Raw genomic sequence first — 109,513 nt, forward strand, 5'->3', positions numbered from 1 at the left:
GACCAAAATTTAACTTTTGACCACAACCATAAACATTACATTTGGAGAGAGCTCAACAAGGGCTATGATGAAAGGAACACCATTTCTACTTTAAAGCACGGAGGTGGATCGCTGATGTTTTGGGGATGTGTGAGCTACAAAGATGTAGGAAACTTGGTCAAAGTTGAAGGAAAGATGAATGCAGCACGTTATCAGCAAATACTGGAGGCAAATTTACAATCAGCCTAGAAGCTGCACATTGGATGTTCCAACATGACAACGATTCAAAACATAAGGCCAAGTCGACCTGTCATTGGCTACAGCAGAATAAAGTGAAGGTTCTGGAGTGGCCATCTCAGTCTCCCGATCTCAAGTGCGCAGTTCATGCTAGACAGCCCAGGAATTTACAGGAACTGGAGGTTTTTTACCAGGAAGAGTGGGCAGGCAGCTTTACCATCTGATAAAATAAAGAACGTCATCCACAACTACTACAAAATACTTCAAGCTGTCATTGATGTTAGAGGGGGCAATACACGGTATTAAAAAAATGGAGTTTGTAAACTTTTGATCAGGGTCATTTGGATGTTTTGTGCTGTCATTATGATTTAAAAAGAGAAAACACAGTAGTTTGACAATAAATGGCTTCACCCAACCACTAACCATGAGTGGAGAAAAAAATGTTGGTGCTATCATTCATATTCTGTGAAAAAAGGCCAAGAAAGCAAACATTCTGCCGGGGTATGTAAACCTTTGAGCACTACTGTATGGTCTCATCAAAATGGTATTATTTGTCCATAGTGCCCATGGATGTACAGCTTCTATCTGTTGAACTGTGAAAACTAGCAAGGCCAGATTTTCTGGTAGTGTTTTGAAAAATGGGTAAACCGGAATCCCATGACTTAATAGCGTAATTCTTTTATTAGATTGATTCTTTCCTCCCTCAAGACTTCTGAATAACTCATTTCTTCATTTTACCTCCTTTTTTTGCTTTACCCTTTTTGCCTTTCTCTTTCTTGCTTTTTGTTTTCACATAAGGTCCCAGGCCTTTCCGCACCATTATGCCTCTCCACCAGGCTTGTATCTGAAAAGACAATTGTGCAAAATGTAAAAAATGTTTGTGCCCATCAGCCCATATTCTGCATAGTCAGCACATTGTCAGAACTATCTTTGTCTGCAAGGAGGCCGCATTCCAACCCAAAATCGCCCAATAGTAACAGAGCGTTTTCTTCCATGCTTGACTCTCAGGACATGACGTGAGACTGAGAGCCTGAAGCTACATTGCCTTGGTTGATCTTATAACCGCATTTTGTGTTCTGACGTTCACTGATATAGACGTATTAAGCTCATGAATAATGACTGTTCTTACAAGCAACCAGATTTCAGCTTTCATTTTTCCAGAACAAAGTGATCAGATAAGTTTCTGTGGATATTACTGCTCTTTTTTTCTTGCAGCCATTTTGTGGATACATTTTTGTGCATATAGCCCGTTGTGGATTCAATTATCCCAAATCTCGACCCATTCGCATCCTTACAGGCTTAAATACTGTAATAAAAGTTATACATGTATGAACATTTACATTCACAAAATCTGCAATGTATTAAAGGGGTTGTCCACTACTTGGACAACCCCTCTCATTCCTCCCTTCCTGGCGATGTTCCAGTGTTGTCGGCACTTGCAATCCTAAGGCTCACGTGAGGTTTTTGCGTCATGTGACCCCCTTGGCCCAATTAGCACTGGTATCACTGTCCCCAGTTTTGGACAAATCTAACATTAAGAGAAAGTCAGAGAGCAGCCGACGCCTTGGCTTTCTGTTGATGTTCAAGTTGTCCTAAGGTGGGGACAGTGATGTTGGTGATGATTGGGCTCACATGGCATAACCTCCCTTGAGCTTTGGGAACGCGAGTGCCGACACTGCTGGAACAGCACCGGAGGTAAGTAGAGTTTTTTTTATTTTAACAAGGCCAAACTTGAATGAGAAGGAGTTGTCCTGGTAGTGGACAACCCCTTTAATTATGGAGTGACACTGGAAATGGTAAAAGACTGCGACCGGTATGTATATATACACATGTCCACACTATAGACTATAGTATGCCGAATACATGACATGGGATGTGTTTAGACCCTGCAGAATACATCACTTTGGAAACACAGGCTATACCGCACATACTGTATATCATATAGGAGGCACTGAGACTCTGCTTGCAACATATAAATACAGTCATGGCCGAAAGTGTTGGCACCCTTGAAACTCCAGAAAATGAAGTATTTCTCCACGAAAATTATTACAATTGCATGTTTTGTTATACACTTTTATTTCCATTGTTTGTATTACAACACAAAAAAAAAAAAAAAAAACGGAAAAAAGGCAAATTGGACATAATTTCAGGTAAAACCCCAAAAATGGTCTAAACCTGGGGTCACCAACCATCGGTCCGCGGCCCATGACCGGGCCGCTGCACTTCTGTTGCCGGTCCGCGGAGCCAGGCTCAAATTCTCGACACACGGGGAGCCGGCGGCTCTAGCACTGTAGTGACAGCTGCAGCCGCCGGCTTCCAGAAGTCATCGATACTCACTTTCTGTCCCTGCATCCCTGTCCCGGCGTGGCAGCTTCATCCTGTGCTGAGCGGTCTCGTAGTACTGCTCCTTAAGGTCATGAATATGGATGCCACTCATCTCCCATAGGCGTGGCATCCATATTCATGACCTTAATGAGCGGTACCACGTGACCGCACCGCATAGGAAGAAGCTGACACGCCGGGATAGAGATGCAGGGACGTGCAATGGTGTCAGGTTAGGGTATGAAGGGGGAGCCCAGCGGAGCCATGCTTACAAGGATGGGACAGGGGAGCCATGTATACAGGATGGGAGAGTGGGAGCGGAGCCATATATACAGGATGCAAAAGTGGGAGCGGATCCATGTATACAGGATGGGAGAGTGAGAGCAGAGCCATGCGTACAGGATGGGAGAGTGGGAGCGGAGCCATGCATACAAGGATGGGAGGGTGGGAGCGGAGCCATGCATACAAGGATGGGAGCCACACAGAGCTGGACAGGACGGGGGAGCCACACATACCGGGATAGGAATGAGGGGACAATGCATATCTGGCTTATACTCGAGTCAATAAGCTTACCCAGTTTTCCGTGGCAAAATTAGTTGCCTCGGCTTATACTCAAGTATACAGTACAGACCAAAAGTTTGGACACACCTTCTCATTCAAAGAGTTTTCTTTATTTTCATGGCTATGAAAATTGTGGATTCACTCTGAAGGCATCAAAACTGTGAATTAACACATGTGGAATTATATAATTAACAAAAAAGTGTAAAACAACTGAAAATATGTCTTATATTCTAGGTTCTTAAAGTAGCCACCTTTTGCTTTGATTACTGCTTTGCACACTCTTGGCATTCTCTTCATGAGCTTCAAGAGGTAATCACCGGAAATGGTCTTCCAACAGTCTTGAAGGAGTTCCCAGCAATGCTTAGCACTTGTTGGCCCTTTTGCCTTCACTCTGCGGTCCAGCTCACCCCAAACCATCTCGATTGGGTTCAGGTTGTGACTGTGGAGGCCAGGTCATCTGGCGTAGCACCCCATCACTCTCCTTCTTGGTCAAATAGCCCTTACACAGCCTGGAGGTGTGTTTGGGGTCATTGTCCTGTTGAAAAATAACTGATGGTCCAACTAAACGCAAACCGGATGGAATAGCATGCCGCTGTAAGATGCTGTGGTAGCCATGCTGGGTCAGTATGCCTTCAATTTTGAATAAATCCCCAACAGTGTCACCAGCAAAGCACCCCCACACCATCACACCTCCTCCTCCATGCTTCACGGTTGGAACCAGGCATGTAAAGTCCATCCGTTCACTTTTTCTGCGTCGCACAAAGACACGGTGGTTGGAACCAAAGATCTCAAATTTGGACTCATCAGACCAAAGCACAGATTTCCACTGGTCTAATGTCCATTCCTTGTGTTCTTTAGCCCAAACAAGTCTCTTCTGCTTGTTGCCTGTCCTTAGCAGTAGTTTCCTAGTAGCTATTTTACCATGAAGGCCTGCTGCACAAAGTCTCCTCTTAACAGTTGTTGTGGAGATGTGTCTGCTGCTAGAACTGTGTGGCATTGACCTGGTCCCCAATCTGAGCTGCTGTTAACCTGCATTTTCGGAGGCTGGTGACTCGGATGAACTTGTTCTCCACAGCAGAGTTGACTCTTGGTCTTCCTTTCCTGGGGCGGTCCTCATGTGAGCTAGTTTCTTTGTAGCGCTTGATGGTTTTTGCCACTGCACTTGGGGACACTTTGAAAGTTTTCCCAAATTTTTGGACTGACTGACCTTCATTTCTTAAAGTAATGATGGTCACTCGTTTTTCTTTACTCAGCTGCTTTTTTCTTGCCATAATACAAATTCTAACAGTCTATTCAGTAGGACTATCAGCTGTGTATCCACCAGACTTCTGCACAACACAACTGATGCTCCCAACCCCATTTATAAGGCAAGAAATCCCACTTATTAAACCTGACAGGGCCCATCTGTGAAGTGAAAACCATTTCCGGTGACTACCTCTTGAAGCTCATCAAGAGAATGCCAAGCTTGTGCAAAGCAGTAATAAATTCAAAAGGTGGCTACTTTGAAGAATCTAGAATATAAGACATATTTTCAGTTGTTTCACACTTTTTTGTTAATTATATAATTCCACATGTGTTAATTCATAGTTTTGATGCCTTCAGAGTGAATCTACAATTTTCATAGTCATGAAAATAAAGAAAATTCTTTGAATAAGGTGTGTCCAAACTTTTGGTCTGTACTGTATGAAAATTATATATATATATATATATATATATATATATATATATATTTATATTCAGTACTTTGTTGGGCCATCATACTATACATGGGGGGATTATTTGTGGGGGACCATCATACTATACATGGGGGGATTATATGTGTGGGACCATCTTGCTATACATACTACAACTCACGTCCGTAGCCCCGCCCCCTACCCCACCTCCATCCCCACCCTGCCGGGCCATGGAAGAATGGTCTTGCTTGAAGCCGGTCCCTGGTGCAAAAAAGGTTGGGGACCACTGGTGTAAACTATATTGTTAGCACCTTCAACTGCAATCAATTGTTTCCTTTAACAATCAACAAGCTTCTTACACCTCTCAACTGGAATTTTGAACCTCTCTTCTTTTGCTAACTACTCTAGGTCTCTCATTTGAAGGGTGCCTGCTCCTACAGCAATTTTAAGATCTCTCCACTGGTGTTCAATGGGATTTACATTCGGACTCATTGCTAGCCACTTCAGAACTCTCCAGCACTTTGTTTTGCAGCTGGTAAGAGATATTCGAATTATAAGACGCACCCCCATTTTTCTCCAAAATTTTGGGGGAATAAAGTGCGTTTGATAATCTGAAAAATACAGTGTGTTTTTCTCTGGAACACCACAGCGTTTAAGTCAGACTGGCTGCATGATCTCATTCAGCAACAATCAGTCTCAGCTGTCAGGTTCTCTTTAACACCTAAACAGGGGTGTATTCTGATGAGGCGTGAAGAAAATCGACATGCAAGTTCACTGCAGTTACCTAAAGGAATAGAAAGCCAAAACGGGTGTTTCCCATGACACAGTACAGCGCATACTACAGAGGAATGGCGTGCATGGGTATCGTCCATGAAGGAAGCCTCTCCTAACAAAGCACATACAGAAAAGAAAAAAAAAGACCACCTTCAATGTGCCATGGCCCATGCTCAAAAATATGAAGACTGGGACTCTCTAATCTGGAATAACGAGACCAAGGTAAACGTTCTTGGAACTGATGGCTTCAAAACTATGGTGTCGCAAAGGTGAGCAGTACAAAGAAAAATGCATGTGCCTACAGGGAAACATGGTGGCAGCAGTGTCCTTATGTTGGGCCACATGAGTACTCCAGGGATTGGGGAGCTACATTTCATTGAAGCGATCATGAATTTGAGCTGCTATTTGTACTGTTCTATATTGAAAGAAAAGATGCAACCATCCAGTGGCAGAACTAGAGTCCGGTGGGCCCAGGTGTATCCTGGACATGGGCCCTTACCTGCCTGTTGGTCAGACGTATGGGCCCTTGTAGCTTTCTAGAGATCTCCTATAAAAGAGTACGTGTTTGTCCCCCACTCAGTAATAATGTTCCCTATCCTGATAACCTTACTGTTGTGAACTCTCTTGATCTGACTTCTGAGTCGGGGCTCCCTCTGGTGGTTGATGTGGGTAGTGGAGCTGGTCGTATTGACAGAGATCTATCACCTGAAGACGATGATTGGAAGTCAGGGGTTACAGACTGGGAGTATTTAAGTGAGCAAGCTTCCATCAGGTGCTGCTGGTGATTTGGTTTCTCTTTCTGTGCATTGTGAAGTCTGCTTTTTCCCCTCCTTGGTCTTGCATCATTCAGATAAGTTATTTATTTGCTGGAATCTTTTGCATTTGATATAGTTTTTGCCTTTCTCTGCTTTTCTGCTTTGCTGTGTGGGTTCAGCATTATTCCCTGCTGGGATTTGTGCTGGACCCCGCTCATATGTCACAGCTTATGTCGTTCTGTTCAGTATTGCTAATTCCCTGTTATATTAGTATCTTTTGCTTTGCTTCCAGTTCACACCAGAATGCTGATCTAGTGGGGGAGAGGTCGTGTGGCCTCAGTGTTTTTGTATATCAGACGTGTTGGATTTTTTAGGGTTTTTGCATGATTGCAGACAATATCTTTTCTGTTTTGTCCTATCTAGACAGTTTGGGCCCCATCATTTGCTCACTCTTTATGTCTGCGTTTGTGCCTCATCTTGTCTCACTGACAATATATGTTTGGGGGCTATCTATTCCTTTGGGGTTCTACTCCGGGGCAATTTAGCTTTCCCCTTTCTTGCTTTAGGCTTAGTTAACTCTATGGCTATGCCGAGACTTCTAGGGCATTGTAGGCACGTCCCACGGCTAATGCTAGTTGTGTTGTTAGGTTTAGGGGACTGCAATCCGCTAAGTTGCCAACCTTTCTGGTTTCCTGGTTGCTTAGCTGATTCCCTGGTAATCCTCCTCAGTGACCGAATCATAACACTTACGTAATAATGTCCCCCATCTTAGTTACCTTGAGTAACAGGGTCCCCTATGCTAGGCCCCTCCTTGGTATAATGTCCTCTATCCTGGTCCCTTCCAGTAATGAAGTCCCCTATCCTGGGCTCCTTCGTGTAATAATGTCCCCCATCCTGGGTCCCTCCCTGGTATAATGGCCTCTTTCTTAGGCCTCTTCTAGTAATAATGTCCCCCATCTTGGCTCCTTCCAGTAGTAATGCCACTGCCACACTTCCATTTAAAAAATAAATGAACAATGATTCTTATCTTCCCAAGAAGTGCGACGTCCTCTTCCATAGCTGGCACAGAGGCAGGCAGCTGACTTTGGCTTGCCTGATACAGGCTGCGCATGATGTCACTGCCATGCGTCACCCATGACAGGCATGCCAGCCTCAGACTGGTAAGCGGTGTGTATTCTGGTTCAGAGATCAAGAGGGTCTCTGCACTGCAATACATTTCAGCTGAGTTTTACCCATAGTACGAACAATCCTGTTGAAATAGGTGTCGGCGAGCCCCACTCCCGCTCGGGCCAGGTTGCATCCACTGAAACAGCAATTTTTCTGCCCCTGATACCATCAACCTGTCCTCTTAGTAATTGTACACTTTTTTCATCATGATAACCACACATCTAAGGCCACTGTTGCATTTCAGAAGATGAACAGGGTGAAAATGATTCAATGATCAAGTATGTCTCCTGATCTGAACCCAATAGCTCAATTTGTCTTTTCTGCATCAACTAATTTGAATAAAACTGAAGATTTTGGAAAGAAAATATTAACCTTACTTTCATGGTATGGATTAAAAATTTTATGAAACTCAATCTAATCTATACATATAATAATGTTGCTTTAGCTCAGAATTTCTTCATTTCCACAAGGGTAACAGGAGAAAATGAACCTCAAAATTTGTGCATTTTCTCAAGTTCGTTGATACCCCATTTCTGCTTGGGCCTCCGCGGGCGCTATGTTGCTTTTTCAGAGAAACCCCACAATTGAATACTTTAGAAACTACACCCCTGAAAGAATACATGTTGGAATTTGATGAGTAGCTTGTACACAGGTGTTTGAAAAAAATGTATACAAGTGGGCCACAAAAATACATTGTTGCAATACATTGTTGCCTCAGAGGTGACAAAACAGCAGAAACACATAACAAGTGACCCCACTTTCAGAAATTGTGTACCTCAATGAATTAATTTAAAGTTTTCATGAACATCTTGAATGCACACGTGCTTCATAAAACTTTATAACATTGGATTTTAAAAATGAAAAATTACATTTTTCTTACTAAAATGTTTGTTACATTTTTTTCATTTTCACAAAAAATAGCAAAATAAAATAGACCACAAAATTTGTTTCCCAATTTTCCTGAATGCAGCCATATCCCACTTGTGGTCAAAAACTGCTGCACATGGCAAGGTTAGGAATGGAAGGAGCACTATTTCACCCTTGGAGCACAATTTTGGCTGGAACAGATTGCGGACACCATGTCGCATTTGAAGAAACAGTATGGTGCTACAACAGCAGAAACCTCCACAAATGACAACATTTTGGAATCTGCACACTGTAAAGAATTCATCCAGGTGTGTAGTGAGCAATTTGCACCCATATATGATTCAGAAAATGTACGTAATTAATTTTTTTTTTTTTTTTTTTTACCACTACAGTGTTTTAGCTTTAGAGTTCTTATTTTCACCAGGGTAAGGCTAGTTTCACACTAGCGTTTATGAACGCAGCGACGGCCTGCGCACGGCCGCCGCTAAGCCCCGCCCCCTGCCGCGCCTCCGCCGGTAGCTCCGCCCACCGGCGCATGACGCTGCATGCGCCCTGCGTCCCCTATCTTTATCACTGGGGGCGCAGGCCGTGCGCAGTATGCGTTTGGCGGCGCATGCGTCCTTTTGACGGTGCGCCGACCTGCGCCAAACGCAACCTGCTGCGGTTTGGTTGCGTCGGCGCACCGTCAAAAAGGCGCATGCGCCGCCAAACGCATACTGCGCACGGCCTGCGCCCCCTGTGATAAAGATAGGGGACGCAGAGCGCATGCAGCGTCATGCGCCGGTGGGCGGAGCTACCGGCGGAGGCGCGGCAGGGGGCGGGGCTTAGTGGCGGCCGTGCGCAGGCCGTCGCTGCGCTCATAAACGCTTGTGTGAAACTAGCCTTAGTTGGTGAAAATGGCCTCAGAATTTGTTGCCCAATTACTCCCATACGCAGCAATACACCATATGCTGGTGTTACAAAATTACAAATATGCCATTTTAGTGCCCATACATTGTGCCCAGATTGTGATTCTGAAGACATGTACCCATAAATTGGTAATTGGGCTCTTTTTGCTACACTAAAGGCAAACATGGATGCTAATTTCCGTTTAGGACATTGTGGGGCTCAGGAGGGGGGGGGGGGGTCGGATTTAGGAGTGCCAGTTTTACGGGATTATTATTTTTTTTAATCAGATACATTTTTATTAATGATAACAATTATAACATATATGACATCAAGCAATTGTTCACACATAATCATATATTTTTATGAACAAAACTCCCCCCCCCTTTCCCCCCCCCCCTATCCCCCCCTCAGAGACCCCGTCAGTGTCTTCCTCATTTCTATTCCGGTACTCTTTCCCACATCCATATATAATTGTTTATTATGAACATCATCTATATCATAATACATCCTCCCCACAAATCTAACTCCATTCTACCCATGGCTGCCATATCTTATGAAATACATCGAGTTTATTTCTCTTAAGGCCCTTTTACATTTAGCGATGCACCAGCGATCCAACCAGCGATCCGACCCGGTCAGGATCGCTGGTGCATCGCTAAATGATCGCTAGTGAGCTTTCATACAGAAAGATCTCACAGCGATGCAGCAGCGACGCAGCGCACGATACTTACCTTTCACACACAGCGATGAAGACGTCCTCCCGCCCGCGTCCACACGTCGCTCGTCGTCACAGCAGGAAGTCTCAGCAGGAAGCGCCCGACGAGAAATGGAGCTGGACATTCTCGCGCGATCAGCGATGAGCAGCGGGGGAGCCGGTCGCTGGTAAGTATCACACATAGCGATATCGCTAGCAATATCGCTATAACGTCACAAAACCAGTGACGTTTTAGCGATATTGCTAGCGATATTGCTTAGTTTAAAACCCCCTTTAGTATAAATACTTTTTTCCAATGAAATTATATGCTCCACCTGCGTAAGAAAGTCTCGTCTAGTCTGAGGCTCTTCTCTGATCCAGAACCGAGCGATCAACTTTCTTGCTATGAACAACAGTCTAGCAATCGCCAGTTTGACCATGGATCCCGCTACTAATTCTTCCACATAACCTAATATACAGACCAAAGGGTCTCTGGGGATTGCACACCTATATATCAATTCAATCTGACTCAATACAACTGTCCAGTATGTAGACAATCTAGGGCAATGCCACAGCATGTGCAGCATGTCTGCCCGTTCCTGCGAACATCGTGGACACTCGGAATCGGACCTCAAACCAATCTTGAACATTCTATCTGGAGTTCTGTAAGCTCTATGAATTACGTATAGCTGAGACATCCTCCCAGGTTCGCTCATAGAGATCTTAGGCACATATTCTAAAATAGATTCCCATCTATCGTCATTTATCTTTCCCAATTCAGCTTCCCATTTCACTCTAGACTTGATGGGATGTTTGACTAGAAATGTGAATAATAAATCTCTATACACTTCTGAGATTGCCCCCCTTGTCACACTGTTCTCCAAAATGGAGGCCAGCGTGATATCAAACTGGATCTCAATAAGTTTTCTCCGACATTGCGACCGATACGCATGCTGAATTCTTTTATAATGATATAAATTTGAATGCGGTAACTGGAATTCTGTTTGCAGCTCCACAAATGACTTAAGTCTCCCCTGACCCATCAGCTGTCCCATCCTTCTGATTCCTGCCTCTCTCCAGGGCCCAAATCCTTCCATTTGCTCGAATTCTTGCAAATTTATATTATCCCATACAGGAGAGTATTTGGTAAGGCCCGTGACACCCCTAATCTGTTTAACTTTTTCCCATACCTTATGAATTAGGAGAACAGTAGGAAACCGAGAGCCTAATTTTAAAAACTGCCCCTTCCAAACTCTCTCCCAGAGGCCATTTTCCAAACAAATATCTCAAACTACTAGGTGAATGTCCCTGTCCTGTCTCCACCCCCCATCCTCCAATATGCTGGCATTGTGCTGATAAAAAATAAACCCAGGGGTTGGGAAGCGCCAAACCTCCTTCCTCCTTTGGCCTCTGCAAAGTTTCTTGTTTTAGCCGTGGGCTTTTCCCCCCCATATTAGTTCGCCAAACAGCGATTTAATTTTGTGGAACCTACTCTGCGAGATCCAAATTGGAGAATTATGCAGTACATATAAAAGCTGTGGCATCACAATCATTTTTAAAAGGTTCACCCTTCCAATTACCGAAAGATGTAATTTATTCCATGCCGATATTTTGGAACGAATTTTTTGTAGCAAAGGGCTTAGATTAAGTTCTTCAAACCTAGTCAAAGGAAGGGCAATTTGTATCCCCAAATATTTAAATCCCGAAACTACCTTCAATTTTGCTGACCTTTCCACCTCCCCCATATCCCTATCTACCTCATCAATGGGCATTATGCACGATTTGTCCCAATTGATGTTGAGTCCGGAAAAGTCCCCGAATTCCTCAATTAATGCCACCGCGTTATCCAAATTCTCCCCTGAGTCCTCCAAAAATAACAAAATATCGTCGGCATACAAAGACACCCTCTCCTCCTTCACTCCATAGACAAATCCTTTTATCTCTTGTGCATCCCTTATTTTAGTGGCCAGAGGCTCCACGGCGAGGGCAAACAGCAACGGAGACAACGGGCATCCCTGCCTCGTACCCCTATGTAATGAGAAACTATCAGATAATTCATTATTCACTCTAATTTTTGCCGTTGGAGAGGAGTATAGCATCCCCACCCAAGATATAAACTTGGGTCCGAACCCAAGGCCCATCAAAACCGACCACAAGTACTTCCATTCTACACAAAGGCCTTATGGGCATCCAAAGACACTACTACTCTCTTTCCAGCATTTTCGGCTGGAATTTGCATATTTAAATATAGCCTCCTTAAATTGATTGCTGTAGATTTATTGGGCATAAATCCCGATTGATCTGGGTGGATTACTTTATCATTCACGTGGGTCAGTCTGTTGGCCAAGGCCTTCGCCAGAATCTTTACATCTGCCGTAAGGAGTGAATTTGGTCTGTAGGACTCTGGATTCAATGGGTCCTTATCAGCTTTAGGAATGACCACAACAATGGCCTCTCTCATAGATGTAGGTAACATTCCCCTCTCCAACGACTCATTAAATACCTTCTCCCATTTAGTTATTACTTCTTCATTAAAAATTTTATACACCTCTGCCGGAATATGCCATCCGCCCCCGGGGCCTTATTTCCCGCCATGTCCGCCAGTGCCACCCTCAACTCCTCCGCTGCAAGCGGCCTATCCATCCATTCTCTGTCTTCCTCCCCTAATCTAGGAAGCTTAATCGCCCTCAGATACCCCTCCATCTCCTCTTGACCTTTATGTATCTTTGAGGAGTATAGCTCACTATAAAATTGTTTAAATACATCCAAAATTTGATCCCCCTGTGTAACCACATTACCTTCCTTAGTTTTAATTGCATACACATGTGAGGATTCCCGTTGTGCCGAAGCTATCACTGAGAGCAGGTGCCCCACTTTTTCACCCTCCGCATAGAATGCCTCGTTCTGAAATGCCCGCCGTCTCTCCGCCTTACGGATGTGAAGTTTATTAACTTCCGACTGGGCCTCTCTCATGCGGGTCTGCGTAGCTTTAGTACACTGCGCACCCAATGCTTCTTCAGCCGCCCTTAATTCCTCCATCACTGCTTTGTCTAGATTTTGAGACCTAGTCTTATATTAAGACACTTCTCTGAATAAAATCCCTCTCAAAAACGCCTTCATAGTATCCCAGACTACATGACCCTCTGCACTACCTTCGTTTATCCTAAAGAATTCTCCCAGTTCCTCTCCTATCTTTCCCATATCCAGCAACCATAACCAAAAGGGATGAATTTTCCATCCCATACCTGTCAACCTCCCCCGTTCTCCCAATTGTAGAGATATCACCAGTGGACAATGATCCGATAGGACTCTGGGCAAATATTCCACTTCCTGTACCAAGTTATCCATCCCCTCATTTCCCAAAGCCACATCAATGCGAGACAGGGATCCATACGTCGCCGAGTAGCACGAGTAAGTGTAGCTCTCCATATTCCGAACTCTCCACAAGTCTATCCAACCAATTTCCCTAATGTAGTTTTCAAAAGGTGTCACATTCCCTCCCTCTCTGCTCCCCGCATGTTTACCCTTATCCCAATGATCATTTGCAATATTATTCACATCACCTATTACAAGCAACGGGACCCCAGTCCATTTCCCGGATAAGTCCAGAATTTCCTGTATCTTTTTTCCAGAAAATGGTGGAGGGATATACAAAGACACAATACATAATAACCTATTCAAAATCCTACATACAATAAACACGTATTGCCCATCCTTGTCTATTATAGCCTCCACTTCTTCATATGGAGTAGAAGTATGGATCAACACCGACACTCCCCTAGCATAGGCTGAGTACGTTGAGTGATAAGCCTTCCTCACCCACCTTTTTTGTAACATAGCTACTTTGTCTTTTACCAGATGTTTCTTGGAGGCAAATCACTGAGGGCCCAGCTTCAGCAGATATTGTAAAATTGCGGCCCGTTTTGAGACGTTAGCGAGACCCCTAACGTTCCAGCTTAGAATTTTAATTCTACCCCCCATGATATGTTGCAATACCAAACATTTGACACGTTATAACTGAAATCTCGGTCCTCCCCCCCCCCACCCCCCCTTCCCGCCTCTACCCCCTGTCCAAACCTTCCAACTGAAATAACTCTCATCCCCCCCCCATCCCCCTCCCGAAAAATTAGTTGTCTCCCACAGCATTTAAGCTGAAAAGAATTCTCTCTCCCTCTTTATTTGAGATCAAGAAGGGTGTTTTTACAGCCTAGCAATACAAGCTCTGTACTCCAATTACTCTCCCGTCCACATTTATCAAACTGCAATAAGCGTTGCGCCGCCGAACACAACCCACATAAACCAACATGGCATTGCTTCATCTCAGAGATGACCATGAACTTATCAAATTCAAACTAAATCACAGTTAGTCACTGTTTCAACATCACTCAGAGTATGCTTCAACGGGACTGTCCCGCTCTGATATTCTTTATGTTAGAGTCAAGCCAGAGTGTCGCCTCCTCTGGATTTTGAAAAAAGTGCACTCGATCCAAAGCTACAAACTCTCAGCTTAGCTGGGTAGATCATTGAATAGCGCACATCCATGTCTTGTAGTCGTCTTTTAACTTCTCCAAACGTCATCCGGAGCTTTTGAACCGCTGCAGAGTAGTCTGGGTAGATGGAGATGCGATTGCCATCTATGGTAAGTTCCGCACAGGTCCTGGCTTTCCTCAGCAGAGTATCCCGGTCCCGATAATTCAGAACTTTGGCCAAGATGACTCTTGGGGCTGATCCTGGGGGCAGGGGTCTGGTGGGCACCCGATGTGCTCTTTCAACGGAAAACATTTTTGTGAGACCATCTCCTCCTACAGTATTTTTCAGCCATGACTCAATGTACTCAGTGGGGTTATTTCCTTCCGCTTTTTCTGGTACCCCCACAATCCTCAGGTTGCTCCTACGGGAGCGGTTCTCCAGATCATCAGTTTTAAATTCCAGTTCAGCTATACGTTGCACATACTTTTTTTCCCTTTTCAACAGTTCATTAACCTGGTCTTCAGCGCTTCCCACCCGTTCTTCCACCACCTCCATTCTCTGTTCAACTTTGCGCACTGCAGCATTAATCGAAGCCATCTCTCCCTTTAAATCATCCACACGACTGTTCAAAGCCGCAAGGGCAGACTTGTTGTAAATTACCACAGAAAATATATCTTTGAGCGTCGGCTCTGCTATATCTAATGTGTCCGGCTGTTCAAGCTGGCCAGCGCGTGCAGCCACAACAGGGGATCTCTGTTCCTCCCCACCACTCTGTGGCTGGCCCCCTCCTTCCTGCTGTTTACCAGGGACCTGCGTTGTGTCAGGTCTCTCACCTTCAGCCGCTGACCTCTCATTAGCAGCCTCCTCTGACCTCGCAAAGCGTTCCAGCCGAGCGATCACCTCCATCCGTCTTTGATATGCCGCGCTCGCCCTTGCCGCCTCCTCTGCAGCCTCGGCGCCATCTTGGGCCTGAGCGCTTCCCGACGCTGCCAGCTCCTTCTGTCTCCTGTGCGTCATCCTCGTGCGGGACTCCTCTCCACCAGTCCGTCCTCCACTCACTGCTACTCCCCGGATCTCTGCACACTCCTTGGAGCGATTTCAGCGTTCGGCGGCGCCTCAGGTATCCATAGTAAGGGAGATTGTGGCAGGAGAGCTCCACTGCACGTCCTCTCACATCGTGCGCTAGGCCACGCCCCCATACGGGATTATTTTTAAAGGAGCCATGTCACTTTTCCAGAGCCTCAGTGCTACCAGCAACCTTTGAACCACATATATTTCTGTTGACAGATGACAAACCTGAGATGGAGATTGTTTTTATGGGTTAAGTTGAAGTTACTGGATTTCTGAATGTTCAATTCACATTTATCCTGTGCTCTACTCTGAGCTGTTATGTTGGAGATTTAGATCGAAATTTGCAAAATAAGTAATTTAGAAAGACTCATTCAATGTAATGAAGCAGATGGACTCAAATTGAACTTTGCATGGTCTTTGTTCAAGTGATGTTCATCTTTCTAGTGCACAAACATGTTGTCAACTGCATTTTTGTTCATGCCTAGAGAGGAACCCACCAGGAAAGAGGCGAGAGAGAATCCGAAGTGACTCCATCAGCCTTATTGTAGTGAATGTTCCATCAAGGCTTTTGTCTGAATCCTGCTTTTTAGTGATTTAAGGCCCCGTCACACACGAGATCGCTGTGTGTGACGGGGATCAGCGACCGCCCCCCCCCCCGCCGGGTATCGCTGATCGTGCAGCATCGTCCTGGGCCATTTTTTCATCGTTGCTCTCCCGCTGGCCAGCGCGCATTGCTGCGTGTGGCAGCGGGAGGCAACGATCAGAGACGCTCGCAGCGCTCTAAGTGGGAGCTGGTACCTAAGGGAAATATCGGGTTACTAAGCGGCGCGCGTCACTTAGTTACCCGATGTGTACCTTAGAAACCTGTTTGGCAGCTCACCAGCGATCATGTAGCGATGCACCAGCGATCCTGACAAGGTTGTATAGTTGTCGTGCATCTTTAAGTGTAACTGTACCCTTAGACAGAAACCCTGGTGTAAGTGCTCAGTGTAAACACAGGATAAATGTGAACAGACCCTTATTGTTATTTTTGAGAGGAAGAATGAGCAAATCAACCGCAGTTCAAGAATTGCTTTTATATTTATTTTAGGTCGTGCACCATGCAATATAAGTGATAAGGCGGCTTTATTTTTGGTTCAGTGCAGTTACAGAAATACCAGATTTATATATGTTATGTTTTGATACTTTTGCACACTAAAGAACAATTCTGAAAGCTATAAGTATTTTACTTTTCCGCTGACCGATCTGAGTCAGGTCTTGTTTGTTGAGGGACAAGATGTTTTCGGCGATAACATTGCTCTTTACGTACAACTTTTTGAACTTTCTTTTTTTGCAGCATTGTGAAGGAAAACAAAATTGACTTTTTCCATTACAGTGTTCACCTTAAAGGTTAAATAGTGTCGGGACGTTCCGGACACAGTGGAATCTTTACATAGTGATTTTATTAGCAAAACATGTTTTCTGTTTTTATTTTTTTTGCATTTCTAATACCTTACAATACTTCTGTATTGCGATCTATTAATCCTGACAGTTGGCCTGTTAGGCACTGAGAAAAACAGGGTATAAAACACCTTTAGTTCATTCCTTTGCTTCCTGTTGCCATGACCACCAATGGCACCTCATAATTGCGAGGCTGTGGGGCTGATTGGGTGGGAAAAAGTGTTCCCTCCCCCTTACAAACATTTAAATCCCAAATTCATTATTGAACGTGGGGTTAAATGGCCAGGGACAGTGCTGGCACTGACACAGGCTGTTACTGTAGGATCAACCCTCCTAAGGGCATGTAGGTCATAGGAAGCTAAATAAAATAATACATTGATAACTGTGACCTAATGTCTTAGTCCAGAGAAATCCATGTTTGGGCCAGACATAGATCTCCCTGAGAATCTGCCTCCAGAGCTTATTTTACATGAAAGGGGGAGTTACCAGTGTGAGAAATGCATATCATGAGAGCAGACTGTCAGTCATTACATGTCTCACACTGGTGTTCGGCCCATACAGCTTAACAGCTTGTTTACAAATTAAGAAAGATGTGTATTACTCTGAAATAAAACATCAGATTGCAGATATCAAGATATAATTTTATTAAACTTTCTATGAAATGCATACCCACATAGATGGCTGGGGTCACACTATGTTCTGCGTCCGTTAAACGGACTGCGTTACACCGCAGTATAACGCGTTGTAACACAGTCCGTTAACGCCACCATAGACCCCCATTATGTGGCGCATCGCAACGTATGCCGTAAAGCGGCATGCGTTCGCAACGTGCCGTTATTCACTGACGGAGTCTCAGACGCGGCCTGCAGCGTCTGAGGATCTGTCACCGCTAGCGCTGATGAAGCATCAGCGCTAGCGGTATAGCATAACGGGCTGTGTTAACGCTATGTGAACCGAGGGTTGATCTGACTGACAGATGCTCTATAAGTCTAGCTCCCACAGTGACTGAGTTGGACAAGGCTTCTGTGCCTGCCTGATCACAAAGTTGTACCTGTACATTAATTTGCAGTAACTACTTGGGAAGTAGGATGTACCGTTAAGTTCAATATAGTGAAAGGGTTAACATACTCCAAATAGTTTACCTTAATTGCACTTGCGAGTTCCATCTTCTCTTGCTTCTTCTTTTGCTGGGCTCTCTCTTTCTCTAAGCGATCTTCAATAATCACAGTTTCATACTCTTCATACTTACGGTAATAATAAAAAAATTGTTGAATAGGCCACAAATACTCAAGAATACACCTAATATGACCTAGCATGCAGATTACAGCAAACAATAAGGGTGCGTTCTGTTGCATATTAAAGGAACAGTATGGTGGATGAGAGTTGATTTTTTGCGTATTTTCTCTAATTCAGCGGTACATTCACAGCATTCAGGAAGCTGAAAGTGCAGTGATCTCTGCAATTTAGCATTAATATTGCCACTTAAATTACATCCTGTGCGATATGCCCTAAGAATGTTATGCATAAAAGTACAAGGGTGTAGCATTCATGGTCTGTAATCCATCTTTGGTTTTGTCTTCGGTTTTACATGCAATAAACCAAAAATATTGAAATAAAGTGGTCCATGAAATAACACTTTTAAAAATATTTTTGTGACTCGTGTAAAAATATTTTTGTGACTCTAGTGTAGTAATGGTCAATCATTGTTACACATCAGCCTGAAAATGAATAAGCGCCTTCGTAACTACATTTCTGTATAACCTCTGTACTTCTCTATGGCTATGACTTCATATTGTAGGATTGTAAATAAGGCTACGGCTACACGGTGACTTTAGCCACGACAGACGTTTGCTTGGTGCCACTGGTAGATTGTGGCACTATCTAAGTTAATGGGGTCATATTGCATTGTCGCACAGGAAACACCTACAGCTATTGCAATCAAAGTCACAGTGTAGCCCTAGCCTAAAGGTGTGCACGGAAAAGAGTCAAAAGGGTAGAGAAATGCTATAGAAAGAGTGCGATGGCAATCTAACAGAAATTGGTGAAATGCCTTTGAGAAAATTGTAGGCATTTTATTCTTTTGTTCCTTTTTGAGGAAACTGTATTGAAAGGCATTTTGTCTCTTATGTGGAGGACTGTGTTAACCATAGAGTTCTCCATAACTAAAAATCAATGTGGCATCTATATCACAAAATGTCTCAGTGAGAAAACCTCTTAAAAAAGGATTTTTGCTACTCACCATAAAATTTTTCTTGGAGCCTTCATTGGGGACACAAGTAACCATGGGGTGTATGCTGCTGTCGCTTAGGCTAGTTTCACACTTGCTTTTTTTTGCAGCGCGTTTTTCCCGCAAAAAAACGCATTGAAAAAACGCATACATAAGCATACAACTGCTGCGTTTTTTTCAAGCATTTTTATGAGCATGCATGAAAAAAACGCAGCGTTTTTAAGCGTTTGTACGCGTTTTTAGTGCGTTTTTACCGCGTTTGCGTTTTTTTCCAACATTTTTAGGTGGCCCCTCACACTACCCAAACCATGACTTTACTAACCCTAACCCTGACCCTAACCCTAACCCTGACCCTAACCCTTAACCAAATCATACTTAACCCTAACCCAAACCCTAAACCCTAACTAACCCTAACCCTAACCTTGACCCTAACCCTAACCCTGACCCTAACCCTAACCCTGACCCTAACCCTAACCCTGACCCTAACCCTTAACAAAACCATACTTAACCCTAATCCTGACCCTAACCCTGACCCTAATCCTTAACAAAACCATACTTAACCCTAACCCTGACCCTAACCCTAACCCTAACCCTAACCCTGACCCTAACCCTAACCCTAACCCTAACCCTGACCCTAACCCTTAACAAAACCATACTTAACCCTAATCCTGACCCTAACCCTGACCCTAATCCTTAACAAAACCATACTTAACCCTAACCCTGACCCTAACCCTAACCCTGACCCTAACCCTTAACAAAACCATACTTAACCCTAATCCTGACCCTAACCCTGACCCTAACCCTTAACAAAACCATACTTAACCCTAACCCTAACCCTGACCCCAACCCTAACCCTGACCCTAACCCTAACCCTGACCCTAACCCTTAACAAAACCATACTTAACCCTAATCCTGACCCTAACCCTGACCCTAACCCTTAACCAAACCATACTTAACCCTAACCCTGACCCAAACCCCAACCCTAACCCTGACCCTAACCCTAACCCTAAACCCCCTTAACTAACCCTAACTCTAACCCAAACCCCTAAATTCCATGGTTAAAAAAAAAAAACGCATATGCAAAAAAACGCATACATGAGCATGCCAGTGCGCACATATGCGCATCCATAGGCTATAATGGCCATTTTTAGCGCAAAACGTGCGCATATGTGCGCATGCGCTTTTTTGCAGGGCCAAAAAATGCAACATGCTGCGTCTGGAAAATACCAACGCACACCCCAAAAAAACGCAGCGCATGAAAATCGCATACATGCGCTTACCAGCGCGCAGGTATGCGCACCCATGTTAAATATAGGGGAAAAAACGCATGCGCAGGTATGCGTTTTTTTCCAGCGCTAAAAAACGCAAATGTGAAACCAGCCTAAGAGGCTGATACTAGGCAAAAAAAATTAGCTTCTCCTCCATAGTATATACCCACTGACTGGCTGGCACAAAGCTCGTCAATTAGTGAAAAAGCAGTAGGAGAAGTAAACAATAACTATATACAATCCCAACCAACGGCACATAGGTCCAATATAGGAACAAACCAGGGAGAGTGCTGTGTCCCCCAATGAAGGCTCCAAGAAAGAGTTTTAACGGTGAGTACCAAAAACCCTTCTTTTTTGCTTCAATGGGAGACAGAACAACTTGCTCAAATCAGGTTGGGCAACCGCTGCTTGCAGCACCTTCCTACCTATGCCGGCATCAGCCGAGGTGTAGGTATGTACCCTGTAGAATCTTGCAAATGTATGGAGAGATGACCAGGTAACGGCCTTACAAATCTGGGTTGTAGAAGCCTGGTGGCGAATGGCTTAGGAGGCCCCACAGGTCCTGAAGGGAGTGAGCCATTTGTTTTTGACACAATAAGCCTCCCGATAGCTGGGTGGATCCAATGGGCAATAGTAGATTTGGAGGCAGGGAGTTCCTGCCGACAACCCTCAGTAATGACGAACAAGGAGTCTGATCGTCTGAAGGGTGTTGTCTTTGAGAAGTAGAAGCGCAGTGCTGTGACTAGGTCAAGGTTGTGGACAGACCTTTCCAGAGCATTGACGGGTGAAGGGCATCAGAATGGAAGGACAATATCCTCTTTGATATGGAACAGGGAAACCACCTTAAGAAGGAAGGAGGGCACTGGACAAAGAATCACCTTATCCTGGTGAAAGACAAAAACGGGAGAGCAGCAAGAGAGATGGTAATTCAGAGATCCGTGTAATGGAAGTGATCGCAATTAAAAAGGCAACCTTCCAGGCGAGATCCCTGGAGAACGCTCAAAACTAGGTTAAGGACCCAAGGGGGTACTATAGGGTAGTGCCAGATGGGCCACACCCTGAAGAAAGGCCCTGACCTGGGGGCTAGATGCCATACTTTGTTGGAATTGGATTGAGAGTGCCGAGACCTGGCCCTTGAGGGTACTAAGAGACAAACTGGACTCTAGTCCTGTCACAAAAAAGTCAAAATAGATGTAAGAGAAAAGGATATGGGAACTGTGTGTATCTTCACGCCAGCGAAAAAAGGCCTTCCAGGACCGATGATAAATACGTGAAAATGACGGTTTCCTCACCTTGATCATAGTCTGAATGTGGGGAGAGAATCCTGCCTTTCTCGGGACTGCGGCTTCAATGGCCATGCCATTAAATTGAGAGACTAGGAAGTCTGTTGGAAGAGGAGACCCTGAGACAGTAGGTCTGGTCAGTCTGGCAGCTTCCAAGGAATGTCTGAGAGCAGGCTGAGTAACTCTTCGTACCAAGCACTTCTTCCTGGAACTCCTTCCGCCTTGATCTTCAGAGGAAGGGGTGGAAAAAGGTACGGAAGTTGAAACTGAGACCATGGAATGACCAGGGCCTCGTAACTGATTGCCAGGGGGTCGCAAGACCTGGCCACGAACCGAGGCTCCTTTGTGATTCACCAGAGACGCCATTAGATCGACATCAGGAGTGCTCCACCTCTGACAGATCTGTTTGAACACAGATCGGTTGAGGGACCATTTGCCCGAGGAGAAACCTTGACGACTTAGGAAGTCGGCGACCCAGTTGTTCACGACTGGAATGTGGACCAATGAGATCGTTGATACTTTCCGTTCGGCCCAAGCCAGAATTTGTGAGACCTCTAGCATGACTGACTCACTGCGTGTCCCACCCTGTTGGTTTATGTATGCCACGGCCATGGCGTTGTTGGACTGGTCTTTCCGACAGAAGATCCTGCCAGTGGAGAAGAGAAAGGTTGATGGCTCTGATTTTCGGTAGACTGATGAAAAGGAAGGCTTTCTGGGACCGTCAAATGCAGAAAGTTCTTGTGTTGAGCAAATTGGGATAGGCATTCTGAATGTCCACCAAGCAGAGGAACTCCACAAGCTCCATGGAGGCAATTACCGAGCGGAGAGGTTCCATTCGGAAACGGCGGTGGTGCACCTGCCTGTTTAGAAGCTTGAGGTCCATCCTGTTTTGTGACCATGAAAAGGTTGGAATAGAAACCAGAGAAGCGTTTCTGGGGGAGAACGGGTATGATGACCCCTATCCAGAGGAGAGAGTTGATAGCTCTGAAGAAGCTGGGAGTCTAAGATATGACCCTTGGAGGACGGGACATGAAAAAACTTCTCCAAGGGTCCTGGGAGAGATGAAATCTCTATGCTTTAACCTCTGTTAACAAGTTCCCTGACCCAGCCATCATCGACTACGGAGATCCATGCATCCCGGGAAGAGCAGAAGACTACCACCTACCGTGATTCCCAGTTGGGGGTGATCCGTTATGCCAAAGAGAATCTATTGGATTGGGCATCGGAGGATCTGGCAGAGTGGCCTTTAGAGAAACATGCTGGGGCTGGTTTGAAGGACTGCTGTCTACTGTCTGGCTGGACACGAGACAGGTCACGCTAAATGGAGGTCCCAGAGGAGGAGAAATGACGAATGGGCCGAAATTGAAGAGGTTTCCTTGTAAAGGGACGGTTGGGTTTTGGCTGAGGAAGGGAGGTACTCTTGCCTCCAGTGGCGTTGGAGATGAGCTGACCCAGCTTAGACTCAAAAAGATGTGAGTCGTAAAAAGGAAGATTGATAAGGGACTTTTTGAATATAGGGTCCGCATTCCAGGCTTTGAGCCAGAGAATCCTGCATATGGCTAAAATGTTGCTGGTAACACGGGCAGAAAAGCTGGCGACGTCAAGGGATGTAGCGAGCAAATATTTACCTGCGTGAGCTATGTGATCCACAAGATCAGCAAGCTCATCAGGTGAGGCCGTTGATAAAATGAACTGCCGAAGAAGCTTTTCCCAGGTGACAACAGATTTGGCTACCCAGTTGGAAGTGAAGTGGCAGAGCGATGCTCTGCAGCAGGGATGGGGAATCCTCAGGCCCCAAGGCCATTTACGGCCCTCGATGACCTTTTATCAGGCCCCCGGGCAGATTCTCAGGGACCGCATTCTTGGGCAGGGAGCTGTATTTTGATTGCCACAAACTCATTAATTTCTTCTTGCTCTGTTAGCACACACACGCAGTGTTCACTAATGAACACTGAAGGGCATGCAATGAAAGATTACGTCCTGACACCAGTGCCAGAGTCAGGATGTAATTTGTGGGCGGAGTTTGTACGGCCCCCAAAGGATGGTATCCAAATGGCCCTTGGCAGAAAAAAGATTCCCCACCCCTGCTCTGCAGCCTCAAAGGCAGACTTGGTTAGGGTTTCCATCTATCTGTTAGTGGAGTCCTTGAGGGAAGAACTGTCTGGAAGAGATAGGACCGTCTTAGCAGACAGGCGAGATACTGGGGGGACCACAGCCGGGGATTCTGCCAATTTGCTGAGGAAATTGAGATTGAAGAGATATAGAATATCCAACTGCCTTCTGGCTGGGAATGCTTTTCCGGGTGCTCCTACTGTTTGGCAAAGAGTCCCTCAAACTCCTTGCAGAGACTCGGGGAGGACGTTTAACCTTTTTGAATGATATGGAGTGGTCCAGAGTTGGACTCTCTTAATTATTAATATTGAGGGTCTGATTGATGGCTGATATAAGATTGTCTACCATGTCCTGGAGTTAGGAAGGTTGGTCCGTGACGAGGTCAGAATCAGACTGGGAATCAAGATCAGACTCTGGGGAGTAGGGAAATCGAAGGCATCCTGGAGGATGTGGAGGGAGAAGGGGACTGGAATGTGTCCGCTCCTTGGACCTACTCTTGATTTGCCATGCTGACGGTGGTGGATGGAAGCCTGCGATTCATTCGAACGATCAGAGCGACGGAGGCAGCTGAAAAGTTAGGTAAATGTTCAAGGGTCTGTACCAGGGACTGGGATACCTTGGTAAGGTCAGATACTGACTGACAAATAGCAACAGCCCACTCCAGAGGGGGGGGGGGAGTCCTATGGGGCCTGCATGATGGAAGAACTGCAGTCTGTGCAGAAGGCCTGACCTGTGGGCCACTTTTTTTTTTTACAGAAGGCAGAGGCGAAGTAAATAGTGGTGTGGGAGCTATGGGTGCGAGACTCCCTGGGTCTGTAATGAGCCAAAAAGAAAGAGAAATAGCGCAAATGCAAGTGCACACACCACAAATAGCAAGTGAAAAAGGTTTTTATTGAGAACAAATACTGCACAAAAAATATTAAAAACAATTAAAAACCATGCATAAAAAGCATAAATAGACATACACAAACTCCCAATAGAGTACACACAAACAAGTTAACAAGAATAATACATCCTAAGGGTATGTGTACATGTTGCGGATTCGTGTGCGGATTTTTCCGCGTGGAATCTGCAGAATCCGCAGGTCAAAATACCCGCATTTTTACTGTGGATTTCCTGCAGATTTTGTGAGCATTTATTGCGGATTTGGCATGCGTTTTTACACCTGCAGATTCCTATAATGGAATGGGTGTAAAAACGCTGCTGAATCCCCACAAATAATTGACATGCTGCGGAAAATAAACCGCTGCGTTTCCACGCGGATTTTTCCACAGCATGTGCACAGCAGGTTTTTTTTCCATAGGATAACATAGTACTGTACATCACTAGCGAATCTGCAGCGGATCCGCAGGGCCAAATCCGCTGCGGATCCGCACACGAATCCGCAAAGTTTGCACATACCCTAAGAGGATAACTATACCCCCCATACAAAGAAATCAAAAGTATCAAGAGAGAAAAAAACAAATAAATGGAAGACCATGCAAGCATCCAGTCAATGTGTGGACGGCAGTAAAGTATATAGCACAATATAATAACCCCCTTGAGTCAATTAATAGAAATAATGTTACAAAATCATGAAACAAAGAGGGGGGGAAAAAGTGATATAAAGTCTAAGACAAGATAGTCCTAGACAAAACAATTCTGATTACCACACACTGACCCATGCAATTAATCAGTAAGAAATATGCATGATGAGGTATATACTTGCCACAGCACGGGATATGGTGATGCCCAAAGTTCCCAACGCATATCGCTAACCCATGTAGATTTGTCAGGGGAAGTCAGGCACTAGTCAGTCATGTCAGGTATATATACACTAGTAAGTGCACTTACTACCATTCTCATGATTGCAAATGCCTAGAAGCGGCAATCACAGAACTCTTGATCCAGCTATCACGGGTAGCATGCCTGCACAATGGGCGGCGTTCAATACAAATAAGCTTCCGGTCATGCAGTAATGTGTAAACGAACGAAAAAATGCCGTCGGTGCGCATGTGCAGTAATCATGCGTTCCACTATCAACCCGCCGTGTATGCGAACCATTGGCCGGAAGTTGACACCGCGCAGGCGCGAGCAGCCAATATGCGTTCCACATGGAGGAAACAAAAGAAGATGTTCTCCAAATACCAGAAGAACGTCACCAAACCTGCGCATTAGGAACATAAGCATTCCAAGAAGGGTCCAGAATGCGTGCCATCACAACAGACATAGGCAACATATGTAAAGCATCAGGACAGAACAATGGATATTGGGATAACATAATATTCCTACAAAAAAGTTGTATGTAAATAAAAAAAAAAAATTAGGATACTGAAAACACAGCATATCCATAGCAAAATAACATAAGTATACATTGCAAAATAACCAATCTCTATATATAAAAATGAATATGTGTGTGTGTGTGTGTGTGTGTGTATCACCAACCAATCATGAAGCATCTTTCATTTCACCAGAGCTGTTCAAGAGAAGCTGAGCTGTGATTGGTTGCTATGAGCAACAGTTTTCCTTGCAAACAATCACTAAGCATCTCTCATATCACCAGAGCTGGTTAAAAGAAGCTGAGCTGTGATTGGTTGCTATGACCAACAGTTTTCCCACTTGACAACACCTCAGCAGACACTGACATGGTGGGAGAAATCTAGCATCCCTGGGAACATAAGCTCCCAGCCATTGTCGGCCCCTCTGAAAGGAGCAGAGAGCACATGACAGAAATGAATCCCCCCTCCCATGCCTATATCCCCTTCACACATCCTTCATCCCATAGGCACATCTTCCCTCTTAAAGGGATCATTGGTATGGAAGTCAGAGAAAATCCATCCAGCGCTTTGGTTTTGACCCCAGGCCTCTCTTAAAGGGATCCCCGCTATGGAAGTTAGGACAGTTCCACTCAGCTCTGTGGTTCTGACCCCAGGGTCTCTTCAAGGGATCATTGGTATGGAATTTAGGGCAAATCCACTCTGCGCTTTGGTACTTACCCCAGGCCCTTCTTAAAGGGATCTCCGGTATGGAAGTCAGGGCAAATCCATCCAGCACTTTAATTCTGACCCCAGGCCTCTCTTAAAGAGATGCCCGGTATGGAAGTCAGGGCAATTGCCTTCAAATGCTCTGGTACTGACCCCAGGCTCTCTTAAAGGGATCTCCTGTATGAAAGTTAGGGCAAATCCCTCGGCGCTCTGATTCTGACCCCAGGGTTCTATTAAAGGGATCATTGGTATGCAAGTCAGGGCAAATCCACTCAGCACTCTGGTTCTGATCCCAGGCTCTCTTAAAGGGATCCCCGGTATGGAAGTTAGGGCAAATCCACTCAGAGCTCTGGTTCTGACCCAAGTCCCCTCTTAAAGGGATCCTCGGTACGGAAGTGAGGGGAAATCCACTCTATGCTTTGGAACTGACCCCAGGCCTCTCTTAAAGAGATCTCCGGTATGGAAGTTAGGGCAAATCCCTCAGCGCTCTGATTCTCACCCCTGGCTTCTATTAAAGGGATCATTGGTATGGAAGTCAGGGAAAATCCACTCAGCGCTCTGGTTCTGACGCCAGGCCTCTCTTAAAGGGATCCCCAGTATGGAAGTTAGGACCGTTCCACTCAGCGCTCTGGTTCTGACTCTAGGCTGACGGGTTGATATGGGATATTAGTGATAGTTGTCCGGTGGCTCTGGCTGATGGGATGATGTGGGATATTAGGAGTAGTTGTCCAGTGGCTCTGGCTGACGGGATGATAGAATCATAGAATCGTAGAGTTGGAAGGGACCTCCTGGGCCATCTGGTCCAACCCCCTGCTCAAAGCAGGATTCGCTAAATCATCCCAGACAGATATCTGTCCAGCCTCTGTTTGAAGAATTCTATTGAAGGAGAACTCACCACCTCTCGTGGCAGCCTGTTCCACTCATTGATCACTCTGTCAAAAAGTTTTTTCTGATATCTAATCTGTGTCTCCTCCCATTCAGTTTCATCCCATTGCTACTAGTCTTTCCTTGTGCAAATGAGAATAAAGATGATCCTTCTGCAATGTGACAGCCCTTGAGATATTTGTAGACAGTTATTAAGTCTCCTCTCAGTCTTCTCTTTTGCAGGCTAAACATTCCCAAATCCTGCAACCTTTCCTCATAAGACAGTGTTTGCAGACCGGTCACCATTCTGGTCGCTCTTTTCTGAACTTGCTCCAGTTTGTTGATGTCTTTTTTAAAATGTTGTGCCCAAAACTGGACACAGTATTCCAGATGAGGTCTGACCAAAGAGGAGCAGAGGGCAATAATGACTTCACGTGATCTAGACTGTATGCTTCTGTTAATACATCGTAGAATTGCATTTGCCTTTTCTGCTGCTGCATCACACTGTTGACTCATATTCAGTCTGTGATCTATTAGTATACCCAAGTCTTTTTCACATGTGCTGTTGCTTAGCCCTATTCCTCCCATTCTTTATATGCCTTTTTCATTTTTATTGCCCAGATGTAATACTTTGCATTTTTCCCTGTTAAAATGTGGGATATTAGTTTCCCTGTTAAAATGTTGGATATTAGTGGCAGTAGTCCGGTAGCTCTGGCTGACGGGATGATGTGGGATATTATAGTGAATGTGGCTATGCGGGGAATGGGCGGGGCTCTACACTCAGCTTTATATATATATATATATATATATATATATATATAATCATTATAATTTGTTATAACTAACCGTAGTTATTCACTATGCCCGGGCAGCGCCGGCATAGTTATAAATAAAGGCAATTGCCGAACAAATCAAATGAAAAGGGGACCAGGAGCCCCCCTAGAGCTGAGAAGGGATGCTGAGGAGGGCTAAGCCTAGATGGACAGGAAAAAGTAGCCTGGACAAGAATCTACCCGTTTTTGGATATGGAGGAGATTGGTCCAGCAGGAGGAACAGTGTCATGCAGGCACCAGAAGGAGGGCGCAACCTCAGCGATGCAAAGGAGACGGAAGGGGCTTAATCAAGGTGTGCGGAAAGCCCACACTGTGGAAAATAAGAAAAAAAAAGCGAGATCTCACAGGAAGGGAAAATACACGCTGTAATCCTCAAGTGCTGATTGGTTGCTGCTTGCAAAGGAGGCAGTAACCAGACCCGGTCTGAAATGAGTCGGGCTCCCACAGGCCGGAAAAGGCACAAAAGACATTGCACACTATTGGCTGATAATGAAGGGAGAAGCAGAAAAATGCCTGACAGCCCTAGATTTCTGATTGGCTTTTGCACACGGGGAGGAGTGGTTAAGACTCGAGCAGGCGTAAAGAGAGACCAGGGATTAAATTTATAGTGTGCCCACATCGGCGCATCGGAGAACACGCAGGGGGAGCTGTGATCTCCACCTCTTTTTTATGCCTCCCCGTCTGAAGAGGTACTGTGAAGAAAAGGGTACCTTGTCTCGACGAGGTCCTGACTACTTCTTCCCCATCCCAAGAACGACAAAAGGCGCCCCAGGTGAGGAGGGGATCACTGGAAAACGACATCCTCCTTCCCACACTGTCCTGGTCCCAGATGGTGCAGAAGACTGTGTCGGGGAAGACCACTGAGAAATCGCCAGTGTCTTTTTCCCAACACCACCACTAGGAGAGGACTGGAGTGGTGAGGAAACAAAGGAACGGCCGCCACGATCCATCCTGAGACACGCTTGGAGTTTCAGGGGCAAAGGTCCTGCCTCGCAGACCACAGAGTGCATGATGTGGATGGCACCACACTGTTCTCTCGGTCACTATTTTGGGAAAACAGGGTGAGGCTTTACACCATGTTACCCCGAAGAGCAGAATCTGAAAGACAAAAGGAAAAGTTTAATAATGCACAACAGGGTGACCTAAGGAGAAAAAGATGGATCTGAGATCAGATCTAGGTCTGTCTCGTACTGACACTAAGCTAAAACTGACGAGCCTTGTGCCAGTCGGTGGGTGTTTGCCTAGTATCAGCTTCCTAGCGACAGCAGCATATACCATGGTTACATGTGTCTGCCAATTAAGTGATAAAGAAATTTATTAGCTATGCATTAAAGAATGACAACATCCCATGAAAGGAGTGTGTGTACATAATATAATTTGCTTGGTTTGTACAAAGTGAAAAAGCAAAAAGTTTACAAAGAAGGAAAAAAGGAGATTTTTGTGTACTCACCGTAAAATCTTTCTCTTAGCCTCTAATTGGGGGACACAGGACCTTGGGTGTTATGCTTTCTGTCCACTAGGAGGCGACACTATGCGTAATCTGAAAAAGATTTGGCTCTGGCTCCTCCTCCACAGTATACACCCCTGGGCGGCATCCGCCTTACCTCAGTTTTTGTACCCAAGCAGTAGGAGGAGATAACAAATCCAACATAACCAAGCCTATAAACAAAGGCTACTATGTACAGCTCAAGGAACAATATGAGTACCCAACATAATAACAGCCCGCAAGGGCAACAGGGTGGGAGCTGTGTCCCCCAATTAGAGGCTAAGAGAAAGATTTTACCGTGAGTACACAAAAATCTCCTTTACTCTTTCGCCTCATTGGGGGACACAGGACCTTGGGACGTCTCAAAGCAGTCCCTGGGTGGGAAGCAATGGACGAATATTGTGCTGACAGGTCCCTAGACTTGGGACACTGCCGCCTGCAGTACCCGCCTACCCAGACTCGCTTCCACTGAGGACTGAGTATGCACACTGTATTGTTTTGTAAACATGTGTAAGCTAGTCCGCCCATGTGGAATGTGCCGTGATACCGGCCGGAATAGGGGAATTGTTTAGGCAGTAGGCGTCATGGATGGTGGACCTGATCCACCTGGCAAGGGTAGCTTTTGAAGCCGGTAAACCCTTGCGAATGCCTTCTGGAAGAAGGAAAAAAAGGAATCAGACTTCCGGAAGGGTGGAGTCCTAGACACACATATACGCAATGCCCTGGCAAGGTCAAGCGTATGCAGGGCCCTCTCCACTCTATGAACCGGAGCCGGGCAAAGGGTCGGTAATGAGATGCCCTCATTGAGGTGGAAATCAGACACAACCTTTGGAAGGATGGAACTGTACGGAGAACCACCTTGTCCTGGTGGAAGAATAGGAAAAGCTGTTTGCAGGAGAGCGCTGACAGCTCAGACACCCTGCGTAGCGAGGTGATTGACACGAGGAAGACCATCTTTTGTGATAAAACTCGAAGTGGAACTTCCTTAAGAGGTTGAAAAGGAGGTGCCTGTAGAGCAGTTAGGACCAAATTAAGGTCCCACGTATCCGGTGGACGTCTGTAAGGAGGGACCAATCTGGAGACTCCCTGAAGACACGTCCTGACTTGTGGTTTGTTAGCAATACGCTTCTGAAAGAGAACTGAAAGCGCTGACACCTGACCCTTAAGCGATCCTAAGGATAGGCCGGCGTCCAGACCTGATTGAAGGAAACCAAGAACTTTCGGAAGAGAGTAAGGGAACGGAATTCGCCCCCGAGAGTCGCACCAAGTAAAATACGTTTTCCAGGTACGATAATAAACCTTGGCGGAAGCTGGTTTCCGTGCCCTGATCATGGTTCTAATGACGTCTGGAGCAAAACCTGCCTGGGTTAAAACCCAGGTTTCAAAGGCCACGCCGTCAAATTGAGAGTCCCCAAATTCTGGAGGTAGAACGGGTCATGAGACAGGGGATCGGGACGGTCTGGAAGACGCCAAGGGGTGTCTGCTGTAAGCTGAATGATGTCGGCGTACCATGTACGTCTGGGCCAGTCCGGCGCAATTAGGATGGTCGGAACTCCTTCCTGTTTAATCCTCCTCATAACTCTGGCCATCAGGGGAAGAGGTGGGAAAATGTACAGAAGCTGGAACTGAGTCCAGTCCTGAACCAGGGCATCCGCCCCGAGCAACCTCGGATCGCGTGTCCTTGCCATGAAATTGGAGACCTTGGCATTGAGATGAGATGCGATTAGGTCCACGTCCGGAGTCCCCCAGCGATAACAGATCCGATGAAAGATTTTGGGATGGAGAGACCACTCCCCCGAGTCCATTTCCTGTCTGATGAGGTAGTCGGCTTCCCAGTTGTCCACACCCGGACTGTGGACCACTGAGAGTACTGATTTCTTGTTTTCTGCCCAGCGAAGGAGACGCGCCACTTCTCTCATTGCCTGGGCACTGCGAGTCCCACCTTGGTGGTTCACATATGCCACTGCCGTGGCATTGTCCGACTGCACTCTGATGTGAGAGGCCTTCAGCAGATGGCAAAAAACTTTTAGCGCCAGGAAGATAGCTCGTATCTCCAGAATGTTGATGGGCATGGTCGCTTCTATTGGAGACTACGTGCCCTGTGATGTAGGTGCACTGCACCCCATCCTGTTAGACTCGCGTCGGTGGTCAGGACTTTCCATCGACTGGGAAGAAAGGATTTTCCTTTGGCCAGTACGGGTGGTTTGAGCCACCAGTACAGTGATTTCCTGGTTGACTCCGTCAGTCGGAACTCCCTTTCGAGGGAGAAAGGGTTCCTGTCCCAGGATCTGAGAATGGCTAGTTGAAGAGGTCTGAGGTGGAACTGGGCAAATGGTAGCACCTCCATTGCTGCTGCCGTCCTGCTGTTAAGGGGAGAATATATGGCACATGAATATATACAAGAATCAAAATTGTAACACTATATAAACGCTTTGCTGAATATTAGGATCATGTTGCTTTAAGATACTTCTGATTTTCTGCTGAATTATTTCTGTGTATGACCCACCTAGGCTTCATGTAAAACCGCAATACTGGGTGGACTAGGGTGGATCGGGCTAAAGAACAATACTAATGTATACGGTGATTGTGTAACACATGGGAACAGTAAACGGTAACTTAGAGATGTACATAGTGATTGTGTACCGACATGGGAACAGTAAACAGTACCTTGGAAATGCACTGTTGATGTAACACAATGAGATAACACAATATCTGTATAAAAGCTGCTCACTTTGGATTAAAGACAGAGAAGAATCATACTGACATGATACACCTTGTCTTGTGTATTCTTTTCTCCGTGCACGTAAAATCTCTACCAAAGATCCAATTTGGCCACAGACAATTAAGACGGGCCACACCCTAGTGCGGCAGAATCAACACTGCTAAGGAGTCTCCTGGCAAACCGAAGAGATCGGCAAGGTATGTGGATTAACATGCGAACTGCACAGCGGATAGCTTGTACCTTTGTCCTTGGGAAGGTGTACCAGACCCCTGGAGGTATCGAATAGGATCCCTAGGAAGATCAGTGACTGACTCGTGAGCAGTTGACGACTTCTTAAAGTTGACTAGCCAGCCTAGACGAGTTAGTGTGTTGATCGTCATCGAGACGCTGTCTTCGCAGTCTTTGACAGTAGGTGCCTTGATGAGTAGATCATCCAGATATGGGATGACCACTATGCCTCTGGAGTGTAGGACATCCTTGGTGGCTGCCATAACCTTGGTTCTGGGAGCCGTGGCTAATCCGAAAGGCAAAGCCACGAACTGGTACTGATTCTGCCCTATTGTGAACCTGAGCGATCTTTGATGAGCAGGCGCAATAGGGATGTGCAGGTATGCATTTTGTATGTCTGTGGAGGCGAGAGATTCTCCCTGTTCCATAGCCGCAATTTTGGATCGAAGGGACTCCATGCGAAACTGCCGAACTCTTACAAACTGTTTGAGTTGCTTTAGGTCCAGGAATTGGCCGAACGCTGCCTCCCTTTTTGGGAACCACGAATAGGTTGTAGTAGAGTCCTCGGAATCTCTCGTTTTCGGGAACCCGTATTATGACTCCTGCTTGAAGGAGAGAGAGACACTATTTCCTTGACCCACCTGTCCTCTGTAATAGGCAGCCAGACTTGCTGAAAGATTAAAAGTCGACCGCCTACAGGTGGGGTGTCTTCCGTATTTCGTGAGTCATGACGAGGAGAAATTCTGGAATTTCCCTCCTTTGGGCTTTGCCTGGCCTGATGTTGACCGCCAATTCTTGTCTGTCCTCTGTGCTGTCCTTTGGTTGTCCCTGCGAGGGGGAAAGGTTGTAATTCTGTGAAGGACGTGAAGCGGCCTAGCCTGAGGAGTTCTGAAAAGACCGGAAACTAGCCTGGTTACGTCGCTCAAACGTACGTTTAGGTTGCGGTTGGGGAAGAAAGGTGGCATTGGAAATCATTTTGTCTAATTTTTCCCCGAAAAAATCTCCCACTGACGTACGGGAGATCCGTAAGAGACTTGTTTGAAGACGCGTCCGCTTCCCATTCTCACAGCCAGAGGATACGTCTGATTGTAATTACATTCGCTGCTATACCTGCTACGCCTCTTGCAGAATCAAAAGCTGCAAGGCGTATGTTATCTGCCACCACCGCTATCTGAACTAGTTGATTGAACATCTGAGGAGCAGACTCTTGGAGGCTCTCCTGCAATCTTTTGGCCCATTCCAGAATGGCCGTGGCTGCCCACGTTGAGGTGAACGCGGGAGCTAGGGAGGCTCCTGCAGCCTCAAAAATTGAAAGAGCCATGCGCTCAACCTGCCGATCTGCTGTATCCTTCAGGGTTGAGCTATCTGGCAGTGAGAGGAGAGACTGTGCTGCAAGCCTAGAGATAGGGGGATCGATTTCCGGTGGATCTGTCCACTTCTTGGTCTTTTTGAGAAAAAAGGGGGTATCTAGCCTCAATATTTACGGTTGGCGAATTTTTTGGCAGGCTGCGAAAAATGCTTATCAAGGATGTCCTGAAAGCTTGGGTGATCAGAAAAAAACTTTAGGGACTTCAGGGACCCCTCCAAACAGATCTTATGTTTTGGGGGTTCTTGGGGAGCATCGGATAAAACCAGCACCCGATGAATAGAAGTGATAATGTCCTCAACTAGCGCTGTATTGCTAGGAGGACAAGGAGCCTGAGACTCCTATGTTTCCTTATCTGATTCGGAGTCACAGATGCCCTCTGAATGCTGCGCATCGCTGAGGCGTTGCCTGGAGGGAGATCTGGACCGCCGCTTTTCCATGCCCGAAGATCTCTGTGGAGATCTGCTGCGCCCGTCTCTGGAACGAGACGGTCTAGGAGACCTAGAATTACGGTGTCTCTGCCTAGAGCGGGACGACCGTGAGCCATGGGAGGACGTAGCTGAACGTGACCTATGGGACCATTCACTACTAGCATTGCCAGGGACTGCCTGTCCGCTTATAGCTGGGATATGACCCTGCATAGCCTGAAGCAATGTGGAAGTCAGCGTATCTATGGACTGTGACATAGATGCGGCCCATACCGGCATGTCAGTGGAGTTGAAACAGTGACAGGAGCCTCTTGGAGCACTGACCCAGCATTTTGGGAACAACTCTAGCAGTACGGGTGCATGTTGCCGCTGGGAAGATTGGCTTTGCAGGCTGAACAGACTGCGTAACAGCAGATAAACCTGTTTTGTTTTTTTTTCTTTCTCTTTCCTTCGGACCTGGAGACCGACATAGTGCACTGAGTGCCGGCAGGTTATTATATGACCAACAACCTTACAGGGGTGGCTATGCAGAGGAGCGCTATAGGGAACCTATAGGGAGTCTGCGTCCAGTGCCTTACCCCACCGGTGTGCTCCTAGACCCGGCGCCAGCAGAAAAACTTCGTTTCTGCGCCCCCTGGAGACTGTGCAGTGTTCTTGAGCAATATAGCAGCGCTGCTCTCTTCCCTGAGGTAAAAAGGTGGGAGGGAGGAGGGGCGGAGAGCAGAAAAGGGCACGCAGACAGGTAAAACCGCGCCTTCCTGGCTCGATTCGCCCCCTGTATGACGCTGTGCAGCGTCATTATCATCATCCAGGGGGGCAGGCTGGGGGCGGTAACATGGGCGGCGGCTTCGGCTTAGGCCGAAGCCGCGGTTTAAAGTACAAAATCCTGCCCGGGAAGGGCTCCAGAGCGGTAGTCCGGAGGGGGGCGGAAAACGAACCAAAACCCCCCCGGATGAGTGCCATATCGCCCAGACGCCCCTATATACGCAGCGCAGCCCTGTGAAGGGTCCTTTTGACCCCTTTAGAGGGCTGACGCTGCCGCAGGGACAGGAATCCCTGCATACTGTGGCCCAAATATGACAGCCCCCGGCCCCATAGCAGACCACAGCAGTGCTGGGGCTACAATAAAGTTAGCACTGCGAACGCAGCTCCTACCTGTGGCGTCTCAACCTAACATCCCTAGAGGGGGTTAGGGAGGGCGCTTCACCGCCATCAGGAGGAATTCTTCCTCACCTCAGCCTCAACCCAAAAGGCCCAGGGCCTGGGGAAGGAGGGGGGTTCTCGACCTCGAACCATGCACCCGAAGGGCTGGGGAGGGAGCGACATGGGGAAGAGCCATCTCTACCTCAACCGGGTACCGCTAAAAAGAGGACCGAGGAGGGAGCCATGCCGGGAGTCTCAGAGAGACCCTCTTTTCTTCATTTGTGTCAAGAAGAATCTTCTTAGGTGTGCCTCCTTGCGACACTAAGCAAAAACTGAGGTAAGGCGGATGCCGCCCAGGGGTGTATACTGTGGAGGAGGAGCCAGAGCCAAATCTTTTTCAGATTAAGCATAGTGTCGCCTCCTAGTGGACAGAAAGCATAACACCCAAGGTCCTGTGTCCCCCAATGAGGCGAAAGAGTAATTCCCTGTATTGAAAACTGATGACATTATCCGGGGTAAACAAGTCAGGAAGAAAGTAAGAGACCCTACTATGCCTATTCCAGTCACCTGCCTGACCACAAGGGTTGGCACCCTAAAGATAACATGACAGTGGCGTCCTCCCTCAACATCCACTTACCTAGTAATCCCTAGCTCAGCTCTGAGTAATAATAATATAATAATAATCTTTATTTTTATATAGCGCTAACATATTCCGCAGCGCTTTACAGTTTGCACACATTTTCATCACTGTCCCCGATGGGGCTCACAATCTATATTCAGTATGTCTTTGGAGTGTGGGAGGAAACCGGAGTGCCCGGAGGAAACCCACGCAAACATGGGGAGAACATACAAACTCCTTGCAGATGTTGTCCTTGGTGGGATTCGAACCCAGGACTCCAGCGCTGCAAGGCTGCAGCGCTAACCACTGAGTATTCACATTATTTGCATAAAACCCACATCAGATGAAAACTGTAGGTAACCAATTGTTTGTATACTAATCCTCTTAAAATGGTCCCCTAACCAGTGGTATACATAAACCTGTATGGCAAAATGTCAGTGCTATAGATAATAACAAATAAGTATACTTAAGGAAATCTCAACTTGTTTCCCTTCTCATTGGAGGTTCCTCAAGAGAAAAAAGGGTTTACAGAAGAACCCTGCGCAATCAGCTTCCTGTAGCTGTACCCAGCATGGTTGCCTAGATGAAGACATGATTTCTACTGCAAATACACATGTCGGAGAGCATCCCAGAGAGTGTTACCCTTACCTGCTTAGTTAGCTCACTGAGCAATGAAAGGTCATTAGTTCTAGAAGTTTTCAGAGCGTTTAGTTCAACCTGTTTCTCTTCTGTGTCTTTGTCATACTTCTCCATCCAGTACTCCAACTTCTCTTCCAGCTCCTAATGATTAATTAACATGGTAAATAACCATAACATTTTGACTGTCAGAAATAAACACTGATATAACAACCTACAGACTATACCTAAGGTACCAATTGGTCTATACCAGTGTTCCCCAATTCCAGTCCTCATAGCCCCCAACAGATCACTTTCAGGATTTCCTTAATATTAACCCCTTAACGACCGCTGATAAGCCTTTTAACGGCGGCAGTTAAGGGTAGTTATGCCTCAACGGGGCTGATAAGTGTATACCGCTATCCAGAGTCCGAACCTCTCCGAGTTCTTAGCTACAGGGGATAGCTGAAACCCCAGAGAACATGATTCGGGTCGGTTTTCACCGTCAGCGGTGATGCGAGCGCTGTTATTCACGGAATAACGGCGACCTAAAAAAAAAAGTCAGATTTCCTATTTAATTCCTCTCTCCTCTGATGTGACCGCACATCAGAGCAGAGAAATGGGTCCCCCGATTCCCCCCCAGTACCTCCAGAGTCCCCGCGAAGTGCCCCAGCTGCCGGCGTCTTCCAGAAAGAAAATGGCGGGCACATGCGCAGTGCACCCACCTAGATCTGCTGGCACCCGGCAACAATAGGAAATTTTTCCTATTGGTTCATTTTGATCAATATGATAGGGTCTATCACAATGATCAAAAATAAAAAAAAAAATAAAAATAAAAACAGGGTTTGATTATCACCCCCTTAGTTAGGTAAAAATGAAAAAATAAAAGTACTTATTTCCATTTTCCCTTTAGGGTTTGGCTAGGTTTAGTATTGGGTTAGGGCTTAAGTTTGGATTGGGTTAAAGCTAGGGTTCGGGCTGGGTTAAAGTTAGGGTTGGGCTAAAGTTAAGGTAGTGTTGGGCTATAGGTTATGGTTATGGGTGGGATTAAGGTTAGGGGTGTGTTAGGGTTAAGGTTGGGATTAGGTGTCATGATCCAGGTTGGATTGTGACAGATTTTGCACAAATAACCTTTTTTTTCCTTTAAGCTGTTGGCTTAAAGTTAGTTTTGCCCCCGGTGGCAGTTAGGGTCATTTCTGTGGTTTCTTTAGTTCTAGTTTTGCCCCCGGTGGCCGCTGGCGTCATTACACTGTGGTTTCTTTAGTTCTAGTTTTGCCCCCGGTGGCCGCTAGCGTTATTGCACGTAATTACCAAGCAGGTGATGAGCCTGGCTCCTTCCTATAAAGGAGTAGCAGGTGGTCTCATTCACTGTTGGTGATATTGGTAATTTCCAACCAAGTTTGGTGAAGGAAGGAGCTATAGAGAGGAGTTCCTTGCAGCTCAGTCAGAGCTATGGTGTAGTAGCTTCAGGTAGAAGCTGAATCGGGTGTCATACTCTGTTGCTGGGAGCAATAGCAACAGAGCAAAGCTAAGTGGTGTTTTCCCTGTTTGTTATATTTTTCCTAGTGTGTGTATTAGTGCAGTGGTGGGATTAGTTTCTACACCGTCCAATGCATTAGTAAGGGATAGGTGCAGGGCGAGCTAGGGATTGAGGTATCCAGCTCGGCGACAGGTGAGGAACCTGTATAGGGATCGGTAGGAGTTTAGAGACACTGCCTCAGGGGAGTGCAGGAGGTCTCCACGTCCCCGTTCCCTATTGCAGGGCCCACCACTGTAACTGTTTCCCCGGTGTTCCCCCTTACTCTGTATATTCGCCCTGCTGGAGGCGGTGTATCCAGGTACACGTGTAATTATCGAAATTTGCCCTGCTGGAGGCGGTGTATCCAGCTACACGTGACATTAGGGTTAGGGTTGAAGTTAGAATTGGGGGTTTCCACTGTTTAGTTTTATCAGGGGGTCTCCAATCGCGACATGGCACCACCATTGTTTCCAGCCAATTTTCGGTTCAAAAAGTTTAACGGTGCTCCCTCCCTTCCATATGCGGGGTTTTGGCGTACTCTGAAGAAATTGCACAACCAAGTTTGTGGTCTATTTTCTCCTGATACCCTTGTGAAAATAAAAAAAATTGGTTCCAAAGAAAACTTTTGGTGAAAAAAGTAGAATGTTCATTTTTTCCTTCCATATTGCTTTAGTTCTTGTGAAGCACCTGAAGGATTAATAAACTTCTTGAATGTGGTTTTACGCACTTTGAGGCGTGCAATTTTTATAATGGTGTCACTTTTGGGTATTTTCTGTTATATTGACCCTCCAAACTCACTTCAAACGTGATGTGGTACCTAAAAAAAAAATGGTTTTGTACATTTTGTTGGAAAAATTAAAAATTGCTGGTCAACTTTTAACCCTTATAACGTCCTAACAAAAAAAAAATGTTTCCAAAATTGTGCTGATGTAAAGTAAAGTAGACATGTGGGAAATGTTATGTATTAACTATTTTGTGACACCAATGTTTGATTTAAGGGTACAAAAATTGAAAGTTTGAAAATCGCAAAATTTTTGCCAAATTTGCGTTTTTTTCATAAATAAATGCAAGTTATATCAAATAAATTTTACCACTAACATGAAGTACAATATGTCATGAAAAAAACATTCTCAAAATCAGTGGGACCCGTTGAAGCGTTCTAGAGCTATAACCTCATAAAGTGACAGTGGTCAGAATTGTAAAAATTGGCTTGGTCATTAAGTGGCAAATTGACTCTGTCACTAAGGAGTTAAAGAAGTGATAGAACTATCAATGCATCAGAAACAGTCACAGGCTCTCTCATCTAAAGGGCCTTTCTCACATAGCGAGATCGCTAGCGAGATCGCTGTTGCGTCACCGATTTTGTGACGCAACAGCGATCTCGCTTTGTGTGACACGTACCTGCGATCGGCCCCCCCACTGAAAATCGCTGATCGTGCTCGAATGGCCTGGGCCATTTTTTCGTCGTTGGCGTCCCGCTGGCCGGCATGCATCGCTGTGTTCGGCGCCAACTAGCGACGTCTTTGGCGACAAAGAACTCATGGACGCAGGTGGAAGTCGTCAGAATCGCTGCGGTGTGACAGGTAACAGTGACCCCCGACGGATCGCAGTATCGCTGCTGCGTCGCTGGAGAGATCTGCCTGTTTCGCAGTTCACTAGCGACGTACCAGTGATCCTGACCAGGCCGTATCGTTGTCGGGATCGCTGGAGCATCGCTAAATGTAACAGGACCCTAAGGAATACCTGAGGACTGGAGTTTGGGAAACATTGGTCTACACTGCAATCCTTTGGAGAAGCCAGCCATATCTGATCAATGGGAGTGTCACCCCAACAATCAGCTCTGAGAAGGAAGTTGGGAATCTGTCTCCTTCATTGTTATCAAACTTAACACCCTAGGTTCAGCAGCTCTGTCAAGGTCAATGAAGGGGACAACCCCCAAATGATATATTAAATTAAATATTAAATTAAAGGAGTCTGTCTGCAAGTTTGACCCTTCAAAACTGATGACAACGCTAAATACACAAAAACATGAAAATATTTTTAAACATCCCTTTGTGTAGGGCTTTAGTAGCAGTATGACTGAATAGTGAAATTTTAATCTGGCGTAAGCCATTCTGATACTGCTTAAGTGCCCGCGGCTCTTCAGTAAACCCTCCACAGTGCTCTTGTGTGACGGCAGTAGTGCGCTCCCGGAACTCCAGCAGAGGGAAGGGGCTGTGGAGAGCTTCTGCAGAATGCTGAGGGCACTCCAATCTTGGGCTTTGCCCAGAAAGCACTTGCAATAGCAGATTGTGTCAGATTAAAACTGAACTTTCTCAGGTATTTGACAGAGTTCCTATTCCCTTATTCAGTACTGTCGGCAGTTTTCCAGCACCCAAACTGGTGACTGACTTCCTTTAATGGACTATAAAGCCTACCTTCACACGACCATATTTTCAGCCTGAGTGATGTCCACAGAAAAAAAACCCAGACCTCACAGTGCTAGCACCAGGACCGTGCAGGGAGCGGTCAGTGTGAGGACTCTGATTTCAGATGTTTAACCCTTAGATACCACAGTCAATAGTGACTACAGCATGTAAGTGGTTGTCAGGAATATGGAGCTCCCTCTGGCGCCTCATTGCTGCAACAACCCCCTTTGCTTTGTTCAAGAATGAAGGTAAAGCACTGATAACAAAATAAACAACCAGATGGAATCCAGTAAATATAATTTTCAAAAGGAAATATATGGCGGACAATACTATTGCTGGAATTTTATGGCTACCCATAGATTATGTATAGAATAGGCCTGATCCACTTAGACTAGACCGTTGTACGCCAGTCTTCATGAAGGCACCACTGGAATGAGATGCACCTCATTCATCAGCCACTTAATGAATTAGGAGCATCTAAGCCATGCGCCTCCACCAGAAATGGTACTTCACTCAGGGAGTATATTTTTAGTATAAATTTTGATGAATTTGCTGGGCAGACTTCACCATGTCCTATCCTGCCCCATCTCTGCCCACTTTGGCTGAGCTAGCAGTGACTTTCCAACATTTCAATGTATTTTATTTCAGAAAACTTGTGACCTTGGGCAATCTGGCCCCAAATCTTTTTATTTTAGTTGTGTCACCAATATGAAGCATGTTATACTCACCTGCTGATGCTGCCTAAGAAAATTTTCTATCTCAACGTGGACTCTTATCTCCTCATCCATCTTTTCTTTCATTTTCTGTTTAAAAAAAAAAAACTTTGATAATGTTATATAGCAAGACCCAGAAATGTATCATATTACTTACCTTGTGTGGCTCATAAATACTTCTCTATAGGGGTTGTCGACTACTAGGACAACACCTTCTCAATCTGAGTTTTTGCTTCCGTTGAAATGCAAACACCTATACCCTCCTCCCACTCCAGTGTTGTTGGCGCTCACGGTTCTGGGGCGCACATGAGGTTGCCGTGTCGCACGAGCTCTACAACTGATCGACACTGGCTTCACGGTCCCCACCTTTGGACTAAACGAACATCAACACTAAGTCAGGACTAAGTCAGGGCTATGACTGCTCTCACTTCCTCTTGAAGTTCGGTTTGTCTGAAGGCGGGGGCAGTGAAGCCGGTTCTGATTTGGTGTGGCGCTCATGTGGCGTAACAACTAGAGTCGAGCGATACCGTCCGATACTTCAAAGTATCGGATCGGAATGGATCGGCCGATCTTTAAAAAAAGTATCGGTATCGCCGATTCCGATACCGGAAGTCCCATTCAAGTCTATGGGACTTCCGGTATCGGAATAAGAAAAACCCTGTTTTTGCCTTGTACAGCCTCTCTGGGGTCTGTACGGGCCTTTCGGGGGCTGTGCCGGCCTGCCAGGGGGTCTGTGCAGGCTCCGGTGGTCTGTGCCGGCCTGCCGGGGGGCTGTGCCGGCCTGCCGGTGGTCTGTGCAGGCTCCGGTGGGCTGTGCCGGCCTGCCGGGGGGCTGTGCCGGCCTGCCGGTGGTCTGTGCAGGCTCCGGGGGGCTGTGCCGGCCTGCCGGGGGGCTGTGCCGGCCTGCCGGTGGTCTGTGCAGGCTCCGGGGGGCTGTGCCGGCCTGCCGGGGGGCTGTGCCGGCCTGCCGGTGGTCTGTGCAGGCTTCGGGGGTCTGTGCAGGCATCGTCCGATGGGACTACAAGTCCCATCGGGCGATGCCTGCTACCATGACAGTGATTGACACATTAGCCAATGATGGGACAGTAGTAGTCCCATCATCCGGCTAATGTGTTAAATGTTAAAAAAAAAAAAAAAAAAAAAAAAAAAATACTACATACATACTACATGCATGCTACATACATACTACATGCTACATACATACTACATGCTACATACATACTACATATATACTGCATGCATGCTACATACATACTACATGCTACATACATACTACATGCTACATACATACTACATATATACTACATACATACTACATACATGCTACATACATACTGCATGCTACATACATACTACATACATACTACATGCATGCTACATGCATGCTACATACATGCTACATGCATGCTACATACATACTACATGCTACATACATACCACATACATACTACATACATACTACATACATACTACATGCATGCTACATACATACTACATACATGCTACATACATACTACATACATACTACATGCATGCTACATACATACTACATGCATGCTACATACATACTACATGCTACATACATACCACATACATACTATATACATACTACATGCTACATACATACTACATATATACTACATGCATGCTACATACATACTACATGCTACATACATACCACATACATACTACATACATGCTACATACATACTACATATATACTACATGCATGCTACATACATACTACATACATACTACATGCTACATACATACCACATATATACAATACATTCATACAATACATACATAGACATACAGTACATATAACATAGAGTAACATACTTACCAATACTTGTCACATTGTTCCCCGAAGCCATTGTCTTTTCCGGAATAAATATTAACATAACAAACCACAAAAATACTCACCCACGATCCGAAGCAGTCCACGAGTGTGTCCCACGACGATCTTGGGTAGAGAACGGCAGCATCAGATGATGCTGCCGTTCTCTACGGGCTGCAGGAATCCAATGACGGAAGGTAGGTATCCTTCCGCACTGTATTCCTCCGCCACTTAAAAAAAAAAAAGTCCCTAGTCTCACTTTATGCCATTGCTGCGTGGGAAATTCCCACACTGCAATGGCATAAAGTGAGACTAGGGACTTTTTTTTTTTTTAAGTGGCGGAGGAATACAGTGCGGAAGGATACCTACCTTCCGTCATTGGATTCCTGCAGCCCGTAGAGAACGGCAGCATCATCTGATGCTGCAGTTCTCTACCCAAGATCGTCGTGGGACACACTCGTGGACTGCTTCGGATCGTGGGTGAGTATTTTTGTGGTTTGTTATGTTAATATTTATTCCGGAAAAGACAATGGCTTCGGGGAACAATGTGACAAGTATTGGTAAGTATGTTACTCTATGTTATATGTACTGTATGTCTATGTATGTATTGTATGAATGTATTGTATGTATGTAGTATGTATGTAGTATGTATGTAGCATGCATGTAGCATGCAGTATGTATGTAGCATGCATGTAGTATATATGTAGTATGTATGTAGCATGCATGTAGTATATATGTAGTATGTATGTAGCATGTAGCATGTATGTAGTATGTATGTGGTATGTATGTAGCATGTACTATGTATGTAGCATGCATGTAGCATGCATGTAGTATGTATGTAGCATGCATGTAGTATGTATGTAGCATGCATGTAGTATGTATGTAGTATGTATGTAGTATGTATGTAGCATGTAGCATGTATGTAGTATGTATGTGGTATGTATGTAGCATGTAGTATGTATGTAGCATGCATGTAGTATATATATAGTATGTATGTAGTATGTATGTAGTATGTATGTGGTATGTATGTAGCATGTAGTATGTATGTAGCATGCATGTAGCATGCATGTAGTATGTATGTAGCATGTATGTATGTAGCATGCATGTAGTATATATGTAGTATGTATGTAGCATGTAGTATGTATGTAGTATGTATGTAGTATGTATGTGGTATGTATGTAGCATGTAGTATGTATGTAGCATGCATGTAGCATGCATGTAGTATGTATGTAGCATGCATGTAGTATATATGTAGTATGTATGTAGCATGTAGTATGTATGTAGTATGTATGTAGTATGTATGTGGTATGTATGTAGCATGTAGTATGTATGTAGCATGCATGTAGCATGCATGTAGTATGTATGTAGCATGCATGTAGTATATATGTAGTATGTATGTAGCATGTAGTATGTATGTAGTATGTATGTAGTATGTATGTGGTATGTATGTAGCATGTAGTATGTATGTAGCATGCATGTAGTATGTATGTATGTAGTATGTATGTAGCATGCATGTAGTATGTATGTAGTATGTATGTAGTATGTATGTAGTATGTATGTAGCATGCAGTATGTATGTAGCATGTATGTAGCATGTATGTAGCATGTAGTATGTATGTAGCATGCATGTAGTATGTATGTATGTATGTAGTATGTATGTATGTAGCATGCATGTAGTATGTATGTAGTATGTATGTAGTATGTATGTAGCATGCAGTATGTATGTAGCATGTATGTAGCATGTATGTAGCATGTATGTAGTATATATGTAGTATGTATGTAGCATGTAGTATGTATGTAGCATGCATGTAGTATATATGTAGTATGTATGTAGCATGTAGTATGTATGTAGCATGCATGTAGTATGTATGTATGTAGTATGTATGTAGTATGTATGTAGCATGCATGTAGTATGTATGTAGTATGTATGTAGTATGTATGTAGTATGTATGTAGCATGCAGTATGTATGTAGCATGTATGTAGCATGTAGTATGTATGTAGCATGCATGTAGTATGTATGTATGTAGTATGTATGTAGCATGCATGTAGTATGTATGTAGTATGTATGTAGTATGTATGTAGTATGTATGTAGTATGTATGTAGTATGTATGTAGCATGCAGTATGTATGTAGCATGTATGTAGCATGTATGTAGCATGTATGTAGTATATATGTAGTATGTATGTAGCATGTAGTATGTATGTAGCATGCATGTAGTATATATGTAGTATGTATGTAGCATGTAGTATGTATGTAGCATGCATGTAGTATGTATGTAGTATTTTTTTTTTTTTTTTAACATTTAACACATTAGCCGGATGATGGGACTACTACTGTCCCATCATTGGCTAATGTGTCAATCACTGTCATGGTAGCAGGCATCGCCAGATGGGACTTGTAGTCCCATCGGACGATGCTTGCACAGACCCCCGGACATCAGCACAGCCCCCCGGCAGGCCGGCACAGCCCCCCGGCAGGCCGGTACAGACCCCCACAGGGTGCACAGACCACCGGCAGGCCGGCACAGCCCCCCGGCAGGCCGGTACAGACCCCCACAGGGTGCACAGACCACCGGCAGGCCGGCACAGCCCCCCGGCAGGCCGGTACCGACCCCGGGCAGTCCACACAGCCCCCCGGCAGGCCGGCAGAGACCCCCGGAAGGCCCGAAATGACGGCGCATCATGATGCGCACACACCGCGCATCATGATGACGTCAGGCCGTCAATCAACTTTGAACTTCCGATTCCGATGCCGAATTCCGATATTGAAAAAATATCGGAAGTCGGTATCGGAATTCCGATACAGCAAGTATTGGCCGATACCCGATACTTGCGGTATCGGAATGCTCAACACTAGTAACAACCTCGTGTGAGCCTTGGGAACGCGAGTGCCAACACCGCCTGAACAGCACCACTATGGAAGGTGAGTATAGATGTTTATTTTAACGAAGGCAAACATTCAGATTGAGAAGTGGTCGTCCTAGTAACCCTTTAAGGGCTCATCACAGCTTTTTAATTTCTGCAATTCTACAGCTAAAGGTTATTGCCTCCACCACAACCTGATAGTTCTCTTCCTGCAATATCAAAAAGGTGTCCTCAGCAGATCCAGTTTGTGTCATTTATGACAAAAATTAGGTTTATACGGAATCTGTCAGCAGCTTTTTGCTCCCTTATTTGAGATCAGCATGATATAGAGGCAGAGACCCTCATTTCAGTGATGTGTCACTTACTGCGCTGCTTGCTGCAGTTTTTATAAAATTACTGTTTTATCTATTACATATCTACCAGTTCTCCAAATTCTGAGCTCTGTATAACCCTACCCATACCACTGATTGGCAGATTTCTGAGAACACTGCCAGAAAGCTGCCAATCAGTAGTGAGGGGTGGGGTTATGCAAAGCTAATAAATATGCAGGATTACATGGCAGGAGGTTTACTAGTCCTCTTGTGATAAAATCACTGTTTTATCAGCAGATTCTCAAAACTACAGCAAGCAGGTCCAGAAGAATATTGCTGAAATCTCTGTCTCTACATTATGCTGCTCTTAGATTAGGTGTAAAAACCTTGTTACAGATTTCTTTTCATGCTCACTCATTCCATATATTAATTATGTCTTTCCTGCTTGACTTGACTGTGCAGTGGAGACCCTGCATAATAAAGTCAAGCTATCCTCGCCTTATGCCCATCCTGCACGGCTTGATTGACATCTTTTAGGACAGAGTTTGAGGTGATATTCCCTGTCTTCAAGGAAGTTGAGCTAAAAATTGTGCGCAAACGTTATGAATAACATGACTTGGCTCTGTACCATCTTCACCCTTTTGACTGGGTAATATGAGCCAATAGCCAATTTTCAATTTGTATCTTTTTTTTCTTCATTTTTTTCCTTCCATATGAGGACTTGTTTCTTTGGGGACAATTTGTAGCTTTGAATACATTACAAGCTAAGGTACTGAAAAATGGGACAGAAATTCTATGTGAAGGGGGAAAGTAATTCCATCATTGTTGCTCGGGTTTCGTTTTTAATTTGTTCACTGTGCAAGAAATATGACCAGTTAGCATAATTCTGCAGGTTACAGAATAATAAGTGTATATATAGCTTACTTTTATATTTATCTTAATGCTTTTAAGTAAAACATTTTTTAAATTTAGTTGGTATTGCCATTTTTCCCATAACATTATTTTTTAGTAGATTGAGTTTTGTTCATACTTGTTTTTTATGTTATCGATCTGTAGTTTTTATTAACCTGGATTTGAACAGTGATTAGTTGATTGCTTGAATAATAGATTGCAATAAATTAGCATATTAATCTGTTATACATTTCTCCTGGCTTTACAGGAGTACCAATTTAGCAAGCATGGGGCATGATAATATTATTGTGATGGTTTACGGAAGGGACCACCCTCGTATCTAACCACTTAATTGTCACTGCCATGATTGACCGCAACATTTAAGAGGTGAACAGCAACACTTAGAATCGGCACATTCGGTTCCTGAGACCGTTCTATAGACCTGTACCTGACATGTGATGTACATGTATGTCACTAGGTACGAATTGTGAAGCTCCAGGTAACCAAAACCTTCTACGACAACGTCTTGTTCAGGCAGGTGATCCCATATAGTTTTTTAACAAGATGCTTCAGGAAATGCCGTTTTATTTTTTTTCTCCAAAGTCTCCTGACTGCTTTTTCTATATTTTTTTTTAAATGAGTGTTTTGGGGTTTTTTAAGCGTTTTTCCATTGTTTTTGGTGTGTCTTTTACGCTGCATTTTTCGGATAGCTAAACGCCATCCAACAATGTAGAAACTGCTAGCAGTTATTGTAACAAAAACCGCTAACACGGTGCCCAAAATGACGCACAAGCATATATTCGGACATCTTTTGAGCCTTCCCATTGACTTTTTTAAATTATTTTATAGTACTTGAATATATAAACTAGTCAATATCATCCAAGCAGAAGTCGCCTGAAGAATGGTCACTTCACTTATTGTAACTGCTTGGCGTCTTTGGAAACCTGAGGCAACTAAAAGATGATCAAAAGACTGAAGTTATTTTTTTGCTAGAAATACACATGTTCAGTCTTTTGTGTGTTTTCTGGGTGCTTTTTCAGGTGGTTTTGTTCTAAATAGTTGTCATTCCAACACTCTCACGTTATAGGGAGCAATTGACGTTTTAGTAGTGATCTGGAAATAAAAAAAAAATTGAATGCCATAAGCATCTCAAGATCTTATGTTCAAAAGTGTAGATTTATTTATTCCTGGATCCTGACTTAATTTGGGTGGAAATGTCTTGTATTTTTCAGTAATAGTTTTGGTTGGTATGTACTTATTTTACAGAATACTTCCAGTATAACGACAGAAGGCCCAATTAGATGGACAGATTTGGTTTATTATTATTTATTATTATTATAGCGCCATTTATTCCATGGCACTTTATTAATGAGCCATGATTAACTATAGTCAAGTCAATCGGTGCTTGTGTACTACATGCTGACAAAAATTGTATGAGGAAGAACGATCATTCAGTCCCCATACAGTACCATGTTGTTGGCACAACATTCCCTGTCAAAAATAATAATTTTTATGCTGGCATAAATGATGAATGAGCATTTTCTTCATACCCCAGGTGATCGGCAGAATGTTCACAAAGGCAGGACAAACATTTGATTACTGGCCCACCTAAATGGGACTGTAGTAACTTGAAAAGTATTTTGGTAAGTTATTTCCTGCACCTGGACCTCCATCAGCAGGTCGCACTCTGCTGTGTTGCACTTTTTCTGTGTCTGAGACACTTGAAGTTCAGTGTCCTTCTTCACATATTTGCCTTCCATGCTGGTTTTAGCTTTCATCTCCTGTAGTTGATCCTTTAAGTGTGCAATTAGTTCAGTGCGGCTCTGGGAGGACAGAAAACAAGAGTTATGTTTGCAAAAACAACGTTTTTCCTTAGTTCTGTTTAGAACACCTATGATCAGAATCCCCGCTTGACTGCAAAAGACCTTCAGAATTAGCAGACTCTGGAGTTGTGAAACCTCCCCTGCGTCCTCACCATAAAATTCAGCATCAGAAGTATGCAAAAGAACATCTAAATAAGCCTGATGCATTTTCGAAACAAGTCCTGTGGACCGATGAGGTTAAAACAGAACTCTTTGGCCACAATAATCAAAGGTATGTATGAAGAAAAAAGGGCACAGAATTTCAGGAAAAGAACATCTCGGCAACTATTAAGCATGGGGGTGGATCAATCATGCTTTGGGGTTGTGTTGCAGCCAATGGCAAGGGGAACATTTCCCAGGTAGAGGGAAGAAAGGATTCAATGAAATTTCAAAAAATTCTTGATGCAAGTTTAACATCATCTGTAAAAAGCTGAAGATGAAAAGAGGATGGCTTCTACAAATGGATAATGAATTATCCTAAACACAAGTCAAAATCCACAATAGACTACCTCAAAAGGCGCAAGGTGAAGGTTTTACAATGGCCCTCACAGTCCCCTCATCTGAACATCATTGAAAATCTGTGGCTAGACCTCAAAATAGCAGTGCATGCAACACGATCCAGGAATATCACAGAACAGGAAGAATTTTCCATGGAAGAATGGATGAAGATACCTCAAATAAGAATTGAAAGACTCTAAACTGGCTACAAAAAGCGTATACAAGCCGTGAGACTTTCAAAAGGTGGTGCTACTAGGTACTAACCATGTAGGGTGCCCAAACTTTTGCTTTGGCCCGTTTTCCTCTTTATATCTTTTAAAATTTACAAAATGACGTTTTTTTTGCCTAAAATGCAAAGTAAATGTGTCATCTTTAGCAATTTAGAGATTATTTAATCTTCAACTTGCATAACTGTTCATAAGAGTAATTTTGACCAGGGGTGCCCAAATTTTTACAAGCCAATGTATAATACGTAGGCTGTTGAATTCGGGTTGGGAGAGCCTTTGGCCAGTCCGTCCACCATAGTCTCTATACGGAGAGGTGAGTTTGGCTTTAGAGCACTAATGATCAGTTGTTACAGTCAGAAAACCGTTAAATACGACATGTTTAAATCACACTAAAACACTCTGCAAGAAGTTTGTATGTTCTCCCTGTGTTTGCGTGGGTTTCCTCTGGGTGCCCCGGTTTCCTCCCACACTTTAAAGACATACTGATAAGGAATTTATATTATGAGCCCCAACAGAGACAGTGATGTCTGATGTTGCTTGTAAAGCACTGTACAATATAGTGGTGCTATAGAAGTAGGAAAACAAAGTACCTGTCACGCGGGGCTTAGGTCAACTAAGGCTGAAATACCCGGGGCCCCTGTGGTGTCCCTTTAACTAGGGGAAACCCTGTCTGACCCTCAACCCAGGGTTTTTGCTGATGGTGCAAATGCCTGAGCCTCCAACCTTTCCTTATCTCCTGCTCAGCCCTAAGCTTAACCCTCCACCCTCCACCCAGTGAGGAGACAAACCACCAAAGCCCCACACAATAATGACAGACAGGGAGAACTTAAACTGCACCGCGCCGCATATACACACAGGACTATACAGTAATGTGAACAGGGCACAACAAAACACAAATATAGGAAGGTGAAAAGGTAACAACGGATCATACGCCACCAGATACGAATCTCTCTCTCTCCAACACCTCCACTCCAGACCGGAACCACTTGGTATGAAACACAAGCTATAATCGGCGACGCCCATAGGCCAGCACAACTATTTAAAGACCGTGGGCATGACCAAACATCCAACCTGATCTCCAGCTAGATTAACCCCCGATAGCCTGAGAAAATCAAGCCGGCGCAACTGAGGCTATAGTGGACGGAGGTGGAACTACCTCTGCCTGCCGGACGCTGTGGTGTGAATAGCGTCCGACATGACAGTACCCCGTCTTCTACGAGGGACCCCAGGGCCCACAAGACTCATAGGACCCGGCTTGTCCGGATGACGACGGTGAAAAGAACTGACCAGCCGATCCGCATGTATGTCCGAGGCTGGTACCCAAGACCTCTCCTCCGGACCATACCCCCGCCAGTGTACCAAATACTGAAGAGTACGGCGCACTACTCGAGAGTCCACTACCTTGGAGACCTCAAACTCTAAATCTCCATCCACCATGACCGGAGGTGGCATCGGCGTCGTGTCCACAGAGCCTACCACCTTTTTCAATAAAGCCCTGTGAAACACGTTGTGTATCTTGTATATCGCAGGAAGTTCCAACCGATAAGCAACTGGGTTAATGATGACAGCAATCTTAAAAGGCCCAATAAATCTTGGACCCAATTTTAAAGATGGAATTTTGAGTTTTATGTTTTTAGTCGCTAACCACACCCATTCACCCACACACAGGTCCGGACCTGGCACGCGTCTGTCAGCCACCCGTTTGTACCTCGCACTCATGCTCAACAATCGCTGTTTCACCCTCCTCCAGACCGATGATAATTGAGCTCCTAGCTGGTCCTCCTCTGGGACGCCCCCCCGAGTCACCCTGACGTAAGGTACAAAATTGAGGATGTTAACCGTAAACACAAAAGAACGGAGACTCTCCCGATGACTCTTGGCGGTGATTATTTAACGCGAACTCGGCCAGAGGAAGGAAAGTAGACCACTCCTCTTGGTTGTCGGACACAAAGCATCGTAAATACTGCTCCAGATTTTGGTTCATGCGCTCAGTTTGACCATTTGACTGTGGATGAAACGCCGATGAATGTGACAACTTGATCCCCAAACTTGGCCCTAGCGCACGTGATGCAAGCTGCCACGTACGAGACCACGTCCTGCCGGATTTTGGGCCACCAGAAATGACGCGATACCAGCTCTAAGGTGCCCTTAACCCCTGGATGACCAGCCAGTACTGAGTCGTGGTGTTCCCTCAACACCTTAAGACGAAGATGAAGGGGTACAAATGATTTGTTGGCGGGAAGTCCTGGCGGTACCTCCTCTTGGGCCTCGGCAATCTCCGCCTCTACCTCAGTCGTGAGAGCCGAGACCACTACACCTTCCTGGAGGATGGGTACCGGCTCTTCCCAAGGTTCTCCCCCGGAAAACACCTGGACAAGGCATCCGCCTTGGTGTTTTTAGCCCCGGGACGGTAAGTCACCAGAAAATTGAAACGTGTAAAAAACAATGCCCAGCGAGCCTGCCTAGGAGACAGACGCTTGGCCGACTCCAGATAGAGCAGGTTCTTATGGTCGGTGATGACTGTGACCTGGTGAGCCGCCCCCTCCAAGAAGTGTCGCCATTCCTCAAAAGCCAATTTGATGGCCAACAACTCCCTGTTGCCGATATCATAATTCCGTTCGGCCGGCGACAGCTTCTTGGAGAAGTAGGCGCATGGATGCATATCGCTCAAGGACGAGCCCTGTGACAGTACTGCCCCCACTCCCACCTCAGACGCATCAACCTCCACCACAAAAGGTTTAAACACGTCCGGTTGCACCAGAATGGGGGCTGAAGCAAAACTGTTCTTCAGACGCTCAAATGCACGTATCGCCACCTCAGACCAGCTAGCCAGATCGGTACCTTTTTTTGTCATGTCCGTGAGCGGTTTGGCTATAGTAGAAAAGTGTTTTATAAATTTCCTATAATAATTAGCAAACCCAAGGAACCGCTGGAGCGCTTTCAGATTATCAGGCCTTTCCCATTGCAGCACCGCTTGCACCTTCGCGGTGTCCATTTTAAACCCTGCGGCGGCGACAATATAACCCAAAAAAGGCAATTCCTGAACAAAAAATAAGCATTTTTCCAGCTTAGCATAGAGCTTATTCTCCCGGAGCAACTGTAACACCTGCCTGACATGCTCTAAATGAGTGTCCCGGTCTCTCGAATAAATGAGGTATACAATCACAAATCTCCCCAGGACATGAGCAAATACATCATTAATAAAATGTTGGAAAACAGCAGGCGCGGTTGTCAACCCAAATGGCATAACCAGGCTCTCAAAATGACCCTCAGGAGTGTTAAACGCCGTCTTCCACTCATCCCCCTGACGGACCCTTATGAGATTATACGCCCCCCTGAGGTCAAGCTTGGAAAACCACTTCACCCCCGCCACCTGGTTGAACAAATCAGGGATCAAAGGCATCGGGTAGGGATCACGGATCGTAATCTGGTTTAACTCCCGGAAATCCAGACACGGGCGTAACCCCCCATCTTTCTTCTTAATGAAGAAAAACCCCGCTGCTACAGGCGAGGACGAAGGCCGGATGTGTCCTTTGCTCAGACTCTCCGCGATGTAGTCTTTCAGAGCTTGTCTCTCTGGACCAGAAATATTAAACATCCTGGCCTTAGGTAATTTGGCCCCGGGTTTTAACCTAATCACACAGTCATAGGCTCGATGTGGAGGCAGTTCTGAGCAACCCCTCTCAGAGAATACATCCGCGAAATACTGCAAAGCCTCCGGAAGGCTGGACGTCATGGCGGACACACATGTGGCCAAGCAATTGTCCTGGCAGAAACCACTCCATTGGACTATGTCCTGAGTTTTCCAATCAATCACCGGGTTGTGCCTGGACAACCATGGAAAACCCAGGACCATTTGTGCTGGGAGATTACGGAGGACCCTACATGTAACCCACTCAGAATGTAGGACCCCAATGTGGAGTTTCACCTCAGCCACAAACTCCGTAGTCTCCCCTTGTGGGAGGGGAGCAGCATTAATGGTAACCACCTGAATGGGATGAGGGAGTTTTTCGATCTTAAACCCGGCAGTGCATGCAAACTCCTCATCTATGAGATTGGTGGCGGAACCGCTATCCACAAACACTATTGGTAGCTCTCTGCCCGCGATAATAACCTTGGCAGGGAGCATACATTGAGATACCATCATGGAGGATATGCATACGCTCAGTTGGGCCTCCTCCATACCCTCTGAGCTTAACAGTTTTCCGCCGGTGTGACCTTCTTCGGTAGCACAGGACAAGCGTTAACATAATGATTTCTTTTACCACAGTAAAAACATGCTCCGGGCTTCCTGAACCCAGGAACGCGACGCTTAACCTGTGACACCCCCGCAATTTGCATAGGTTCAGTGGGCTCACCTGCAGCAACCACACTTGCCTCTCTGCTTTCCCCCAGGGGTAGCGCCCCTGACGCAAACGGCGATCAATACGTATAACCAAACTCATGGCAGACTCCAACGATGCAGGAGTCTCATACATCAAGAGGGCCTGTTTAACGTTCCCTGATACCCCATGAATAAACTGGCTCCGCAGCGCTGGGTCGTTCCACTGTGTGTCTACTGCCCAATGGCGAAATTCCGAACAATAGTCCTCCGCCAAGCGCTCCCCCTGGCGGAGGGCGCGGATTTTAGATTCCGCTAGAGCCAATCTGTCAGGATCATCATAAATGAGCCCGAGTGCAGAAAAAACATTATCAACAGAATGAAATGTAGCAGAGTCAGCTGGTAAGGAAAATGCCCATGCTTGGGGGTCACCACTCAGTAATGATAACACCAGACCCACCCGCTGAGCCTCATTACCTGAGGAGATAGGGCGCATGCGGAAGTATAACTTGCAGGCCTCCCGAAATATGACAAATTTGCTGCATTCCCCTGAGAATCGTTCTGGCAGCGGGATCTTCGGCTCTGCACCGATACCTGCAGATGCCGTTTGCACCTTCGCTACTACCAGGCCCTGCTGCTGAACTGCCCCTTTCAACTCGGAGACCTGTAAGGACAGCGCCGCCAACTGGTGGGTTATGGAATCCATGGGATCCATGGACTCCTGAAAAATGTAGGCCGATTATAATGTCACGCGGGGCTTAGGTCAACTAAGGCTGAAATACCCGGGGCCCCTGTGGTGTCCCTTTAACTAGGGGAAACCCTGTCTGACCCTCAACCCAGGGTTTTTGCTGATGGTGCAAATGCCTGAGCCTCCAACCTTTCCTTATCTCCTGCTCAGCCCTAAGCTTAACCCTCCACCCTCCACCCAGTGAGGAGACAAACCACCAAAGCCCCACACAATAATGACAGACAGGGAGAACTTAAACTGCACCGCGCCGCATACACACAGGACTATACAGTAATGTGAACAGGGCACAACAAAACACAAATATGGGAAGGCGAAAAGGTAACAACGGATCATACGCCACCAGATACGAATCTCTCTCTCTCCAACACCTCCACTCCAGACCGGAACCACTTGGTATGAAACACAAGCTATAATCGGCGACGCCCATAGGCCAGCACAGCTATTTAAAGACCGTGGGCGTGACCAAACATCCAACATGATCTCCAGCTAGATTAACCCCCGATAGCCTGAGAAAATCAAGCCGGCGCCACTGAGGCTATAGTGGACGGAGGTGGAACTACCTCTGCCTGCCGGACGCTGTGGTGTGAATAGCGTCCGACATGACAAGTGGATGGAGGTGAAACTACCTCTGCCTGCCGGACGCTGTGGTGTGAATAGCGTCCGACATGACAAGTGGACGGAGGTGAAACTACCTCTGCCTGCCGGACGCTGTGGTGTGAATAGCGTCCGACATGACAGTACCGTAACATCCAGCTACCGGGATCCAAATAAAATAAGGGATAGTTTTATTGAATATTTCACACACCATATGAACAAGACACAGATAGTAGATATGCAATGCATTTCAGATCAATTATAATCCTACATTTTATTTGCCATGAAAAAAGAATCATATAATGCTATATAAAAAGCCCTTTTTTACCTGTAATTCCACCTTCTTCTCTTGTTTTACATCCTGTAACTGCTTCTGTAGCAATTTGATCTTTTTTCTGCCCTCCTGTTCTCTGTGGAAGAATAGTGATGTTATACATACTGTCGCTAATGAGCCATATTAGGATTAGGAAATGTACAGGTTTTGAATAATCTATGAAATAGGTCAATGACATAATGTTATGCGCTTATATTTAATTCAGATTCCCACTGCCATTGGCATTTAGCATATCATCCATGGCCACCGTCACAGGTGTACCCAGGAGTGTAACAATCGTGATCACAGAGGTCGCGACTGGGCCAGTGCTGGCGGGGGCACACCGACGCCAGCAGAAATTTCAACTGGATGTGTGTCCAAGGATGCACATCCAGTTGAAGCATATTGCGGCGCATACAGACCCGTCAGTTCCGTGTGCGGCAATACACGCTTCACGCCAATCAGAAGCCAGCAGCTGACGTCACTGTGCACGTGACTAAGCACATGGCAGTGACATTATGCACTCTTGTCACTTGCAAGCTGAAATCAGCTGCAGACTTCAGAAGAGGACACTGCGAGGCAGAGCAGCGGAGGGAAGGAAAGTATAATTGTTTATTGCTTCCTATACATTAAAAAACAGCAGCAGAATGTGGGACTTATACCAGGATGGGAGGTCTTCCTTTCCTGGGGCGGTCCTCATGTGAGCCAGTTTCTTTGTAGCGCTTGATGGTTTTTGTCACTGCACTTGGGGACACTTTGAAAGTTTTCCCAATTTTTCGGACTGACTGACCTTCATTTCTTAAAGTAATGATGGCCACTCGTTTTTCTTTACTTAGCTGCTTTTTTCTTGCCATAATACAAATTCTGACAGTCTATTCAGTAGGACTATCAGTTGTGTATCCACCAGACTTCTGCACAACACAACTGATGGTCCCAACCCCATTTATAAGGCAAGAAATCCCATTTATTAAACCTGACAGGGCACACCAGTGAAGTGAAAACCATTTCCGGTGACTACCTCTTGAAGCTCATCAAGAGAATGCCAAGAGTGTGCAAAGCAGTAATCAAAGCAAAAGGTGGCTACTTTGAAGAATCTAGAATATAAGACATATTTTCAGTTGTTTCACACTTTTTTGTTAATTATATAATTCCACATTCCATAATTCATAGTTTTGATGCCTTCAGAATGAATCAACAATTTTCATAGTCATGAAAATAAAGAAAACTCTTTGAATGAGGTGTGTCCAAACTTTTGGTCTGTAGTGTGTATATATATTACACATACACACATATATATAAATATATATATATATATATACACACAAGCAAGGGGCCCAGGATAGGGGATGGCATATATACCAGAATGGGGTCCATGATAAGGGACATATAGCAGGATGGGGGATATACCAGGATGGGGCCCAGGATAAGGGACATATATACCAGGATGGATGATATATACCGACGTGGGGCACATGATAAGGGATATATCTACCAGGATATATATATCCAAATCTTTCACCAGGGCCCATAGGACTCTAGTTATGCCACTGGGTGTATCCATGTGTTATACCCATTCCATGTTATGTAGTACAATGTTTGTTCTAGGTGATCTATCTCCAGGGCTACAATAGAAGGCTTACACCAAGTATCACCTTTCTATTATATGGTACAGGTCTTCCTTTTTCTCCTTCTCAATTGCCACTGCACGCTCAAGACTCAGAAACGATCCAGAGGTCTCCAATTCCATTAACATATTTGCAATGATATCTGCTGCAAATTGTCTGTAAGACAAAGAGCTAAGTTATAACACAGAACATCTGCATTAATATAGCAGGTGGTAAGATTAATAATGATAATAATGGAGCTTCTGGTCAGGTGGTAACAGCAGAACATAGAGGGCTGTGAATCAGATCCTTACCTGTCCGCCTGGACTTTCTTTAGGTTGTCCGAAGTTAAAGGGCTTTGTCTCACAGCCTTTGTGAACTGAACATTGCTCATTTTCAGCTTTTCACTAGTTTCATGCACCTCCACCTTCAGATCCTGCAACTTGCTTAACAGGGGAGGTGGTGATAGCAGGATGTCTGCACGTGTCCCCATCAAGTCTTCAAAATTTCCCTCTATTTGTCTCTGAGTCTTCAAAATTTTACCAAGTTCACTTCCGACAATCTAAGAGGAGAAATACAAGTGATCATGCAGTGTCTGTTACATACTATTAAGCCACGGTCACACGTTCAGTATTTGGTCAATATTTTACATCAGTATTTGTAAGCCAAAACCAGGAGTGGATGAGAAATGCACAAGTGGTGACGTGTTTCTATTATACTTTTCCTCCGATTATTTCACTTCTGATTTTGGCTTATAAATACCGATGTGAAATACTGGCCAAATACTGAATGTGTGAACGTAGCCTTAGGCTAAGTTTCCATTTTGAGTGTTTTTGATGCTGAAGAGAATGAGTTGCGGGATTACAGGGCCATAACTGATGTGCATGGGAGTGGGGTAGAGATTTCTTCTATGCTCCGCACGAGACTGGAAGAAATCATTAGTATAAAGACAGAATATATAACATTTCATAACAACAAGACCATTAATATGAGGCATAAAAGTAGGACTAGTTTAACATTTCCATTACCTGTATTTCCATATTAATAGGTCATATACGTCCCAGGGGGGACAGATTCCGTTTATTAAGTAAGATGAATTACTTGCATTTCTTTAAAAATAAGCAGCGGCAAAAACTTACCAAAACCTGATCGTGGGAAAAATGATCACTTGTGTCTTTACTGCATATCCACGGTGAAAATGCAATAAAATTGAATATGCATATTTTATCTGCGGTTTTTCCACATCTCATTTAAATCTCTGAGTAAAATCCGCAAATAAAACGTATAGTTACTGAAAGTGAAACTGACATGTTGTGGATTTCAAAATTGCACCATAGGTCATTTTATACTGTGTTTAAAAAAAAAAGTCAGTGGGCATGAAATTTTTATAACTCTGCTGAAAATGTAACACGCTGCAATTTTGCACACACATACAGGTGCTTCTCACAAAATTAAAACATCATCAAAAAGCTAATTTATTTCAGTTCTGCAATACAAAAAGTGAAACTCCTATATTATATAGAGTCATTACAAACGGAGTTATCTATTTCAGTTGATTTTTTCTGCTAATGATGATTATGGCTCACAGCCAATGAAAACTCAAAAGTCATTATCTTAGTAAATTAGAATAAACAAAAACACCTGCAAAGGCTTTCTAAAGGTTCCGTTACATTTAGCGATGCACCAGCGATCCCGACAACGATACGACCTGGTCAGGATCGCCGGTGCATTGCTAAATGGTTGCTAGTGAGCTGCCAAACAGGCAGATCTCACCAGCGATACAGCAGCGGTCGGCGGCCGTTACTTACCTGTCAGACGGCAGCTCTGATGACGACTTCCTCCCGCGTCCAAGGAGTCGCTCGTCGGCGCCAGCAGGAAGCAGACAACGAGAAATGGACCAGGACGATCTCGCGCGATCAACGATAGCCAGCGGGGGGGCCGGTGGGAGGTAAGTGTCACATGTAGCGATATCGCTACCGATATCGCTGTTGCGTCACAAAATATGTATCGCTATGTGTAAAAGGCCCTTAAAAGTTTAAAAAGGTACCTCAGTCTGTTTAAGTAGGCTCCACAATCATGGGGAAGACTGGTGACTTGACAGATGTGCAGAAGGCAGTCATTGACACACTCCACAAGGAGGGTAAGCCACTAAAGGTCATTGCTAAAGTAGCTTGCTGTTCAGAGTGTTGTATGTATCGAAGCATATTAATGGAAAGTTGAGTGAAATGAAAAAGTGTGGTAGAAAAAGGTGCACAAGCAACTGTGGTAACTGCAGCCTTGAAAGGATTAAGAAATGACCATTTAAAAATTTGGGGGAGATTCACAAGGATTGGACTGCTGCTGGAGTCATTGCTTGAAGAGCCACCACACACAGATGTATCCAGGACATGGGCTACAAGTGTTGAATTCCTTGTTTCAAGCCACTCATGAGCAATAGACAATGCCAGAAGTGTCTAACCTGGGCCAAGGAGAAAAAGAACGGGACTGGTTCTCAGTGGTCCAAAGTGTAGTTTTCAGATGAATGTAAATTTTGCATTTCATTTGGAAATCAAGGTCCCAGAGTCTGGAGAAAGAGTGGAGAGACAGACAATCCAAGCTGCTTGAGGTCTAGTGTGAAGTTTCCATAATCAGTGATGGTTTGGGGAGCCATGTCATCTGCTGGTGTAGGTCCACTGTGTTTTACCAAGACCAAAGTCAGTGCAGCCATCTACCAGGAAATATTAGAGCACTTCATGCTTCCCTCTGCCGACAAGCTTTTTTGAGTTGGGAATTTAATTCTCCAGCAGGACTTGACACCTGTCCCCACACTGCCACAAGTACCAATACCTGGTTTAAAAACAACAGTATCACTGTGCCTGATTGACCAGCAAACTCGTCTGACCTTAACCCCATAGAGAATCTATGGGGTATTGTCAAGAGAAAGATGAGAGTCACCAGACCCAACAATGCAGAAAAACTGAAGGCTGTTATCAAAGAAACCTGGGCTTCCATATTGCCTCGGCAGTGCCACAGACTGATCACTTCCATGCCACGCCGCATTGATGCAGTAATTGATGCAAATGGAGCCCCGACCAAGTATTGAGTGCATTTACTGAATATACATTTCAGTAGGTCATTTTGGATTTTATAATCATTTTTTCAAGCTGGTGTTATAAAGTATCTTAATTTACTGAGATAATGACTTTTGGGTTTTCATTGGCTGTAAGACATAATCATCAACATTAACAGAAATAAACACTTGAAATAGATCTCTGTGTTTGTAATGACTCTAGATCAGGGATCACTAACCTGTAGCTCGGGAGCCACATGTGGCTTGCGATCTCATGAATTGTGGCTCACGGTTATCTGCTAGCTTGGTGCATTAGCTCCAGGTCTAGCAAAGAGCTATGAAGAGTACATCTCAAAATGGTGAATTTTGTGAGTAGTCTAGCACAGAAGAGCAGATCTAGATGCATATATACTGGACTTAGGAGTTTAGAGATAATTTAAGGATGGTGTGCTGGAGCCTGGAGATAGAATGACACTACCAGTCAGAGGAGGTGCTTGAAGCTGGTTATCACAGTGTGGTGGGAGTGCTTGATGGGAGAATACTGAAGGGGGGATTGTGGGAACCCTTGGATCTTGGTATATTGCTTCTGTGGAAAAGCTTTGGCTGTCATTATACCTATAATAGAGGCTTTGATTGCCACTAATGTGAGGGAGTGTGGGAGCCGGATGTGGCTCGCGATCATCTCTCAAAGCTGAACATGGCTCGAGACCCTCTCTCAGACCTCTCCCAGAGCTGGATGTGGCTCGCGAACATCTTTCAGAGCTGGATGTGGCTCGCGACCATATCTCAGAGCTGGATGTGGCTCTCAAAATCAGAAAGGTTGGGGAGCACTGCTCTATATAATGAGTTTCACTTTTTGTAAAGAAGAACTGAAATAAATTAACTTTTTGATGATATTCTAATTTTGTGAGAAGCACCTGCATGTACATCAGAAAAAAGCACCAAGTACTCATCGTAGAAACTTAGCCTTACTAACACTGGAGATGAACAAGGGCCCTGTCTGACACAGACACTTGATATGCCAAGTGTAAAACAATGGACTTCTGAGATCAGAATTTGAAACTACTTATCACAATGCATTTTTATGTGTTCATTAAGTGCTAACTAGTGATAAGCGAATGTGCTCAAATAAGGTGTTATCCGATCATGCTCGTGTGCTAACTCAGTGAGCATGCTTGAATAATATGTTAGAGTCCCCACACCTGCATGTCTCACAGCTGTTAGGCAATGACAGCATGTGTTGCGACTGTCTAACAAACAGGCAATCCCTGCATGTGTTGCGGATGTTGAACAGCCATGAGACATGCAGCTGTGGGGACTGGAATATATTTTTCAAGCATGCTGAAGTCACTCGGTCAGCACCCGAGCATGATCGGATAACACCTCATCTGAGCACATTCGCGCATCACTAGTGCAATAGAATATGAGGGGGCACCACAGAGCGAATTATAGGGGATCCTAACCTTAGCCTATAGAAAACATGAACCCAATACAACCAAAGAGAAAGTATAGGCTATAATGAGGGGATCACCACATGGCATAGAAATCACATGTAAATTTTATTAAACATATAAAGACACACAAAGCATTTTAAAAACATTAAAAAATTGTCACACGTGACACACAGATGTAATACATAGGCTCATAATAAAGCCCTATCCCAGAAGACTTAAATGTGTATAAAGTATCTAATACCCATATAAATAGCATACCATCAATAAAGAAACCTGATCAGTCCACTATTAATAAATATATCTGGACAAATTCACACAAATAACCCCAATAAAGCCAAGGTCATGTTGAAAAAAAGGAGGGAGCACTCAGGTGGCTTGCAAGAAATGTGAACTATTTAAATATGGTGAGACCTATAATAGAGCGCAGCTTACCCAAAGATAAAAGTCAAGGGGTCCTATATGGATAAGTGATAAATGCACAAAGTGCTCAAAAAGCCATGCCATTGAAAACACCCATTAGAATGAATAAAGATTTAAGGTCCAAAAACAGGAGTAACCACAGCAGAAAACTCAGCATGTGGTATGGGCATTGTTCATAAATGAAGATAAAATACCACTGTGGCCATAGCTGGTAGAACACACTTCAAGCCACCTTTTTCCAGCAAAAATTTTCTTTTAGCATCAATTTTTTCATTTTCACCTTGGCAACAGGATAAAATGGATCCTAAAATTTGTTGGGCAATTTCTCCTGAGTACACCGATATCTCATATGTGGTCATAAACCACTGATTGGGCGCACGGCAGGGCTCAGAAGGGAGCGCCATTTGACTTTTTGAATGGAAAATATGCTGGAATAATTAGCGGTTGCCAAGTCGCGTTTGGAGAGCCCATGTGTGCCTAAACATTGGAGGTCCCCCACAAGTGACCCCATTTTGGAAACTAGACCCCCAAAGGAACTTATCTAGATGCATAGTGAGCACTTTGAACCCCGAGGTGCTTCACAAATTGATCTGTAAAAAAAAAGTACTTAAATTTCACAAAAATTTTCTTTTAGCCCCAGTTTTTTCATTTTCACATGGGCAAAAGGATAAAATGGATCCTAAAATTTGTTGGGCAATTTCTCCTGAGTACACCGATACCTCATATGTGGTTGTAAACCACTGTTTGGGCGCATGGCAGGGCCTGGAAGGGAAGGAGAGCCATTTGACTTTTTGAATGGAAAATGAGCTCCAATCGTTAGCGGACACCATGTTGCGTTTGGAGAGCCCCTGTGTGCCTAAACAGTGAAAACCCCCACAAGTGACACCAATTTGGAAACTAGACCCCTTAAGGAACTTTTCTAGATGTGTAGTTAGCACTTTGAACCCCCAAGTGCTTCACAGAAGTTTATAACGCAGAGCAGTGAAAATAAAAAATCATTTTTTTTCCTCAAAAATGATATTTTAGCCCGCTAATTTTTATTTTCACAAGGCTAACAGGAGAAATTGGATCACAAAAGTTGTTGTGCAATTTGTCCGGAGTACACCAATACCCCATATGTGGGGGGGAACCACTGTTTAGACGCATGGGAGAGCTCGGAAGGGAAAGACCGCCATTTTGAAATGCAGACTTTGATAGAATGTTCTGCGGGCATCCTGTTGCGTTCGCAGAGCACCTGATGTGCCTAATCAGGAGAAACCCCCCCCACAAGTGACCCCATTTTTGAAACTAGACCCGCCAAGGAGCTTATCTAGATGTGTAGTGAGCACTTTGAACCCCCAAGTGCTTCACAGAAGTTTATATACACAGAACCGTGAAAATAAAAAATCATTTTTTTTCCTCAAAAATGATTTTGTAGCCTGCTATTTTTTATTTTTCCAAGGGTATCAGGAGAAATTGGACCCCAAAAGTTGTTGTCCAGTTTGTCCTAAGTACGCTGGTACCCCATATGTGGGGGGAAACCACTGTTTGGGCGCACGGCAGGGCTCAGAAACGAAGGAGCGCCATTTGACTTTTTGAAAGGAAAATTAACTCCAATCGTTAGCGGACACCATGTCGTGTTTGGAGAGCCCCTGTGTGCCTAAACTTTGGAGCTCCCCCACAAATGACCCCATTTTGGAAACTAGACCCCCTAAGGAACTTATCTAGATGCATAGTTAGCACTTTGAACCCCCAGGTGCTTCACAGAAGTTTATAACACAGAGCAGTGAAAATAAAAAATCATTTTTTTCCTCAAAAAGTGATTTTTTTAGTCAGCAATTTTTTATTTTCACAAGGTAACAGGAGAAATTGGACCCCAAAAGTTGTTGTACAGTTTGTTCTGAGTACGCTGGTACCCCATATGTGGGGGGGGAACCACTGTTCGGGCGCACTTCGGGGCTCGGAAGGGAAGTAGTGATTTTTTGAAATGCCGACTTTGATGGAATGGTCTGTGGGCATCATGTTACGTTTGCAGAGCCCCTGATGTGACTAAACTGAGGAAACCTCCCACAAGTGACCCCATTTTGGAAACTAGACCCCCCCAAGGAACTTATATGGATGTGTGGTGAGCACGTTGAACCCCCAAGTGCTTCACAGAAGTTTATAACGCAGAGCCGTGAAAATAAAAAATCATTTTTTTTCCTCAAAAAATGATTTTTTTTAGTCCACAATTTTTTTTTCACAAGAGTAACAGGATAAATTGGACCTCAAAGGTTGTTGTCCAGTTTGTCCCGAGTATGCTGGTACCCCATATGTGGAGGGGGAACACTGTTTGGGCACACGTCGGGGCTTGGAATGGAAGTAGTGACGTTTTGAAATGCCGACTTGATGGAATGGTCTGCGGGTTAGGTTTGCAGAGCCCCAGATGTGACTAAACTGTGGAAAACCCCCACAAATGACCCCATTTTGGAAACTAGACCCCCCCAAGGAACTTATCTAGATGTGTGGTGAGCACTTTGAACCCCCAAGTGCTTCACAGAAGTTTATAACGGAGAGACGTGAAAATAAAAAACTCATTTTTTTTTCCAATTTTTTATTTTCCCAAGGGTAACAGGAGAAATTAGACCCCCAAAGTTGTTGAGCAATTATTCCTGAATACGCTGATACCCCATATGTTGGGGTTAACCACTGTTTGGGCACACGTCTGGGCATGGAAGGGGAGGGAGCACCGTTTGACTTTTTGAACGCAAAATTGGCTGGAATCAATGGTGGCACCATGTCGTGTTTGGAGACCCCCTGATGCGCCTAAACAGTGGAAACCCCTCAATTCTAACTCCAACCCTAACCCCAACACACCCCTAACCACAACCCTAACCCTAATCCCAACCCTAACCATAACTCTAACCACAAGCCTGACCCTAACCCCAACACACCCCTAACCCTAATCTTAACCCTAATTTCAACCCTAATTCTAACCCTAACCCTAATTCCAACCCTAACCCTAATTCCAACCCTAACTTTAATTCCACCCTAATTCCAACCCTAACCCTAATTCTAACCCTAATTCCAACCCACCCCTAATTCCAACCCTAACTTTAATTCCACCCTAATTCCAACCCTAACCCTAATTCCACCCTAACCCTAATTCCAACCCTAACCCTAATTCTAACCCTAACCCTAATGGAAAAATAAAAATAAAAATATTTTCTTTATTTTATTATTTGTGCCTACCTATGGGGGTGATAAGGGGGGCAGTGATTTACTATTTTTTTTATTTTGATCACTGTGAGAATTTATCACAGTGATCAATATGAATGAATGGAATCTGCCGTTTGGAATATTCAACGGACGCACTGCGCATGCGCCCACCATTTTGGAAGATGGCGGCGCCCATGCAAAAGGGAGGAGGGACAATGTGAGCGACACGGGGAGTCAGGAGGTACCAGGGGGGAGAGACGGTGATCGGAAGGCGGGGGGAGTGGAGGGCAGGGGAGGGGGAGCAGATAATGACTGCGGCGGAAGATTGCCACCGTCAGTAGGTGGCGGGGGGCAGATCGCCCCGTTAGTGGGGGGGTTGGATCGGTGTCTCCAGCCATGTCCGATGCTACTGCAGGAACATTGTAATGAAGTTGAGCATCCCATCTGGCCCCCACAATCCCCAGACCTCAACATTATTGAGCATTTATGTCAGATTTTAGAGATTCAAGTTGGACGTCGATTTCCACCGGCATCGTCGCTCAAAGAACTGGAGGGTGTTTTAACTGAAGAATGGGCTACAATTCCTTTGGAAACAATTCACACCTTGTATGAATCCATACCTCGGATATTGAGGCTGTAATCGCCACAAAAGGTGGACCTACACCATATTAAACTAACTTTTGTTGATGTTTCCAGGTGTTTCCATTATTTTGTCCAACCCCTGTAGATATACAGTAATCATTATAGCTCTTCAGCTAGTATAATATATAAGCAAACAAAAGCGATCAGCACCTCCTAATGTGAACACATGCAAGCTGCGAAAACTGCATAATATAGACAAAAAAAAGAACACAGCAGCACATATTCATGAATCTAGGCCATGTGAAAACACAGAAAACATTAAAAACTTTTTTTTATTAAAAAAATTTTCAATTCTGACCACTGTCCCTTTGTGAGGTAATAACTCTGGAACGCTTCCATGGATCCCGGTGATTCTGACACTGTCTTCTCGTGACATATTGTACTTCATGTTAGTGGTAAAATTTCATTCATATAACTTGCGTTTATTTGTGAAAAAAAAGGAAATTTGGCGAAAATTTCACAATTTTCCAAATTTGAATTTTTATGCTCTTAAATCACAGAGCTTATGGCACACAAAAAACTTAATAAGTAACATTTCCCACATGTTTACTTTACATCAGCACAATTTGGGAACCAAAATATTTTTTTGTTAGGAAGTTATAAGGGTTAAAAGTTGACCAGCGATTTCTCATTTTTACAACACCATTTTATTTTTAGGGACCACATCACATTTGAAGTCACTTTGAGGGGTCTATATTATAGAAAATACCCCAAAGTGACACCATTCTAAAAACTGAACCCCTCAAGGTACTCAAAACCAGATTCAAGAAGTTTATTAACCCTTTAGGTGCTTCACAGGAATTTTTCAAATGTTTAAAAAAAATGAACATTTATCTTTTTTTCACAAAAAAAATTGCTTCAGGTTCAATTTTGTTATTTTACCAAGGGTAACAGGAGAAAATGGACTGGAAAAGTTATTGTGCAATTTGTCCTGAGTACGCCGATACCTGATATGTGGGGGGGAACCACTGTTTGGGTGCATGGCAGAGCTCGGAAGGGAAGGAGCGCCGTTTGACTTTTTCACTGCAAAATTGGCTGGAATTCAGATAGGATGCCATGTCAAGTTTGGAGAGCCCCTGATGTGCCTAAACAGTGGAAACCCCACAAGTGACCTCATTTTGGAAACTAGACCCCCCAAGGAACTTATCTAGCTATGTGGTGAGCACTTTGAACCCCCAAGGGCTTCACAGAAGTTTATAAAATACAGCCGTACAATTAAAAAATCATTTTTTCCACAAAAATGATCTTTTCACATCCAATTTTTATTTTCCCAAGAGTAACAGGACCCCAAAAGTTATTGTGCAATTTGTCCTGAGTACGGTAATACCTCATATGTGGGGGTAAACCACTATTTGTGCGCATGGCAGAGCTCGGAAGGGAAGCAGCGCCATTTGACTTTTTTGGCTGGAATTGAGATCGGACACCATGTCGCGTTTGGAAAGCCCCTGATGTGCCAAAACAGTGGAAACCCCCCAATTCTAACTCCAACCCTAACCCCAACCCAAATGGGAAAATGGAAATAAATACATTTTTTTTTACTTTATTATTTTTCCATAACTAAGAGGGTGATAACGGGGGGTTTGATTTACTATATATGGCGGGTTTTTATTTTTGGCAGCTGTCGCACACTACAAGACGCTTTTTATTGTAAAAATAGTTTATGCATCACCACATTTTGAGAGCTATAATTTTTCCATATTTTGACCCACCGAGTCATGTGAGGTCTTATTTTTTGCGGGACGAGTTGACGTTTTTATTGGTACCATTTTCGGGCACGTGACATTTTTTGATAGTTTTTTATTCAGATTTTTGGGATGCAGAATGAACAAAAACCAGCGTTTGATGAATTTCTTTTGGGGGTGCGTTTACACCGTTCCGCGTGCGGTAAAATTGATAAAGCGGTTTTATTCGTTGGGTCAGTACGATTACAGCGATACCTCACTTATGTAATTTTTTTATGTTTTGGCGCTTTTATGCAATGAAAACAATTATACATAAAAAATAATTATTTTTGCATCGCTTTATTCTGCGAGCTATAACTTTTTTATTTTTTCGCAGATGACGCTGTGTGGTGGCTCGATTTTTGCGTGACAAGATGACATTTTCAGCAGTACCTTGGATATTTATATCCGTCTTTTTGATCGTGCGTTATTGCACTTTTTGTTCGGCGGTATGATGATAAAGCTTTATTTTTTGCTTCACTTTTTATTTTTATTTTTTAAGGGGTTCAATAAAGGGGTTAACTATTGGGACAGTTTTATAGGGCGGGTCGTTACGGACGCGGCGATACCAAATATGTGTACTTTTATTGTTTTGTTTTTTTTATGTTCAAAAAATGAATTTATTAGGGAATATATATATTTTTTTTAATTTATTTAGTGATTTTTTTATAAATTATTTTTACACTTTTTTTTCTAACTTTATTACATTGTCCCAGGGGGGACATCACTGTCATGTGACAGATCGCTGATCTGTCACATCACAGATCGCTGAGACAGATCAGCGATCTGAGACAGATCAGCGATCTGTCACAGGCTGTGCCGGCGCTTTGCAGGCATGAGGAAGCCGGCTCCCTGCAGGCCCACGAAGGTCCCCGCCGCCATATTGGATCCGGGGACCTGCAGGGAAGGAGGCCACCGCAGCAGCGCTGCACATTGCGCTGCTGCGGGGGGCTCAAGGAAGCACGGAGGGAGCCCCCTCCCTACCGATGCTTCCCTAAACCCCCCGGTATACTGCGATCGTGTTTGATCGCAGTGTGCCAGGGGTTAACGTGTCGGAGGCGGTCCGTGATCGCCTCTAACACTTAGTGCCGGGTGTCAGCTGTGATAATCAGCTAGCAGCTGATCGCGCTAGATGTACTATTCCATCCTTGGGACCAGCGTCGGACTGGAACACCTTGGGCCCACCAGAGAAAATCATTCTTGGGGCCCACTATGTAGCTGCATAGAGTTAAATACCAGACCACCAATTGTGCGGTAAAACACGCTAATATCCGGGTATAATATAAGGTTGTACATGTCTTAATTATGTAGCAGGAGTTGGGGTAGCCCCCTCATAGAATATAAAGCAGCCCCCTCATAGAATATAATGTAGACCCCTAATAGAATATAATGCAGCCATCTCATAGAATATAATACTGCCCCCCTCATAGGGTATAATGCACCCCCTCATAGGGTATAATGCACCCCCTCATAGGGTATAATACTGCCCCCCTCATAGGGAATAATGCACCCCCTCATAGGGTATAATGCTGCCTCCTCATAGGGTATAATACTGCCCCCCTCATAGGGAATAATGCACCCCCTCATAGGGTATAATACTGCCCCCCTCATAGGGAATAATGCTGCCCTCCTCATAAGGTATAATGCTGCCTCCTCATAGGGTATAATACTGCCCCCCTCATAGGGAATAATGCTGCCCTCCTCATAGGGAATAATGCTGCCTCCTCATAGGGTATAATACTGCCCCCCTCATAGGGAATAATGCACCCCCTCATAGGGTATAATACTGCCCCCCTCATAGGGTATAATACTGCCCCCCTCATAGGGAATAATGCACCCCCTCATAGGGTATAATACTGCCCCCCTCATAGGGAATAATGCACCCCCTCATAGGGTATAATACTGCCCCCCTCATAGGGAATAATGCTGCCCTCCTCATAAGGTATAATGCTGCCTCCACATAGGGTATAATACTGCCCCCCTCATAGGGAATAATGCTGCCTCCTCATAGGGAATAATGCTGCCTCCTCATAGGGTATAATGCTGCCTCCTCATAGGGTATAATGCTGCCTCCTCATAGGGTATAATGCTATATAGATATATAGATATAGAGTTAGATAGATATAGATAGAAAGATAGAAGTAGAAATAGATATAGAGATAGATAGTAGATAATGGATAGAAAGTAGATAATGGATAGATATAGATAGAAAGATTCATAGAGATAGATATAAAGATAGATATAGAAAGAAATATAGATAGGTAGAAAATAGATAATGGATAGATAGATAGATAGATAGATAGATAGATAGATAGATAGATATAGAGATACATAGCTATAGATAGATTAATAGATAGAGATAGATAATAGATAGAGATATACATATATAATAATAATAATAATATAGACATATATAGATAGATATAGAGATAAATATATATAGATGGCTATAAATAAAAATAGATATAGAGATATATATATAGAGAGTGATAGATATAGAGATAATAGATAGAGATAGATAGATATAGAAAGATAGATATAGAGATAGATAGAGATAATAGCTAGATATAGAGATATGTATAGAGATAGACAGATATAGAGTTAGAAAGATAGATAGATATAGAGAGAGATATAGAGATAGATAGAGATAGCTAGATAGATGGATAGATAGATATAGATAATAGAGATAATAGATAGATGTAATAGATAGATAAAGAGAGAGAGATAGAGATAGATAATGAGATATAGAGATAGATATAGAGATATAGTGTTAGATAGAAAGATAGATATAGAGATAGATAGATATAGAGATAGATATGGATATAGAGATAACAGATAGATATAGAGATAGATAGATATAGAGATAATATAAAGATAGATAGATATAGAGATAATATAAAGATATAGATATAGAGATAATATATAGATAGCTATAGAGAGAGAGATAGAGATATAGAGAGAAACAGATATAGATATAGAAATAGATATAGAGATAGATAGATATAGAGATAATAGATAGATATAGAGATAGATAGATATAGATATAAAGAGAGATAGAGAGAGCGGTAGATAGAGATAGATAGATACAGAGATCGATAAATAGATAGAGAGATAGATATAGATATAGATAATAGATAGATAGATAAAGATAGATAATAAATATAGAGATAACAGATAGATATAAAGATAGGTAGATATAGATAATAGAGAAAGCTAGATAGACATAATAGATAGATATAGATAGATATAGAGATAGATAGAAAGATAGATATAGAGATAGATGTAGAGATAGAAAGATAGATATAGAGATAGAGCGATAGATAGATAGAGATAAATAGATAGATAGAGATAAATAGATAGATAGAGAAAGATAGATAGATATAGAGATAGAAAGATAGATAGATATACAGAGAGATAGATATAGAGATAGAGATAAATAGATAGATAGATATAGAGAGATATAGAGAGAAATAGATATAGATATAGAGATACTAGATATATATAGAGATAGATATAGATATAGAGAGAGATATATAGATAGATAGCTATAGAGAGAGATATAGAGAGAAATAGATATAGAGATAGATATATAGCTATAGATATAAAGATAGATATAGAGATAGATATAGAGATATAGAGAGAGATATAGATAGATACAGAGAAAAGATATAGAGATAGATAACGGATAAATAGATAGATAGGTATAGAGATAGATATAGATATTAGATAGAGATATATATATAGATAAAGATAGATAGATATAGATGGTAGCTAGATAGATAATAAATATAGAGATAATAGATATAGAGATAGATAGAGTAAGATAGATAGAGATAGATAGACATAATAGATAGATATAGAGATATATATAGAAAGATATAGAGATAGATAGATATAGAGATAGATGTAGAGATAGAAAGATAGATATAAAGATAGAGCGATAGAGATAGATATAGAAAGATAGATATAGATAATAGATATAGATAGAGATAGATAGATAGATATAGATAATAGATAGAGATAGAAAGATAGATATAAGAGAGATAGAGAGAGAGATAGATAGATAGATAGATAGAGAGAGACAGATAGAGAGAGCGAGAGATATAAAAAAAAACAAAAAAAACACAATACTCACCTCTCCTCCTCGCTCCCACGCTGACTCCGGCAGCCAGCTTCAGTGTCAGGAGCTGCCCCCTCTGCCAGACACACAGCGGGTGCGCGATGTAGTGACGTCATCGCGCACTGGCTGTGAGCCAGGAGCAGAGAGGACTGAGGGCGGCACCGGCCCTGATTTACAGCTGTAGTCTGCAGAGCAGCTTACTGGGCTGGGGGCGGGACCTCTGGGGGTGGAGACTGTGAAATGATATTCACTGCGAAGCAGTGAATATTCATTTCTCTTTAGCAGCGGGGACAGGGGCTCCTGCCTCCTGACACCCGCTGCTGCTCCGCTGGCAGGGGCCCCCATAGCAGCTGCATGGTGTGCGACACACCACTGGCTGGGGGCCCCTGGAGCAGCGGGGGCCCTAGGCAACTGCTGGCCCTGTATGCCTGCAGATGCCAGGGCCCACCGGAGAATCCACCGGTTCTCCGGTGGGCCAGTCCGACGCTGCTTGGGACTTAGGTGACGGTCCCAGGTCACATGGACGGAATAGTACGTCTAATGTAGGAAAGGGGTTAATTACTGGATGCTGGCTGCCGTTATCAGCTCTACCTGCCCATAAATTGTAGGCTTAGCCCGGTAGTGACATGGTTGCCCAAAATAGTAGGCTGGTGGCCCAGAAGTGGCTTATATTGTAGAGCAGGGACCCATCAGAGGGAGGTCACCTTGCCGTTGTTGATGGGCATACATGAATTGGCCAATTTGTGCATTAAGAAACTTCATTTTTCATCTGTTACTGTAAGTGAAAAAATTTGGGGGCAAAATTGAGAAGTTTAATCTAAATTGAAGGCTTTTCTGTGTTTTCACATGGCCTAGATTCATGCACATGTGTTGCTGTGTTCTTTTTTGTATATATATATATATTATACATACAGCTCTGGCAAAAATTAAGAGACTACCACATCAAATCCCTGTCATGGCCAGCCCAATCTCCACACCTGAACCCCATTGATTAAAACCTCTGGAACGTAATCAAGAGGAAGATGGATAGTCACAAGCCATCAAACAAAGAAGAACTGCTTAAATTTTTGTACCAGGAGAGGCCTAAGGTCACCCAGAAGCAGTGTGAAAGACTGGTGGAAACCATGCCAAGACGCATGAAAGCTGTGATTAAAAATCATTGTTATTCCACAAAATATTGATTTCTGAACTCTTCATGAGTTAAAACATTAGTATTGTTGTTTCTAAATCATTATGAACTTGTTTTCTTAGCATTATTTGAGGTCTGAAAGCACTGTTTGTTTTTTAATTTTGACCACTTCTCCTTTTCAGAAAAAAAAAAATTAGTGCTTGGAAATTCGGAGACATGTTGTCAGAAGTTTGTAGACTAAAAGAACATTTTACTCAAAATATACCTATAAAGAGAAAAATCAGACAAAATTAAAATTTTGCAGTGGTCTCTTAATTTTTGCCATAGCTGTATGTGTCACTCACATCTATATATCTATGTAATGCTCGTATATACACTGCTCAAAAAAAAAATAAAGGTAACACTAAAATACCACATCCTAGATATCACTGAATTAAATAGTCCAATTGCAAATCTTTATTCATTACATAATGGTATGTGTTGAGAACAATAAAACATACAAACGATCAATGTAAATCAAAATTAATATCCCATGAAGGTCTGGATTTGGAATGATATTCAAAATCAAAGTCGAAAATCAAATTACAGGCTGATCCAACTTCAGTGGAAATGCCTCAAGATAAGGAAATGATGCTCAGTAGTGTGTGTAGCCACCACATGCCTGTATGACCTTCCTACAATGACTGGGCATGCTCCTGATGAGGCGGCGAATGGTCTCCTGAGGAATCTCCTCCCAGACCTGGACTAAAGCATCCGCCAACTCCTGGACAGTCTGTGGTGCAACGTGACATTGGTGGATGGAGCGAGACATGATGTCCCAGATGTCCTGAATCGGATTCAGGTCTCGGGAACGGGCGGGCCAGTCCTTAGCTTCAATGCCTTCATCTTGCAGGAACTGCTGATACACTCCAGCCACACGAGGTCTGGCATTGTCCTGCATTAGGAGGAACCCAGGGCCAACCGCACCAGCATATGGTCTCACAAGGAGTCTGAGGATCTCATCTCTGTACCTAATGGCAGTCAAGCTACCTCTGGCGTGCACATGGAGGGCAGTGCGGCCCTCCAAAGAAATGCTACCCCACACCATTACTGACCCACTGCCAAACCGGTCATGCTGAAGGATGTTGCAGGCAGCAGATCGCTCTCCACGGCGTCTCCAGACTCTGTCACATGTGCTCAGTGTGAGCCTGCTTTCATCTGTGAAGAGCACAGGACGCCAGTGGCGAATTTGCCAATCCTGTTGTTCTGTGGCAAATGCCAAGCATCCTGCACGGTGTTGGGCTGTGTGCACAAACCCCATCTGTGGACGTCGGGCACTCAGACCAACTTCATGGAGTCGGTTTCTAACCGTTTGTGCAGACACATGCACATTTGTGGCCTGCTGGAGGTCATTTTGCAGGGCTCTGGCATTGCAGCTCCTGCCTTGCACAAAGGCTGAGGTAGCGGTCTTGCTGCTGGGTTGTTGCCCTCCTACAGCACCTCCACGTCTCCTGGTGTACTGGCCTGTCTCCTGGTAGTGCCTCCAGCCTCTGGACACTACGCTGACAGACACAGCAAACCTTCTTGCCACAGCTCGCATTGATGTGCCATCCTGGATGAGCTGCACTACCTGAGCCACTTGTGTGGGTTGTAGAGTCCGTCTCATGCTACCACGAATGTGAAAGCACAACCAACATTCAAAAGTGACCAAAACATCAGCCAGAAAGCATTAGTACTGAGATGTGGTCTGTGGTCCCCACCTGCAGAACCACTCCTTTATTGAGTGTGTCTCAATAATTGCCAATAATTTCCATCTATTGTCTATTCCATTTGTACAACAGCATGTGAAATTGATTGTCAATCAGTGTTGCTTCCTAAGTGGACAGTCTGATTTCAAAGATGAAAGATGATTCTTGACTGGGACAGCCAGAGCCCTGACCTAAACCCAATTGAGCATCTCTGGAGAGACCTGAAAATGGCTGTCCACCAACATTCACCATCCAACCTGACGGAACTGGAGAGGATCTGCAAGGAAAAATGGCAGGGGATCCCCAAATCCAGGCGTGAAAAACTTGTTGCATCATTCCCAAGAAGACTCATGGCTGTACTAGCTCAAAAGGGTGCTTCTACGTAGTACTGAGCAATGGGTCGGAATACTTATGACCATGTGATATTTCAGTTTTTCTTTTTTAATAAATTTACAAAAAATTTTACATTTCTGTTTTTTTTACAGTCAAGATGGAGTGCAGAGTGTACATTTATGAGAAAAAAAATGAACTTTTTTGAATTTACCAAATGGCTGCAATGAAACAAAGAGTGAAAAATTTAAGGGGGTCTGAATATTTTCCGTACCCACTGTATATATGTGTGTGTTTTGACAACTATTTCCTTTGAAAACGATGTGTAAATGACAGAGAATTGTTGTATGCAAAAGCTTATGTTAAAATCGAACTGCAATCAGATAGCAATCGCACTGCATTTGGATGTAAATTGGATGCTAGTTGTGAAAAATCGGATTGTACTCGCATTACACTCCTGCGACTTTCAGCAGGGAGACTCAGACCGTTTTTTCATCCGTATCGTGTGACTCCAGCCTTAGAGTATGGATACATATGCTCCATTGTACAGGGTGGGCCATGTATATGGATACACCTAAATATGATGGGAATGGTTGGTGATATCAACTTCCTGTTTGTGGCACATTAGTATATGGGAGGGGAAAACTTTTCAAGATGGGTGGTGACCATTTTAAGTCAGCCATTTTGGATCCAACTTTATTTTTTGGAATGGGAAGAGGGTCATGTGACACATCAAACGTACTGAAAATTTCACAAGAAAAACAATGGTGTGCTTGGTTTCAACGTAAATTTATTCTTTCATGAGTTATCTACAAGTTTCTCTTTGCTTACAGCCATTGATATGTCGCAGAGGTTAACACGTGAGAAGCGGATAGAAATTGTGTTGATGTCTGGTGAACGCAGTACCCGGGTCATTGCAGCAGATTTCAATGCAAGACACCCTACGCAAGAAAAATGTCACGGGGCAGTAGGGGGAAAACAGGAGACATGGAGCCTGGGCCCCTGAACTGCCCCTCAGGCTAAGGAGGTGCTCTGACTATCCTTAACTTGGGGGTACACTTGATGGTAGTGAGGCCCAAGTTCCCGACCTGTCCCTATCTCCTGTTTAGCCCTTCCCCAGGAGGTCAGACAGGGAAAAAAGTGTACTGCACCGATAACACAAAAGGAAAAAAAAAAACAGACACCACGGGGTTAAAGCAACTAAAAAACAAAACTTAGCTTGCTCTGCTGCAATGCTCCTGGACAGCAGAGTTAGCCACTTGACCACATTCAGCTGAAGCACCACTGCTCCTGATAGCTCCTCTCTTCAGCAGCATCACCATGGCTCCAGATAAGCTGAACCCCCTCTGCACCAGGTAGCTCCAGTCTTCACCACGGTTGGTTTCCAAATGAACTGTATTACCAACAGCTAGCTGGTGTACAAGGTGACCTTATATAGGAAGGTGGGAGTAGTCTCCAGCAGACTAATTAAACATGCAGTAACACCAGCGGCCACCGGGGGGCAAAAACTGATATTAACCCCCGATGGCCTGAAAGGAAAAAAGGTTTAATATGCGAGCAGTCCAAACTGACAGATTCAAAAAATGGATGGTGACAAAAACTGTCACCATTCCCATTTTATTTAGGTGTATCCATATACGGTAAATGGCTCACCCAAAAAAGTTTGCCTTATCACTGAACATAATGTTCTGTGTAAACTGAGGGTCCTGTTCCAATTTTTGTTTTGCCCATTCTGCAAATTCAGCGCGCCGATCTGGCATCAGTCGAACATCCCTTTGGTGGATATTAGGTACTCATAAATGGCACCCTTACAAAATCCAGCTGCTGCAGCATCTCAATGAGGATGACCCAGATCAGCGCGCTGAATTTGCAGAATGGGCAAAACAAAAATTGGACCAGGACCCTCAGTTTACACATAACATTATGTTCAGTGATGAGGCAAACTTTTTTGGGTGGGCCATTTATATGGATACACCTAAATAAAATGGGAATGGTGACCGTTTTCTTGCGTAGGGTGTCTTGCAATGAAATCTGCTGCAATGACCCGGGTATTGCGTTCACCAGACATCAACACAATTTCTATTCGCTCCTCACGTGTTAACCTCTGTGACATGTCAATGGCTGTAAACAAAGAGAAACTAGTAAATAACTCATGAAAGAATAAAGTTGCGTTAAAACCAAGCACACCATTTTTTTTCTTGTGAAATTCTCAATAAGTTTCACGTGTCACATGACACTCTTCACATTGGAAAAGATAAAGTTGGATCCAACATGGTTGACTTCAAAATGGCCGCCATGGTCACCATCAGTCTTGAAAAGTTTCCCCCCTCCCATATACTAATGAGCCACAAACAGGAAGTTGATATCACCAACCATTCCCATTTTATTTAGGTATCCATATACATGACCCACCCTGTATACAACTTTTATACATATCACTGTCTGTATGAACAGGAGTAGGTGTTGTACATTGAGGAGAACAGTAGCAGGAACATAAGATTCCCTTTGTCAGCACAATGCAATTGCCATTTACTGAGCGGAGTTCTGTCCATGGGGAGAGCGGAGGAGCTGTTGTAATTGGGTGATGGGCACTAGTATAGAACACATTTCCATAGTAAATGTATTACATGGCTTTTGTACCTTTTTATTCACTTGATGAAAAGCTTGCACAGAAAATGGCAGCACTTCTTGGACATTTTGCTGTTGTGAAACATACCAGCTATTTTTGTTTTTCGGTGTTACTCCTCACATTCCTACTTACGTTATTTCGACCTTGGTAAGAGACTGGCATGATATATCCTAGGACAGAAAGTTGATCCAAGCTGTCCTCCAGCACTGTGCACACCCGCAGGACTTCCATCTCTGGCAATGATGCCATCCCTTCCATGTCTCTGCGTCTGGCCTGTATTTCTATGGGATTTGTATACAAAAACGACAACAGGACATGAATAAAGACCAAGAAATCTTTTATATTCTGCTGATGATTACTGATACGTCATCTGCCTAGTGACAAAAAAAAAACAGATAAAATGGCAAATCGATATGATCTGATACAAGAAATTATAAGTACATAGAGATCAGAATGCCGCAGCTTTCGGTGCAGTTACATCAAACTTCAGCTCTAAAGGCAGTGACAAATCTACCGTTCATGTCTCTAGCCGACGCAGATTGTCTGAGTGTCCGGCACTCCAGAAGGGGCCACATTTATCGAAACCAGGCATGTTATAAATGCTGCTGTGTCAAAATCTTCCATTATCTGTGAAATGCTTGTATTTTGGGTGTCCACAAATCATAGAGGTATGTTCACATGAAGTTTTCATTAGGAGGTCAAAACCAGTGAATTTTTTAGTGGAAACTTATTTTTGGAAACGTTCCTTCCGGGAGTTTCTGGAAGCTTTTTCTGTGTTTTAACGATTTTTTAGCAATTATTTCTTGCAGCCTTCTGTCTGGACAGTGTCTTATCTGAAGCATTTGTCCTCACGAGACGCTTCAGTGAAGTCACCTGCACTCCCTTTTCTCCCACCAAGCGTTTTTCAAAACAAGAAGTGGAAATTTGCACTCCAAACACTGACCATGTGAACAGCACCGGGGCTTACAACAGAAATGGAAAGGAAGAGTCTTTTCAGCAGGTTTGAATTTTTCAGTCATTTTTTTATTAAGTGGACACTTCCTAAAACTCCTAAATATATATATATATATATATATATATATATATATATATATATATATATATATATATACTCAGTGTGCACAAGAGCTAAGCCTGTTTTCAGACCGTGTCTTCTGCCGGTGTCTTTATTAGCGAGTCAGCTTCTAAAACCATTTGGAGAAAAGTGTTCATAAGACGCTGAAAAGGCTCCTCCTATTCATATCCATTGTAAAACCCCGACGCCGCTCACACCTTCGGGCGTTAATTTCGACGTCAGGTTTTCAAAAACGCCTGATGGGAGAAGAGAAAGTGCCTGTGATTTATGCCAACCGGCTCATGCCGAGAAATGCCCCAAACCAGGCGCCGTTCTGTCAGAGAGCTGCAAAAAGAAAAACTCTCCAAAAAATAAAATGTCTCCACAAACACTTCAGGGAACGGAAAATGGCTCCACAACCTCAAGGAAGGAAGAAGCGTTTGCTGAAGAGGTTTCCACTAGAAAGCGAATATTCCGCCCCGTGGCCGCACCGTGTCGTTCTGTTGTGCAGTCCTCGGCCTCATGGTGGACAGCGTGTTGGGCAGTGAAATGACAGGCCACAGTCACACAGTCAGTATTTTACCTCAGTATTTGGTATTTTACCTCAGTATTGGGTCAGTATTTTACCTCAGTATTTGGTATTTTACCTCAGTATTGGGTCAGTATTTTACCTCAGTATTTGGTATTTTACCTCAGTATTCGGTCAGTATTTTACCTCAGTATTTGGTATTTTACCTCAGTATTCGGTCAGTATTTTACCTCAGTAAGTTTAAGACCAAACCAGGAGCGGGTGATAAATCCAGAAGTGTTTCTATTATACTTTTCCTCTGACTGTTCCACCCCTGATTTTGGCGTACACATACTGAGGTAAAATACTGACCAAATACTGATAGTGTGAACGTGGCCACAAGCGCAGAAATTCTAGAGCTGCGATGTGCCATCCTTGTGTGCTGCGATATTATCCGTCCACTACATGACGAGACACTGTGAGGGCCGCACGTTACGTGTAGCGTTATAAAGAGGTGACAATACACCGCGGTGTTCCGTCTGCCTTACCAGCTCGATACTCCGGTAAGTTTCAAATGGCGTCAAAAAGTCGTCTTGCGTTTCCATGGACACCAAAGCTCCGCCCCCAGGGGCCTTTATTAGTGCTATTCGCTGACTGCATGTTTTGTTTTACACCTCTATGTACTGTCCGTTCCCCGATGTACAGACGCTCGCTACACGGCGTTGGTTACTATAGTCGCTGGATACGCAGACCTTCGTGTATATTCCGCACAGGCAATAGTAAAGACACCTCAGTAGAGGGCGCTTCTCATTTCCCAGCGTGCAGCGCGACTTGACTTCCTTTTCCTCCATCTTGGATTCCGGTGCGGGTGAGGAGAGCTGAATGTCTGGTGCGGGTTGCGGGGTTTGAGCTGTGGAGGCCGCTCGTGTTCGGGATATCGGGCCGGGAGTGTTGTGCGGGCGCTGCTTCGTGACCTGCGGGGTGTAGCGGGGCTGTGCGCGGAGGGATGGCGGCGATATCGGCCGGATTGTGCGGCCCCGGGGACTTGTCAGTGTCTGCAGCGCTGTGTGCAGAACGTGGCCGGTCACTACGGTGTGGAGTGGGGATTCCCTGCGTGTCCTGCCTGCAGCTCCTCGCTGACCGGCCATATTCCGCTGCCTTCAGGTTATGTCCCTATCGATCCATATGGCCTCAAGTACACTACATAGCTCCAGGCGCTAAAGGGTTACTGCAACTCTACAAGGGGGCCCCCCCATCCAGGGCATGACCTACTGATCTGTGGGACCCCCAATAATGGGGCTGCTGGAGATGGCCACGTACTGCGCTGTCGATCACCAGTGATATGTGGGGTCAGACGCCGCAGCAGAGTGTAGTGATCTGCCCACTCCTGTCCATGGGTGGACGTGGCTGATCACCTTAGGGTGCTGAGGGGTCCGGCTGCTGTTATCTCAGGGTCCTGTGCTGCTTGTAGAGACTGATAATGAACATGTTTGGGAAACACTTGAGTGTCCAGATCTCTACATGCTGTCAGTGAATGGAAACATTCTAAGCTTCTCGGGTAAAAAGATGCCACCGCTGAGAGGCTCCAATCATCCACTGAATCTTCGCATCTCCTGTGCTCCTTATTAGTAAATCCAAGCATTCCCCATGATCTGCCGCCACTATTGTTCTTCCTGGAACTTACCTAAAAAACACCCCAACCTCAATTTATTCACATTTGTAGGAGGAAGCACAGACCTGTACCAAATAATTTAGTGGAGAATACCATTCCCTACAGCTGGCCTTAAACATTAGATAACTGTTGGCCTAATGAATGGAAATTGGCCTGCGTCCCCCACAGTTATGGATGGGGAGGGTGGAGTGTTCTTTCTGCCTCTGTGGAGTGAGCAGAGTAAATTACTGTCAGAATGAACGGCCTGCAGAACACAAGGATCTGTGATTAAATCCTTATATCTCCCACCTAATCTGTGTGGGAATAGTCCAGACCCCTGCAATACACTAGATGGTTGGTCAGGGGTGGCTGGATTTTAGGCAATGTGTCTGAGGGTCTTGAACCAGTCATGTCAGGAGAGCGGACAGATCATATAAAAACCTTTTCCTCCTGACCATCAGAGCCAGGGCTTATCTGGGTGGAATATGATGGCGAATACTTGGTCTGTACGGCTTATATTCATCATATGTAATTTAGAATGTCCTTATTCAATGACACAGTAAGTGATGAATGTAAATGCCCATTATTATGAGGCTATGTTCAAATGTTGCGTTTTTATTTTTTTTGGCTGCAGTTCCATCAAAAGCTGTAAGATTTTAGAAATCTCATGAACACAGGGTTCACTTTCTTTCCTGACTTCTTTCAGCATTTTTTCATCCATAGAAAGCAGAGTGTGCTGAAAAAAAGCAGATTTTACTGCATTTTGTTAATAAAACTATATTTGTACTCTGGATAAATCACACATTTAATCTGCAGCAAAACCTGTGTCATCTTTACTACCAAGAAAGCAGGTTTTGGCTGAAGTATAAAAAGCTGTAAAAAAAATACCTAAAGCTCCGATGCTAATATACAATATATATGAATCTTGTGACTGATATTTTTTATTATCGGTCATTTGTAGTTTATCAGGTCAGTATCATTTGTAATATCTTATGCTAATTTTTGTGGCAGCTTTAAAACTTCATTGAAGTTTCTGGAACTTGTAATCTACATATTAGTGGGACAGAATCCCTGTGGCTGGTATAAGTAATAGAGATGATTTTCTCACTTCTAACCATCTACTTGTGTTTCCTTTTCAGTACTCCCTGCATCTGGACACTAACTCAAAATGCCTGGCAGGTAAGCTAGTAAAGTCTTCTGTGCTATCAGAATGGTCTGGTCTCTGCAGATCCCTAATCTGTGTTCTAATTTCCTCCTATACCAGATTGTGGTGCAAAGCAATCTTTGCTGGCTACAAGAGAGGCCTCCGAAACCAGAGGGAGCACACGGCCCTCCTAAAGATTGAAGGGGTCTACGCCAGAGATGAGACAGATTTCTACTTGGGCAAGAAATGCGCCTATGTGTACAAAGCAAAAAAGTAAGTGTTTCATCTCTCCAGGTGTGAATTGTGTCATCGCTGGCAGAGATCCCACTCCTGTGTGACTTAAAAGTGACACTCCAGGCTCTACCCTCCAAAGGTTTTTGTGCTGTAGTTACCCGATACCCGTGTTCTCAGTAGTTGCTTAGTAGTTTGCACTAACAACATTTATTGCACTGACTTCTCAGTGAGCCAATTAGAGTAACACAAATCTATCACAAGAGACAGCTGCAAGGGAAAATAGCAGCAGTTTAAAAGACCCACATACATGTTAGACTAATGGCAGCCATTATTGACTGGTTTGACCTTAATTCTGTGTGTGGGGGTCCCAGACAACTGATTGTCATGGGGAGATGTTGATCGGGCATGTCCACTTCCATATCTTGGCGTTATGCCACCGCCAGACATGTCTGGTGATGACTCTTCTTTTTTGAATCAGATCTTTTTTATTAAACATTCAGGAATCAATACAGAAAGAATATGACATCTTATATAGCTAGTAAAATTTACATTGAGAGCAAATATTATTTAAAGGGTAAAACTCTTCCTGTGTAAGAATAAATAAAAAGAAGAAATCTCAAAACACAGATATTTGCATAAAATTGAGCCTATAAACAACATGGCTCCACAAATAAACAAAAATCAAAATTATACATCAGTGCCTCATTTCAGCGGGAAAACCATCCCCGCCAGCCGCGCCACTCCGCATCATATTTCGCCCCCCCCCCCCCGCCCCCCACGGATATCAGGTCCAATCCACCCCAGCTCCCTCCCACCGCGCCACTCAAAATCTACTTCGCCACAAAGGGCACTAGACTTTATTTTCACCCCCCAAGCATCCCCTCATCGCAAGCACAACAGCAACTGGTCCAACATCGCATCCCGTACCAGTGCGCCCGAGGGGAGACCCGGTGACTCCATCCATGGCTGCCAAATTTTGTAAAACTTTCTTAATGCATTTCTTTTTAAATAAGCCCCCCTTTCCAATCTGATGACATTATTTAGTTTATTTTTAAGCTCTGACAATGTTGGTGGCATAGGATCCAACCAATGATATGCAAGTATCTTTCTTGCCTGATACAGGATGCGTGCTATTCCCAGGGCCACTGCAGAGTCCGGGTCAACCCCCTCCTCCCACAAATTCAACAAACATAGACGAGGTGACGGTCGTATTGTGATATGGTATACTTGGGCTATGAGTCCCAGGGTCTGCCTCCAGAAATCCCCAATGTGCCCGCACTCCCACATAACATGCATCAAGTGGGCATCATCCTGCCCACACCTAACACATTGTGTATTGGGCCTAAGTCCCATTTTAAATAATAAGCTGGGTGTTTTATATACCCTGTGAATGAGATATATTTGCGAAAGCCGCTGGCACTCAGAAACCGCCATTTTAGGGACCTGTTCTAGAATATCGGACCACTGGTCCTCCGTCAGGGGGCCAACGTCCCGTTCCCACTTATTCTTAGCAGCAGTCAGTGGATATGTCTCCAGATGGGCAGGTAATAATCTTTTATATAATTCAGAGATAAGTCCCCTAGAAGACTCAGATGTAAGTAGCATATGTAGTGTTTGATTATGTGTCACTATCACCGGATTTGTCCTTCTCTGTTTTTCCAATGCATGTCTTAGCTGTAAGTACTGATAAAAGAAGACGTGCGGGAGGTGAAATTCTGTTCTCAATTGTTCAAAACTCTTAAGAGTATTATTTTGCAAAATTTGTGACACCAGATAAATCCCTTTATCTTCCCATCTTCCGAACCCCACCAGCTTTTTGATCTCTTGCAAATCCGGATTTCGCCACAATGGCCACAATTCCGTAGGCCCATTTATCTTCAAAAGAGACTTACCCCTATCCCACACCTTGAAAATCATAGCCAACGTGGGGTATCGTGCCCCATTTATCTGCCGTCTTCCCACCTCCAACCGGCACCCTGGATATTTCCATACCGATCCTTCCCTCACAATATCACCACCATTGTCACACGCCCCGTCTCTACCCCAACCCTTAAGATGTTGCATCTGGGAGGCTATAAAGTATATGAATGGGTTTGGCACCGCCAATCCTCCCTCCTCCTTCCCTCGCTGCAGTATCTCCAAGCGAATCCTAGCCTGTTTTTTCTTCCAAATTAATTCCCGGAATAATGTATTTATTTTTGCAAAAAAGTCCCTACAGATCCACACCGGAGAATTATGTATCAAATATAATAATTGTGGCATCATTACCATTTTGATTAAGTTAGATCTACCAATATTCGACAACGGCAGGCGACACCAAGTATGTACTTTTGCTCTAAATCGCTGCAACAGGGGCTCCAGATTCAGAGCCCGAAAATCCTTCGGGGCAGGACTAACAATTATACCCAGATACCTAAACCTCCGAACTACAGGGACCGGTATCTGCAAATCTGAGAAATCCGCCGGGAGAGGGTCTATCGGCATTAAAGCTGATTTGGACCAATTAATCCGAAGACCAGACCTCAGCCCAAATTCTCGAATGACCTCCATTGCCGGCAAAATCGAGGAATGTACCTTATCTAAATATAGAAGTAAATCTTCCGCGTACAATGATATCCTCAACTCCACAGTTCCACATCTGAATCCCATTATTTCTCTGGACTTCCGAATTGCAACTGCCAATGGCTCCACCGCAGTAGCAAATAGCAAGGGCGAGAGCGGGCACCCCTGTCTAGTACCTCTCCCAAGAGGAAAAGACTCAGAGACCCTGCCATTAGCCCCAACCTTCGCCACCGGCGAGCCATACAACAGCCTCACCCAATTTATAAATCTGTGTCCAAAGCCCATTTTCCGAAGTACCGCCCACAAAAAACCCCACTCCAAACTATCGAACGCCTTAGCGGCGTCTAAGGACAAAATTGCTCTTCCCCCCCAACTCCCCAGAACTATGTTGAATCCCCAAGTATAGTTTCCTAAGGTTCATAGATGTGGCTCTGCCTGGGATAAATCCCGTCTGATCCTTCTGTATAACAGATGAGATAACTCGGGACATCCTATTGGCGAGTACCTTGGCCAATAATTTAACATCTGTTGATAATAGGGAAATCGGGCGATATGAATCCGGAACCTCTGGATCCTTTCCGGGCTTTAATATTAAAACTATCAAAGCTTCCCTCATAGATGGCGGGAGGACCCTCTGCCTTTCAGCCTCTTCAAATACCTTAAGTAGCTTAGGTAGCAGTAAGGGTGCATAGGTTTTGTAAAACTCGCCAGGCAGGCCATCCATTCCTGGAGCCTTTTCATTTTGCATCTGACCAAGCGCCTCCTCCAACTCCTCCAACAGGATGTCCCGATCCAATGAATCCCTATCGCTATCAGCCAATGCAGGGAGAGAGAGCGCATCCAGGTACTGCTCAATCTCAGTCTCCGTGAGACTGCAATCTGATGTGTATAGTCGCATATAATACCTCCTTATCTCACTCACTATGTCCGCACTGTCTGTCACAGGACCACCCGAGTCCGTTTTTAGCCTATTGATATATGAAGATCCGTCCTGTGCTCTAATGACCGTGGCCAATAAATGTCCTACTCCCTCCCCCTCTATAAAATATTTTTGTTTGAGGAAATAACGTTTATTTGCTGCCGCCGACATGAGGTTTTCCCTGAGCGACCCCTGTGCCTTCTCCAAAGCTTTTTTAGTTTCCTCTGTCGGGTTGAGTATCACCGCAGCCTCCGCAACAGACACCTCCTGGATCAGACTCTGGGTGTAGCGTCTATTTTGGCTTTTCCGTGTGCATATTTCTCTAATATATAAGCCCCTGACATAGGCTTTCATGGAATCCCAGACTATGTGTGATGATGCAGAGTACTCATTAAGTTGAAAATATTCTAGAATGGCATCATGCAAAGATCCCCCTATAAGCTGGATCCAGAAGGGATTAAGCTTCCAGATAGGTCTAGATAGGGTGAGGGGGTGTCCCCATGAAAGTGTGACATGTAGCGTCGAGTGATCAGATACACTTCTAGGCAGGTAGGCCACCCCTCGTACATATGGGGTCATGAGTGTATTCCCAATGGCCAGGTCTATCCGTGACATAGCGTGGTGGGAGCTAGAGTAGCAGGAAAACTGTCTGGCTGTGGGGTTTCGGACACGCCAAAGATCTACCATACCCAGCTCCACTAACGTTCTAGCAAATGAGGTTGAGGCTGCATCCTCTGATATGTTTCCTGAATGCAACTTATCCAAATAGGGATGCAAATATGTATTAAAATCTCCTATTAGAAGAGTCGGCGCAGGGGGAAAGGAACCCAAAATAGACAAGATTCTTTTTACTGGTTCGACTGAATAGGGCGGGGGGATGTATATGGCAACCAAAATAAATTGTATACCGTATAACGTGCAAAGCAAACATACAAATCTGCCCCCAGGGTCAACCACTGATTTAGTACATGAGAAGGGGATGGACCTGTGCACCAGCACACTGACACCCCGTGCATGGGTCGAGTACGTGGAATGATATTCATGTGAAACCCATCCCTTTCTTAGCCAATGAATATTATCTTTCACCATGTGGGTCTCAGACATACACAGGATAGCCGGGAGAAATTTCTGCATATTAGTAAATATAGCACATCTCTTATTTGCATCCCCGAGCCCCCTAACATTCCACGCTACAATATTAAGTGATATCGCCATAAGAGCAGACTAAAAAATGAGAAATCGGAACATACTCCACTCCCGAGGGAGAGAGGCAATCTCCACCATCCCTCAGTACAATGAATTGGGCGACACGGCTGACGCACATCACATCCCACAGAACAATTAGGGAATACAACAACAAACGAAAAAAACAAAGGAGGGAGAGGGAGCACTGCACACCAGTGCACAGCGCCCCTACCCCCAAACACAAGTGTAACTTGCACATTTCTCTCAAATAGAGAGAATCAGGGCTAGAAAACTCGCCCAGAGTCCATGCAGGGAGAAGGGTCCACAGCTTGTCACTGTAACGAGTGTCCACAGCAATCCGGTCAGCTCCCGCCCTGAATCCGAAATGGAATGAACAGTAGTAATTATACCAGCATAGCGTCCTAGACAAAAAGGAGTAACAACACCTGGTGGCGAAAAAAGGGAGAACTTCAAGTATTCTTCCTCCTCATGGACCTCTCATTAATATCCAGCCAGGACAGCGCCATTCCCGCCGTATCAAAAAAGTGCGTTTCTCCATTCACATCAATCCGCAGTCTAGCAGGGTACATCATGGAATATGTCACCTGTAAGTCACGTAGGCGTTTTTTAATCTCAATAAATTGCGCCCTTTTACACTGCACCTCCAGGGAAAAATCAGGGAAAATGGAGACTTTCCTCCCATTAATAGCAAGTTCCTTAATGTCTCTGGATCTGCGCAGGATAGCATCTCTATCTTTAAAGTGTAGGAGCTTAAGCAAGATGGGACGCGGGGGTGCTCCCGGCGGGGGGGCACGCGTAGGGACCCTGTGTGCTCTCTCAATAGTAAAGAATGGGGACAAAACATCTTTACCAAAGGTGTCCATTAGCCATTTTTCAAAAAAGCCAAGTGAGTCAGTCCCCTCCGTCCTCTCCGGAACCCCCACCAGTCGCAGATTACTTCTACGGGAGCGGTTCTCTAAATCATCCACCTTGTTCAGCAGTATTGTAATATTTTGCGTGGCTTTTCCCAGCTCCCGTGTTATTGGTGGCAATTTATCCTCCGTCGCACCAACACGCTCCTCCAGTTCCCCCACCCTGGCAGTCACCCCTCGCAGCTCTTGTTTAATACAGGCCATGTCCTTGGTGACAATCTCCATTTGATTACTTAGAGTGGCCAGTGTGGTATTGCAGGAGTTAATTGCTGCGAGGATTTCTCCCAGTGTGGGCTCAGCAGTCACAGACTCCGGCTGCTCCCCATCCCCCACTCCTTCCTCCTCCAGCACAGGCCCCTGTGTCTGCACGTGTTGGGCTGAAGGGGGGCCCAGTTTACTCACTGTTCCCTCCCTGGAGAGATGATCCTCCAGCTCCACGCTGCATCCAGCGTCTGCCTCAGTCTGTGCACTGGGCGATCGAGCAGCAGCAGGAGGCACCCTTGCATATCGTTCCAGCCTGCCAGCAGCTCCCATCGCTCCACTACCAGCCGACTTGTTGTTTGCTGGTGCCATCCTGGATGTAGCAGAGGCGCGCCCCGGCGTCTCCTTATCTTTTTTACTGCTGCGGTTCGACATGGCCCAAGGATCCTCCGCTGTCTAAACGCCCAGGGAGATATTGCAGCCCTCCAGGTCAGTGGGACTCGTCAGCAGTGCCGGTAATCAGGATTTATTGTCGGATCCGGGCAGGAGCTCTCTCACTCCACGTCCTCCCTACATGAGGTCCAGGCCACGCCCCCTCGGTGATGACTCTTCTAAAGAACATAGGAGCACTCATCCAAACAAGGACACATGTGTTGGCTTATTTTGCTCCAAAATATTAGTGCATGCCTTTAGTAAGTCTAAGGCTTCTCTTTAGTAATATCTCCTTTTCTGTGCACCTTTCAAACCAAACCAGTGTGGTGTAAATTCTGCCAGAATTTTGGTGCATTTTGCTTGGTTTTCCCTAACTTATTAATAAGTATGAAGATTTGTTATCATGGCTAAGGACAGTTCCATGTCTAATGCAGTGTTTTTTAATGTACCTGGAACCTTTTTAGCGATGCTAATAAATTGACATTTTTATCCAAACAGCTGGGTACCTTTAGTTTACTTTATGAAGATTTGTTACCCTGCTAGTATAACACAGTAATATTAACATATGTTAATATGTTACTTAGTGGCAGCAAATGTAATGTTCACTTGTTGACACTACTTTCTTATTCCGATTGCAGTGAGTGCAGGAACACAATTCTCCTCTCTCCATTGAACTTTTTAATATGGTTTTCATCTTGTGATGTTTTTTTTTTCTAGCAAAACAGTAACACCAGGAGGCAAACCAAATAAAACTCGTGTGATCTGGGGTAAGGTGACCAGAGCTCATGGCAACAGTGGCATGGTGCGTGCCAAGTTCCGCTCAAACCTGCCTGCCAAGGCCATGGGACACAGAATCCGCGTGGTGAGTACAAGCCATGAATTTGAAAGGTTGAGGCATTTTCTTTTGCACCTTTATAGGTTTCTTAGAATATGGTTTATGTAGTAAATTTTTATCATGCACAATAGACACAAAAAACACAGCAAAACCATTTTGTAAGCAGCTTCTTTCTTGCCAAGAGAGAAGGTTTTGCCTGCAGGAAAAAAAAGCAGCAAAAACGCAACTTGTGAACATAGCCTAACGGGCAACTCTTGTACTTGACTCAGAGTGGTAACCAACCACTTCTGATGATTCAGCTGCTCCACATCAACAGAGCAGCACTTCTGCCTCAGAACCGCTCTGTTGATGGGATGAGACTGCAGACGTCAAGCTGACTGACTGCCGGCTCCCCGCAGTTAGCTGCTGAAATGCCAGCATGCGGTCAGAGATCAGCACGGGCACAACAGGCAGGTAGTTCGCGTCTTGGCTGTTAGTTCTTAGGCCCGTAGTGAAAAAATAATGGTACTGGATAACACCTTTTAACTAATTGCTATGGCCATTTTTATTTTTTACATTAATGGTGTGTTCAACACCATTAATGCAAGGTTTACCAATCAGAATTCAGTATAACTAGTCTGCAGAGCAGAGGAGGATTTTAAAGTATGTTTTTCTCTGGAACGCCAGAGTCGAGCACACCTATCTGAAATCATACAGCCAGTGCCTGATACATTCTGCCCAAATAATGGGCAACATGTAGCTGTTTGGTCCCATTACCTTACCTTTTGTGAGATAAATTCAGCAGCCTGATTGGTGTCTGGTAACTTTACCGCCTGTAATAGTGTTCAGATCGCTCCCTTGTTGTGCGCTATAAATCTAGAACTGATGATCTTTCCTTCGAATTTCCAATTCTGCATGAAATGACTAGCCAAAAATAGAGTACAAAAGGGCTTAGTCAGACGGTTATATAAATTGGACCGCCATACACAGACTGACCGGTAGCTCTCCCAACCCAAGCATGGCGGCTTCCTACATTTCTGTACTGTTGTCACGTTTTGGGTCGGCAAAGCCGTGGCCAATCCAAGCATTGCGATTCAATCTCGGTACGATTTTTACAATCGGCTGACTACATCCTAAAAGGGTTGTCTAGTGATGAGCGAGTATACTCATTACTCGAGATTTCCCGAGCATGCTCGGGTGTTCTCTGAGTATTTTGGACGTGCTCTGAGATTTAGTTTCTGTCGCCGTAGCTGCATGATTTGCTGCTGCTAGCTAGCCTGAATACATGTGAGGAATGCCTGTTTGTTAGGAAATCCCCACATGTATTCAAGCTGTCTAGCAGCTGCAAATCATGCAGCTACAACGACAAAAACTAAATCTTCAAGCACAACAAAATACTTGGAAAACACCTGAGCATGCTCTGGAAATCTCGAGTAACAAGTATTCTCGCTGATCACTTGTGTCCTTTTTGTTTTTACTTTAGTGGTGCTACATGAGTAAGTTCCTGTGGAAAGTAATGGGTAAATGTATTGCACTTCCGTTGACTCTTGCGGAACAAGGACACTACTTCTATACACACATGCAAATACTCCTGAATTCTCAAGAGGATCCCCTTTATCAACACTGAATTTGCATGAGTATTAAATTTTGTCTTTAACCCCTTTGTGACCGCTGCCGTACTAGTACCGCGCAGGTCACTTCCCTCCCTTTGATGGTGGACTCTGGCAGTGTGCCCATATCTTTCCTGGCACATATCGGCTGTTTTGAACAGCTGACATGTGCCCGGAACAGTCACGAGTGTAATCGCAATCCACTCGCGGCTATGAACTCGTTAAATGCCGCTGTCAAACTCTTGACAGCGGCATTTAACGTGCACTTTCGGCCATGGGGCCGGAAATCCTCCCACCCGTAGGTTGGCATGACAACCAGAGGTCTCCTGGAGACCTCTATGGTTGTCAGTGCCGGATTGCTATGAGCGCCGCCTGGTGGTTGGCGCTCATAGCAAGTCAGCAATTCTATGTACAGGTAATCTGAACATCGCCTCTATGTAGCAGAGCAGAACGGGTTATGGCAGCTTCTAGTCTCCCATGGAGACTATTGAAGCATGCCAAAAAAAATATATCTATCTTAAATCACCCCCTTCGCCTCATTCAAAATAAAACAATAATAAAAAAAAGTACACATTTGGTATTGCCGCGTTCAGGATCGCCCGATCTATCAATAAAAAAAAGATTAGCCAGATCGCTAAACGGCGTAGCAAGAAAGTCAAAACTTCAGAATTACCTTTTTTTTTTTTTTTTTTTTTTTTTTTTGGTCGCCGTGACATTGCACTAAAATGCAATAACGGGTGATCAAAAGATCGTATCTGCACCAAAATGGTATCATTAAAAACGTCAGCTCGGCACACAAAAAATAAGCCCTCGCCAACCCGAGATCACGAAAAATGGAGACGCTGCGGGTATTGGGAAATGGTGCAATTTTTTTTTTTAACAAACTTTGGATTTTATTTTTTTCACCCCTTAAATAAAAAAGAACCTAGACATGTTTGGTGTCTGTGAACTCGTAATGACCTGGAATAATAATGGCAGGTCAGTTTTGGCATTTGGTGAACATCGTTAAAACAAAATCCATTGTGGAATGCACTTTTTGTAATTTCACTGCACTTGGCATCGTTTTCCTGTTTTTGAGTACACGAAACGGTAAAACCAATGGTGTCGTTCAAAAGTACAACTCGCCCCGCAAAAAACAAGTCCTCACATGGCTGTATTGACCAAAAAATATAAAGGTTAGAAACGCAAAAACGAAAATGGGCATGGTCTCTAAGTGGTTAAATTACACCATTATCTCCTTAGCGATGGACTCACTGACTGATTCATTCTTATCTCATTTTGTAGTCAACTATGTTCTGTGATAGAGGCTGTAGAAACCAAACTGTTAAACATATTCAATGAAACCATGTTGTAAACCTTGGTAGCCAAAAATAATGGTTTACTAAAAAAAAAATCCTCATTCCCATTGTTGTCTATAACTTACATTTCATCTTAAATTTGTCTAAATTTCTACATTATCCTAAATTGACACACAACTTGAATATGAAAAGTCAAACAATTGTGCTCTTCCAGTTTTGTTAGATGTTTGGATGAAGATTTAAGTCAAACTGTAAAAAATATATTCTTTGCAGTCCTAATCTAATGTTTGTGTTCTCTCTTCTTTGCAGATGTTGTACCCTTCAAGGATCTAAACATTCTGTATAAATAAATGAACATTCTGGATCTTTTTTTATGTCGGGAGTTTTTGTCAATCTCTCAGCTGGTGAATGGTTATGACTGTAATAAGTGGTGCAAATACGTTCGGTGATGAGTGGGAATTGTATTGTCTATAGAATTGTTTAAACCCTATGTAAAAATCCTCAACTTTATCCTCAAATATGTTGGTACTCATTTCATCCTTGAAAAATTAGAGGTATTCCCATCTCCAAGATCTTATCTCAATATGTAGTAGGTGTAATAATAGCAAATGCCTCCAATTAGAAATATAGCATAGTTCTTCTGATTTGCCATGTCTTTCAAGACCTTGGGTATCTATGGTTACGACCATTGATATAGTGACCGTTATCTAGTTGCTAGTGGTTGTAACCATGGATACCTATTTTGCAATGCCTGCACATGAGGTAAGCAACATAGCTAATCATAAAAACTACACATTTCTAATTGGGAGTATTTCCTAATATTATTACACCTACTACATATTGGGATAGTGTCCTGGAGATGGGAATACCCCTCAACTGTATAGTGCAGTTATAGAGTATCTGTCATGGTTATATGCCATCAAGTGAGCCCCTTCAACACCTTGGGATTTAGCTTTTTGTTTATTTGCTCCCCTTCTTCCCAGAGCCATAACTGTTTATTTTTCTGTCAATATGGCCATGCGAGGGCTTGTTTTTTGCAAGATGAGTTGTACTTTTGAACGAAACCGTTGGTTTTAACATATTGTGGGAAAAAATTCCAAGGCTGGCAAAATTGCAAAAAAAAGTGCAATTCCAAAATAATATATATATATATATATATATATATATAGATATATAGATATATAGATATATAGATATATAGATATATATATATATATATATATATATATATATATATATATATATATATTATTTTTTTTTTTTTTTGTTTACCATGTTCACGAAATGCTTAAGCTGATCTGCCATTATGATTCTCCAGGTAATTACGAGTTTGTAGACACCAAACATGTCTAGGTTCTTCTTTAAGTGGTACAAAAAAAATTACACACTCAATTTTCCAAGACCCGTAGAGTCTCCATTTTTTTTCAGGTTCTGGGGCCGGGTGAGGGCTTATTTTTTGAGTGCAGAGCTGACGTTTTTATTGACACTCTTTTGGGGTAGATACAACCTTTTGATCACCTCACAAAAAAACTAGGAAAACTTATTGACTCGTGTATAAGCCGAGGGTGGTGCTGCACAAGGGTTAATGGTGGTCCACAAAGATGCTCCATAGATAAATACCCCCATAAAATGCTGCAAAAGGGTTAATGGTGGCCCAACAAGATGCTCCAAGGATAAATACCCCCATATATTGCTGCACAAGGGTTAATGGTGTCCCAAGTAGAAGCTCCATACATAAATACCCCCCATATGCTGCACAAGGGTTAATGGTGTCCCAAGTAGAAGCTCCATACATAAATACCCCCCATATGCTGCATAAGGGTTAATGGTGTCCCAAGTAGAAGCTCCATACATAAATACCCCCCATATGCTGCATAAGGGTTAATGGTGTCCCAAGTGGAAGCTCCATACATAAATACCCCCCATATGCTGCACAAGGGTTAATGGTGCCCCAAGTAGAAGCTCCATACATAAATACCCCCCATATGCTGCACAAGGGTTAATGGTGTCCCAAGTAGAAGCTCCATACATAAATAACCCCCATATGCTGCACAAGGGTTAATGGTGGCCCAAGTAGAAGCTCCATATGTAAATACCCCCCATATGCTGCACAAGGGTTAATGGTGCCCCAAGTAGAAGCTCCATACATAAATACCCCCCATATGCTGCACAAGGGTTAATGGTGTCCCAAGTAGAAGCTCCATACATAAATAACCCCCATATGCTGCACAAGGGTTAATGGTGGCCCAAGTAGAAGCTCCATACATAAATACCCCCCATATGCTGCACAAGGGTTAATGGTGTCCCAAGTAGAAGCTCCATACATAAATACCCCCCATATGCTGCACAAGGGTTAATGGTGCCCCAAGTAGAAGCTCCATACATAAATACCCCCCATATGCTGCACAAGGGTTAATGGTGTCCCAAGTAGAAGCTCCATACATAAATAACCCCCATATGCTGCACAAGGGTTAATGGTGGCCCAAGTAGAAGCTCCATATGTAAATACCCCCCATATGCTGCACAAGGGTTAATGGTGCCCCAAGTAGAAGCTCCATACATAAACACCCCACCCATATGCTGCTATTAAAAAAACAAGACATACTCACCTCTCCATCGCTGGGGGCCAGGTGCCGGTGTAGCCACTGGCTCAGGCCCCCCGGCACTGGCTATATTTACCGTTCCCCGCTCCATCACTGTCTTCCGGGTCCTGTGCAGTGACTATAGCAGAGGGCGTGCGCTGACTACGTCATCGTGCCCTCCGCTAAGTCACAGCCAGAGGACCCAGAGACAGCGATGGAACGGGGAGCAGTAAGTATTGCTCTGCTCCCCCGTCATACCACACCCCTCCTGGAGCACGGTCTCTTCAGCCCCTGCTTCCAGCCGATGTCGGCGTCCCAGGCTGTTCCTGCATTCAGCGGTCACGTGGTACTGCTCATGAAACTCATGAATATGCGCATATTTAATGAACAGTACCACGTGACCGCTGAATGCAGGAACAGTTGGGGGACAGATCAGGGGGGCTGCAGAGACTGTGCCAGGAGGGGGGGGGGGAGTATGGTCTCTGACACCCCCCACTCCCGCGCCGACCCCCGTATATGACTCGTGTATAAGCCGAGAAGGGGGACTTTCAGCCCTAAAAAAAGGGCTGAAAATCTTGGCTTATACAAGAGTATATACGATAATTCTGTCCTTTTAATTTAGCCTTTTACCAATTGGATTGTTCTATATTTTGATAGTTCGGGCGTTTCTGAATGTAGCTATACCAAATGATTCTTTTTATCTATTTTCGGTGGTCGATGGGGGCAAAAACTTGATTTGAACTGTTTAACTTTTTTTTTTTTTTTAAATTCTACTTTTTACATGCTTCAATAGTCTCCTTAGCAGACTGGAAGCTACGATCTTCTGATCACTTGTGCTACACATAGCAAGGCTTCAGCCCTGCTATATGTAACAGAAATACTCATCTGGTATGAACAACGGCCATGGGGGTCTCTGCAGACAAATTGTTGTCATGCCAACCAATTGGCGCCCTGCGATCATGTGATGGAATGCTGGAGGGCGTGGTTTGTGATGCACTTCTGGCTTGCTCAGTTAAATGCCGATGTCAGAGATTAACAGCGATTCTTTCATGTGTTGGCGTACACACTCAAAAATGATGCTTTGTTGGCGCATACATTCAAATCCTGTTTGGGGGGGGGGGGGGGGTGGAGCCACATAGCGTGTAGGCCAAAATATGGAAAAATTGTACTGTAGCTCTCAATGTGGTGATGCAATAAAGTGTCTTTTAGTGTGACAGCAGCCAAACATAAAAACCCAATATAAATCTGGTATTGCTGTAATCACTCTGATCTGAAGAATGGTTGCCTAATCACATATACCGCACGAGGAACAGCGTAAAAAATAAAACCAATTCTTCACACGCTGTTTTTTTTTCGTTCTGCCTCCCAAAGATAGCAGTCAGGCTTGGCGCACACTTATCCTGCGCTCTGTACTGAGCACTTACTCGGGTTTACGTGGAAATTTCTGAAATACATGATTCAGATGGAACCTTTGGCCGAAGATTCCCTATAATGAGGCACATGGAAGTACTGTGGATGTGTGATCTAGTGGTGTCCGTCGTTTTAGGATTGCATAACAGTGCTGTCGGTCACAGTTTTGTGCACGTCTGAAAAGGAGGACACCGCTGAATAGAGGCCAGACAGAGTTCAGAGTAACTGCTGCCTCATTCTAGTGAATGGATCCCTCAGGGGTTTCACCTGTCATGTCACTCAGATTTAGATGGAAACCTCAAAGTAAGTGGTGAGTGTAGAGTGCCGGATACATGTGATCCCAAATGTTATGTAAAATGTATCCAACGGGGTGGGGCGTGGCTATGTAGCGGCGAGTGAGGACGTGTTTCTCGGGAGCTCCAGCCATCCTGTATACATCCGACCGGCAGACCCTTACCCCTGCAGCGTGTTTGCCCGTCCTCTGATCCCTCCGAACTTGGGGGCGCTCCTGGACCCCTGCGGAAGAGCGGAGCTGGATTTTTGAGAGCCCGCGGCTGCAGAGATCCAGGCGGCCGGCGGGGCCTGCAAAGGGCGGCGGCCATATTGGAGGCGCGCGCTCAGCCTGTAAGAGACGCGGGGCCGGGCTCCCTCGCGGGGCCGGAGGAGCAGCAGGACGGTGAGAGCACATTTTGACTGAGGGGAACAGGCGGTGTGTGCCCTGGAAGATTGGGCCCTGCGTTCCCCTCTGCCATATAGCCTGCCCTGCCAGCACCATCATTATAGGGACCTTGATCCTTTTTCTGGCGCTTGTCCATGTGGGGTCCTGGGGGTCTCTCCCTGGGCTATTGTGGCCCTTGTCTGCCGCCTGGAGCTGGACACTGCCTTCCTGAGTGATGCTGCGGGTCTGCGCTGCTCCTGAGACCCTGCAGCCACCATTTGATCATTATACCCGTCTGTAGCCCTGACGGGGGGGGGGGGGGCCTTGAGTGCACTGTTTCTACTGCCCGGCTGTGCCCTATTGTGCTAAAATGAGCTGCTCCAAGGGATCTGTAACAGCAGCCGAAAGGCTAAAGGAATATGCCAGATTAGACCATGCTGAGGACTCAAGATCTAATAAAAATAATCCCTCACAAGCTCAGCGTAAAAGCCTGCCCTCTGAGGGTGGGGAGGAGAGCGAGCAGGAGGAATTAACCCTTAAGCAGGCGTCTGAACAACTCATGCAGGCCATCGCCCTAACCAGGACATCTCTGGGAAAATAGAGGATGTATACACCGAGGTGGGATGCCTCCGACAAGATATGCAAGCCATGAAGGGCCGTATTATGGAGGTGGAGATGCGGGTATCCCAGGTAGAGGACACCATCACACCCATGGAAGCTAAACTCACAAAAGTGGTGGGCTCCATGAACGCGTGGAGGCAGAAAGCAGATGACCTGGAAAATAGGATGTGTTGGAACAATATCCAAATTATTGGCCTGCTGGAGCGATCGGAGGGACAGCACCCGGAGCAATTCCTGGAAGAATGGCTTAAAACCACTTTGGGCGATGAGTTCTCCCTGGTCTTTGCGGTGGAAAGGGCTCACAGAGTCCCTACTAGGCCTCTACCTCCTGGAGCCCCACCTAGACCCTTTCTGGCACGCCTCCTCAACTGCAGGGATAGAGACGTGGCTCTACGTCTGGCGCGGCAGAGGAGTCCTATCAAGTTCGACAATGCCACGATCTCGATTTTCCCTGATTTTTCAATGGAACTCCAGAAGCAGCGGGCACAGTTCACGGAGGTCAAAAGACATCTGCGGGAGAGAAATGTGTACTCGATGATTTACCCGGCCCGGCTCCGGGTGGTCTACGAGGGTTCTACTTTGTTTTTTACGGAGGCGGCCGAGTGGCTGCGATCCCATAGAGGGTCTGCTGAAAAAGAATCCTAACGCATCTATGCTAGTTGGTATTTTTCTATTAATCGGCGGATTGGAGCTTTCCTCGAAGACGTCCAGGTTATCAACAATACCGGACACTGGGCTCAGTGATGGTATCCCTTTGTTTGTTCTGTGATGGGAGTACAGGACTCTGCTCCCACGTTGTTTGCTGTTTATTCCTTTGTTTCTTTTCCGTAGTGTTTTTTGGTATTTTTTAGGTTATAATCGCAGTCGACAACAATTTCAGTCTCTAGGTGATGTCCTTAGATTTTGCCCGGATAATACTATGCACCATGTTCAGTGGAGTTAAATATGGTGTCGGAGTTAATATGTATAACTACGCAAAACACAAGCCGCGGAGACACATCACATGTTTCTCAACGCAAGCAATGACTAGCCAGGTCTTTCCCCGGGAAGGAAAAACCACGGGAAGGGCAGCCTCCAATGAAGGAAACCACCTATGCCAAAACATGGTATCCATCCACAGACAGCTGTTTCAAGGTATTGCCCCTCATCAGTGTGGAGTAGGAAACTGGCCAGTAGGAGCAATGCCTAATAGAAGACTGAAAAATGAGGATGAATGAACTCATGGAGATCAACATCCAACACTGCGGAGACACCATCACATGTTTCTCAACGCAATGCCCCCATCCCTTATGGGAAATATGTAAAAATATGCAAAACACAAGCCGCGGAGACACCATCACATGTTTCTCAATGCAAGCAATGACTAGCCAGGTCTATCCCTGGGAAGGAACAACCACGGGAAGGGCAGTCTCCAATGAAGGAAACCACCTATGCCAAAACATGGTATCCATCCACAGACAGCTGTTTCGGGGTATTCCCCCTCATCAGTGTGGAGTAGGAAACTGGCCAGTAGGAGCAATGCCTAGGAGTTAAAATGTATGACATGGAATGTGAGGGGAATAAAAACTCGTAAAAAGATCAAGGTCTTCTCACAGGTCAGACAGTACCGTCCTCACATTGTGGCCTTGGTGGAGACGCACCTGACTAGAGATACAGAGCGGTTCGTGCAGAAGCCCTGGGTACAATGGTCTGCCCATACATTCCATACCAGCTATTCGAGAGGGGTATCGCTGTTGGTACATAAAGATGTTAGATGGGAAGCGAGGGAGACTCGGAGGGATTCTGAGGGTCGTTTTATTTTTGTCCATGCATTGATAAACACCAGGAAATATGTGGTCTTATGTATTTATAATCCTTCCCGGCTCGTATATCCATTCTGCAGAAGGCAATGAGTTTTGCACTTGACTACCCAGACGCAGATGTTATTTGTATGGGAGACTTTAATATGGTCATGAACAACCGCCTTGATAAATTGAGGTTGGATGATGAAGCGACTGGGGGGTCCTCTCCACCGACTACAACTCCGTTGTCATCATTTATGGGGGGTGGCGGGTGGTTGGATTTGTGGAGGGTGTGTCACCCTGAGTTAAGGGAATACACTTGCTGCTCCTTCACTAAACGCTCTCTATCATGCATAGACTATATATTTGGTTCTAGCGGTCTGGCAATGTGGGTGGCTGATATAGAGCATGGCAGTAGGGGGATCTCAGACCATTGTCCGGTCATTCTTAAACTCAAATATGGGCAAGTAAACAGTGGGATAGCTTGGAAGTTTAATCCTTTCTGGTTAAAATTAATAGGGTCTCCTGACAGAACGATTGATCAGTTGAATTGCTTCATCGCGTCCCACCCGGAACCTCAAGATATTAATTTATTTTGGGATGCCCTTAAGGCATACCTGAGGGGCTGTTTGTCCTCCACAATCTCTTATATTAAGCGGGTAACTACAAGAAAGGATGACGAGGTGGAGCAACGACTGAAAGACGCAGAGGCAACATATGTATCTAACCAAACTAGCGGGAACAGGACTGAGTGGCTGGCTGCCCAGAGGCTATATACTCAACATGTGGATACTAAGTCTAAGCACAAATTATTCTTCACCCGACAATCCTATTTTGAATTGGGGAACCAAACGGGCAAATTCTTGGCCTATCTGGTGCGCCAACATAACACCTCTAATACGATATTACAGATTCGCAGGGTGGACTTCGACCGAGGAGATTCTTGGTTGTTTTCAGGACTACTACAGGTCACTATATGAATCTAAAAGTGATACAGTATATCATTCCCCACATTGGATTCTGAGCAACGGGCCCTTATGGACGCTGTGTTCACCGCAGAGGAGATAGATAATGCTATAGCAGATATGGCCTCTGGGAAGGCCCCTGGACCCGATGGGTTCCCTATTGAACTAGATAGGAAGTATCGGGATATATTGACGCCACTTTTGGTGAAGGTATTTCGGGGAATATGGGAAGGGAATTCTATGCCTGAGTCCTTTAATGGGGCTAATATCATAATGCTTCGGAAGGAGGGGAAGGACCCTTTAGAATGTGGATCCTATCGTCCCATTTCGTTAGTAAATGTGGACTATAAAATTTTCACCAAGATTCTAGCTACCAGACTGAATTCAATTATATTGAATCTCATACATCCAGATCAAACGGGTTTTATGCCTGGTAAAAGCACTTCCATTAACATCAGAAGAGTCCAGTCAATAGTCCAATATAGCTCCCTGGTGCCAGACAATAGATGGGCATTGGCATCGTTAGATGCTGCCAAGGCTTTTGACTCTCTTGAATGGCCTTTCCTCTCCGCATGTTTGCAGAGGTATGGCTTTGGCAGTAGATTTATAACATGGATCAAAATATTATATATGAAACCTAAGGCCCGTATTATAATAAATAATTCTATATCTGAGCCTTTCACGTTGCATAGGGGAACCCGTCAGGGTTGCCCTCTTTCCCTGGCCCTCTTCGCCCTTGCGATTGAGGCATTAGCAATACGCATAAGGTCCTTTCCTAATATCCGAGGTATATATATAGCAGGTCGGGTGGACACCATAGGCCTATATGCCGATGACATGGTGATATTCTTGAATGATGTGGAGGAAACTTTGCCACAGGTGATATCCCTTATAGATAGATTCAGTAAATATTCAGGTTTACATATAAATTAGGAAAAATCTGCCCTGTTACCCCTTTCCCATGCCCCGATGCCCCAGCTGGAGGCTCTCTCCTCACTGTCTATTGTATCTAGTTTTAAATATTTGGGTATCCACATCTCTAACAATAGTACGCTTGATCTACAACTTAATGTCCACCCGTTGCTGGAACTAGTTAAAGCTAAATTTGCGTCCTGGAGTAGGCTTCCATTATCTGTGGCTGGACGTATTAATCTGATTAAAATGATATTACTCCCTAAATTTAGCTATTCGCTTCTGCACAGTGCGGTAGCGGTGCCCAAGTCCTTTTTTGTCAATCTTAATTCTTTGGTCACGTCCTTTATTTGGGGGAAAACTAGGCCCAAACTTAAATTGTCCACTTTACAAAGACCAAAGAAGGGAGGTGGGGTGGCGTTGCCAGATTTTTTCCTATACTACTTAGCTGGGCAGCCTAAAGCTTTGAATAATTGGATGCCGGGTAATTGCCTCCCTAATTCTGAAACCACCTGCTTCACGCTGCACAAGCGGATTGCCCGTTAGGTTTCATTGAGTTGGAAAAAACTAATGTTCCACGTCTGTTACCCATGCTCCGGCTGGCACGATTAATATGGAGACAAATTAAGAAGGTAATAGGGTTTAAAGATGTTATAGCTGAAATGCCCCTGTGGAGTAATAACTATTTTCCGGAGCTACTGAATCACCCATCCGCCCTTTTTGGACTCAGCGTGGTGTTTCTTCAGTGGGAGACTTGTATGACCAGGGGACCTTAAAGTCTTTTGAACAATTACAGGTCACACATGATATTCCGATATCTCAATTTTTTTGCTATCTGCGGGTGAGATCAGCTCTTCAATCACATATGAGGGATAGGGGTGTGGACCGTACTATTTCATCTCTACCTCTGATAGGAATTCTTAATTCGCAGGGTCCCCAGGGTCTCATTTCCTCTTTGTACACATACATGCTGTCAGTAGGGGCAGAATCGTCCATAAGCTCTAGAAGTGGGAACGACTCATCCCTAATATGCAAGGAGAGGAGTGGGAGGAGATTCTGGAGTCTCCGATTGGAGTATCACCATCTATTAATAACAAAATGATACAATTATATATAATCAATCATATTTGACTCCGGTGCGACTCTTTAGGATGGGTCGGCTTCAATCATCAGAATGTATGCGATGTCACTCGCCAGATGCTGATTTTATTCATATGGTGTGGCAATGTCCCACTATCCTACACTACTGGAAAGAGGTGACTACACTACTGACATCCCTGGTGCAGACCCCTGTCCCTCTAGAGCCATTGGTCTGCTTGTTTGGGTTGTGGGAGGAGGAGATTTGGGATCGATATGTTGGGGTCTTCTTGCGCGAGACGCTGTTTATGTAGCGGAAGGTGCTGGCACTCAGGTGGATGGGGGGGCTTAGGTCCTTCCCTTAGATTTTAGATCAAGTTGGTGAATTCAATTGTTCCATACGAGCGCACGTTATACCAAAACAGGGGATGCCCGGGTACATTTGAAAAGATCTGGGAGAGGTGGAATTCCTCTCACCTCACTTTGCAAGGCTGAGACATCACATGCGACACAATATGATAGAGGAAACTAGGCTGCGGACGTAGTGGTAGTTGTAGTTTAGGAGTTTCAGTTAGTTCCTACTGGTGCATGATATGACAGGGTTTGTGAAATTGGATTGATATACATGTGGGGAAATACATAAACAATTATCCTTTACATATGCTTGGAAAGAAATGTACATATTACCTTGTTTACCTGTAAGAGTGTGCAATTTCTTTGTATTATATTTTACTATGGACGGAAACATGTGTGCTATGTATAATGCCTGTTATCATAAGCCATTGTGTATGTTGTACATTCTTTGTACTCTGATGTTTAATAAACGAATTTAAAAAAAAAAAATGTATCCAACGGAGGAAAATTGAACTGCACAGCTGAGAATTTATATTGCACCTGGGGATGAATGATCCTTTAGTTTCTGAAGTACAGCAGAGTAATCATCTGGTATGCAGTGATCAGCATGAATGAATCGCATGTATACTAAATGTCCAAAGAAGCATATGCAGCACTCACCACGTTGAATCTGAGTTTTCAAAGTCCTTTATTTCACCATAAGTGGCTCTCCAAATGCAACAATTGTTCCAGCAAATTTTACATTCAAAAAGTCAAATGACGCTCCTTCCTTTTCAAGCTCTGCCATGCACCCAAAGGCTGGATTCATACTGCCGAATTTCTCAGATAATCGCACCGCATAGCACGGGCTGGCCGGCACCTCTCCTGACCTGAGCATGACAGCGTGATGGATTACTATGCAGCTGTCAAGCTCAGATCAGGAGAGCAGCCAGCCAGTGCAAGTTTTACGATGCAATTCTCGGATGAAAAATACGCCAGTGTGTCTCTGCCCAAACAGTGGTTTTCTCCTTCATATGGGGTATCGGCATGCTCAGGAGAAATTAAAAAAAATTTGGGGGTCCAATTTTTCCTGTTTCCCTTGTCAAAATAAAAAAAATTGGATCTGAAGTAAATTTTTTGTGAAAAAAAGTTAAATGTTCACTTTTTCTTTTCCACATTCCAAAAATTCCTCTAGAAGCACCTGAACGGTTTATAAACTTCTTGGATGCGGTTTTGAGCACCTTGAGGGGTGCAGTTTTTAGAAAGGGGTCACTTTGGTGTTTTCTGTTATACTGACCCCCCAAACTCACTTCAAATGTGATGTGGTCCCTAAGAAAACGGTTTTGTAAATTTTGGTGGAAAAATGAGAAATCGCTGGTCAACTTTTAACCCTTATAACTTCCTAACAAAAAAAAATGTTGATTCCAAAATTGTGCTGATGTAAAGTAGACATGTGGGAAATGTTACTTATTAAGGATTTTGTGTGACATATCTCTGTGATTCAAAAGTCAAAGTTTGAAAATTGCAAAATTTTCACCAAAATTTTTTTTCACAAATAAACGCAAGTCATATTGAAGAAACTTTACCACTATCATATAGTATAATATGGCACGAAAAAACAGTCTCAGAATCACTGGGATCCGTTGAAGCATTCCAGAGTTATTACCTCATAAAGTGACAGTAGTCAAAATGGTAAAAATTGGCCATAAACCACCTTTGGCTTCGGGAGCTAAAGGGGTTAAAGAACCTGGCTGGCTGATAGAGAGTACATGACATTGGATAATTCAAAATTTACAAAATATTTCTTTGCAATATGGCTATTTGTCCACCAGGTGGCTCCTGTGTGCCACACAGTCCTCACATGACCTGGTTTTTCTTACCAAATATTTGGCCTCAGTCTATTCAGTGTTTGCATATCACCTAGTTAAAGGGAATCTGTCACTGTTTTTTTTTTTTTTCAGCTGCCGGCATTGACATCAGGGGCTTATCTACAGCATTCTGTAATGCTGTAGATAAGCCCCCAATGTAACCTGAAAGATAAGAAAAACAAGTTAGATTATACTCATCGGAGGGGGCGGTCCGGTCCGATGGGTGTCGTGGTCCGGTCCGGTGCCTCCCATATTCTAGCGATGATGTCCTCTTCTTCTCTTCCTGTAGTGGCGCAGGCGCACTGCTCTGCCCTGCTCGTGATCCGGGGCAGCCTGTGGGGAGGTCTTCATGTGGTGCTCTGCTTACATGTTCATCCATTATGACTTATGACAGGTAACCTGGCTGTTAACCCCGAGTGTTGCGATTGCAGAGTTCGGGGGGAAGCAGAGGGTTGGGGGCTCCCTCTGCCTCAGATCGACGTCCCCGCAATGTAATCGCGGGGCCCGATCTCAGCCATGATGATCCGGGGTTGTCATGACAACCCCCAGGTCATGCAGCTACGGAAAGCCTCTGAGACCATTCTCTCAACATGGTCTCAGAAGCTTTCTGCATAGGTATAATATGTTGCAATGCTGGAGCATTGCAATGTATTACACCTGCAAATCAAAGTTAAAAAGTGAAAGTCCCATAAAGAGACTAGGTAAAAAAAACAACATTTTAAAAAAAAATATGTAAAAAAAATACAATTTTTTAAAAATTCCCCTAAAAAATACCCATTTTTAAGTAAAAAATAAAGCAAACAACAAAAATACACGTTTGGCATCGTCGCATCCGTAAAAATCCCATCTATAAAAGCGTCACCCTAGTTTGACCCCTTCAGTGAACGCCGTAAAAAAAAAAAGAAAAAGTAGCAAATTATACTTTTTCAAGTGGTATCATCATACCGCTTGGAAAAAGTGCAATAACACACAATCAAAAAGACGGATATAAATAAACATGGTACCGCTGAAAACGTCATCTTGTCCCGCAAAAAACAAGCTGCCATACAGCATCATGAGCGGAAAAATTAAAAAGTTATAGCTCGCAGAATAAAGTGATGCAAAAATAATTATTTTTTCTATAAAAGTTTTCATTGTGTAAAAAACACCAAAACATAAAATAAAGATATAAATGAGGTATTGCTGTAATCGCAGTGACCCAAAGAATAAAGCTGCCTTACCAATTTTACCACATGCGGAATGGAGGGAAAAAAAAACAATTCCTGAATTGCTGCTTTTTGTCCAGTCTGCCTCCACAAAAATCGGAATAGAAAGCGATCAAAAAATGTTGTGTGCCCGAAAATGGTACCAATAAAAACGTCAGCTTGTCCCACAAAAAACACGCCCACACATTACTCTGTCGGCTGGAATACAGAAAAATTATAGCTCTCAAAATGTGGCGATGCAAAAATTTCTTACAAAATATTCTTACAAAAAAAGCCTCTTTTAGTGTGTGACAGAAGCTAAACATGAAAAAAAAGGTATAAATCTGGTATCGCTGTAATCACACCGACCCGAGGAATAAAGTCGCCTAATCACTAATACCACACGAGGAACGGCGTAAAAAATAAAACCAATTCTTCACCTTTTGTGGATTTGTTTATTCTGCCTCCCAAAGATCGCAGTTAGGCGAACACGGTGGTTTACCCTCACATATGGGGTATCAGCTACTCAGGACAGATTGCACAACAACTTTGGGGGTCTATTTTCTCCTGTTACCTTTGTGAAAATAAAAATTTGGGGGCAAAAAATAATTTTTGTGGAAAAAAATATGATTTTTTTATTTTCATGGCTCTACGTTATTAACTTCTGTGGAGCACTTAGGGGTTCAAAGTGCTCACCACACAACTAGATAAGCTCCTTGGGGGGTCTAGTTTCCAAAATGGGGTCACTTGGGGGGGTTTCTACTGTATAGGCACATCAAGGGCTCTGCAAACGCAACATGACGCCCACAGACCATTCCATCATTGTCTGCATTCCAAAACGGTGCTCCTTCCCTTCCGAGCTCTGCCAAGCACCCAAACAGTGGATCCACCCCACATATGGGGTATCAGCATACTCGGGATAAATTGCACAACAACTTTTAGGGTCCTATTTCTCTTGTTACCCTTGTGAAAATAAGAATTTGGGGGCAATAAGATCATTTTTGTGGAAAAAAAAAATTTTTTTTATTTTTACTGCTCTACGTTATAAACTTCTATGAAGCACTTGGGGGGTTCAAAGTGCTCACCACACATCTAGATAAGCTCCTTTGGGGTCTAGTTTTCAAAATAGTGTCACTCGTGGGGGGGGGTTTCCACTGTTTAGGCATATCAGGGGCTCTCCAAACATGACATAGCGTCTGATCTCAATTCCAGGCCAATTTTGCGCTGAAAAAGTCAAACGGCGCTCCTTCCTTTCCGAGATCTGCCATGCACTCACAGTGGTTTACCCCCACATATGGGATATCAGCCTACTCAGGACAAATTGCACAATAACTTTTGGGGTCCTGTTACCCTTGGGAAAATGAAAATTGGGGGTGAAAAGATCATTTTTGTGGAAAAAATATGATTTTTTAATTTTAGGGCTCTATGTTATAATCTTCTTTGAAGCCCTTGGGGCTTCAAAGTGCTCACCACACATTTAGAGAAGGTACTTGGGGGGTCTAGTTTCCAAAATGGGGCCACTTATGGGGGGTTTCCACTGTTTAGGTACATGACGTCCGCTCTCGATTCCAGACAGTTTGGCATTCAAAATCTCAAATGATGCTCCTTGCCTTCTGAGCACTGTCGTGCGCCTAAATATCGGTCTTCCTCCACACATGAGGTATCGGTGTACTAAGGAGAAGTTGCACAACAAATATTGTGGTTAATTTTCTCCTGATACCCTTGACAAAATAAAAAAAAATGAGTCCAAAGAAAAAATTTTGGGGAAAAAAGTTAAATGTTCATTTTTTCCTTCCACATTGCTTCAATTCTTGTGAAGTACCTAAAGGGTTAATAATCTTCTTGAATGTGGTTTTGAACACCTTGAGGGGTGCAGTTTTTAGAATGGTGTCACTTTTGGGTAGTTTATGTTATATTGACCCCCAAACTCACTTCAAATGTGAGATGGTCCCTAAAAAAAATGGTTTTGTAAATTTTGCTGGAAAAGTGAGAAATCGCTGGTCAACTTTTAACCCTTATAACTTCCTAACAAACAAAAACTTTGGTTCCTAAATTGTGCTGATGTAAAGTAGACAAGTGGGAAATGTTATTTATTAGCTATTTTTTGTGACATATCTCTCTGATTTAAGGGCATAAAATTAAAAGCTTGAAAATTGCAAAATTTTAAAAATATTCGCCATATTTGGGTTTTTTTTCCATAAATAAACACAAGTGATATCGAAGAAATTTTAACACTAACATGAAGTACAATATGTCACGAAAAAACAGACTCAGAATCAGCGAGATCTGTTGAAGCTTTCCAGTGTTATAAGCACATAAAGTGACAGTGGTCCGATTTCAAAATTAAGGCCTGGTCATTAACCTACAAAATTGCTTGGTCTTTATGGGGTTAACTTTTTTTCCCATGTATAAGTAACCGATAATACCAATCAGGTCCTTATTTCAGCAATAAATGCTACCTGAGGGATCCATAGAAGATAAGTAATGACGTGATCAAGAGATTCTAGCAGCATATTATTTTTAAACCGGACTATGCTAAATATGGATTAAGAAAGGTCTGCGCAGTGGATGTCACTAATCCTCGGGTTCTCTGAGCTGGGTTTGTATAATGGCAGCACAGCCATGATAGACGAATCTGCAGCAGAACTCTACACCTCTGAAGCCGGACAACCTGGAACCGACAGCCCAAATGCTAACGTGATGTCTCTGTGCGTGGATATTAGTGATGAGAGAGTATACTCATTGCTCGGTTGTCCTCCGAGTATTTTGGCGTGCTTGGAGATTTAGTTTTCGTCGACTCAGCTGCATGATTTGCGACTTGTAGACAGGCTGAATATATGTGGGAATTCCCTAACAAACAGGAATTCCTCATAAGTATTCAAGCTGTCTAGCAGTCGCAAATCATGCAGCTGAGGCGACGAAATCTAAATCTCCGAGCACGCCAAAATACTCTGAGATCACCCGAGCATCGAGTATACTCGCTCATCACTAGTGGCTATTACTAAATCAGTATTCTATTTTACAAAACGTCATTGGCAACTAAAGTCCATGAAAACTAAGCATTGTTTTTCTAGCCTTTCCATAAACATCTTCGTGCTCAAGAACAAAGATCACAACAAATGTAAGCATTTCTAGGTGATCATTGTTTAACCTTTTAATGACCTGAGACGTATATTTTGGTCGCAGGTCTCGTGTACGGTTTATGCAGATGCATTTACCTGTGACCACAGCGACCAGAGCTAGCCCCGTTATCTGCTGGTTAACCATTTAGTTGCTGCTGTCAATCACCAACAGCAGCATTTAACTGGACACATTGCCGTTGCAGAAAGCAATTGCTGAGAGTCGATGAGTTACGGTGCCAGGCGGGGGCCTACCGGAGGTCCCATCGCTACCATCTTGTTCCTGTGAAGGC

General features: G+C 44.3%; 2 protein-coding genes across 2 annotated transcripts; one reads left to right on the forward strand and one right to left on the reverse strand.

Annotated features, from left to right (window-relative positions):
* Positions 1 to 877: 877 nt before the first annotated feature.
* DRC9 (dynein regulatory complex subunit 9) lies at positions 878 to 80,354 on the reverse strand. Its single transcript, XM_073589295.1, has 10 exons — positions 80,277 to 80,354; positions 78,299 to 78,447; positions 58,083 to 58,330; positions 57,817 to 57,945; positions 56,180 to 56,261; positions 49,263 to 49,424; positions 41,711 to 41,785; positions 37,089 to 37,220; positions 18,041 to 18,142; positions 878 to 1,060 (listed from the first exon to the last, which is right to left on the reverse strand). The coding sequence occupies exons 2-10, from the start codon at positions 78,422 to 78,424 to the stop codon at positions 938 to 940; spliced, it is 1,179 nt and encodes a 392-aa protein (XP_073445396.1). The 5' UTR covers positions 78,425 to 78,447; positions 80,277 to 80,354; the 3' UTR covers positions 878 to 937.
* Positions 80,355 to 80,457: 103 nt separating this feature from the next.
* Positions 80,458 to 93,074, forward strand: RPL35A (ribosomal protein L35a). The gene is made up of 5 exons (XM_073589296.1): positions 80,458 to 80,596; positions 82,519 to 82,558; positions 82,644 to 82,796; positions 89,706 to 89,850; positions 93,020 to 93,074. Exons 2-5 carry the CDS (start codon positions 82,548 to 82,550, stop codon positions 93,041 to 93,043), a joined length of 333 nt encoding a protein of 110 aa, XP_073445397.1. The 5' UTR covers positions 80,458 to 80,596; positions 82,519 to 82,547; the 3' UTR covers positions 93,044 to 93,074.
* Positions 93,075 to 109,513: the final 16,439 nt, after the last annotated feature.

The sequence above is a fragment of the Dendrobates tinctorius genome, unplaced genomic scaffold, assembly GCF_039654945.1.
Source record: "Dendrobates tinctorius isolate UK_male_01 unplaced genomic scaffold, ASM3965494v1 ptg000107l, whole genome shotgun sequence".
Classification (NCBI taxonomy): Eukaryota; Metazoa; Chordata; class Amphibia; order Anura; family Dendrobatidae; genus Dendrobates; species Dendrobates tinctorius.

Coding starts and splice junctions, on each gene's coding strand:
- DRC9 (XM_073589295.1), bottom strand. CDS start 78,424: ATGGAAGGGATGGCATCATTGCCAGAGATGGAAGTCCTGCGGGTGTGC. Junction 58,331..78,298: donor CTTACCAAGGTCGAAATAAC/GTAAGTAGGAAT, acceptor TTCTCCTCTTAG/ATTGTCGGAAGTGAACTTGG. Junction 56,262..57,816: donor CTGTACCATATAATAGAAAG/GTGATACTTGGT, acceptor ATTCTTCCACAG/AGAACAGGAGGGCAGAAAAA.
- RPL35A (XM_073589296.1), top strand. Junction 82,797..89,705: donor TATGTGTACAAAGCAAAAAA/GTAAGTGTTTCA, acceptor TTTTTTTTCTAG/CAAAACAGTAACACCAGGAG. Junction 89,851..93,019: donor TGGGACACAGAATCCGCGTG/GTGAGTACAAGC, acceptor TCTTCTTTGCAG/ATGTTGTACCCTTCAAGGAT.